This window comes from Lutra lutra, chromosome 1 (genome assembly GCF_902655055.1).
Source record: "Lutra lutra chromosome 1, mLutLut1.2, whole genome shotgun sequence".
In the NCBI taxonomy this organism is placed as follows: Eukaryota; Metazoa; Chordata; class Mammalia; order Carnivora; family Mustelidae; genus Lutra; species Lutra lutra.
This window is the reverse complement of record NC_062278.1, coordinates 210,610,900-210,740,709: the sequence shown is the minus strand read 5'-3', so window position 1 is coordinate 210,740,709 and position 129,810 is coordinate 210,610,900. Positions and strand designations below refer to the sequence as shown.

Genomic DNA, 129,810 nt, shown 5'->3' with positions numbered 1-129,810 from the left:
ACGGGGAAGTTGACGGCAGCATCATTTATAAGGGCAAACGATCGGAAGTAACCCAAGTGTTCAGTAAAAGAGTATGTAAATAAATTAGGGGTTGATTCCTGCAAATGGGAAGGTTAAGGACGGGAAGGGACCACGGGATTTTATAATTCCACCTGGGTAGTGGTCTTGTCTTATGGGTGTATGCAACATGTAGAAATTCACAAAGCTGGACATTATGCTTCAAAAGTACAAAAATAAAGGACCTAGATAGAGACAGACAGATGATAGATAATCTTAACTATTGAAATCAGTATTGAACAACATGGAATGCTCCCATATTTCATATTAAATGTTAAAATGCAGTATAGAAACTATATACATTATGATCTTAATTTTGGTTTTATACATCTACTCAATGCACCTGAAAAAATACTGGAAGGAAAGCAGCCAAAATATTTACAGCAGTTATTGCTGACAGGCAGGATAACAGGTGATTTTACTTCTAATACTCATCCCTGAAGTTCCACATTTTCTAGAATGAACGTGCGGTGCCTCCCCTCATCTCATTCAGTGCTGGGGTTATTCTGACCTCTAGTAGCCTCTGGCTGTCACCTTCGGACTCAGATACTGCTAATTTGAAGCGTGCCCATAATCTCCAAAATCCTGAGCCGGGGTTTACTATCAGGCCTGCTGAGAGCTGTCCATCTAAGTCCTAACAGCCAGTGCTGTGCCTACTGCCCCAGGTTTGTATTATTCTTAGTGACAAAAAGAGTAACATTTATTGAGTACCTACGAAGTGTCAGGCTGCGCGCTGAGGGCTTTACCTAAGGACCCAGAAGAACCCCTCTGGGCAGTCAGGTTGCTGTGTCAGCCTCTCCTCTTAACTCGGTGGGGGGAAAGGGGGGGGCTACAATTTGCTTTAGAGAATGCAGTGGAACCACGCTCTGCCTGATCCAGGCTAAAGCTTCAGGAAGGCCTAGCAGTTACCACCCAACTCACCAAATCCACTCCTATCAATCTTGCCAAGAAAACTGAAAACTACACTCAGGGACGTGTACAGGTAAGTGTCCACAGCAGGACTATTAATGGGTGCAAAGTACACACACCGGATGTCCATCAACTGGTGAACAGATGAATGAAATGTACACCCACGGGCTGGAACATCACTCGGCCATAAGAAGGAATGAGAAGAAGGCGCCTGGGTGGCTCAGTTGGTTGAGCAACTGCCTTCGGCTCAGGTCATGATCCGGAAGTCCCAGGATCGAGTCCCACATCAGGGTCCCTGCTAAGTGGGGAGTCTGCTTCTCCCTCTGACCTCTCCCCTCTAATGCTCCCCATCTATCATGCTCTCTGTCTCTCTCTCTCTCACATAAATAAATAAAATCTTTCAAAGAAAAAAAAAAAAGAAGAAGAAGGAATGAGAAGAAATGAAAAAGAGGAAGCAGCAGTTCTTTCCAGACCTGGGAGCAGGAAGCAGCCACGGCGGAACCCAGGGACTACGCTAGAGGGCCATTTAGCAAGAGGTAGTAACCACAGGCCTCTGTGAAGGAGAACACAGTAACCGATGACAGAGGACATGGAGCCCCCTATGTCTAACCCCAGGAGGCTGGGACGCCCTGGGGGAGGTGTCAGGCATGTGAGCTGAGAAGCCCTTGGGGCTCAGAGCCAGCCCCACTGTGCCCCGTCCAATTACCTGCCCATAGAACTGTGACTCAATAATACAGGTTTTAAGCCACTTAGTACCGGGGGCATTTGTTACTCAGTGCTAGCTAACGGAGACACAGTCGCTAATGTCTCAGTCTCCGACAGTGAGAAACACACACGGCCCCTTCACCCACAGTGCTACGGCTGGGATTCCAGGCTGTATCTTTCTGATTCTGGACAATGCTCTGGACAATGCTCTCCAACCCTCATGGCTCCTTAACTCCTGGGCCCCTTCTGCCAGGCATTTGTCTTTGGCCACGTGTCCCCCGTGTTTCTGTCCTCCCCTGAACCCGTGCCCTGTCCCACTCATCGCGCCTGCTGACAGTCCTCTCCTCCCATCTGCGGCACACATGTCCAGACAGCTTATTTTCTTATAAGCTTTAATGATCTCCTTTATCACGCTGACCTTCAGGTAAGTACTGGGTAACGAATTATCACACATAAAGACAACACAGCACATTTCATCTTAACACACACACATACACATGAAGAAAATAAAGGATCACTCTGTCTCTCTTTTGATTCCACCTTTCCTACTGCAGCCCATGCTTTTTTTTTTCTAGTAGCTATGGGAACACACCTATTGATCTCTTTCATTTACACTTAATTCTTCAGAACACAGATCAGGTAATATGGTTAGGAAACTATAAAAGCAATCTTGTCTGTTTTTGGTTTGTAGTCATAAAATTATTCTTCTTGCCTCTTCTTTTTTTAAAAAGACCTCTAAAAACTTGCTCAAGTCGTTTTTTGAAATGTTCCAATAATCTCATCATTCAATCAAGTGATCTAAATCACTGTTAGATTAGAGGGTATCATTTTGCTTAACGCAGCTTTATGTTCTCTCAGTAACCCTTATGAAGCAAAGAAAGAAAATCAGAAACTGTTTTTAATTCTCTAGTGAATGACTTTTTTTTTTTTAAAGATTTTATTTATTTATTTGACAGAGAGAAACCACAAGTAAGCAGAGAGGCAGGCAGAGAGAGAGGAGGAAGCAGGCTCCCCGCTGAGCAGAAAGCCCGATGCGGGGCTCGAACCCAGGACCTGGGATCATGACCTGAGCCGAAGGCAGCGGCCCAACCCACTGAGCCACCCAGGCGCCCCTCTAGTGAATGACTTTGATAAACATTTTATTTAGGAGTCTACAGCAATAAGGTAAGATAATCCTTTCTTCCTCAGTAAAGAACTGCAGGATGAAATATCAATCTCTTATAGCTTTTTCTGCTCTAGATAGCTCTTGCTAACATGGGTTTGGATCTTCTTACCCCCTGCTCTAAAAACTCAGGGGCCCCCCAACTTCATCTCACTTAAGCCCTTGGCCTTGGGAAGCCCCCATGTCACACACCGCTCGTCACACTCATACACACTGCCCATGTTCCTGGCCAGCCTTATTCATTCCCAACCCTAGCAGTTAGTTTCCTCCCCTCCTGTCACACTGCTCACCTCACTAGCCAACCAGGTGACCTCGTCCTTGTTCCTCAGAGGAGGAACAAGTCATGTGACTGGATTTTGGACAGGATGACAACCCCCGCCCAGAGCTCAGAGTTCCCAGACTGGCAGAGAAAATACGTGAACCAAGTCAGGTTACAAGCCATGCCCCCATGGAGCAGACCAGGGCCAAAGGACTGATATCAAAAAGCCACCAGGTGCCAACAGAAGCAGACAGGGGCCACAGTAAAAGGTCCCTAACTCGCCAATTGAAATGTCCCAGAAACAAAGGCTGTGTTGTGCTGCAGCGGAGAAAGCAACGTGATGAGAGGTGAGATGATCCAGAAAGTATTTCCTACAGGCTACACAGAGAGAAGTGTCAAGCCCTGGCAATACTGGGTCTGGAGCCATCGGGGTCACAGACAGAAAAACGGACACACAAATAGGAGTGATGACCTGTCCCCAACATCGCTGGCAAGTAAGGAACAAGGCGGGGACTCAGCACGCAGGCCCGCGACCCCCTCCCCACCGTTTCCAAACCCCACGGCTTGGAAAGTCCAAAGAATTTCTTTAACTTTGCATCAGACCCATTTGGTTGGCAAAGCTCATCCGAAGCCGTTCAGTCTCCACTGGCCCAGCTGTGTGAATGTCAAGCTGTATTGCTGCAGAATTATTACTCTTTGAAGGGTGAGCGAATAGCCCAGATGCCTCAGGGCGTTGTGGTATATACAGCACGTGCTGCTGGAAAGCAAGAGAAGTTCTCAATTTGGAACTGGCTCTGGTGCCCCAGCTTCTGGACGGGTCTCCCAGGTGGGCTGGACACGAGCCATGTGCTTTCCTAATCCACGCCCAAAAAGAGGTAGCAGAGCCCAAATAAAGGTGTTCAGGTGGGAGGGCGGCAGCATCAGAGAAGAGGAGGGTCAGGGACCTCCTCATGCCAGCTTAGCTGATAACCCCAGCAACTGTGGGCAAAGTCACCTCCCTGGATTGGCTTCAATTTCCTCATCGGGAAACAAGGGATAATGGCAATACTGTGGTCACCCCTTGTTGTGCCAAAGCATAAAGGTTATGCGTGTAAAGCCCTGGCATGATGACTCTGACTTCTGCTCAAGTAGTCAGATATAAAGGGCAGTTGGAGAAAGAACCCCAGGGGCACCTGGGTGGCTCAGTCGGTTAGGCATCTGCTTTTGGCTCAGGTCATGATCTCAGGGTCCCAAGATTGAGTCCCGCATCGGGCTCCCTGCTCAGGGGGAACCATGTGTCTCCCAAATGCACCCCCGCCACCCCTACCCTGGCCGGAACTCCCTCCCATGTTGTCCTGGCAACTACACAGATCATTTGTCTTAACATGAATCTCAGAACTGGATGACTGCACCAAACTGCTTGGACAAGATTTTCTTCTCTCAATAAAGTGTCACAAAGAGAGTTCAGGAGACATGAGCAAGCAAATGTCCTATTTGGGAAGGGTAATCCAAAAGGCAGCCCATTTAACTGGAGCTACTGCTTGCCCTGAGAACATCCCAAGCTTTGCCAAATTCCCAGGCTCGTGGAAGAGGAGTCCGGCAAAGCACAAATGTTCCGGAAGCTCTATTTGTGGCTTTTTTCCTTTTTAACCTCAAGACATGGTGGTGGTGGTTTTCCTCACATTTCCTACATACTCCGATGCTCCCATCTTTGTGTTTTTTGTCCTTCCTGATTACAAGAGTAATAAGATGTTTGGTGCAGACCATCAGTCAAGTATAGCAAAGTATAAAATAAGATTTAAAAACCACTGCCTGATGGGTACATGGGAAATCACAGCACAACACACAACCCTTTTTGTGTGTTTACAATTTTCCATAAGAAAGTTAAAGATGGGGCACTTGGGCTCAGTCGGTTAAGCGTCGGCCTTCGGCTCAGCTCATGATCCCAGGGTCCCAGGATCGAGCCCCGCATCGGGTTCCCTGCTCAGTAGGAAGTCTGCTTCTCCCTCTCCCTCTGCTGCTCCCCCTGCTTGTGCTCACCTGCTCTCTTTCTCGCTCTCTCACAAATAAATAATAAAATCTTAAAAAAAAAAAAAAAGATGGAAAAAGAGTCACACAGCAAGCAAGGCCTTGTCAGGTATGTGCGGTCTCTGGCTGTTTTCACTCTTCAACATCAGAATTGCATGGCTGAGTAAAAGGCTGTGTGGTCCGCAAAGCCAAAAGTGTTTACTGTCCATCCCTGTGTTGGGCCAGATAACATCAGCCCACCCCCAAAGATGTCCCGGGACCTGTAAATAAATGATGATACATGGCAAGAGAGAATTAAGGTTGCAGATGGAAGTAAGGGTGCTAGTCAGCTGACCTTTAAGACAGGGAGATGATTCTGGATGCTCCTAGCAGGTGGGCCCAATGTGATCACAAGGGTCCTTAAATGGGGAAGAAGGAAGCAGAAGCAGAAATCAGATGGCATCATGACAAAAATCTGCACAGCCACTGCTGGCCTGGAAGGTAGAGGGAGGGGCCACAAATCAAGAATGTGGACAGCTTCTAGAAACAGCAAAAAGCAAGGAAATAGATTCTCCTCTAGAGCCTCCAGAAGAAACCAGCTCTGCCAACACCTTGATTTTAGCCCAATGAGACCCATGCTGGACCTCTGACCTCCAGAACTGTAAGATCATCAATTTGTGTTATTTTAAGCCAGGAAGCTTGTGGCCATTTGCCACAGAAGCCAAGGGCAACTAACTCATGCAGGCTCTGGACAAGGAAAACTTACCACTCTCTCTCTTTTGGAGGCAGTGCTGCCCAATTCGAGGTTTCTGCCATGAAAGGCACTTGAAATGGACTTGTGACTTGGGGGCTGGAGTTTTAATTTTAGGAGGATTGGTCAGGGAAACTGACAGGGAAACTGAAATAGCCACCTGTGGCTAGTGGCTACTGAACAGACAGCGTTGTTACTCAAAGTGTGGTCCGGGGCCAGGGGCAGCATGGACATCTCCTGGGAGCTGACAGAAAAGCGTAATTGCCGGCTGTGCCCCACCCTGTCCTGTCAAATCCCCACTTTGCCAGGACTCCTGGGGGATTCAAGGGGACACCATGGTCAGAGGTGCTATGGTCAAAGCCGTCACCCCACTTCCAGGCAAATATTGCACTACGGAACATCGGGAGGCAAAATCCCTCTGTACCAGGTGTCAGGATCAGCTTTGCTAGACCACAAGGAGCTCTCTGAAGTTTTTAATGCCTCAAAGCATACTATTAGCCAAGGACATGAACTCAACACCTCTGGAATCTCTGCTACGGGGCAGATCTTTGACCATATATTATGGGCTGAATGGTGTCCCCTAGAAATTCTTATGTTAAAGCTTTAACTCCCAAAATGAACATACGTACTGATAAGGTCTGTAGAGCGGTAACTTACGTTTAACTGAGGTCATAACGGTGGGCCCCGACCCAATATGGCGGTATCCTCATGCGAAGAGAGATGCGCATGCGCACACATAAGAGCAAGCAGAAGGCCAGGTGAGCGCACAAGAAAGCAGCCCATGCGTGCGCGCATGCACAGAGGAAGGCCACGTGAGCACACAGCAAGAAGCAGCCATCGGTAAGCCACGCAGAAAGGCCTCACCAGGAACCAGCGTGCCTGGCGCCTTGATCTTGGGGTCCACTAAGCCCCCAGAACCATGAGAAAATAAACATTCTGTTGTTTAGGCAGCCCAGTCTGGGGCACTTTGTTATGGCGGCCTGAGCAGACTAAGACGCTATCTCATTTAAGGTTCACAAATCCCCATCCAGGAGGTTTTTTTTAATAGAAGTAATGACAGCAGCGAAAATACTACCACTTACTGAGTGCCCGCCGTGCGTTATGCAGGCAGTAGGTACATGTCAAGGCTCTCTTCCTCACTGTCCCCTTTTCACAGATGAGAACATGGAGGGGCAGCGATGCCAACTGCTGCTCCAGATCACTCTCCATAAGGGAGAGAGGTGTTTGTAATCTGGCTCAGACTTCCATCTTGCTAGTTTCTACCACAACCATTTTTTCCACGATTTTCTCTGATTCCCACAATAAACTCGAATTAAATGTACCAACGCTTTATTCCCTTTAAAATAACTTCTACAACTCCCCCAGCGGACCAATACCCTTGTGGCCCACATTTATCACTAACGGTCTCAACAATGTGAACTAACCACAGATGAACAGGACCCACCCATGAGCTTTCTTAAAAAAAAAAAAAAAAAATGCTGTCCAATCTAGGGGTCAGCACATACTCCTCTAGAGTCAGAGAGCAAATAATGTTTAGTTTTGCAGGCCAGATGGTCTCTGTCACAAGGACTCAATTTTGTCCTTGTAGCTCCCTTTGGAGCCACTGATGATATGTAAATAAAAGTCGTGGAAGCTTTCCAATAAAACTTTATTTATGGACAAAGAAACTGGAATTTCCTCTCATTTTCTTCTTAATCCTTTCAACCATTTAAAAATGGGAAAACCATTCTATCTTGTGGACCATGTAGACAGGTGGCAAGTCAGATGTGGGCAGCAATCTGTTGACCCCTGGTCTGATCCAAAATCATCCACCAGTCAAAAGAAAACCACAGAGCCATACTCTAAACTGGTTCTTGCTGTTTTCTTATTGAAAAACATGGACTTTGCATTTCTAACTTGCTCTAGACTCCTCCACCCAATTTCCCATGCAGGAATGCTCACTATTACCAAACTCTCATTTCCAGCAACTCTCAGAAAGGGGCTCAAAGCAGATCAAGTACTTTTCTCCCTGCCATAATGGAAATCAAGGGAATGATGAAAACAAATACCCACGTAGAATTTACATCTTCCTTTTAAAAAGACCAGGCCTTTTGCTTTATACACAAACGGCGTACGTCTTTCATCAACATGGGAAAACATCAGGAGGTTTGTCAAATATTTCATAAACACAAATGTGGTTAAGAAGGAGATAATGAAACAGTTGAAATGAAAAGAAAATGCCTCACTAATGACAGCCACGCTGGCTTTTCAAATCCAACCACTTCAGAGGAGAGCCGATCTCATTATCACACTATGCTGTCGGTGCAGAGGAACTCCCACTCAGGAGAATCACAGGGAGCGCAGAAGAGATCTCTCCCCTAACTATCAAGAGAAATAAAATTACGTTTTGGTCTATTAAGCTCACGCTTGGAAATAGCTGGCTTGATTTTCAGCAAATTCGAATGTGTTTATTAAAATCTAGACAAGGTGTGCCAATGACTTCACTTGAGTGCCTTTGAGGGGAAAGGGCCCCTTGAGATTCTCTATCACCCCCTAGCTCAGCGGTCAGCAAATGCATCACATAAATGGGCCAGAAAGACAACATTTTCAGCTTGGTGGGCCAGATGGTTTCTGTCACAACACTGCCACTGTAGCAGGAATGCAACTAAAGCAGGCTTAGACAATACGTATTTGAAGGGGCATGGCTGGATGCCAATAAAACTTTATTTACAAAAACAGGTGGCAGGCCAGGCTCTGCCTGGGAACCATAGTTTCCGACTTCTGCTCTAGAATAGCTGGAACTGAAGTGTAATGAGAAACCCACCAAAGGGGGGACATGTTCCACTTCTCAAGATGCCAAGGGGGAGGAAGCAAAAGGGGATTTCTAACATGAATCCCAAAGGGCAGGTACTGCAAACTGTGGCCTTGTGTTCATTCTCAACATGCAGCTTCTCACCTTGGCAGCGACTCCATGTAACATGCTCCAGGGCATGTGGGCATTTAGTACTTAGACGGCGGTTGAGGTCCCTAACCATCAGGACCAAGGGAAAGCCAGCTGGCATGATGTCAACTGCAGTCACTTACAGAACAAAACAGTTACCTGGGTGGAGCCTGGAATTCTCATCCTTACTAAAAGGTTAAGCAAATCGAAATAGCCTAATACCACTCCCGGTCAAAGCTGATGGGGATCTAGAGCACAGTTCTTGTACACATGAACACACATGCACATGAACAAATGAACACAGATGCAAGTCGTCCAGATGCATTTTTCTTTGGGATCCTTAGCCCAAAGCTGTCAAGATGAATCTCTTTCTAAAAGTGACCCCCAATGGACATTGGGGAGTGTATGTACTATGGTGAGTGCTGTGAAATGTATAAACCTGGCGATTCACAGACCTGTACCCCTGGGGATAAAAATACGTATTATGTTTATAAAAATATTTTTTAATTAATTAAAAAAAATAAATAAAAGTGACCCCAAGGGGAGCCTCGGTGGCTCAGCTGGTTAAGCATCTGACTTAGGCTCACATTGTAATCTTGGGCCCTGGGACCAAGCCCTGCATCGGGGCTCCATGCTCAGTGGGGAGTTTGCTTCTCACTTTCCCTCTGCCCCTTGCCACATTTGTGCGCACATGGTCTCCCTCTCAAATAAATAAATAATATCTTTAAAAAAATGTGACTACAAAAATTCATTAGGGATGACATACTGCGATGTTCATCACAGTGTTATTTATAATAGACAAACACTGGAGACAACGCAAGTCTCCATCACCTGGGGAAGAGTTAATCATGGGACATCATTATAATGTTGTTAAGAACGGTAATTGTAGGGAAAAATACAGAAATTTTTTCTCAGATAAGAAAAGCAGGCTAGAAGGCACAAAGACAATTTATGCAATGAAAACACGTGCACCATACCTAGTGCACACGCACAGAGAAAGAGCCAGAAGGATGTGTCTGTACCTTGAGTGATGCTCTCTGAGGGAAGGTGACTATTGGTGGTTCTATCCCTTAGGGCAAAGCTGTATAATTTTTCTATAATGAACATGCACGGATAGTAAGAAACTTGAAAACAAAACAAAAACCACTAAAGCTACAACGGCGGCACATACCAACGTGGCCTTCCTAGGAACTGCAGAAGCACCCATGAAGGGTGCCAACAAAGGTCAAAACAATGGGGATGCAGGGGCATTGATAACTGTGGGCAAAGTACAAGTTCAAAGCACACAGGAAAGGACCAGCAAAAGGGCCACGGTTAAAGATAGCTCTACGGACACCGCGCAGTAATTAAAACCCAGAATCACGAAGCCTGTCTGACAGGCCAGAAGATATGAAGGAAACGATGCCAAAATGAACACAGTAGAAACTAAGCTGTCTTAACCACGATCAAACTATGTCACATCCAGGCAGATCTCGAGTTTTTGACAAACCCAAGGTTTGCAGCAACCAGTCTCCTGCCACCATTTTCCCAACACCGTCTGATCGCCTCGTGTCCCTCAGTCACATTTTGGTAATTCTCACCATATTTCAGACTTCTTCATTATTACTGTATTTGCTTTAGTGATCTGTGATCAGTGATTCTGACTCACGTCTGATCAGTCAGATGACCACTAAGCATTTGTCAGCAATAAAGTATTTTTTAATCAAGGCACACACGCCAGTTTTTCAGACGTGAGGCTATGGTCCACCTCCACGAGGCAGTGTAAACATAACTTTTATATGCACCGGGAAGCCAAAACACACATTTAACTTGCCTTATTGCAATATTCACTTGATTGGGGTGGTCTGGACCCAAACCCGTAGTATCTTTAAGGTATGCCCATTTAGGGGCGCCTGGGTGGCTCAGTGGGTTAAGCCGCTGCCTTCGGCTCAGGTCATGATCTCAGGGTCCTGGGATCAAGTCCCGCATCGGGCTCTCTGCTCAGCAGGGAGCCTGCTTCCCTCTCTCTCTCTCTCTCTCTCTCTCTCTCTCTGCCTGCCTCTCCGTCTACTTGTGATCTCTCTCTGTCAAATAAATAAATAAAATCTTAAAAAAAAAAAAAAAAAAAAGGTATGCCCATTTACTGATACAGATAAGGAAAATGCTGGAAAGGAAAGAGGAAGGCGAGAAAAGGTTTTCCATGTTGGAAAACTATTTCTATAGTTTTTAAATGATGCCATCTCTCTTTCACAGCATGTGTGCAGACTCTGCTCATGAACACAGGCGGAGTACAGAAGAGGCAGGCAGGGAGGACACCCAGGTTTTGAGCGCTTCCTGGGTGCCAGGCACACTTGGTCAACCACTCAGCCCACATCTGAGCGTGCTGAACCTCACAACAACCCAGGCAGGTGGGACTTCCAGACCCACTTTGGAGATTGGAAACTGAGGCAGAGAATGGGGAAGCAGGCAGCCAAGGTCCCACTGGCAAGGAGCAGAGATGGGACTTGAACCCACAACTAACTGGCCCAGAACGTGAGCGCTTAAATGCTGGGGAACCCTTGGTACCTGAAACTCAAACGTTAAAAACCTTTGATGTTAACGAGAGTTCTCAAAAAGCTTCCTAAAGGTGCACGTCCGTGAGATGCAACTTTTAAAACGGACAGCAGCCTCCAAAGCCACACTGCTTGCAGAGGCCTTAACAATGAGATAACAGTTCTCTGGGAAAAAATACAACTATTGAAACAAATTCTCAATGACAGCATTCTCTTCTCAGAGAATGATTCATCCCTGTAGCGTACGAATGTCTCGCCTCACTGAAACCTCAGCACCAGTCTGAATAAGGCAGTGAGGTTTCCTCGAACCACTGACACGACCTGAGGAGTGACCAGCCAAGACCTCGGCACATCTGTTCTTGGTGACAAGGACACAGGCCTGCGCGAAGCTCGATTCAGCAGCTACGTTCCTGGCTACTGAGAAACCACACGCCTGGGTTTGACAAGGGAATAAATTACAGAAGCAGTGGAAGAGAATGACATCAGCTGAGCATCCATAAAAGTAGATTTGGCCCTGATCTCGCAAAACCCCACTGTTTTTCCCTCTTTCAACACTCCCCAAAGCAGCCAGGTCCAAAGCCCATTTGCCCCATTCTGGCCTGACATAAGTATTAAGGAAAATCCAAAATGGGAAATCGAACATTGCCTCTCTTCTTCTGACTTTCTGACAGCCTCCAAAATGACTCCTCGGTGTTTCCCACAGTATTATTCGAAACAATGCCAGGTGGAAGTTCTTGGTTAAAAAAATGTATAAACAAAAGATCCTTTTTGGAAATGAGCTTTATTTCCAGTGCTACTTAGTTCTGAAAAGTCTGCATATTTAGTTTCTCCTCCCACCAGGTTTACCTCCAAATCAGGAATTCAAAACCCACAACCAACAGATCAGACACCAACAGGATCTGGGTGTTGACAACCGGCATTTCATTCTGGCGAAAAAGGACCTGCCTTCCAAAGGAGATTCTATGCAAAATGCTCTATTTCCTCAAATGAGGCTCACTGCTTTTCAACCTTGAAATCACTCATTTGAAAAGAAGACCCAAAATTTCAAGATTTCAGACCTGGACCTGATTATCATCATGTAAGTCATTCATTCTTAAAAACTATACATTTAATGGCCCCAAGGGTTACTTTAACAGAGGGCTGCAAGGCAGGGCAAAATTTCTTGTAACACCCACATCTGCCCCTGCCAACTGTTCCGTACCTCTCTTCCACGGTAATCAGTAAGGCTTCACCCTTAAAGTCCTGGGCATGACCTCAGAGGCACTGAGTGGCCGAGCAGAGCCCATCGAGACAGGAAAGGAATTTGGACACAAGCCCAGCAACAATGAACTTGCTTGTTATTCCTAAACACAGTCCAGTAAAGAGGCTGCATCAATCTTAAAAGCCAACCCTTCTGTTTCAGATCCCTGGATAAAAAATTATTTTGAAAAATCTGTATAATTTGAACCAAAAAAGGAGGGTTATTAAAAAATAAACTAAGAAACATCCAGAAATGAGTTTCTAGTAAAAGCTTGCTAGATGAGAAATTCAATCTAAAAAAGCTATCTACACAACGTTCTTTTATCTGTGGGGAATGCAATGTTATCACATCCCCTTCCATAAACCCTCCTAAAACTCCTTAAGTAGACAGCATTTCAACGCAGAAACCAAAGTGAAAATATCTTTGAAAAGAAAACAAGGATGTGGCTGGGAAGCCGTGTGCAGCTTGGCGAACATTTTTTTCCACCCACCACGAACTTGGGCTTTCTGGGAAGGTCGCTGGTTTTCCGGTCAAAACCATTCTTGAAGTTGTCAGGAACGGAGGAAGGGAGACTCGGCATCTGGGAAGGTGGTTCCTGGTTCCCAGGAAGGTATGTGTCTGGGGCTCAGGAGCCAAAGAGCCTGGAAAAGTCAGAGGGCAGAGATGTCCGTGAGGATGGGAAGGATGTAAAGCTATAACTCAGAAAACATTTTCAGAAAATACTTTGTTACTGCTATTACGATTATTTTATATTACTTATGACTCTATAAATAACTCTTCTGTTACACAACACGAATATACTTAACACTACTGAACGGTATATTTTATCTTATTTATAAAGCAGGGCTTGAACTCATGACCTTGAGATCAAGACCTGAGCTGAATAGCAAGAGTCAGATGCTTAACTGACTGAGCCACACGGGTGCCCCCAAAATGGTACATTTTATTTTATTTTAAAGATTTTATTTATTTATTTGACAGAGAGAGAGAAAGAGATCACAGGTAGGCAGAGAGGCAAGCAGAGAGAGAGGGGGAAGCAGGCTCCCTGCTGAGCAGAGAGCCCGATGCAGGGCTCGATCCCAGGACCCTGGGATCATGACCTGAGTAGAAGGCAGAGGCTTAACCCACTGAGCCACCCAGGTGCCCCGAAAGAGTTTAGATTTATAGAAATGTTGCAAAGATAACAGAGTTCCCATATATATATCTTTTTAAGAGCTCTATGGTCTTCCCCTGGAGACCTCTGTCATAACTTAACAGACCCATTCTCAATTTCATGGGCATTTATATAGTTTCCAGGCCTTTCCCATTCAGATTTTCGTCAATGACCAGAGTTAACTGTAATCATCTGTTCACTCAGAAAAATAATCTTTTTTTTCAAACTGTGAAAGTCATCATCGACTTGTAGTAATAAAGAATGGGCTAAAATAAAATGTTACAGATTCTGATGAAGTACTTTCTTAAATAGCTTTTATTCTTTTTAAAATGTACCATTTTGGGGCGCCTGGGTGGCTCAGTGGGTTAAAGCCTCTGCCTTCAGCTCAGGTCATGATCCCAGGGTCCTGGGATCGAGCCCCGCATCAGGCTCTCTCCTCAGCAGGGAGCCTGCTTCCTCCTCTCTCTCTCTCTGCCTGCCTCTCTGCCTACTTGTGATCTCTGTCTGTCAAATAAATAAAATCTTAAAAAAAAAAAAAACCTCTTTCCAAGATAAAAAGGCTTTTTGAAAAAAGAACAACAGATTGTGCACGACCACCACATGCAAAAGAATGAAGTTGGTTCCCTATCTCACACCATATGCAAAAATAACTTCAAAGTTGATCACAGACCTAACTATTAAAATTATAACTACAGAACTCTTAAAAGAAAACTTAGGGCCAAATCTTCACGACCATGGGTTGGGCAATGATTTTTAGCTACCATACAAAAAAGCGCAGGTGACAAAAGGAGAAATAGACAGAATGGACTTTATCAAAATTAAGGTTTTTTGTGCTTTAAAGGACACCACCAAGAAAATGAAAAGACAACCCAGAGAATAGGAGAAAATATTTCCAAATCATGTATCTGATAAGGGATTGGTTTCTAGAATATAAAAAGAACTCTTATAACTCAGTTATAATCCAGTTAAAAAAAAAAAAGACAAAGGACCTAAACAGACATTTTTCTAAAGAAGACATACAAATGACCAATAAGTACATGAAGAGAGAGACTCAATGTCATTAACCACTGGGGACATGCTACCCAACCTGCACATCCCCTAGGATGGCTCTAATGAAAAAGAGTGACAATAACAAGTGTTGGCAAGGATGTGGGGGAAATTGGAACCATCACACAATACTGGTGGGAATGCAAATTACAGCAGCTACTTTTAAAAAATAGTCTGGCAGAACCTCAAACAGATAAATATAGTAACCATACAACCCGGCAATTTCACTCCTGGGTATGTACCAGAGAGGACCGAAAACTTAAGTCTGTCTACACAAAAACTTGAACACCAGCGTCTGTGTCAACAGTGTTCATCAACAGTCAAAAAGTGGAAACATTCCAGATATCCATCAACTGATGAGCAGATAAAAAGGCCGTGGCACAGACACACAATGGCCTATTCTTCAGGCACAGAAAGGAATGCAGTGCTGATACACGCTACAACACGCTGGAACCTTTAAGACATCACGCTGCACGAAAGAAGCCAGACACAAATGGAGCCATATATCATTACGATTCCGTTTACGGGAAATACCCAGAACTAGCAAATCCATAATGACAGAAAGTAGGTAAGTGGCTCCCAAAGGCTGGTGGGAAGAAGAGGCAGTCATTGCTTAAAGGATATAAGGTTTTCCTTTGGGGTGATGAAAATGTTCTAGAATTGCATTGTGGATGGTTTCACAACCCTGGGAATATAATACAAAATACTTAACTGTGAAGACTGACTTCTACTTTTACTTATTAATCCTGCTCCGTGATTTGACACCCTCATCTTCTCCGTGTCTTCCCACCCAGTATTTTATTACAAAGATTTTTACATATAAAAGAGTTACAAGAGCAGTTCCGTGAACCCCCGCATATACACCTCCATTCTGTAATTAACACTTTGCTTTACATGGGCGCCTGGGTGGCTCAGTCAGTTGGACCTCCGACTCTTGATTTTGGCTCAGGTCATGATATCAGGGTGGTGGGATTGAGCCCCACATCAAGTTCCAGGCTCAGCAGGGAATCTGCTTGGGATTTTCTCTCCCTTTGTCTGCTCCTCCCCGTGGGCATGCTCTCTCTCTCTCTCTCAAATTAAAAAACAACAACAACAAACTGTGCTTAGGATGCCTGGGTGGCTCAGTCTGTTAGGCGTCTGCCTTCAGCTCAGGTCATGAACCTGGGATAGAGTCCTGCATCAGACTCACTGCTCAGTTTCTGCCTCTGCTCCTCCCCCTGCACACACTCTCTCAAATAAATAAATAATAATAAATAACTTTGCCTTACAGTGTACCTATCCATTTATCCAGCTACCTTATTTTTGATATATTCCATTGTTAACTTGCAGGTATCTATACTCAGTTCCTAAACACTCAGGCATGTTTCTCTCCATGTTTCAAGTGTTTTGCGGCTTTTTAAAAATTTCCCAAGTAGCTCAGTCAAGCAACATAAAAGTGGGTGTAGGGGAACTGCAAACCATCCCCTTGGGCCCCGTGAATCTCCCTCAGTGATCCAAACAGGGTCACCTCTGTGGACAGCCTGGAGCAGATCCTTCCAACTCCCTGGCTGGAAGTCTTTTTTTTGTTTTTCAGGGTTTTTGTTGTTGTTGTTTTTGTTTTTGTTTTTTTTTAATTTATTTATTTGTCAGAGAGAGAGGGAGAGAGAGCAAGCACAAGCAGACAGAATGGCAGGCAGAGGCAGAGGGAGAAGAAGGCTCCCCGCCAAGCAAGGAGCCCGATGTGGGACTCGATCCCAGGACGCTGGGATCATGACCTGAGCCGAAGGCAGCTGCTTAACCAACTGAGCCACCCAGGTGTCCCTGTTTTTGTTTTTTTAAGATTTTATTTATTCATTTGACAGAGATCACAAGTAGGCAGAGAGCCAGGCAGAGAGAGTGGGGGAAGCAGGCTCCCTGCTGAGTGGAAAGCCCAATGTGGGGATCGACCTCAGGACCCTGGGATCATAACCTGAGCCAAAGGCAAAGGCTTAACCCACTGAGCCACCCAGGGGCCCTCTGGAAGTGTTTTCTCCACAGACTTCGGGCATTTATTCAGTGTTTACTACATGCACATCACAGCCGGGGCCGAAGGGCATATGTGAGCAACCTCCAGCCTTTTTTGCTTTCGAAACATTCCCCTGTGTAGACAGAACCTGCAGCACGTCGTCAGTGATGGATTGCGACAGCTGCTCGTGTGGGCGTCCGTTTGAGTTACCCGACTTTTCCCCTGTTCTTGGACATTTAGGTGATTTCCAGATTTTTTTTAATATCTTGGGAAAGCCAGTCACGGCCTCCCTGACAGAGCCTTTTCTGATGAGATCTTCCCTCACTCGCGGCACCTACTGAAAAGGATGGCCCAGGTCAGGTGTTGGCAAAAAAGCCGCACAGTAGGTAGTCTGAGCTTTGCACGCCCAGCAGTTTTGTCTCAGGGCTTCAACCCCTCTGCCGTAGTACAAATGCAGTCACAGAAATGGGTGTGCCAAACTTCATGCATGAAAACAGGAAACAGTTAAATATGGCCCACAGGCTGTACCTTACTGACTCGACCTCAGGGATTATGCTGGAATCGGGATAACCCCCATCTAATTGGACCTAGGTCACACCTAGCTAAGTCAAGCAGGCTCTGCTCCCAGGAAGCAAAATCAGAACACCAGGCTACAAACAAAGATAGCCTTGAGCTGAGCTAGGAGGTCACAGAGCCTAATGTGACCCTCTCAGTAATAGGCCAACAGGTGAGCCATAAAGGAAGCTAGGCGGGTGAGAGGATGAATGAAGCTGATGGACAGAAAAGAAGGATGAAAACACAGGAGTTCTTCCCTGCCCCAGGACCTCTGCACATGCTACCATGCCTCTCTTCAGCTCTGCAAATGGCAAGGCTTCCTCCTGTTCTTTAGGTTTTGATTTACATAGCACTTCTCTGTGAGCCTCTTCCTGACCATCACCTAAACTGAGATTCTCCCATTTGCCTCATCAGTGATTTTTCCCTACTTAGTTTTCTGTCCCTGTCCCACCTGCTATCCTGTACATTTGCTGATGACAACGATGATGGCTGTCTCGGTCTCAGCTATCAACTCAAGGCACAGCCCACACTGGATAGTTATAAATCAGTAAATGAAGGAAGAAAAGACAGGTCGGAACCTGGAAAGACCAACACTGTTCTACTTCCTGTGCATCCTAGCTATGCCCATATCCTCCTCTGCACTCCCTGATCACTCCACCAGCGCTCTTAGTACCTGCACAGGCCTCTTCCGAGCTCTCTTGCTCTCCGAGCAAGGGGTTCTCTTGAAACACATCACAGTCCTCATTCTGGGCTCTAAAACACTTCCCAGGGTGCCTGGGTGGCTCAGTGGGTTAAGCCGCTGCCTTCGGCTCAGGTCATGATCCCAGAGTCCTGGGATCAAGTCCCGCATCGGGCTCGCTGCTCAGCAGGAAGCCTGCTTCCCTTCCTCTCTCTCTGCCTGCCTCTCTGCCTACTTGTGATCTCTCTCTGTCAAATAAATAAATAAAATCTTTAAAAAAAAAATAAATTAAAAAAATAAATAAATAAAACACTTCCCAGTGGCACAGTGAAACTCCTAAGTCCGGGAATCATCCCCTCACACAGCCACTGGGCTTGCACAAGGACCACCCAGCAACCCCAAATTCAGCACCACGATTACTCAGGAGAGCAGACTTTTCATTCTCTTCCTCTTTAGGGGAAGAACAGGACCAGCCCAGCACAGTTAGCCCAGATGATAACACACCAGGTTCTACAGCATTTTCCCTGAGCCTGTTTACTCTTGAGTCTCACAATTCATGAGAATCATTAAGGCCCTGACACTGGAAGGAAAACCAAGCCTAATGAGGAAATGAGATTTTTTTTTAAGCCTAATGAGGAAATGAAAAATGGGTATGAAAACAGAAAAGAGTCTGAAGACACTTCTGAGGGCTATCCGCAGGGCAGGAGCAGGACCCAGCAGCACGCTGGCCATTAAGTCACTTTTCCACCTTGGCAGATACCAAGGATAGGCTAAAGACAGCACAGCTGGCAAGAGGTGAACAGGGCCATGGGCTCGAGGGAAGGCATCTCTTGGCAGCCTCTGCGGAGGCACCAGGAACAGGTGGAGAACTGTGAGAGAACTTGGAGAACACTGTGTTCCAATCAAAGCTCCAGCCTAGACCACAGTGACACAGTCTAACCTTTGTAGACCCTGCTTCCCTCTCTAGCTTGGCAGAGTTCTTATTCTGAAAGCGGGAAGCATGACATGAAAGCATAGAGTGAGAAGAGAGAAGATGAGCTTCCGGTGGGCCATTCTAGAGAACAACACCGAGAACAGGACAATGAAGGGGACAGGCAGGCCGGACTTACACGATCATGCAGAACATCATGAAGACATTCCACAGGGCGATGAAGATCCGGAAGTATCTGAGGCTCAGCAGGAACTCCCGGATGTTGTCACCTGGAAAGTCAGAACGCGTTTTTACAAGCACTGCTGACATTTCTGTTGTCACGGCCGCAGGGTGCTTCCACAGTTTCCAACCACCCCGACCCCACCGCCCCACGTTCCAGGGGCAGCATGGCTTTTCCTGTGGGTCACCTCTGCTCCCCAACCCTTGGTACTCGAGCAGTAGCTGCCACTGACCAACCCCTAAAAGCACTCAGCCTCTGACTGGCTCAGGGAGGAGCATGTGACCCAAGTCCGCCCAATGAGACTCAGTCCTGGGACTTTTGTCCCAACTACTGGGAAAGAGGCACTTGCTTTCTGTCAGCCTTGCTGGGCTAGTAAGATGTAAGCCCTGTCCTTTAAGGAAGGGGGTGGCAAACTATGGCCCATGGGCCAAAGCTAGCCCCTACCACCTGTTTCTGTATGGCCCATAAGCTAAAAATGTTTTTAAAACGCTTTAATGGTTAAAAAGAATACTCAGAATACCTTGTGAGACTCAGAAATTACATGAAATTCACATTTCAGGGTCTACAAATAAAGTTTAATCAAAATACACCCATGCTCGCTCATTTATATACAGGAATACCTTGGAGATATTGTGGGTTCAGTTCTAGAACACCACAATAAAGCAAGTCAAATGAATGTTTTGGTTTCCCTGTGCTTATGAAAGTTATGTTTACATTATACTGGAGCCTATTAAGTGTGCAATAGCATTACGTCTAAAAAACAATGTCAACACGTGAATTACAAAACTATGGCTAACAAATGCTGACCACTATCTGAGCTTTCAGCAAGTCCTGTTCACTGATCACAGATCACCACAAATACAACAATAATGAAAAACTGAAAAGCTGCGAGAATTACCAAAATGTGACAAAGAGACACCAAGTGGGCAAACACTGTTGGAAAAATGCGGCTGTCAGGCCTGCTCACACAGGGTTACCAGAAACCTTGAGTCTGTAAAAATGCAGTATCTGCAGAGCACAATAGAGAAGCACAATAAAACAAGATATGCCTGTTTTTCCCACGGCTGCTTTCAAGGAACACAGCTGACATGCTGCACCAGACAATATACGACCCAAAATGCCGAAAATGTTTACGATCTGATCCTTTACAGAACACTGGGCCCCGCCCTGCTCTAGAATCATCTTTTGCCAACACAAGTCAGCCTGAGAGTAAAACCAACCCAGAAGGAAAAAGAGAGCTGGAGAGGGTCACACACAGAGCCCTGAGGCCAGATGTGCCGGCAAACAGTCTAATCCTTTGAGGTTTCCATTTGCTCCAGCCACTTTGGGTTGGGTTTTCAGTGCTGGCACCTGAAAAAGCATACTAATTCAGGCAAGTAAAAAGGAGGTTCTGCTTTGACAGTTACTTACCCTAGTCCCCAGATGCCAAAGAACAGAACCCTTCCAAGAGGAAGCAACTTGGTATGTTGAGACTCCAGAGGCATGGGTTCCAGAACCTTCCTCCAGAGTTTTAAGTCACTCACCTCTCTAATCCTCCAGAATGAAATGAATGGGTCCACGTGGGGTAATCTACAAGGGAGCTACCCAAAGTGTCCTCTCTAGACCAGGGCTGTCCCGTAAGTACAGAATACCAGGCGGGAGCTCAGGAATTTACAGATACCGGCACCGCTGCACCAACCAAGCACGCAATGGGCACAGAGTCTTGCTGAACACAGTTTAGATGAGTTTGATATTACCCAACCCAATGGGAGAGCCATGTGCAGCCCAATCCAGAGTGCAAATGTCAAACACAGGTCCAGCCCCAGGATGTCTGAGAGGCACTGCTTCAGGAGGCCCTTCTCTGGGCCCAGCATCACAAAAATAGGCTCTCCTGCCATCAACAGATGTTAAGTGAAGGCCACTTGTCCCAGGCAACAGCCAAGTGCAGAGGATAGGAGGAGGAACAGGGCAAGTATCCCTGGTATCCCTGCCCTAAGAAGTTCAAAACAGGACAAATACTAAGCAAGTAATCACAACTGTTACTCACCATGGCCAGTGCCATGGGAGCATACAATGGGGGGATGCCAGCCTAGTCCATGTGGGGGATTGGAGGTCAGAAAGCTGTGAGCAAGTGCATAAGCTCCGACCTTAAACACAGGCAGGAGTTTACTGCCCTTCCACACAGAATGACTTTGCTCAGTCCCCAGCCTACATATGCCCCAGTTTCCTCCTGTGTAAATGGGGGTGACAAGCAACTAGGAAGACCTCACACCAGTGCCTGGCACGCAGATGGTTCTCAACAAATGCACCCACTACAGTACTGGGGTGAGCCAAGCACAGGGAGAGCAGCATTCTCTGTAGTGGCAGCAGTAAGAACAGAACACGGGCTGGAAGGAGATGTGCAGAGAGCCCCTGATCAGAGGGAAGCCACTGTTGTAACTGTCCTTGTCACTAACACCCCCACTGACACCAAGCCCTTCTTCTATTCTCCCACCCACCCCCCACACCTCCGATTTAGATCTCTAGAACACAGCCCCAAGAGTTGGTATAGTACCTTCTACAGAGTGAGTAAGTGATATAAACAGCTGCTGAATGAGCATATGGAGAAAAGAATGAATGGATGAATGGTCTAGTGACTGAGAGGGAACAGCCTCCAGGGTCAGAAAAACTCAGTTCAATCAGGATGTTGGCACTGATTTCCTACATAGCCACAAGCAAGTCAAGCCACAGCCCTGAACTTCATTTTCCATACCTGTAAAATGGGGAAAATGCCCTTTACCTTTCAGGATGGAGGCGGAGCCCCATACCTACAGGAAGCACCCAACAAAGCAGCAACCACTGGTGGGCCCCCAATAAAAGGGAGTGGTCTGATCGGCATCAAATTCACTGCTCCTTGGGGTTCCTATCATTCCCATGCAATACTCCAACATGGCACCCACCACTTTGGCTGCAATGCCACATGCTCACAGGTCCTTCCCTTCACACACGTGGCAGTTGGAGCAGCAATCCCAACCCTGTCCTCACCTCTCATCTCCTCCATCACCATTTGTTCCTTGTTTAGGAACTGCCTGTCCACCCCAGAGCAATACAACCCACAAGGCAGGAATTTCATCTGTCTTGTTCTCTGCTGTGTGTGCAGCATTCGGGACAGTGGCCACCATGTGGCAGGTGCTCAATAAATGCGTGATGAATGATGCATAGACATAGAAGTCATGTGCGGGTCCCACCAGGTTTCAGATAGTTACATGAATAAATTCCAGCACTCCCAGGACAGTGAGATGATATAAAGATGAGGAGGTAGGGGCTGGGATGAGGCAGAGGCCACAGGCCCCTGCCTAAACAGGGTCCTGTTTTTCTTCATTTCATCCAACAGGTGCCAAGAGGTTGCCTAAACCCTGAGCTATAGAATGTTCAAATTTTTCTTGATAAATCAGACACCTGAATTTTTATGTGACATCCGATTTATTTGAAAGCTAACGCTGGCATCTAATTAAAATAGGTCTGCAGCACTTTGAAAGCGACGGCTAGTTGTTCATTCATTCACTCATGCCGGAGGACGGGCCCACAAGGACACAGAAATGGGCCCAAACAAGCAAGAGCAAGTGTGCGGGGCAAGTATTAGCCAGATAATAGCATACATAAAGGAAAATCATGACTGTAGGAAGTTATATGGGTGGTGACCTACGCAAGGAGGTTTGACAGGAGAAAGCGGATGACAAAAGTGAGCAGAAGGAATAGCACACCTTCAGGCCCACTTCTCTCTCTCTCTCTCTCTCTCTCTCAACAACCCCCAACCCACCCACACACGCCCTACTGGAAAGAAAACTAAGGTAGGGCTAGGCTGAGGAAAAATTGTCCTCTCTGAACTGGACCAATTTCCAAGTCCAGAAAGGAGGCCTTACCTGTGCTGGGCTCCCTCGACTCCTCCCCAAAGCCCTGCGTGTCCTTCTTTTTCCTACAAAGAGGAACAGACAGTGTCCACTTTCCGTGGGACATAAAGACCACTCGATCCCCTGGCTCTGAACCCCAGCTCAGAGGGCCTCGGACAGTTTCAGCTCTAGCCCTCCAGCTGAGCTGCTGTGTGACCTCAGGTGGTTGAAGGCCCCTTTCTGGGCCATCATCTACCTGCCAATCACAGGCCTGAAGCCACCAAGGTGTAGAGTTGGTCCGTGGGTACAGAATAGGGCTAAAAAAGGGGGGGGGGGCCGAGGGGACGGGCCGGAGGCTCTCCGGGATGCGAGAAGAGAGATCCCTGGGAAACGAGGCAGTCTCTATTTCAAGCCACCATGCAGCAAAGGGTCAAAGGAGGATGGACCAGGCTGGAGGCGTGGCCAGAGGGAAAGCTGGGCCTTGGGGGCGTGGCCTACGGCGTAGGGCGGGCTCACGCTCGCGGGGGCGGGGCTACGGGTCCCCTGGGTGGAGCCGCGATCCAAAGCGGCCTACTCACAGCTTAAAGTTGAGCACTGCCCCTGCGTTCATCAGCAGCGTCCTGCGAAGGAGAATTAGGTTACCTGGGCTGCCCCTCGTCCCTCTCACCCCTCTCATCCCAGCTTCTGGCCCCCCCTAATTACCCAAACAGCAGGATGTCCCCGATCATCGTTACGGCCGAAGCGTCCGTCAGAACCGGAAGCGGAAGTCCTGGAGGGGGAGGAGAGAAGAGCACGAGCCGACCAATCTCGAAGCCTCGCTGGCGAGGGCTGGTCCAATCGAAGGCCAAGGCAGGCAGGCTCCCGCCCCCTACAGGCCAGGCCCCTTTAGGAAAAAACTAGCGCCCCTTCTCGCTAGGGAGGCCCAGAGGGTAGCGAAGAAAGGGCGGGGCGAGAGTGTGGCGTCACCCAAAACTGGCACCAACCCAAGCGAGATTGGGTTACGCACTGGAGGCGTGCGGCGCAGCCGTGAGACCCCTGCGCGCTGCAGAATTAGCGCCGTAGCTTCTCCTTCTGGGCTGGGGTCTCCCAGGAGGCTTCTGGAGAAACCCGGCCTCCTGACCACTGAGCTGCGCAGGGGAATGGGTGCTGATGTAGTGGACTCCAGGGCATGGTTTCCCGCGGGGAGGAGGTTCCTCCTGAGCCCAATGGAAGGCAGGGATTCCCCCCTAGGCAGGAGTTAACGAGGGTGCGGAGGTCCGACCGAGCTGTCCCTTTGGAGAACAGGGTTCCTGGTGGGGAATGGAGGTCATGACTTACAGAGCCCCACAGAGGACTAGGGTCATGAAAGCTCCATAGAGGACGGGGGTCTTGACACTCTAGGGCAAGATGGGGTTCACCACTTGTCGAGACCCACAGAGGATGCAGGTCCCGATCCAAGGCTCCAGAGGACATGGGTCCTAATTGAGTCCCACCAGGACAGGGGCCTGACCGACCCGTCCCTCTGGGTGAGTTCCGTGCGGGAAGGACCCCCCCCCCCCCCATGGAGAGCTACCCTGTCCAACTCACACCACAGGGACACCCCTACACCCTACCTCGCTGGGCTGAAGGGGGTCGTGATGGCCCGAGGGACGGAGTATGGGACACCCTACTGGGCTTTATGGGACAGGACGGTCCCACGACCCGCCCCGGGGCCAGCGGTTGTCCCTCCTCTCCCGCGGGGGCCGGGTTGGGGGCGGTGCCTGGCGGGCGGGGGCGGTTCCTGCGGCGGGGGCGCAGTCACCCGGCGGCGGGCTGCGGGACGTACTGGGCCGGGGGTTGGGGTGGGACCCGGTGGGCGCCATGGAGCTGCTCTCGGCGCTGAGCCTCGGTGAGCTAGCGCTCAGCTTCTCGCGGGTGCCGCTCTTCCCAGTCTTCGACCTCAGCTACTTCATCGTCTCCATTCTCTACCTCAAGTATGAGCCAGGTGAGCCAGAGCCAGCAGTCCGCGGGGGCTGGCATCGCGGGGCGGGGGGTGGGGGTAAACCTGCGGGTCGCGAGGAGGGGGAAGCCCTAGATCATGGCGGGTCACAGTACCAGGGACTGCTTCGGGGGAGCAGCAGGTGCTGGGATCGTGCTGTTCTTCCACCAGGAGTGGGCGGGGGGCGGCGGGGGGAAGATGAGGGAGGGCAAGGAGAGAAGCCCCCGGGATGGTGGGGCTGGGGGAGTGGGAGCGGATGAGGGCTGGATGGCAGGAGAGGAATGCAATTGTATAGAAGAGGGGGAACAGGTGCTCGGGAGGGAGCTGGAAGAGAAGGTCAGGGGTTCCGGCAGGGTCGCAAGAATTTGGGCAAGCGGCATAGGTCGTGGTGAAAGTGCAAGCTGGGGTCGGTGCTGCCCGTCTGTCCAGATGTCCTGGCCGCCCGCAGTCGTGACCTCCCTCCTTGCCCTTGGCGCGTGGAGCCGGAGCGGCTCAGTGTCTATATAAGGACCGGCAGTGCTGGGGGTAGTAATCCGGTTCAGAGAAAGTGACACCGGTGCCCCCGCTGCTCTGCGGCCCTCGGCCCTCGGGCAATCTCCCCTCCTCCTCCGACAGAGCGAAGCTGGGTCTCCCGCGCCCGGCGGGAATTCTTCCAGCGGCGGCGCGGATCCTTTCCACTTACTGAGAAGGATCTGCCCTAGGGCAGGGTGATTTGGGGTTAGCTAACCCAGCCAGCTCCAGACCGCCCCCCCCACCCCCCCCCACCCCACCCCACCCCCCCGCGGAGAATCGCAGAAGGGAAGAAAGACTCTGCTTCTTGGGGCTTTTTAAAGCTTTTTTTTTTTTTTAGATGATGGTAAATAGACTCCTTAGAGTGTGGTCTATTTTTAGATAAGGCTCACTGAATGTTTCTTGTTCATCTCCTAGCGTTTTAACTGTTATAGCACACCAGCCAACGACAGGGACAGGAATTTAGCTTTAGAAAAGGGATTGATCATCCGGAAACTTTGTGACTGTTTCTCGCACTTAGATGTAAATTCCTCTATATTCTTCTTCCAGGACTGAAATAGCTTTTTTTTTTTCCCCAGATTATAAAAATAGGTGCTTCTTTGTTTTTAAAAATCAAGCTGAGAAACAGAAAGGAAAAAAGATCATTACAGTTGAGGTATTGCCGGCCCTTCCAGACCTCTATTCCATGCATTTATAACCCTGTAGTTAGAGATGGTAAAGCACGATTTTATGCAAATAGGATCATATTCTGCTTGCCAAGTGTTTTTGTTCTGTTTTATTTTTGCCCGTCCACAAGCCAGAGCCTATTCTTTAAAAGCTATTCTGCAGATCAGTTACTTTGCAAAGCAAAATAAGCTTTGTGTTGTCTTAGCACGGGCACAGGACTGCATTTCCTGTCCAAGACAGATTTTGGTGGCTCATGCCAATCCCTGGGCAAGTACAGAACCTAGCACACCTTGGGAAATCTTAAACTGTGGAGGGCTGGCACTTCAGAGGGATGTAGGACACAAATGTCTGGAGGAAAGAGGTCTTCAGCCTGGCCGGGAGTATGCAGGGGGGTCTAGAAATTTCTGCCAGAGTGAATAAGTCATCTGAACTAGAGGTACTGGAGCCTGAAGGTTCCTGAAGATGGGGAAGTTTCAGTGGTTCATAACCTGCTTATATTAGGGGCTCGTGGGGGCTCTTAAACCCCCATCTCACCTCCACTCCAGACAAACTAAATCAGAATATTTGGGATAGGGCCATCCCTGCATGCTTATGTTTCAGGGTCCCCTCCCCAGTGATTCCTGCATGCCTTCAAGATTGAGAAACCCCTGCCCAGTTCACATGCCCTCGGTTTGCAACTGAGGAAGTAGGAAATAGTGGCTAAGCTAATTTACATACCCAACCTGTGGTCCCCTGGCTGGTAGATGCAGCCTTGGGACTTAAACCCAGGTCTCCTGGACCCCAAGACTCACTCCAGTTGCTCTGAGGTACTTCCTTCCCTTTAGAAAAGGAGGAGTTGGGCTTAGCTGTTAGCCCCCTACCCCACCCCACCCTGTTTGTTGTTCCTGCTGAGCCTCTACAAAGGTTTCTTAGAATCTGTGTGCTGACTATAGGAGCGGCCACAGAATCTGCAGGGCCCCTCACTCAGAAAGTCAGAATTTCAAGATGGTGACAGCAGCGCTAAAGTGAATGTGGGACCCTTCTGAACACAGGGTCCTGGGCAGTGGCACAGGTAGCACACCTGTGGAGCTGAGAGCCACGCTGGCTTTTAGGGAAAAATCTCTGAATTAGGAGTCAGCCTCTACCACTGAATACCAGGCTGGTGTCTGCACCTCCGTGAGGTTCAGCCCACTCATCTATGAAACAGTCTCGTCAGAACATAATCCCAAACTCTTCTCCCAGGCTATTGTAAAGATGTATTGAGAACTTTGTCCGTAGTAGGGTCTAAGGCACTTGGGAGAGGTAGTTAAAATTATTTGTAAGGCCGTGGGAGGATGTGTTTCCTGAGATGCAGGCATTTTCTGGGTCAGGCTTTCGTGAGAATCCTGAATGAGGACAGAGCTTAGAGTGTGGTCCTCAGATGAACAGCATCTGTGGCCCCTGGGAGCTGGTTAAGAAATGCAGAATGCCAGCCCACCCTCCCCCCACCCCCAGACCTGCTGAATCAGAATCTGTATAACATTTAAGGAAGGATGGACTAAAAGAGGCAGGAGCTCCTTATTAGAACCTGGAGCTCCTTAATACGGCCGGGAGAAGAAGATCTGGCTCACCTCCGGGTTCCCTGGTTCTATCCAAGAAGAGAAGAAAAAGCAGTGGATGTCGGCTGCATGGTTGAACGAATGAATGACAGTCTTGGATCCTTTTAAGCCTTGACCTATCCCAAGAACCTTCCAGACCAGTGGTTCTCCAATATACCTCCACATTAAACTCACCTGGGGAGCTTTTCAGAACACTCTTGTTCCCGCAGCACCCTTCCACTTAAATTAGAATCGCTGTGCACGTTACCAGTGTCAGTATGTCTTTTTTAAGTTCCCCAGATGAGAACCAGTTCTGTGTAAACAGTGTTGCCCAGGTCTCTGCACAAGTGACAATGAGGGCCAGATCATTCTCTGTGGTGGGGGCCATCACAGGCATTTCAAGATATATCACAGCATCCCTGTGGCTCAGCCTACTAGATGTTGGTAGCATCTAGTTGTGACAGCTAGTTGTGACAACCAGAAATGTCCCCAGATGTAGTTGTCCCCAGTTGAGAAGCAGTGATCTAGACCAAGTCTCAAACGCCCAGTGCTTTCAAGGGCCAGGCAGGTGATGCATGGGAAGCAGTCTGCCAGCCACGTGGGACTGTTCCCAGGTGAGACCCAGCCATGCACATCTTTGCCTGATTACAGCAAGAACCACCAGGAGTGATGTTTCCAGGGAAGCTGGACGTGCTTTATGCAGTTCCCTATATGTACACGTTCGGCTGTTCAGACATTTTTTTTAATTTGTTTTAAAAAATTGTTTTAAATAAAACAATTAACATTTTTTTTCTTTTTAAGACGTTAATGGGCTATTTTCTAGAGCAGTCTTAGATCCACAGCAAAATTAAGCTGCAAGTACAATTTTCGTGTACTCTCTGACTTCTACCCCATCAACATTCTGCCAGAGGGGTACCTTTGTCATAATCCAGGAGCCCGTATCATTATTATTATAATATCACTATCCCATATTATCAACCAAAGTCTAGAATTTACATTAGGGTTACTTGGTGTTGTACGTTTTGTGGATTTCGCCCATTGTATAACGTGTATCCACTGTTAGGTTATCCTACAGATAATTTCACTAACCTAAAAATCCCCCAAGCTCCCCATGAGCATCCTGCCCCCTCCCTCCCTCAAACCCTGGACAACCCCCGATCTTTTCATCATCTCCATAGTTTTGCCTTTTGCAGAATGTCATAGAATTGGAACCATACAGTGTGTTGCCTTTTCAGTCTGGCCTCTTTCGCTCAGCGGTATGCATTTAAGGTTCTTCCATGTCTTTTCGTGGCTGGAAAGCTCATTTCTTTTCATTGCTGAGCAATCTCCCAGGGTACGTATGCACCATAGTTACTTATTCACCTACCGAAAGACATCTAGGTTGCAGGTTGAACATCTAAAATACTGTGGGACTAACAAGACAGCCCCTTGAGCCCTGTTTTGAGATCTCTGGCATGAAGTCTAAGCTTTTTGAGGGTGAAGGGCTGCCTCTCCTCCAACCTTCCAAAAATCTGTCACAGGGGAAGAAACCAAGGCAGACAGCTGAGCTCCTTCAAGTCACTGAGAAGCTCTGTAAATACACCTCCCATGTTTGGACCTCAGACTAAATAGTGCAGAGCCATGGCTTTGCTAAAAGTGCCCTGGGGAACCTTCTAGTGCTTCCCTGCCTTCCATAGACAGGACTCTAACCCCCCAGAGAGGGAATGCTGGGATTCCCATCCCAGGCCAGAGCTAGGGACGTGATCAGGGCTTCCTCCTCCCTCCTCAGGCAGAGCTGATTTGTATAAATCCATCAGCTAAAATTTCCACCCACAGGTACTTTCCATTTCAGTTCAGTTCCAGGAATAACTCGTGCATAATTGCTAATCTCTAAGCAATTTCTTTTTGTTCTCACCGGCGCCCTTTGAAATGGGTAATAGCACCGGGGTGACCACCTGACACAGGTTCCATTAAGACAAGCACCAGAAGCCCCATGTCCCGGGAACCCCTTGGTCCCAGGCAAATCAGGCTGACTGGTCCCTCTACACAGCACCCCCATTATGCACAAACGCACCCATTGAAACCCGGAGAGAAGAGTGACTAGCCAAGCTCACCCAGCGAGAGGGGAGGGCTTTGGTGGCAAACCTGGGATTGCAACCCACTTTCTCGTGGTTCCTGATGCTCCCCCAGAACCCAGCAAGAGAAACCAGGAAGGAGTATGGCAAAGGGAAAGAAAGAGCCAAAGAGAAGGTTCTCGGCACTGCCTTGCTGTGGATCTTCAGGGCAGGCCCATCCCCCATCAGCCTCCATCTTCTCCAGTGTGGCAATGAGGAGACTGACGTTGGTCGTCTGGGTTGCTGAGATAAATAAGTTTGATAATGCTACGAATCATCTTGATAATTACGCACAATGCATTTTGAATCACCAATACGACTTGGGAAGAGGGTACTCTCATCCTCTTCTTTGGAAAGCAGAGGAAGCTGAGGCTGGCAGGGAGCAGTCATTTGTCCAAGGCCACACCAGAGAGAGTGAGCAGCAGGGCCAAACCGGGGTCTGTGACTTTTCCACCAGGGCTCACCCATGGTGCAAACACGGGAGCCTGCTTTACTCCCACTACCTGCCACCCTGCCCCCACCCCCTGCTCCCTGGCCTCAGTCCCTGGGATGGTCCCAGAGGGCACCAGAATGACCCTGGAAAGAATTCAACCCCTAACGGTTATTTTTAGATGCAGAGGTATCCATTTCTGCAAAACATGGGTGCCTCACCTGACCCAAGCCCTTGCAGGACCCACCAGTTGCTCCAAAGGATTAACTCTCAGCTGGCAGCATTTTAAATAGACACCCCAGGGAAGAGAAGAGAACATTCTGCCTCATACTGTAGGACCTTTGTCAATGCTGAGACTTAGGACAACCTCGAGGGCAGGGAGAAGATGTGCTGTGGGCTTGTAACTCCAGAGTGAGATCGAGGAGGGAAATTTCAATTCCAGCCCTTGTCAGGAGCTGGGCAAAGAAGGGACTGGGGTTCGCACCTGGCAGAAGGAGTGGGACACAGAGGAAAAATGGTTTGTCCAAAGTCTCATGGTTAGTTGGGGGTGGCAAAGAGAAAGGGGAGTGTGTTTACAACTTTTTTTCAGACTTTTATTAAGCATGTTTCCTGATTATAAAATGTAGTTTGTGCAAGAGAATGGATAGATAATTTGGGTTCTATTCCTATGTTAGCATACCTTACGGCAGAGAAAACTAAATACAGCCCTTGAAAATATTGTGCTCCGTGAAAGAGCGAGAGGTAAAAGACTATGTTATATGATTCCACCAAATGAAGTATGTAAGTTCAGTACATTTTCCTTCCTCCAAAAGGAAACCCCAGCCCGATGAGCAGTCAGTCCCCATCCTCCCCTCCCCAGCCCCCCGAAGTCACCAGTCTACTTTCCGTTTTTGTGGATTTGCCTGTTCTGGACATTTCATACAGATGACCTCACACACTGTGGGACCCTTTGTGTCTGACTTCTTTCACTTAGCATGTTTGTGCAAGATTTGTTCTCATGTTGTAGGACTTCATTCCCCTTTAAGGCGGAATGATATTCCATTGTGTGGATCTACCACATCTTGTTTAACCATTCATCTATTGGTGGACACTTGGGTTGTTTCCACCTTTTGGCAAATTGTAAATAGTGCTGCCATGAACACGATTTTTTTTTAAAGATTTTATATATTTATTTGACAGAGAGAAAGATCACAAGTAGGCAGAGAGGCGGGCAGGGGCGGGGGTGGGGGAAGAAGGCTCCCTACTGAGCAGAGAGCCCCACGTGGGGCTTGATCCCAGGACCCCAAGATCATTACCTGAGCTGAAGGCAGAGGCTTTACCCCACTGAGCCACCCAGGAGCCCCATGAACATGATTTTTTAAGAGCCTTCTAGAACCTTTTGCTAGGTTCTCTGGTAGGATATAGCACGGTTCCCCCACTGCCCACCTCCTGCTCCTGGACCTCTGATCATGGCCATCAGAGAGGGAGCAGGTGGTCAGGATCTGATAGGAGGCTGTGGAACCCCGTGTGATGAACATCCCATGTCCCTCTTGCCTATTGGTTTTCCGGGGGGAATCTTGTTTTTACTAGTTTTGATGATTAAGTATTTCAGACACACAGAATAAATATCACGGACACCTCTCTCCCCTCCAAACAGATTTAACAGATGTGAACATAGATTTGCTTCAGATGGTTTTCTTAAAGACTTTATTTATTTATTTATTTATTTGAAAAAGAGAGAGAATGAGTACAAGTTGGGGAAGGGGCAGAGGGAGAGGAAGAGAATCTCAAGCAGACTCTGAGTGGCGCACGGAGCCAACTTCATGGTTCTTAGAGTGAAAGATCCTACAATGACCCTGTTCCAAGTAAGGTTGCATGCTGAGGTTCCGGTGAGCATGAATGCTGGGCAGGAGGACCCTGGTCCCCCATATAACTCGCTGCAAGTGGGGATAATGATCTGTATATCATGTGCGGCTAACAGCTCTCAAGGATGGAGCGAAGGGGTATAGTTTCCTGGGACAAAATAGTAACTCCCTGAATCAATGAAGCAGGGAGGTTTTCTTATAGTGCGACCCAGAGTGCCCAACACAGCCTCAATGCCTGGGGGTGTTCCCTCCACATTTACTAGAAGGGGAGCTCCATGAGGGCGGGAGTTCATTCACTCCCAGCTGTTTATTGGGTGGCTGCTATTTGGCAGGCCTAGCGCCGTGCACTGGGGGTACAGCAGCAGGTAAGACTGAGGAGGTCCCCGTACTCACCAAAGGATTAAGACCAAACCAGTCAGTTGAGTGTATCAACAGTATGGATCCGTATTCATGTCAGTGTCTTTGTCCGTGGTGCAGGTCATGGAGAGACCAAGCATTCAGACTCAGTTTGGAGACTAAAGGCATTCAATTTCTAGAAACAACGTGACTTTTCGTTTAGGATTTTTTTTTTTTTTTTTTTGAGAGAGAGGGCACACGAGCAGGGGGAGGGGCAGTGGGAGAAGCAGAATCCTGCTGAGCAGGGAGCCCAATGTGGCACTAGATCGCAGGACCCCAGGGTCAAGATCTGAGCCAAAGGCAGACACCCAATCAACTGAGCCACCAAGGTGCCCCCAAAGTGACAAAAAACAGGGTGCCTGGGTGGCTCAGTCAGTTCAGCACCCAACTTTTGATTTTGGCTCAGGTTGAGCCCTGCATTGGGCTCCATGCTCAGCAGGGAATCTGCTTGAGATTCTCTCTCTCCCTCTGCCCCTTCCTCCACTTGTGCTCTCTCGCGTGCATGCTCTTTCTCTCTCAAATACATAAACACAGCTTAAAAAAAAAAAAAAAGAGGGGCACCTTGTGTATAGATTCTAATATTCACCACCACAGTTGGGGTACAGAATGGTTCTGGCACCCCAAAGGAACTCCCTCGCAATGTTCCTTTATAGTTATATCCTCCTCCATGCCCTAACGCCTGGTGACCACTGATCTACTCTTTGTCACATATCGCTATGTTTTTTTTACTTGGAGAAAGTCATAGAAATGATATCATATAGTATGTAACCTTCTCTTTTCTTTTTAAAGATTTATTTGAGAGAGAGAGCAGGAGTGAGGGAGGGACAGAGGGAGAGGGACAGAGAGTCTTTTTTTTTTTAATTTTATTTATTTATTTGACAGACAGAGATCACAAGTAGACAGAGAGGCAGGCAGAGGGAGAGGAAGGGAAACAGGCTCCCTGCTGAGCAGAGAGCCTGATGTGGGGCTCAATCTCAGGACTCTGGGATCATCACCCGAGCCGAAGGCAGAGGCTTTAACCCACTGAGCCACCCAGGCGCCCCGAGACAGAGAGTCTTAAGCAGACTCCAGACTGGCTGACTGAGATACTTAGGGGTGGGGTTCAGGTATCTGGTTTGTAAAGTCCCCCAGCAATGCTGATATACAAACAAATGGAAGGTCAGTGCACTGAGCCCTTTTCTTGACAAATGGGATTCCTGTTTCTTTTTTTTTTTTAAAGATTTTATTTATTTACTTATTTGACAGAGAGAGAGAGATCACAAGTAGGCAGGGCAGCAGGCGGGGGTGGGGGTGGGGAGCAGGCTCCCCGCTGAGCAGAGAGCCTGATGCAGGGCTCCATCTCAGGACCCTGAGATCATGACCTGAGCTGAAGGCAGAGACTCAACCCACTGAGCCACCCAGGTGCCCTGGGATTCCTGTTTCTGTTTGCTAAGCAAGATCATTCTTTTTTTGTATTTTGTTGCCTTGGGTTTATAGTAAGACTCAGTTGACTATCATTTATGAGTGTGTATCCTCAGTTACAGAAACTGAAATAAGTTATATTTTTTTCTGTCGTCCATTTTATTTTATAACAGCTTCATTAAGCCATAATTCACATACCACCCATTTACAGCATCCCATTCATTGGTTTTCAGTATATTCGCAGACAACCAGCACGCCCAAAAGAAATCTGTAGCCTTTAGCTGTCACCCTCCCATATCCCCCATTCCCTCCAGCCCTAAGCAACCTCTAATCTACTTTCTCTTAGTGTTAAAAATTTAATAAAATACCAAGACCCATAATAGGATAAAGTCCACAGGGTCATGGGAGCCCAGAGGCAGGAGTGACTGACCCAGCAGAGCAAGGAAGCCTTCCTAGAGGAGGTGGCATTTGTGCTTGGCCATTTTTGCTTTTGTGTCTTTGCTCCTTCTATGCCACTAACTTGTAACAGAAGACAACAAGTGTTGGGGAGGAGGTGGAAAAGTTGGAACCCTTGTGAACAGCTGATAGGAATATAAACTGGTGCAGCCGCCATGGAAAACAATATGGCAGTTCCTCAAACAAGTTAAACATAGAATTACCATTTGACCCTTCAGTTCCATTCTGGGTGTATCCCCAGAAGAGTTGAAAGCAGGAACTCAAATTGATATTGGTTCACTTATGTTCTTAGCAGCATTATTCGTCATTGCCAGAAGGTGGAAATAACTCCAATGTCCATCGATGGGTGAGTGGGTAAACAAAATATGGTATATCCATACAATGGAAGATTATTTAGTCTCAGAGAAGAAGGAATTCTGACGCATGCTACAACATCAGGTTATTATGCTGAGTGAAAGAAGCCAGACACAAGGGGACAAATATGTGTGATTCCACTTACATGAGGTCCTTAGAGGAGTGGAATTCACAGAGACAGGAAGTAGATGGTGGGAGCCAGGGGCTGAAGGAGGCAACAGAGAGTTAGTGTTTAATGGGGACAGAGTTTCAGCTGGAGACAATGAAAAAGTCCTGGAGATGGATGGTGGTGATGGTTACATGACAGTGTGAATGTGCTTCATGCCACCGAGCTGTTCACTTAGAAATGGTTAAAGTAGCACATTTTATGTATATTTTACCACAATTTAAAAAAAAAAAGGTAAAAAGAAGGAGAGACCAAGAGGACAGGCGTGAGCTTGTAGGGATCTTGGCGTCAGCCCAAGGCAGGAGCAGCCGCATGGAAGCGTTCCCATCTGTACATCGCTCCCTCTCCACGCCGCCCTCTCTTGTAGGGATGAGAGTGACCGCTTGGCTGTGGTTATCAATGAGGATTTAGCAAGTCCTTCATATAAATGTAAACCCAGTGTCTGAGACCTGGAGGGGCTTGCTAAGTGGGACCTGGCGTTACCGTCATTGCCATGTCTCTGAGCACGGAAGGAGGAGCCCTGGCCCAGCTCTGCCTTTTCTCCGTGTGACCTCAGGCACCTGTCCAGCCTGTCTGAGCCTGGGTTCTTCCTCTGAAATGGGCAAGCTGCAAGGCAGCTGAATTAGGATGGGCTGACCGGAGGGTATGGGGACAAAGCATGCCCTTGGCACTCTGGTGACGGTGGGGAACACCCCTGTGCCCCTCAGGAGCAGTCGAGCTGTCCCGGCGCCATCCCATGGCATCCTGGCTGTGTGCCATGCTGCATTGCTTCGGGAGTTACATCCTGGCTGATCTGCTCCTCGGGGAGCCCCTAATCGACTACTTCAGCAACAATTCCAGCATCCTGCTGGCCACAGCTGTCTGGTAAGCACTGTCCAGCTGGTGGGGTGTGGGAGAGCAGAGTCGGGGGCAGGGGTGACCCAGCCACCTGGAAGGTGGGAGGTGGGGTTGGAGTAAATGGGGTTGGAGGAAATGGGACCCATCTGCACAACATTCACAGCAGACCTGAGTGCATTGCTGTCCACAGCTCTATCCCAAGCCCAGCAAGCCAGGGAGGGGGATCTGGACACAACCTCATCCCCCCAGGGACCCCCAATGGTCTGTCTCCCCCTGACGCTCTGCATTCTCTCCCCAAAGGTACTTGATTTTCTTCTGCCCCCTGGACCTCTTTTACAAGTGTGTCTGCTTCCTGCCTGTGAAACTTATATTCGTGGCCATGAAGGAGGTAGTGAGAGTCCGCAAGATTGCTGTGGGGATCCATCATGCCCACCATCACTACCACCACGGGTGGTTCGTCATGATTGCCACTGGCTGGGTCAAAGGTAAACAGGACCATGATGACATTGGGAAATCACCTCCGCTGAGAACCCCTGCTCAGTGGTACATGTCTGGCACCCAGGTTGGCACAGACATTGCTCCAGGCTACAAGGACTGTTGTGGGAGTCCAGCCTCATTAGCTGACAACTTTCGAGTAAATGGGAAGACTCTTCCAGAATTTAACTGTCAAAGATAAACAGGCCCACAAGACAATGATGGCTGTCTCTCAAGCAGGGGTCCTCAGCTGTGACACTACTGATGTTTGGTGCCTGGTCATCCTTTGTGGTGGGTGCTGTCCTGTGCGGGGTAACATGTTGAACAGCATCCCTGGCCTTCTCCCACCAGATTTCAGTAGTGCCCACCTGTGTGACAACCAGAAATGTCTTATCTCATTTGATTCTTAAGACTCTGCTTTAGGAAAAATCTAACATCATCCCCTATTTACTGAGAAGGGAAATGAAATGACTTGCTCATGGTCACACGGCTAAGGGGGTGTAGCTATGTTTGACTCCAGATCCTCAGAATTCAACATCCACATTCTTAATGACTTTGAAGTCCTCCTTTTCCCTTCTCCTTTGGCTATGCTAAGAGGCAGGCCAAGATAGACTTTAAAGCAGAAAATGTGGGATGCCTGGGTGGCTCAGTTGGTTAAGCCGCTGCCTTCGGCTCAGGTCATGATCCCAGCGTCCTGGGATCGAGTCCCACATCGGGCTCCTTGCTCGGCAGGGAGCCTGTTTCTCCCTCTGCCTCTGCTGCCACTCTGCCTGCCTGTTCTCTCTCTCTCTCTCTGGCAAATAAATAAATAAAATCTTTTTTAAAATAAATAAATAAATAAATAAATAAAGCAGAAAATGTTACTAAAAATTAAAGAGGGACCCTTTATAATGATAGTTCAATCCACTAGGAAGATACAACAATAATAAACATATATGCACCTAAAAATAGCACCAAAATATATAAAGCAAAAACTGAGAGAAGCTATAGGAGAAATAGATAGTCCAGCAATAATAGTTGTAGAGGTGGACCCAGGAGTAACAAGAAGACAAGGAAAGAAGGCTCAGCTTTCTTTTTGCTAACACCATGGGCCTCCTTATCCCTGCTCCCTGATACCAAAGTGGGTACTGCCAACATGCCGGGGCCTACAAGCACACTCCACTGAGCCATAGTGTACTCAGCTCCATTGACACATGGGGCTGGATCATGCTCTGTGGTGGAGACTGTCTTGTGCACTGTAGGATGTTGAGCAGCATTCCCGACCTTAACCCACCAGTAGCAGCCCTGCCCCAGTTTCAACAACCAAAAATGTTTCCAGATATTTCCAAATGCCTCCTTGGGGGCAAAATCACTCCAGATATGAACCCCTGGTCCAGTGGTACTTACCAGGTACCTCAGCACAGCCATTTCTGGAGTGGGTGTTCAGCTCTCTTTAGCCAATACATTTGGGGTAAATGGGAAGATTTTTCTAGAATTTCAACCATTATGTCCCATGTGGGTCTCGTTATTTGCTCTCCAGGAAGCCTGTGCTATAGAATAAATGCCCCAGGGGTATAGCTTGCCTCCCAGAGGGCACATGGCTTAAGAAAGACTGAAAATTTAGAACCCTGAGGAAGAGGAAGACTGAGATGGGGAGCCTTCTAGAAGCGTTATGCACAGTTCAGCATCCTGGGCTAGGGATGTCAAGGCAGACAACCCAGATTTGTCCAAGATATGCCTTGCAGATGAGATATGAGCTCAATTCCTTCATGCTGCTTTTGCTTCAAATATGCCATGTGACCCTCCTGAGCCTCAGTTTCCCCACTGCAGCTGGTTATTGTACACCCAGGCTCAGTATCTCTCTGGAGAAGACTCTAGGAGCAGTGAAGCTGCTTCCTTGGGAACTCAGCCGAGAAGAGTGGGGAGCTGGAGGTGGCTGGCTCATTCAGGAGCACCCTGTCTCCTAGGCTCTGGCGTTGCCCTCATGTCTAACGTTGAGCAGCTGCTCCGAGGGGTCTGGAAGCCAGAGACCAATGAGATCCTGCACATGTCCTTGTGAGTATCCCATTCCACCCCCCTACCATCCCTCCTGTATGTACAGGTGCCTCCTGGGCCTGACCCTGGGTTGGATGTTCCCAGTAACTTAGAAGCCCCAGCCACTAATTCTGTCTTCCAGAAGCTTCCAGAGGTCGTGGAGCATCCTTGGAGCTGAAAGGGAACTGTAACTCTGCCTTGGGGGGAGGAGCATGCAGAGCTGCAGGGTGATGAGATACTTGATTTGGGTTTTGAAGAGTGAGTAGGGGATTCCTGTCAAAGGGCAAGCCTCCGGACAGAGGCCAGCACCTCTGCCAACTGTCAAGTGAGAAAAGTACAATGATTCTGCCCAGTTCTGCAGGGTCACAGTACAGAGTGTGGGTGGGGAGGAGTACGGAGCATTGGTGGAAAATGCAGGGCACAGAGTGTGGGTTAGGAGTGTAGCTGGAACTAGGTGGGCAGGACCACAGGGCAGCATCCAGGACCCAACCTAGGGTCCCGTGCTCATTTAGCCTGTACATTTTTAAAAGACCTCATTGGTTTGGGCTCATTAAATTTTCTCCCAATCTATAATAAAGAAAGTGATAGCCATTAAAATATGACACTTTTTTAAAAGGCTCACCCATATGCCAAAGAAAATTCCCATTTCACACTTATCTCATCCCTACTGGAGGCCTATTCCCACCCTCAGTTCACCGACAAGGGAATGGGGACCCAGAATGTTATGTTGCCTGCTACTGAGTGGGCAAGTGCTTTCCCATCCTGCATTCTGTTTCGGCCTCATGAGCGGAGGGTGAGGGCTCCATGGATTCACGCTCATGAGCTCCCTGGCCCTGGTATCTGGTGAGCGCTTTGGAAATACCCGGCAGAATTATCATCATTAAGGACAGCAGTGAACCACGGACATCGGGAGCAGAAGTCACAGGTCTCTCTTCTGCAACAAGTTCAAATATTGCAAACCTATCCCATAGGAAAGGAAAGGAAAGTTAAGAAAAACCATGTGTTGTAATCCTACCTTCTGGGGGACATTTTATTGGGGTTTGGTTACACAGACATAGCTGACCGCCTGCATGCCTGACCTGTCTTCAGCCCCTCCAGAGGTCGATCTGATACCACGTGGCCCAAGACCCCACCTTAAATCACATCGTTCCTAACTGGTATGACCCAAAGTCCCCAAGTGAACAGAAACACTCCTTTCAGGCGGGACATTTCCAGGGCTGAAAGGAGACCTCCCAGGAGCCAGAGGGGAAAGCCACACCTCTCTTTGGGCCAAGTTAACCCTTTACTGTGCAGGGAGACTCCCCCCGCCTTATCTATGCCATGCAGGCAGCTTCCCACCTCCCACTCAGGAGAAGCTGGGATGAAAACTGGGGCCGGTAGCAGGCAGGTGGAGAAGGGGGGCTGGGCCAGAGGGAAAAAGGCCTGGGCTGCGTGGTGCCTCATAGTAACAGAGGCTGCCCCCTCCAGCCCCACGAAAGCCAGCCTCTATGGAGCCATACTCTTCACCCTCCAGCAGACCCGCTGGCTCCCGGTGTCCAAAGCCAGCCTCATCTTCATCTTCACCATGTTCATGGTATCCTGTAAGGTAAGCCGTCCTGCCCTACCCCACGCCAGCCCACACCTTGCAGGCTGGGAGCTCAGACTTGTGCTCTTGTGTCCCAGAATGGACAGCCCTAAGGCAGGGAGCTGGGGAAGGGGGTCCCTATAGGTCTGTGCATCGGAAGAAGGTCTGATAAGAGGAGGGTCCAGCACGTGGGGAAGGGTAAGGACAATTAAGGCCTTCTGGGCACAGGGCCCAGCCTGGGCAAAGGCCAAAAAGAGGGGCAGAAGCGCATGGAGTCTGTTTGGAGAATCGGGGCCTTGTGCTTGGTGATGGAGAACTGAGGGTCAAGACCCAGGAAGGCACACTCAGGACCCCAGGGACTCAGGCTGGATGAGGAATGGTGCTGGTTTCATCTTGAGGCCTTGAGCTGGGGTTAGCTCACCCAGGAGGGGTCTTCGGGAACCACACTGTCGTATCCCATAGATCTGGGAAGCTCTGCTTCTGGCTGCCTGGGAGGGGACCCATTGGTCACTGAAAGGGAGAAGGGAATGAGTCCCCCCTACCCCAAGCACTGTTTCTCTCTAGGCCCAGGTGTTGGGGGGCCCCTGACATTGAGGGGAGAGATCAACTGTCCCCATTGCTGTCTGGGGTTTCAGCACCAGAAGTCCTATATCCAGGAATCCTACAATAGTTAGTCATCCTCCTGGGGATGCGTAAAACCAGAGGGATGGATCTTGACTACCTCTGACCTTGACCTGGCTGACCTTTTCTCCCCTCTTTCCTCCTCTTACCCCCCACATCTTGCTTTCTGCCTCGGTCTCTATCTCTTTTGCTGTCTCCCTGTCCCTCTGTTACCCTACCTCAGGTGTTCCTGACGGCCACTCACTCCCACAGCTCCCCTTTTGATGTTCTGGAGGGCTACATCTGCCCTGTGCTGTTTGGGACCGCCTGGGGGGGCAACCATCACCACGACAACCATGGTGGGTCCCATGGTGGGTCCCATGGCGGGTCCCATGGTGGAGGCGGACCCGGCTCGCCACACTCAGCCCTACCTGCTAGGTCCAAGGAGGAGCTGAGTGAGGGCTCCAGGAAGAAGAAGACCAAGAAGGCAGATTAGTGGATGGCCCAGAGGCCTTGAGGGGTGCCAGGAAGAAGACTCGGACCCAGGACCCTCAGAGCTGGTGCGGGAGCATTGTGGGCTCTGCTCTCCCCTCTCCAGGCCTCAACTTCCCAGTCTGCAAACTGGGGCCATGTGGGGGGGGGTGTTAAATGAGATATGGGGGTGAGGAGAGGGTAGAGGGGTCCCTCTCTCTTTCTGCCAGGTCACCATAGCGACACATCTTTATTTGGCGGGAGACCCACAGCATCCTGGCAGTGGCCCCAGCCAGAAACCCTAACAGTTATATTCTTGGTTCTACTATTCCCTCTTTAAAACTATATCTGGACTCCGGAAGAACTTCAAGTCAGGTTGAGACTCGTGAAATTGATGGACAATTCCTAAGGGTCTGCTATGAGGCAGCTGCTGCGACTTCCGTCTCCTCGTGCCCGCTCCTCCCTCCGAGCCTCGCATTCCCCATCTGTGTAGTGGAGACCCTCCCCCCCAGCCCCTCCGTGTGGAAGTGCTGGTGTGCACCTGGACATGAACCAGCCTTACCAACTCTCTAAAGCACTGTGCAGGCGGGAGGGGAGGCCTTAAGGGGTGTTCCTCATGCTTGAGAACGGCTTTGCATTTTAGATTATTTGTGTTCGTGGATCGGAGAACCCCCGCAAGTTACCTGGCACGGAGGGGGGCCTTCAGTAGACACATTTGGGCCAGTCTTAAGAGCTTGGGGCGTGGAGAAGGCATGTTGTGATCTTTGGCTTCAGGCAGTCCCGAAACCAAAGAAATGCAGCAAGCTGGGCCGGGGTGCCAAGATCCAGCTCCATCAAGTGCCCCTGGACACTTGCTGTCAGGCCCTAGAAGCTCTGGGCCTCCCCATGCTGGCGTCCTCCACTGCTCAGTCCTTCAGAGGACTCGGCTTGCTCTGTGCCGAGCCTTGTGCTGCTGCTGGGCAGGCCCAGAACGTGCTCCAGGTTGAGTGAGGGGAACGGTAGCTGAAGCCCCTTGCCCCGACCCCACGGGCCACCTTCATCTCAGCCTGCATCACCAGGACAGCCAGGAGGGCTGAGTAGATTAGGTGTGGCTAGTCTCAGGTGGGGTTTGGGCACGGATGGGGCCAATTTAGAGCTGTCCTCTGCACCAGGGGGGGATCAGAGCAGCAGCCTACAACGGCAGCAAGATCAGCGCGTGGGGTCCCGGGTATTGCCGAGCTGTTGGGAAAGTGCCTTGATCTGGTGACACCTGGGAGCCGGTTGGGTCCTGAGGCTCCCAATGCATCCTCTTGCATGTTTATCAAGGCTCGGCATGAAGATACAGCAAATAAATCTGTTGTGGACGAAGCACATTGGCCTGGCTCATTTATTCCTGCTCTTTCGGCCTCAGGACACGGCAGGGTTCTGTGTCCTTAGAGACGCTCAGAGTTTCCAGGGAGACGAGGCTCATGGCAGCCCCCAATGGCCAAGAGGAGATGGAGCCTGTGGGTAGAGTTTGGAGTCCGGAGTTCACATATTTACTGTGCCACCGACAGATCATGGGGCCTCCTCTTCTCCAAGCCTGTTTGCTTCTTGGGGAATGGGGGTAATGATTATCACTGTCCTTTATGGACAGATGGGAGAATTAACGAGGTGATTGGGGTTTGCAGCTAAGAGTCTGTACAGGACCCTGTTAAGAGAACCACTTGGCAATCACACATCTGATAAAGGGATTGTATCCAGAATATATAAAGAAGTCCCAAAACTCAATAATAAAACAGCCCAATTAAAAATGAATAAAGGATTTGAAAGGACACTTGGCCATGGAGAATATATATAGATGACATTTTAAAAAGCACATGAAAAGATGCCCAGCATCCTTAGCCATCAGGGAAATGGGTGGGAAGGTACCCATTACACTGTCTAGGATGGTTAAATTAAAAAGACTGACCATACTGAGTGCTGGTAAGGATGTGGAGCAACGGGAACTCTCTTCATTCCGTGGGCAGGAATATAAAATGATGCAGCTTCTCCGGAAGACAGTGGCACTTTCTTAAAAATTTAATTTTCCGGGGTGCCTAGGTGGCTCAGTCGGTTAAACATCTGCCTTTGACTTGGGTCATAACCCCAGGATCCTGGGATCAAGCCCCATATCAGTGATCTCTATCAAATAAATAAACAAAATCTTAAAAAAAAAAAAAAGAAAGAAAGAAACTGAGTGGTGGAAATCTTAACTATCCTGACTGTAGTGGTGATTTCATGGATCTATATGCACATCACAACCTACCAAATCCTGTGGTTTAAAGCGTTTTTTTTTTTTTTTAATTTGACAGAAGGAGAGAGGTCACAAGTAGGCAGAGAAGCAGGCAGAGAGAGAGGGGGAAGGAGGCTCCCTGCTGACCAGAGAGCCCAATGCAGGGCTCGATCCCAGGACCCTGAAATTATGATCTGAGCCGAAGGCAGAGGCTTAACCCACTGAGCCATCCAGGTGCCCCGAATCCTATGATTTAAATGTGCGCTGTTTAGGAGCACCTGCCCGGCTCAATCGGTAGAACACACAACTGGTAATCTCAGGGTTGTAAGTTCAAGCCCCACGTTGGGTTTGGAGCCTACTTTTAAAAAAATGTGAAGTTTATTGTATGTCAATTATATCTCAATAAAGATGTAAAAAAATGTTCACTTAATAAAGAAAAGAATTCCATAAAAAATTGGGCAGAATATTTGAACAGTCAGGGGTGCCTGGGTGGCTCCGTCGGTTAAGCATCTGCCTTCTGCTCAGTTCTGAACTGATCCTAGGGTCCTGAGATCGAGTCCTTAGTGGGAGCTCTCTGCTCAGTGGGGAGCCTGCTTTTTTTCCCTCTCCCTTTGCCCCTCCCCCTGCTCATGCTCTCTTTCTCCCTACTCAAATTAAAAAAAAAAAAAAAAACTTAAGAAAAAAGATTTGAACAGTTCACCATGGAGAATATATGGACAGCAAGTAATCCCATGCAATAAACACATGAAAACTATAACAAAATGCCCCTGCATATCTGTTAGGGGCTGAATTGTGTCCGCCACCCACCAAATCCATAGGTTGAAGACCCAATCACCAATACCTCAGAAGGTAACCGTATATGGAGATAGGGTCTTTAAAAAGGCGATTAAGTCAAAATGAGCTCTTTGGGTGGGCCCCACTGCAGTGTGACTGGGGTCCTTATAAGAGATTAGAGGGGCACATGGGTGGCTCAGCCAGTTGGGTGTGTGCCTACCACTCATGTCATGATCTCCGCATCCTGGGATGGAGCCCCGGGGTAGGGCTCCCTATAGAGTGGGAAACCAGCTTCTCCCTCTCCTCCCAGCTTGTGCTCTCTGTCACTATCTCTGTCAATCCCCCCCCTCTCTCAAATAGATAAAATCTAAAAAAGAGAGAGAGAGAGACAGAGAGATTAGGACACAGACATGAGCAGCGCAAAGGCCCTATGAAGACCCAGGAAGAAGATGGCCATCTAAGAGCAATGAAGTCTCAGAAGAAAACACTCCTGCCCCCAACGCCTTTGTCTTGGACTCCTAGCTGCCAGAACTGTAAGACAATGAATTTCTGCCAAAAAGTCACTCAGTCTGTTGCTTTGGCCACCATAGCAAGTTAAAAGGATACTGCCTTGAATGTTTAAAGTAATAGTTCAGGATGCCGGGTGCTGGTAAGGACTCAGAGCAACCGCAGGGTTCACAGAGGGCTGCAAGAAAACAGCTGGGCCGTCTCTCACCAAACCAAACACCATTTCCCGTGTAACGCAGCAATCCCATCCCTAAGTGAAACACAGACTCCTGTTCATGCAAAATATGTTCAAAGCAGCTGTTTTGGGGAATCACCAAAAAATGGAGGTATCCCAGATGTCCAGCGGCTGGTGTGCGGATGAAACTCACGCAACGGTCCCACCACACTACAGAATAGTACTCAGCGATGAAAAAGCATGAGCTGCGGATACGCACCGCATCGCGCATGCGTCTCCGCAGCAAATGCAGCCAGACTTAGGCTGCATCCCATGTGCTCTCATTAGAGGATTTTTTAGGAATAGCAAAATTATAGGGACAGAAAACAGATCCGCGGTTGTCAGGGCTGGAGAGTGGGAGTAGGCTCCAAAGGAGCCAGGGGAAGGGGGTGGGGGACGAAACCGTTCTGTGTCTTGATTGTGGTGGGGAAATCCACAACTGCGTGTCTTTGTCAAAACTTCCAGAAATGGATGCTGAGAATTCCAGCTTCATCTAACAAGAAGAGGAAACGCAGACTATGCTGCGAAGCTTCTCGGACCTGTTCACATCCTGGCGTTTTGCCTGCGAGGGTCGTGGCTTTGGGGGAGTAACTCCCCTTCTCTGAATCTCAGTTTCTTCTCGGCATGACCAGCGGGAGGGTCTGGAGGCCGATTCCAAAGGCCAGCACTGTAGTTCTCCGGAGCACCTCTGCTCGGACTCATCTAGCACCTGGTGGGTGTGGGTGAGAAGCCGGGTCTCCGCCCGGGAGCACCAAAGGATGTTCCGGGATCTCATTTTATGAGAGAACAGATTGTACCGAAATAGCCTCCCAGCCTATTCTGGGAAGGGGGTGGGTAGGCCACCGTCTGACTGGGGGGATGATTGGCGGGGCAGGCTGACCCTGTCTCCCCTGTAGGTGTAAGAACTCTGAAGAGAAGGCTCTCCATTCCAGCCTAATTATAGCTGCAGTAGCTTTCTCTGTCTTGGATTGAAAGAAATGTTCTTTTAACATCATCACCATCATCATCATCATTATTGCTATAATTATGGTAAAAGACACAACACAAAATCTTCCGTCTTCACCATTTTTTATGCATTAAGTTGCACTGTTGTACAACAGTGTTCGACCACCACCAACCATCTCCAGAACTTTGTATTCTTCCCACACTGAAACTCTTGACCCCATTGAACGCTGACTCCCCACACCCTCCCCCAGCCCCTGCCATTCCATTTTCTGTCTCTATGGATTTGACTACTCTTGGTGCCTCATGTAATTGGGATCATTTAGCATTGTCATTTTGTGACTGGCTTATCTCCACTCAACATAATGTCTTCCAGGTTCATCCATGGTGGAGCCTGGGTCAGGATTTCCTTCCTTCGTAAGGGTAAATATTATTCCATTGTATAGCTATGGTACATTTTTGCTTATCCATTCATCAATAGACACTTGGGTTGTTTCCACTTTTTTGTTATTATGAAAAATGCTGCGTGACCATGGGTGTGCAACTATTTCTTGAAGACCCTGCTTTCCATTGGGAGGAAGGTTGCTGAAGCAGGAAAGATGGGGAGGAAGCAGAGCCTCTGGGTCCCAGAGGTCAGAGCTTTGAAATATATGTACAAATATGATACACACGTATCTGTATTCAGTTACATATATCATCAACCACGAATGTGCCCAGAACCTCCAATTCCACCTCAACAATGCGGGGTATATTGTAGTCTTCCCCCATAGGGAGAAATCTGCAGGGTCTTCTTTTAACCATTAAGTGATGCCCCTCCGCATTCCCCACCAAAGAAAGGGAAAGGGAAATCAAAATACAATTTATCACGCAAACAACTGTACTTTGGCTGTTCACGCCTCTTACAGACATAGCCACAAGAAGTCACAAAGCTGAGGGTATGAGCAGGAACTTAGGCTTGGGTAAACCCATTAAAAGCATGACCTGGAGCAGATGACTTGAGCAGGTGACTCTTGAAATTCAAGCATCATCTCTACACTGGGCCGTCCGTAAGGATCAACTAAGAGGGGCAGAGTCTTCTCCCGGGAAAGATCTGTTTCCTGTGTTCACATGATTGTTGGCAGAGTTTTGTTTCTTGTGGCGTGTTGCACTGCGAGCCTCAGTTTTCCACCGGCTGTTGGCAGGAAGCTGCCCTCAGTTCCCTGCCATGGGGACCTCTCCAACCTGGCAACTTCCTTATACAAAGCCAGTGAGAAGTGTCGTTCCTTTTTGCAAAACAGAAATCATAGAGGTTTTGTTTTGTTTTTTTTTTGTTTTGTTTTGTTTGATTAGGGTGAAATTTCCGTAACACAGAACAAACTGTTTTGAAGTGAACAATTCAATGGCATTTAGTGTGTCCACAGTGTTGAATAACTATCACTTCTACTTGGTTCCAAGACATTCCCATCACCCCAAAAGCAATGCCGTGCCCATAGCAGTCACCCCTCATCCCCCACCACCAGCCCCTGGCAACCACAAATCTGCTTTCTGTGTCTCTGGATTTTACATGTTGTGCACAGTTCACATACCTGAAATCACACACCATATGAGCTTCGGTGTCTGGCTTCTTTCACTCGGCATAGTGATTTTGAGCTCCCTCCACATTTCTCGTGGGCCGGAGCTCCATTCCTTCCCATGGCTGAGTAATATTCCATGATATGCATATCCGACATGTTGTTTATCCTTTTGTTCATTGTTGGGATATTTGGGTTATTTCTACTTTTAGGTCATTGCAGATGGCATTGTTATAAACATTTGTTTGAACGCCTCTTTTCAGTTCTTCGGGTGATACATCTCGGAGTAAAATTTCTGGGTCATAGATTTCTATAACCTAATCTTGGAAGTAACATTCCATCACTCTCCCCTCGTGACCCCACACCCTGAGCCATTTATCCAGTCTTGACAAGTGTAGACACCCATGTAACCACCACCATCATCAAGAGAGGGAACATTGCTATCATCTAAAGAGGTTTCCATGTGATTCTTTTGTATATATACTGAGGTATATACCAAGAAGTAGGAATTTCTGGATCGTATGGGATGATTGTATATTTAATAGTCTGAGGAGCCATTTTTTATCCCTTTTCCATATTCTGTCCATTAAAAGCAAACCTCAAGTCTTCTACACTCAAGGGCAGAGCTTATATATCGTGCTTATACAAAAGCACAAGTACCAGCAGCAGGGGATCCACGGGAACCACCCAAGAAACCGCCCACTCCTCCGTAAGCAAATCCAGGCCACAACTGCATCCAGGAATTCCTGTTAAGTGCTCACAACATGCCAAGCACAAAAGTAGGTATTTTATGAGCCGATCTGTCTTTGAGGTGGGTTGTTCCTCCCATTTTCTAGGAAAACTTTTAGGCTCTGTGTCAAGGGGACCTACCAGCCCTCACACAGGGCTCATGGTGGGGCAGAATCAGGACCCAGGTCTATCTCATTCCCAATCCTACCTTTTTCCCTTTACACTTCACCTCTCTGAGTCTCCTCAGGGAAGCCTGCATGGGAGGAGTGTGGCAGAGTCTCTGACTCTCAGAAGGAAAGGCAATCATCCAGTTACCACAGACACAGGTGCTCATAAGCACTTTCCCACTGCCGTTTCTGGTTGGTACCTGCCCAGAGGCATCTGGGAAAAATTCCCAGCTCAATTAGTGGAGGAAATGAGAGTTGAACTGAGCCCACAGCAGCCAGGCAAGAGGTCAAAGCGAAGGCATAAAGATAGGAGGTTGGCAGGCCCAACAGTGAGTTCTGGTTTTGCTCCTAACTTCCCACGTGATCCTGGGCAAACCCTTCCTAGTTCAATGAAAATGTTGGGTTAGGTCAAAGGTAGGTAAGCTATGGCCTACCGGCCAAACCCGGCCCACCACCGGTGCTTATAAATATAGTTTTACTGGCACAGAGACACACTCAGTTGTTTACGTACTGTCGATGGCCTCTCTTGAGCTACGACAGGATAGTTGAGTCATTACAACAGAGACTGCCCGCTCAAAATATTGACTATCCTGACTATCTGATTCATTACAGGAAAAGTTTGCCAACCCCTGGACTAGATGATTTTTTTTTTAAGAGAGAAAAAGAAAGTGAGAGAGATTACAGAGGGAGAAGAAGAGGGAGAAGCAGACTCGCCACTGAGCAGGGAGCCCGATGCAGAGCTCAATCCCAGGACCCCAGGATCATGACCTGAGCTGAAGTCAGACCCTTAACCGACTGAGCCACCCAAGGACCCCCTGGACTAGATGATTTTTTAGATGCTTTCTAACTCTAAAAATCTGATAATTCATAGATGAAGTGGACAATACAATTAACTAGGTACAGCCAAGAGAGATGTTTCAAATTCTGTACCACACCACCGACGGAGATCTGACCGTCCCCTGAAAGTCCACGTTTTCTCAGTAAAAGCAGACCACAATTGGGTGTCTTAGTTCAGGCTGCTACAACATATTACCATAGACCAGGGGGCTTCAACAGCAGATGTCCCTCAGAGCTCTGGAGGCTGGGACGTTCAGGATCAAAGTGCCAACAGATCTGGTGGCTGGTGAGGCTGTCTTCCTCGCTTGTGAACACCCACCTTCTCGTTATATTTTCACATGGTAGGGAGCAGAGAGAGAGTGATCCTGTGTCGTCTTCTCTTTGATTAAGGGCATTAATCCATCATGAGGGCTCTCTTCTCCCAACCTAATCTAACCTTAATCACCTCCCAAAGCCCTGCCTCCAAATACCATCACATTGAGAATTAGGATTTCAATATAGGAAATTTAGGGGTAGGGGGCTGTACAAATATTGAGTCTATAACATCAGAATAAACATGAATTCATTCAACAAACGTTTGTGGATGCTCAGTGTGCCTGTGCCTGGGCTGTGCCCCAGGGTCACAGACATGCAAAGGCGCAAGCCTTGCTCTCAAGGAGTTCCCTGACAGACAGACGGAGATGCCATGGCAGATTCAGAGGCGTTGTGGGGGGTCAAAGAGGACTTCCTGGAAGAGAGAGATTTGTCTGGGGCCTTAAAATACACAGGGAGGATTAAAAGATGTTGGGAAAGTGTTCCAGGCAGAGACCACAGCATGGACATAGGCTGGGATGGGGGAATGTTTGGAAAACACTTATCCACAGACTCTCTGACTAGACCGGTTGAGGAGGCACACCTCTGCAGACCCCCTGCTCTGCCAGGTGTGGTAGATTCCCTCCTGGCTGGCCAGTGCCTCACTGTGATTGTGGTCTAGACCTTCACCTTTGTCATCCCTTCTGTGGGTTGCATTAGAGCTTCCTAGCTCTCAGCCTCTGTGCCAAAAAATGGTAGGAAATGGTTATTAAAGACTCTTTGTGGGAAAAAGGCAGACAGATTCAGACTGGGAGAAGCAGGGCATCCTATAAGGGCCTAGACAAGGAACTAGAAGGTTTAAGCTCTATATCAGTTAGCTGGATAACAAAACACACCAAACCGTAGTTGCTTAAAACCACAAACATTTCTTATCTCACGTGGTTTCCGAACATCAGGAATCCCAGAGTGGTTCAGCTGGGCAGTTCCAGCTCAGTCTCTCTCAAAGAAGCAATCCCTGCAAAGCCTAACTATAGATGGAGAATGGACCCCCAAGAGCCCTCCCGGAGCTCTTCTAGGCCTTGGCTCTTTGTTGGCTGATGGACACAGATTTCAGTCCTCACCACAGCACCGCCCACAAAGTGACAGCTGTTCCTCCCAGGGTGAGCCATCTAAGCGAGAACAGAGGCATTCGAGAGAGTGCCCAAGATGGAGACCACAGTCTTTTATAACCTAATCTTCAACGTGATGTCCCACTACTCCTGCCATAGTCTATTGGCCAACTAACCCCAGGGTAGTGTGGGAGAAGGCTAACATAAAAGTGTGCCTCAGGGAGGGACACCTGGGAGGTTCAGTCGGTTAACCGTCTGCCTTCAGCTCAGGTCATGGTCTCAGGGTCCTGGGATCGAGCCCCGTGTGGGGCTTTCTGCTCAGTGGGAAGTCTGCTCCTCCCTCTCCCTTTACATCCCCTTGCTCTTTTTTTCTCTCTCTCAGATAAATAAATAAAATCTTAAAAAAAAAAAAAAAAACAACAGTTGTGTCTCAGGGAGGTGGAGTCATCAGGGACCATCTTAGAGGCTGCCCGCCATGCCCATGGGTGTCATTAACCCCCTCAGCCTATCTCTCCATCTGTACATCTGTCTGAGCCACAGTCCATTGTTATTATAACTGAGGCCTGCCTGACAAATACCTGGGAGGTGGGGGGCCATTCCTTTTCTAACCCATCAGTCTGACCACCTCCAATTTTGTCTCAAACCCTTCCAGAATGTTCCAGAAAATTCTAATGAAAAAAACATTAGACACAAGTTAATATGTCCATTGACAACAGGAGGATGAACAAATTGCATTTCATATGACAGAACACCATACAGCAGTAAAAATGAGCAAACCAGAGCATGGGACAAATCTCAAAAACATGTTGAGTATAAAAAGCAAGTTGTATCAGAACACCTGCAGCATTGTTCCTTACATGAAAGCCAAAAACATACAAACCTAACGATGTATTGTTTCAGGATACATATTTATATGGTAAAACCATCACATAAGCTAAGAGATGGTGAACACAAGACAAAAGATCAAGGCTGTCCTTTGCCAGGAGAGGGAGACAGATGACCAAGAGGTGTGCAGGGAGCTTTCAAATATTGGAAATATTTGATTTCTTAAGCTAGAGCAAGGATGCCTGATTTTGTATGATCCTTGAGCTAAGAATGGATTCACAGTTTTTCTAATAATGGGGGGGGAAGGGAAGACTGTTTCATGATATGTGAAAATTATATGAAATTCATATTTCAGCGTCCGGAAATAAAGTCTTACTGGCACACACTTGTGCCCATTTGTTTAGTTATCGTCTATGACTCTTTTCGAGCTACAGTGGCTGAGCTGACTAGTGGAGCCAGAGCCTGTCTGAACTGCAAAGCTGAAAATATTTACTATCTTGCCCTTTAGAGAAAAAGTTTGCTAGGTGGGGGGGGGGGGGGTTCGTGGATATCCATCTTATTATTTCTTGTAGTTTAAAATTTTTTAAAATTTAAATTCAATTTAGCAAACATATGTGGTATTATTAGTTTCATATTTCTTATAGTTTATATCTAAATTCATTATATCTAATATTCAACCTCACCAAACTATTTGCAATTCCTAGAATACAGCACGTTCTCTCATCCCCAGACATTTTCATGGGCCATCCTCCCTATGGGAAGATCCTTCTTCACTTCCTCCAGCTTCTGGTGGTTCCATCATTTCAATCTTTGCCTTCACTGTCCTACAGCCTTCTGCTCCTCTCTGTTTGTGCCTTCTTCTCATCCCACTCTTACACAGACGCTCATCCTTGGGTTTAGGGCCCATCTGGAAATCCTGAAGGATCTCATCTTGAGAGCCTTAACTTAATCCCATCTGCAAAGACTTTTTCAGATAAGATCACTCTTGCAGTTTCCAGGGTTTAGGAACTAAGTATATCTTGACGCAATCCCCGACACTTGATTACATTAAAAGCTATCCATCTGTCTTGCACTCTGATTGTAGCATCATGCATTGATCATTTGAAAAATATTGGTTTTGGCAATGCAGAGGTTGTCACATTTCATTATTCAATATCAGAACATCCCCTTCATTAAAATCACTGCCCATATTATCAGGAAAGCCTTCCTTTGGCTGTCAGAAACCAGTCAAGCTCATAGCAGCAGATGCAGATTTTCCAAATATCTTATTTTCCCTTGAAAGCTTGAATTTTATCACTAGCAACAAAACTGAGTTGTTTTCCTTGGAACGACAAGCTCTTTTTGTTCATTTTTGAGAAAATGTCTGACAAACAGCCAAGTCTGAATCATGGTTGGTCAGACGTTTCGAATGAAATTGATGTTCTCTGAAAAAAGATCATAAACTTCATTCAAATGCTTCTCCTGGACATGGCCCCTGAAATTAAGTCTCAATAGAAGGGCTTTGTATGTACTTCCCACTTTGTCCCACGAAATATCTGAAAGACATGCACTTGCCCATTATGGGGCCAACTGTGTCTCCCTAAAAGGGATGTTGAAGTCCCAATCTCCAGCACTTGTGGATGTGACTTTATTTAGTGATAGGGTCTTGGCAGCTGTCATCAAGTTAACATGAGACCACCAGGCTGGACCCTCATCCAATATGACCTGGGTATTTGTGGGAAGAGGAAACATTAAACTCATCAAACTCAACTCAAGAGATGGTGAACACAAGACACAATACATAAACTCATATATAAAAAGAAGACCATGTGACAACAGGGTCAAGGAATACCAAGGATTGAGAGCCAGCACCAGAACCTACCTGGAAGAGGCCAGGAAGGATCTTCCCCAGAGTGGGAGGGAGTGCGGCCCTGCTGAAAACTTGATTTCAACTTCTAGCCTCCGGAACTGGGAGAGAAGCCATCTCTGTTGTTTTGAGCCACCCCCTGCTTGGAACTGTGTCATGACCGTCCTAGGAGTCCAATCCCCCAGGCCATGTCTGAGCTCCACCGTGACCTGGTATGTGGCAAGCTCCTTGTCTCAGGCTGCTCAGGATGCTATAACAAAATACCAAAGCCTGGGCGGCTTAAACAACAGACATGTATTTCCCACAGCACAGAGGCTAGAAGTCCAAGATCAAGGTGCTAGCTGATTTGGCCTCTTGTCAGGGCCCGATTTTTGACTTGTAGACAGTTGCCTTCTTGCTGTGTCCTCACATGGCTTCTCCTCTCAGTCCTCCTCTTCTGATAAAGACTGCTCTTAACAGGACACCACCCTCTTGATCCAATAATTTAAACCTAATTACCTCCCCAAAGCCCCATTTCCAAATGCCACCACTGTGATGGTTACTTGTAGATATCAACTTGACTGCGCTAAGGGATGTCCAGATAGCTTCTCAGATATGATTTCTGGGTGTGTCTGGGATGGTGTCTACTGCTAAGAGATCAGCATCTGAATTGATTAACTGGGTGAAGCAGATGGCCATCCCCAGTGCCAGTGGGCATCACCCAATCCTTCAAGGTCCCTGAAAGAACAAAAAAGAGGATGGACAAGTTCCTACTCTTCTCCACTTGAGCTAAGACAGACATCGTCTCCTGCCCTTGGGCATCAACACTCCTGGTTCTGGAGCTTTTGGACTCAGATCTGGGCTCAGGCCTTCAGCCCCCTGATTCTCAGGCCTCAGGACTCAAGACAGAATAGATCGGATAAATAAGTTACAGCCCATCCACTCAATAGAATTCCAGCAGCCATTAAAATGAATGACATAGATCTTCAGGAGACTGACATGAAAAGGAATCCATGTTGTATTATGATGTGACAGAAGCACAGTACCAAAAGGAATGTGTGGTATGATTCCAGTTTGGTCAAAACAGACAAAACCTTTTCCCCACGTGTGTTTATGTGTGCATAATACAAGGACCGTTCATAGTGATTATCTCTTGGAAGGATCTCTGGTTTTTCCATGGAGTTGGCATATCTCCCTCACTGGGAACCCTAGATCCAGTAGTGAAGGCTTTGTTTACTGATATGGTGTCCATAAAGAAATCCCACTGTGGAGCTATTGGGGGCCCATAGCCAACATCATACTTTAACAACCATGTGTGAGTAAAACACTCACTGTTGTGGGTTGAATTGGGTCCACCCCCAAAGTTCACAAGAGGAAGTCCTACTGCTGGTACTTGAGAATATGACCTTAGTTGGAGAGAGGCCCTTTAAAGAGGTGATCAAGTTCAAATGAAGTCAGTAGGGTTGCCTCTAACCCAATAGGATGGTTGCCTCTGGAAGAAGAGGGAATCAGGGCATCCAGACATGCACAGAGGGCTGACGACATAGAGACACAGGGAGAGCACAGCCGGCTACAAGCCCAGGAGAGAGGCCTGGGACAGATCCTCCCACAGAGCCCTCAGAGAGAACCAGCCCTCCTGCCACCTTACTCTCAGATTTCTGGTCTCCTGACTTGTGAGCCGATCCACTCCTGCTATCCAAGCCTCCAGTTTGTGGCACTCTGCTATGGCAGCTTTCGCAAAGGGTTACACCCATTAGACAAAAGACCAAGAGGAACCTCTCCCTGAACGATGGACCTGGAACAAAATTGCAACTAGGTAAGTGAGTGAGGAGGGCAGTTCTCTCTGGACACAGAGACAGGCACATGCTATTGGACTGTGGCATGAATGTCCAAACATCCTAGACCGTCTCCTGAAGGGAGATCCTGTTCTCCATGCCCTATAAAAGCAGAGACTTCTGTTTGTGCATCTTTCGGAGTTTTTTCTTTTCTTTTCTTTTCTTTTTTTTTTTTTTTAAGATTTATTTATTTATTTATTTGACAGACAGAGATCACAAGTAGGCAGAGATGCAGGCAGAGAGAGCGAGGAGGAAGCAGGCCCCCCGCCGAGCAGAGAGCCCAATGTGGGACTCGATCCCAGGACCCTGAGATCATGACCTGAGCCGAAGGCAGAGGCTTTAACCCACTGAGCCACCCAGGTGCCCCTCGGAGTTTTTTTTCCTTAAAAGATTTTATTTATTTATTTGACAGAGAGCGCACACAGGTAAGGGGAGGGGCGGGCAGAGGGAGAGGGAGAAGCAGGCTCACTGCAGAGTAAGGAGCTCAATGCGGGGCTCGATCCCAGGACTCTGGGATCATGACCTGAGCTGAAGGCAGACACTCAACCAACTGAGCCCTCCAGGTGCCCCTCACATTTTTTAAATTATAAAAACAATACAGTCTCGTTGTTAAAAATGCCAATGACAGAGAAATGCATGAAGAGGAAAAGCGAGACTTACACGCTCTCACCTACAACCCACCATCCCAGAGGCAAATGCTATGAACAGTTCTCCTACACATGTAAACACTCAGGAAGTGACAGCTGTGCTTGGCATATGTCTCTTCTGCCTGAAGGTAAGTGTCCCTTTAGTAATAAATTATGCCTTCGGTTCTTCATAAATGGTTGAATCTCAGAGTATTTCTGTGACTTGAGCTTCTTAACCAAGATCTCATTGACCAGGTTCCAATCAAGGACCGGGAGGAATTAGATGTTCCACAGATTTCCTGGGACCTTAAGCAAAATTGTGCGTACACGTCATCTTCTAGGAGAGGGTCCAGAGCTTTTATTGAGGATGTTCAAGTGTGATCTGTAACCTCAAAAAACTTACAGAACCAGTGGGCAAAAATGAGGCCAATGGCCGATTTCCGCCAGTACCATTCTGGACCTTCCTCTAATTCGGAATACAGGAGATGCGGGACCTGGTTTCAAATACCATTCCAGTTACTACGTTGTCACTAGCTGTGTGACCAGGGGCCTGGCTCCCCCATCTGTAATGTAGGGATGATAACAGCGGCCACACCTAGGAGCTGTGAGCTGGGCCAAGACTGGAGAGAGGCGCTCACCTGGGGCAAAATACTTGCAGGGGGTTCCCAACACATCAGCGATGAGCAGATAAAGATTTGTTTCCTATTTGAATCCATTTTAAAAAAAAAAAAATACAAAACACAAAATAAATCCATTTTTAAAATTGAGGTAAAATTCATATAACGTAAAATTAATTGTCAGGACACCTGGCTGGGTCAGCGGGTGGAGCATGTGACATGTGACTCCTGATCTCGGGGTTGTTCGAGCCCCACATTGGGTGCAGACATTACTTAAAAATAAAATCTTAAAATAAATAAACAAGTTTAAAGTGCACAACTGGGTGGCAGTTCGTACATTCACAGCCATCACTCTGTCTAGTTCCAGAACATTTCTGTGGCCCCCAAAGATACCCCATCCCCATAAGCAGTCACTCCCCAACCCCCACCCCCAGCCCCTGACAACCACCAATCTGCTTTCTGTGTCTGCGGATTTGCCCGTTCTGGACGTTTCATGTCAATGGAGTCGTACGCTCTGTGGCCCTTTGCAACTGGCTTCTCTCACTCAGTGCAATGTCTTCCAGATTCTTTCCACATGTAGCGTATATCAGCACTTCCCTTCCTTTCTACGGCTGAATAACATTTCATCGTAATGGTTGATCTCATTTTGTTTATCCATTTACCAGTAATGGACATTTGGGTTGTTTCCTCGTCTGGCTATTTTGGTTAGTGCTTCTCTGAACATCCTTGTACAGGATTTGCTCAAACACCTGTTTTCAGTTCTCTTGGGTGTATACCTAGGAATGGAGTTGCAAGATCGTGTGGAAATTCTTTTTTTTTTTATTTATTTGTTTAAAGATTTTATTTATTTATTTGACAGAGAGAGAGATCACAAGTAGGCAGAGAGGCAGGCGGGGTGGGGGTGGGGGAATCAGGCTCCCTGCCAAGGCGAAAGCCCAATGCAGGGCTTGATCCCAGGACTCTGGGATCATGACCTGAGCCGAAGGCAGAGGCTTTAACCCGCTGAGCTACCCAGGTACCCCGAAAATTCTATGTTTAACTTTCCAAGGCAACTCCAAGCTGTTTTCCATAGGGGGTCTGTCACTTTACCCTCCCACCAGCGGTGCACTAGGGCTCCAATTCCTCCACATACTTGCCAATACTTGTTTTCTACTCTTTTGATTACAGGTGTCCTGGTAGGTGTGAGATGCTATCTTATTGTGGTTTTGATTTACAGATAAATAATATTTTAAAGTAATATTTCCTAAAAATCGAAATCCACACCAAAAAAACTGTGCCTGAGCAGAACATCAAAATCTTAATGAGAACGGGACCCAATCCTGCATGTGTATACTCAACTCGCTTGGCTCACTGTATTAAAAATTGTGATAGTTCATTCATTGTGGATTTCTTGGCATTGACTTAAATTTTTCTAAATATTATCTGAAAATATTACACATTTATCACCATTAAAATTTAAAGGTATTATTTATTTTTGTTGCTGGGTTTTCGTGTGTGTCTTCCCCCCAAAATGTGGCACCCCAGACCCTCTCGGCTTCCCCCTCTCCCTCTGCGCTGTGCTCAAGCGGTTTCTGCTCATTCACGTGGCAGCTCCTGCGCTGACCTGAAGAGGGCGCTGCTTCCCCGCTCATTCTCAACCCAGGCGTGTCCTTCCGGGCTAGGAGTTTGATTTGGGTTATTAACATCTCCCTGCCGGGATGCCTCTTGTATAAGATGGGAATGGTAGGCAGAGGTGTGGAAATCTCCTCTCCTAGGGCACAGCCCCTACCCTACACATAATGATCATTGTAACTATTCCCTAAGAACAGGGTTGGAAGAATATATTACACTCTTAAGGCAGAGAATTTGAAACACAAAATAGGCAGAATGGTACAATGAACCACCAGCTCCAGGTCCTGCTGCTACCCCTCCCTGGCCAACCTCACCCCATCCATCTTGCCGTCTGGGATTATTACTCCAAAGCAAATCCCAGTCATTCTAGAAATCTTATTCTGTAAATATCTTATTATGCATCTCTGAAAGATAAAGACACTTTTAAAAAAACAAACCTTACAATGATATCATCGCACTTTAAAAACTTTGCCAAGAATTCTCTAATCCCTACAGATTCCTATATAGTTCACAAATGTTGGGTTTTGAAGGTCAGCGCCATCGTTCCCTTGCCAAGGGAACTTGGGCAAATTGCTAAACTTCTCTGAGGCATATTCTCTTTCTTCCTTTTTTTAAATTTTTAAGTCATCTCTACACCCAATGTGGGACTTGAGCTCACAACCCAGAGATCAAGCATCACCTGCCCTACTGACTGAGCCCACTGGGTACCCCTCTGAAGCTTTTTTTTTTTTTTAAATTTTATTTATTTATTCATGAGAGACAGAGAGCACAAGTAGGCAGAGGGAGAGGGAGAAGCAGGCTCCCCGCTGAGCAAGGAGCCCAATGCTGGCTCGATCCCAGGACCCTGGGATCTTGACCAGAGCCTAAGGCAGACGCTTAACCGACTGAGTCACCCAGGTGCCCCCCCTTCTGAAGCTTATTTTCATCATGGGTAAACCAGGGTGGCCCAAGGAAGCTCCCAGGTCACAGGAAGAATCAGAGACTATATGTTACATTAGCACCTGAAGCTAAGAGCTCCTCATCGTAGAATGACATGATGATGGTCACAGGAATAGAGTAACATTAAAGAGCCATGGTTCTCAACCAAAGAGTAGAGGTGGGGATTCTGTTCTCCAGGGGACACGTGACAATGTCAGGAGACATTTTTGGTTGCCACTGGCATCTAATTGGCGGAGACCGGGGTGGGGGGGTGATTCTCAGCAGCCTACAGCAAGTGCACTGTGGAAGCTTTGCCACCACCTCGCCTACCTTTGCCTACCACCTCCCCCCCTTTTAATCTGGAACCAGCCCCCATACTGGGAGGAGAGGGCAAGACCAAAGAAAGTCAGGTCATTTCAGAAGGGTAGGTGGTAGGTTTGATAAGCAAGGGAACTTACCTACCAGGCTTGTCTAGTAGACAAGCAGATCTCCACAACTACCAGCCAGAATCTTAACATTTACATAGAGACCTCCACTGGCTTCAGGCTCATATACCATCCAGATGGTCTTAACACCACATCACTATCTCAAGGCTGTGTCCTTGGGAAGCATCTAGCACGGGGAAGGCCAGTGGAGCCAACACTCCAAGGACAGGGGAGGGGGAGGAAGAGCCTCTCGCTGCCCCGGTCCAGGGGTGGGTCAAATCTGCAGTCACGTGTTCTCGAGGACCTCCTCCACCGTGCACAGTCCACCACAAAGAGTGCTCTGGCCTCAAATATTAGCCATGCTGAGCCTGAGAAACCCTGCTCTAGAAACTTAGATTTCATTTAACGCTTGCGGGGACATCGACATTGGACACTCTGATTGCTGAGTGTTGGGGGAGCCTGGAAGTAGTAGTAATTGATCATGACCCACATTTCATGGGTCCTTGACATGCCCCAGGCACAGCATTAGGCTCAACTGCATGAGTGAATTTCGTTGTCTCGCCAACTCAGGAGATCGTGAAGAAAACTTAAGCCCAGAGAGGTCAAGTGGCCAGGGCGAGGGGCCTCGTCTCTTTGGACCTCATTTTTTTTCATCCGTGGGACAGGATGATAATGTCTGCCTCTCAGGCCCACTGCCCACACAGGATGCCAACCAGCTGGCACCTGATGGACACTTAACACACGGCCTCCACTGTGACGAGTGTCTTAGCCCGACACCCAACGGTTAACCATCGAGTCTGGCTAAGTGCCCAGCTAAGCCAGGGCCCGAGAGCCACACAATTTCTCTCATTATCCCAGTTGCTGGGTGAATTGGCATGGAGAGACCTGGGAAGTACCTAAGACAAAAGTTTCTAGGATTGCTGGGGGCCTGGCTTCCGGGCATTGGTGTGACCAGAAAACTTTCTTCTCCAGCCTACTTCTCCAGGAGATTTGAAGTTGGCCCTTCCACCACAGGCGAGAGTGAGAGGGAGGCTGGAGCCCCCAAGAAACACCAGAAGGCGAGCCCTGCAAGGGGCCTCCATCCTTCCTGGGGACATGCAGTCTTGCTCAGTTGCCTGCAGTGACAAGTAGGAGCCAGGAAAGATGGACAGTTGTGGATGAGCCCATTGGTGGGAATATCATTGAGTGAGCACCGACTATGTGCCGAGCATGCCGACTTTGGCGGACAAAGTCCTTGTACTCATGGGACTCATGTTCTTGTGGAGAGACAAGCAATAAAGAAGCAAGAAGAAACATATCCGCTGGTGGTGAGTACCATGCAGAGGATTAAAACAGGGTGATGGCATCGGGAGTGACTTGGGGCGGGGTTGGTCATCGAGCAATGGGAGGGTCAGAGACAGCGTCCTAGGAAATGGCATTTAAGCTGGATGGCAGGAAAGGGCTCAGGATGGGGAGTTCAGGTCAGCCTAAGGCCTGAGGTTGCAAGAATCCGGTTGTCTCGGGCTGGGGGTTCGCAACCAGGCATGGCTGTGCCTCTTAGCAGACACTGGCAATGTTGGAAGATATGTCTGATTGTTCCAGCTTTGGCGAGAGGTGGGGAACCCTGCTACTGATGTCCGGCGAGTCAAGGCCAGAATGTTCCTCAGTAGTCATACACTGCACAGAATGGCCCCCACTGCGAAGAATGATCTGGCCCTAGACACCAGTAGTGCTGAGATTGGAAAAGTCCGGGCTACATGGTTAGAAAGAAAGCCTAGTGTGAGCGTCAAGGTCAAAACCTTCTGATCCTCCTGTGAGCAAGGGAACATGGCCATGTACTGGAGTGGGGTAGAGTTCAAGGGGCCTACTGGAAACTCTAACAAATGGAGGAAGAAGCCGAGATTTGGCAGGAGGCAAATTCAAGGTCAGGAGATTGGTGAGGTGATGGGAAAAGGCCTAGACTTTCCAAGGAGTCAAGAATTGGGGCTTGACTTGGTGACCTCAAGAATTGGTGAGGTCAGCGGGGTGTAGCTTAATCAGAGGGTCTGGGTGGATCAGGGAAAGGTGTCTGGATGGTCAGTCTGGCTTGCGGGGAGGAGGTGCCCCTGGAGGAGAAGGGGCCAGAGCAGCACTCACTCCCAGAACCTGCCCTTCCAAGCCAGTGAAAAAGTTCTCACCACGATCCTCAGTTTTCCTCATCTGTAAAATGGTGACAGTCAGTGATATTACAATATTTTTCTGGTCTGTGCAGGCAAGGTTCACTCAGTAGCCCGGATGGTCCACACTCTACTTCAAAAAGGTTTGGCCCTTGACTGGCTCCTAGCAGGTGCCCTCTTGGAATGTCTTGCCTGATCGGAGTGTGTTTGTTTACCTGGGGGCCTCAGAATATACCCGAGAGTCTATGCTAACGATGTGATTTATGGTGGGGATCTTGGGCCTCGTGGAATCATCTCCGGAGGGGCTCCGGGGGCCTAGACTCTGAAGTCAGCCATGTCTGTGTGACTAATGCCCAGGAAAAACCTGGACCCACCAAGACCCTGGGGAGCTTCCCTGGTTAGCCATCCTCTGAGCCTGTTGTCACACACTCAAAATCCAGTGCTGCCCACACAACTCTGCTGGGAGGGGACAACTAGAGCCCCAAGCCTGCTGTCTCCAGGACTCAGCCCTGCACGCCTCTCTCCTTGGCCACCCTTCACCTGTGTCCTTGCACTGTAATGAAACATCTCCATGAGAACAGCTTTCCCGAATTCTGTGAGTCCTTCTAATGAATCTTTGAATCAGAGCATGGGGTGGGGGAAGTCTTGGAGACCCCTGAAAGGCAGACTCTTTTCCTGGGTGGACGAGGCAGGGAAGGGAAGTTGAGGCAGAGAAGGAAAAGGTATTTAAAAAGTTCAAGCCATTTGGTTGAACTGATACGACCATTTCTCAAGGGCCTGTATGTAAAGTGAGGACTTGGCATCCCAACTCCCAAAGGCCTCGCTCACACGGGGGTCATCGCGGGCATGTTTGGAATTCATTCTGGCTTTCAGGCCCGACGTGCTTCCTATGTGTGGATCCCGAGGGGAGTGCCTTTCTCTCCTGGTCCTAGCCCATCTTTGAGCAGTTCTCACTCCCAACTCACAGACGATACGGCTGATGTCCCCGGAGAGAGGCCACTTGCTTAAGTCCCCCAGGACAGTGATGGACAGTGATGGCATCCCGACCAGGCCCGTGGACACCCAGGTACACTTTCTTTCTCCTGCAGTTTGTTACTACGGAGAGGTGAGTGGGCAGAACTCAGATCACCCGGGCATTTTCAATAAGGTCAAATAATGAGACCTTAAAAATTTCCTGGTCATGGAGGCCCTGGTTTTTTTTGGTTCATTTCTCTCCCCCGGCTTTATTGACAGATGATCGGGTATGTGAGAGTTTAAGGTACCCAGCATACTGATCTGACGCACTTCTATCTCGCTCCGTGATTACCGCAGTGCATTAATGAACACCTCCAAAATACGCCTCATTACTATTTCTTTCTCATGGCAAGAAGCTTGGAGATCTATGCTGTTAGCGACTCGCAAGCGTATAATACGGTATTATTAACTGTGACCCCCACGCTGTGCGTTAGATCCCTAGGTCGGTCCTATTTAACTAGAAGTTGGTAACCTTCGACTGACATCTCCCCATCTCCCCACACCCTTGCCCCTGCAACCATCACTCTACTTTCTGTTTCGATGACCTTGGCTTTTTTTTTTTTTTTTTTTTTTTTTTTGATTCCGCATACCAGTGAGATCTGTCAGTAATTTGTCTTTCTCCGTCCCGCCTATTTCACCTAGCAGAATGCCCTCCAGGTCTCTTCGTGTTGTCACAAGCAGTGTTTGGGGATTATTTCAAAGAGCCAGTCTCAGTTTGATGTGGGTAGGTCCCCAACTGCCCCCGGAGATCTGCTAATCTCCCTTCTCATCCGAGAGAGTTGGCCTCAGGCTCCACGCCTCACGCCGGGCAAGGAGATCTGGCTAGAGTTGATGGAAAGCTGGTTTCTCCATTTCTCCGCACTGCTGACATTTGGGGACAGATAATCCTCTCTGATGGGGCCATCCTGTGCATGGTAGGGGGCTGAGCAGCGTGCATGGGCTCTACCCACTGGATGCCAGCAGCTCTCCTTCCCTGACGTCGTGACAACCAAAATGTCCCCAGACGTTGCAAGGGTCCCCTGGGAAGAAGAATATTCCTCTATTGAGAATAGGACGCCCAGTGCCTGGACCATGTTTGGAGGGGACAGTGAGCACAGCCAGAGGTGGGGTTTCTGCTAAGTGTTTGCCTTTCTGGCCTGCCCGCCCCGCCAGGACTGGCACGACTCCCAGCATCTGATAGCTTCCCTCCGCACACCTGGGCCCGGGCTCAACTTTCAGGGATCCCCAGGGGACCTAGGTGTTCCAGAGGCTGGCTGGTCCCCAGGCCCCAACGCAGGGCTCCAGGAAACGGTAGTTGCCGTAGCGACTGCTGAGCTCTTGGGGTGAGGAGCTGGCTGGTTGAGGGGCAAAAGTCTCCAGTGCCTGGAGGAACCAACATCCAGGGGCCTCGGCTGGGAGGCAGCTGTCCAACGTCCCCCTGTTAGTGCTCGCAGACCGAGCAGAACAGCGGGGAGCAGCTGCTTCAGCTCCCCGGGGGCGCTGGAGGTGGCGGGGACTCCCAGGCACCGAGGGGATAAGATGGACGCCCCACTCCAGATCGCCCCATCTCGCTGCCTTCCCAGGAAGGTCCCCTGGCCTCTGGCCTGAGGTCTCTGAGTCTCAGGCCCTATCCTGGGGAAGTATCATCCAGCTGGACAGGCAGCATGAGCGTGGGCCCCCTCAGCCCGGGCACCCGCCGGCGGCTTCTCCAGGGTCAGGCAGGCCCCCTCCCAGCGCCTCTGCCCAGCAGCGTGGCCATCTTCATCAGCTCTGCAGTCTCGGGTAAGGGGCAGGGCAGGGCTGGGGGGTGACAAGTCAGCAGGTACTCTTGGGGGAGGGGCCAGGTGGCCAGCACATAGCTCAGAGGGTCCTCTAGGAGACCTGGATAAGAATGCAGCCTGGACAGTGACCCACATGGGAAATGGTGAAGGGGAGCCCCTAGACCCTCTGTGCCCTCTTCGATAAGCCAGGCTGAGAGCCTGATTTGATAGAATTGCTATGAGGGGGCAGATCATATTGCAAATAACATTTAGGATGAAGGGACCACACGCAAGGTTTAAAGAGTGTGAGAGCCAATCCCCCACCCCCACCCCCAGACACCAGGCTTTGCATGACCCCAGCCTCCTCATCTCCCATCCTGCTCTCATCGGGTCCTCCCCTCAGCCCCCTGCTGTAGTCACCCTGGGCTGCAGCAGATTATGGGACCCTTGAAGTCCCGGGCCCCATAACCGGTAGTCATGGATGTGTGTGTCTAATGTCTGGCTCCTCCGAGCAGGTGGCCAGCCCTGTGGGGGCAAGGACTAAGCATGGCAGTGTGCTAGCAGACATCTACTAGCCCATTCCCCTCAAATCTAAACAAAACAAAACGAAAAACACCAAAATACCTGGTTTGTACCATCTGCCAATTTCCCTGGTGTAAATCCTTCCTCCAGGGTCCATTTCGAGCTGCCGATAAGACTTTTCCAAACAAGGAGGCAGGCAGAGACGTGTGGCAGTCCCACCTTGACTAATACTGCCCTGATACAACATCAGCAGCCCGGACCAAACTCCAGAACAGAGCGCACAGCCAAATGCCATGAAATAATCAGGAAGTGATGCACTTTGCTTATTTGCCATCTCTGCCTTTTCCGTTGTTCAGTTCCGATGATTCAGTTGTTCGTAGTGGCTATGTGAATTCACAAAATTCCTGCCCCTGATGGTTAAGCAAGGTCCTGAGCATAAAGCAACTTCCTAACAGACACTTTATGAACGGATGTGAATAACCTGCGGAATGCGTTAGACAGGCATGCGAGGGGCGGGGAGAGGAGGCACAGCCAAGACTGGAAGCCAGGTCAGCTCCTATCCCAGAGCCTGGATGGCTTCTTTGTGCCAACAGCTTTGGGAGTCCTTCCCTGAACCCTCCGACGCCCTCCCCTTGAGCAGGGGGAGAAGACGACCATTTCTTCCATGTCTATCTACGTGCTTTTACTTGTCCTCAACTAATACTTATAAGCAACTGTGTTGAGTGCTAAGAATTTAGCCATGACCAAGACAAGCAGAGGTGTTGACTGTGGGGAGCTCGCAGCCCTGCAAAGTAGAAGCATCACCCCCATTTACAGAGCGGGGAAACTGAGCCTAGCCTGACACTTGGCACTGGGCCACACAGTGAAGTCAGTGGTGCAAAAGGTCTTAGAATCCAGGTTTACCCCGGGGTAGGGCTGCCAGATTTAACAAAAGGAAAAAAAAAAAAAAAACCAGCAAAACCAAGACACAGTTAAATTTGGAAATCAGATCAACAGTGAATAATCCTTTAGTATAAGTATTTCCCAAATAGTGCACGACATGGGATATACTTATGCTAACAGATGAGTTGTTGTTTATCTGAAATGCAGATTCAGCTGAGCTTATCAGATCTGCACATGTGTCCAAAATAGTGCATGGAACAGGATACACTTATGCTATCAAGTCTTTCATTGAGTATCTGAAGCAAGAATTCAGCTGGGCATCCCCTACTTTATCTGGCAACCCTAAGCTAGGCTGACCAACCATCTGGGCTAGCTGGGACTGAGGGTTTTCCTGGGATGTGGGATTTTTAGTACTAATACCAGGAAAGTCCCTCTCTGGTTTACCTCGTGTTTTTTGTATCTTTTCAATTGCCCCGCAGGGCCCCACCCTTAGTGGGGACAGATGAGGCCAAAAACAGACCTGTGAGGGTAAGAAAGGGTTCTGGGATCTCTCAGCTAACTCGCTCTATGCTGTTCCTTGTAGATATGGATGCGGAGAGAGAAGCTCTGCAGAGCACAGCCTTCCCCGAAGTGCAAACCTTCTGCCAAAAGCACGGGCTGATGTTCGAGGTAATATCTTCCTCCCTGCCTCAGAGTCCCCTGCCCTGAAATTAGGGAACAAGGGCGTGCCACCCATGTTGTCACACGGGACCCTTTGCTCGGAGAGGTTCTGCACTGGCAATGCAGCATGGAGATGAAAGTCCTCTAAAAAGGAGGGGGAGGGAAAACAGGCACTGGCACTGCGGGGAGCCCAGGAGGTGTGGAAGCACTAGGAGTGGCCACTGTCGGACCCCACTCCTTGGGCATGCCACTGAACTGACTTCCATTGTTGGTTTGTCCTGCTCTCCTGGCTCTCCCCGCACTGGGGCAGCTTCCGGGGGAGTCTAAGAGGACTCTGGGGTGTTTGGGGCGTACATGGAAGTGCGATGTGCCTTTTTCAGGAGCGCTAATGGTGTACCTACCAGGCACAGTCACCTCGATCCCCAGACGGAGGGCCCCATTGCTCTCCCACCAATCTGGAGGTGGGGCGTTGCCCCCTGCCCGTTTTTTTTTTTTTTTTTAAAGATTTTATTTATTTATTTGACAGAGAGATCACAAGCAGGCAGAGAGGCAGGCAGAGAGAGAGGAGGAAGCAGGCTCCCTGCTGAGCAGAGAGCCCGATTCGGGGCTCGATCCCAGGACTCTGAGATCACGACCTGAGCCGAAGGCAGCGGCTTAACCCACTGAGCCACCCAGGCGCCCCCCCCCTGCCCGTTTTGATGCGGAAACCAATAAAGCATCTTTGGAGCATTGGCTTCAGTTGACCCTGACTCCTTGATCTGTAGCACAGCGAGCCACGCCATCAAAGGCCCCCTTGATTATAAGACCTACCGTAGTTTCTATATTACTGAGAAAGAAGCAGTGCTGGGAAGTCGACTCTGCCTGCCATCAATCATGAGACGTAGGTCAGTGGCAGAGGCACTAAAAAGGAAAATTTGCATGCTGAGAACCGAGGCAGGCTCGTGCCTTTGACGTCCACACAGGTGCTATGCGACAAACAGCGTAAACATCCTCAATGCACAGATGGGAGGCGGTGGCCCGCAGAGCCCAAGGCTCTGGCCCAAGCCCAGTGCTGACCCTCTCTCCCTCTCCATTCAGCCACATTCAGTAATAGGGTGCTGCTATCTCCATGTTCCAGTTCCTTAGGAATTTCTGGGTCTTTCTCTCTAGGTAAAAGAATTTAGGGAGGAAGGGACATTCTGAGTCCCCTTTCCCTGCCTCCTTATCCCAGCTTTCTGCCAGGTCAGCTTTGCTACCTGAACTGAGCCATTCTGCCAGGGGTGGGGGTGGGGGGCGCTCAGGCGAGCAGGCGAAAGTGACCACAAGTGTGCGGTTGCCAAGGAGACGCTGCCAAGTCAGATTTGGGCCAAACTAAATGCCCTCCTTTGCAAAGAAAGCTCTGAGAACAAGTGTGGACATGTCCTCCCTTAGAAAGGAACAGTTTGAATATGGCCAAGTTCTTGAAACATTTTTTTTTGATACATTGTTTTTAAAGTTAACTTTTCATTTCTGATTTAGACTTACCTGAAGGTAGCCTGCGGTCCAGAGTTCCCATATGCTCTGTACCCGGTTTTCCCCCTATTGTGAACATCTTACATCATCGGCCACATTTGTCATAACTAAGAAATGGGGGTGCCTGGGTGGCTCAGTCCATTGGGCATCTGCCTTCAGCTCAGATTGTGATCCCAGGGTCTTGGGATTGAGTCCCACATCGGGCTCCCTGCTTAGTGGGGAGTCTGCGTCTCCCTCTGCCTGCTCTTCCCGCTGCTCCCCCTGCTTGTTCTCTCTCTCTCTCTCTCTCTCTCTCTGACAAATAAATAAATAAAATAAATCTAAAAAAAGAAAAAGAAATGGACATCGGTATGATGCTGTGAACCAGCCTCATTCGGATGTCACCATTCTTCCCTTTGTGTCCTTTCTGTGATCCAGGACCCAGCGGGGCTCAGGGAATGCTGCGGGGCTCCCTGTGGGCTGAGACAGTCTTTTCTTGTTGCTCATGACCTTGGCAGTCTCCGAGAGGGCTGACTGGCCATCCTGCAGGATTGCCCCCCATCTGGGTCTGTCTGATGTTTTTCGTGGTTTTTCTTGTGATGACCCCAGGGTTATGGGCTTCATTCTAGTTCTTTCAATTTGGACAGCACCCCTTTGGGGAGAGACTGTCAAAAATTACTGAAAGAGGGGCAGGCACCTGGGTGGCTCAGTGGGTTAAAGCCTCTGCCTTCAGCTCAGGTCATGATCCCAGAGTCCTGGAATCGAGCCCTGCAGTGGGCTCTCTGCTCACCAGGGAGCCTGCTTCCCACCCCCCTCTCTCTCTGCCTGCCTCTCTGCCTACTTGTGATCTCTGTCTGTCAAATAAATAAATAAAATCTTTTTTAAAAAATTACTGAAAGAAACTTTATGCCTTTGTCAAAGGGAACTGAAAAAAATCACCCATTCTGCCACCTCCCTGACATACCCATGCTTATAATCTCCAGGTTGTTGATCTGAGGTGGGGTATTCGGAGCACGGAGGCCACTGACCACATGACCACAGAACTCTGCTTGGAGGAGCTCGACCGGTGTCGGAAAACATCCATAGGGCCTGCCTTTGTTGTGAGTCTCTTGGGAGCAATGGATTGGTGCTTACTTCTCATTCCAGCCCTGATACATGGCTCCTACCCACTAGCCAAACCCATCAGTGGAGGGATGTGAGTGGCATTTCTGCTATAGTACCTAATCTCCCTTGCCTGCCCATGGCAGACATTGCTAATCGATCCAGTACTCATTTTCCACCCAGCTACCTGGGATCCAGACATTAACAGCCAAGTGGAAGCAACCAGTAAGTGGGAGGGCAGGGGGTAGAAGCCCAAGGGAATCTTAGAATTTGCTTTGGACCTACCCCACCCTCCTAGCTTTCCCACCTCATCCACTTCATGTGTGTGGAGTTTGGGGATCCTGGAAAAGCATAGGGATGTTGGGAATTCTTTTCTTCCATTTGCTACAAACTGTCGAGAGCAACCTCTCTGGCATGGTCTAGAGCCTGAGTCAGGGCAAACTTCCTCCGACACTAGGTGGGACAAGTTTTTCCATGTTCCAGGGCATTCTCTCCTCCCACCCCAACAGCACCCTCTCTGTCCCCAAAACACCTCCCAGCCCACAATTAGTGGTTTGAGCTACGATCCATAAGTGCTATTCCACTGTCCTGATTTACTCCACCACCAAGTTCCAGATACATCCAAGAACTATGACATTTGAGCTCATAAACCCTTGAGCAGGGGTCAGCAAACTACAGTCTTTGGGGCAAATCTGGCCCATTGCCTGTTTTTGTAAATAAAGCTTAATTGGCACTCAACCACACTCCTTCATTCACATATCATCCATGGCTGCTTTCCAGCTAGACACAGAGACCCGAATAGTTGTGGCAGAAGCTACCTGGTCTGCAAAGCTGGAAAGATTGGTTATCTGACCTTTCCCAGAAAAGTTTGCTGACCTCTGTCCTAAAATGTATAGAGGGAAAAAGTTAGGAAAGTATCTTTGCCCAAAACACCTTAGACACAAAGAAGCTTTGAGAAGTTCTGAATAAAAAGAAAATTCCGCCCCCCCTCAGAACCTCTCCAGGAGACAAAGGAGAGCGTAGGAGTGATCCCCATTATAAAAGCCGCTTTCTAGGGAAATAAAGAGAAGTATGTGAGGGCTGCTTGGCTTCCGAATCGCCCTGGCTAACCCAGTCCCTACAAAGCACACGAGGCAAATTTAGAGGTAGATAAATGAGATGAGACCCCCTGAAGAAACTAAGCACCAACACGTGTGAGAAGCTTTCTTTATTATGTGTGAAGTTCGATCGATAGACTCAAGCTTCCTTTTTCAGTCTTTTGCTCTATGCTTTTCTTTGTCTGTTGGCACCGCTTTTTTTTTTCCTTCTCCCAGTTTTATGGAGATGTTTTTGCCATCCAGCAACGTGTAAGTTTCCGACGGACAGTGTTAATGATTCGACTGATTGTATTATGAAAGGACGGCCACAGTAAGTTTAGTTAATATCCATCATCTCCTATAGATACAATAAAAAGAGAGAGAGAGAGAAAGGAAAAGATGGGTTTTTTCCTTGTAATGAGAACTCTCAAGAGATTTCAAATACATGTGCAGTGGCGTCCACTGTGGTCCTTGTGTTGTACATTACATCCCTAGTCCTTGTCTATCTTGTAACTGGAAGTTGGTGCCCTTTGAACCCCTCTGCCTCAATTATTACTGCTTTCAAAGGCATCCTAGGGTTTGGAGGGCTCTCCCCTCCTCCTCATGTATCTCCTTCATGCATTCCCCCCCACACCCAACCTTCCAATTTAGTTTTCCAAATGAGCTCGACGATCAATCATTTTGTAGAGTTTCAAAAAAAAAAAAAAAAAAGGAAGAAAAGAAATTTTCTAAAGAGAAATGGGCGATGGGGAAAAAAAGAACTCCAGGAGGAATTCGATTTTGCAACCCATATTGCAGGCAGTGAAAAGCACAACGCAGCTTCCAAGTGGCATGGGGGACGGGATGATGATCTCTGAGCTTCTCCCAGGCCCGACTGGCCCAGGGACCTTGCTCTTCCTTCCAAAAGGGCTCCTTGGGCTGCCGGCTGACCTCTACCAGCTTCCTGCTTTGCTCTTGAACCAGGCATCTCCCCTCTGTCCCCCAATGGTCACGGCATCCTTCTCCTTCAGTGGCTCCGAGTGGGGGGTCTTCCCGTGGAGATCAGAGCTGTGCTGCGGCCCTTGGAGAGGCGTCTCTCTGGTAAATAAGTCATTAGGCAGCATGAGTAGCAGAGGACAGCTCCCCAGGTACTTCCTTTAGAGGTTCTGGCTCTCCTGGGTCCCCTGCATCTCCAGCGTCTCCAGAGAGTTGCTCCTGATGGCTTCTGACCTTTTTCTTTCAAGCTCTTCTCTTCTTGCTCCAGTCCCTCAGGCGGGAGCACTTTCCACCTTGTCTCCCTCCTAAGATCTGTGGTTTGTTGTCGGCAGGCTTCTCCAACTTCCCTCACTGCTCCAAGACTGACGCTCTGGGAAAGGCCTCCAGAGAGTGGCCTCGTGTTCAACCTCCCATCATCACAGGCTCCGTGCATCCAGGTTTCCCAGTGCACACCCCTAGAATATTCTGCTACAAGCCAGTGAAGAGGGGAAGGGTGATTACTTCCATTTTATGATGAAACTCAAGATGTCAGGCTCGGGGTCCTAGACCTCCTCTAGCCTAATTCTCTAGCATTCCGGTTTGTATCTTCTTTTGGGGCAGAGAGACGGCCTCCTAGGTTCTTAGCATTAAGACTAGAGTCTAAAAAAAAAAAAAAGGACCAAAGTCTTAGGACCTTATCACCCCCAGCCCCTGCAAAATCTTGCCCACGGGGATGACCTTCTGTTTTGTTCCAGTTTTAGTATATGTGCTGCCAAAGTGAACACAGGGATGGCTTTATGTTTCACCACTGCCCCTTCTTCAAGCCCCTCCCTCACCCCAGCTTTCCTGCTCTAGCTCTTTGGAACCACTTCCTGCCACAGGACCTTTGCATGTGCTGTCCCCTCTGTCTAAAAAGCACTCTGACCAGTGCATCTTTTCTCATGTCTTATTCTTCAGCTCAGTCCTTAACTCTAAATAAAAGCAGGGTCCACCCTGTATCTTTGAGACCCACCTGCCCCCGGGGACCACATCATAGCATGAGATTTGAGCTGGGCCAATGGAGGCCTTAGCTCTTGCCATGGCTTTATTTCTGGGACAAGCCAGTGCCTACATATGAGAATCTGTAGCTTTTCTCTCCCTCTGCCTGTCTCTTATTACGGACCCTTGGGGTTGCATTTAGGGTTCCAATAATACAAGATAATCTCTCCAGCTCAAAATCCTTCACTTAATCACATCTGCAAAGACCTTGGTGCTAGTCATGGTTCTTCAGAGAAAACTGAGAGGATATATATAGAGAGAGACATAGGAGGAGATTTGTGACAGGAATTGGCTCACACCGTTAATGGAGACCAAGAAGTTCCACCATCTTCAGTCTATAAGCGGGAGAACCCAAAAAGCAGGTGGTGTCATTTAGTTGTAGGGCCTGATAATCGGGGGGGCTGGTGATGCAAGTCCTGATCTGAGTCCCAAAGCCTGAGAACCGGAGTGCTGATGGCCAAGCGCGGGTGACCACGTATGTCTCAGCTCAAGCAGAGAGAGGGAATTCAGCGTTCCTCACTTTCATTTTGGTTTGGTTTGGTTTGGGTTTGGTTTTTTGGGTCCTCTTGGGGCCCCTGGTGGATTGGATAGTGTCCCCTGCCTCAGGGAGGGCCGTCTGCCTCACTCCAGAGACACTGCCGTAGGCACATTCAGAAAGCATACTTGACCAGTGACCTGGGCCTCCCTCATCCCGGGGAAACTGACACCTAAAAATAACCATCAAAACCCTTTTCCATATAAGGTGTTCACAGGGGCCAGGGATTAGGGTTGGTTATCTTTGGGGCCCATCATTCGGCTTCCATGGAGGGTTTTCCCAGCAAAAGATTCCTTGATGCTTAGGCATGATCAGATTCAAAATGCACCTGTCCGATGTCCCTTGCTCTCAGGGACTTTCACATGCAGGTGCTCTGAGGCTCTAGTCTGGACTTCTTAATGTACCCATCAGCGTGGCATGTCGGGGGCTCAGGGCCTCTCGCTGAGGGTCATAGAGCTAAGCACCCAAGCCAAGATTTGAACCTGTGCCCTCTCTCTGCCAGGCCCTCTTAGGTGACCAGTATGGCCCCTGTCCAGTCCCCACACTGATCGAGGAGAAGGAGTGGGAAGCTCTGAGAGCCCAGCTGACCTCCAGGCCACGGGACTTGGAGCTGGTGGCTCGACGCTTCCGAAGGGATGAGAACTCAGTGCCACCCACCTACCTACTGCAGGCGCTAGGCACCACGGAGGCCCACGGGCCCGAAGAGGCCACACTGACCTCTGTGCTGCGCTCCGGAGCCCAGGAGGCTCGGAGGCTGGGCCTCATCACCCAGGAGCAGTGGGTCCACTACCACTGGTCAGGTGAGGCTGCCGGGACCCCCCTCAGGGTCCACAGGAAGCGCCAAGCATTCAAATACCCACATCGCATACTGTCCAAATGCCATAGCCTGCCCTTCTGTAAATGCTAGCCCAGCCCAGCTCCTGTGTCCCTGGTTCTGCATGAGGGTATTGTCTTGATCCCAGAGTTCACCCATGTCCCGGTTAATTGTCTGTCTCTTAGGACCCTCCTTTTCTCTCCCCCTCCAGCTCCCTCTCCTCTTCTCCCTGGGAGACTCCTGGCCCTGGGGGAAGGCTTCTAAGATGACCACTATCCTGGTTTGTCCGGGACTTTTAGGACTAAACCCAGATAGTCCAGGAAAAACTGGAACAGGGGTCACCTTATGTTCAGCCTGGGAACCAGCCTCTGCTGGGGACATTGAGTCCTCCAGCCTCCCTGCCCCTGCCTCAGAGGTGGAAACTGAGGCACAAGAAGGGGTCTCCTTCACCTGAGGTGGGGAATGGGGATTTGACCAGAGTCCATCACCCAGCTCCCATCTGGCCTCTTACCTCCCACCTCTAGCCTCAACCTCTGGTTCTTCCATCCCCCACACTGGCTACCAGAAAGATTTTTCTAAAAATGCAGTGTTTCCAGGGTGCCTGGATGGCTCAGCCGGTTAAGTGTCCGACTCTTGGTTTCAGCTGGGGTCATGATCACGAGGTATTGAGATGAAGCCCTGTGTCGGGCTATGTGCTGAGCGTGGAGCCTGCTATTCTCCCTCTGTCCCTCCTCCAGCTCATGCTCTCTCTCTCTAAAATCAATCTTTAAAAAAAAAAAATGGCAATGTTGTCAAGCCATTTCCCCACTGCTTCCTGCCAGCAAGAAACAGATCATGATCATTCACAAGTTTGGTAGTATCAGATATGCCCATTTATAGCACCAAAACTATAGCATATGAATTTCTCTTACCAAAAATATTAAAAACATGAACTCATTTGGTCCACATATTAAATATATGGATTTATATTATGAACATACTAAACACATTGATGTGTTTCAAGATATGGAATGTAGTAATTTATGCCAATAGGATTTTAATTGTACTAAAATATGTTAATTATCTATTATATATATTAATTCTAGTAATGACATATCAATTTTTAAAAATCAGCTTTTTATTTGGGGCTAATTTTAGATTTGCACAAAGTACAGAGTCTCTGTATGTTCTTCACACAGAGAAATTAACATCCTATGTGACCACAGTGCATTTGCCGGAAGTAAGAAATTAACATCAGCCATGACGAGTAACTAGACTCCAGCCTTTACTAAGAGTCCATGGGTTTTCCCGTTAATGTTTTTCTGCCCCAGGATCCCGTCCAGGTTCTCACATGAGCTTAGTTGTCATATCTTGGGCTCCACTGGACTGTGACAGTGTCTCAGCCTTTCCCTGTTTTTCGTGACTTTGATCATTTTGAGGAGTGCTGGCCACATCCTTTGCAGAATGTCCCTCAGTCTGGGCTTGTCTGGTGTTTTCTCCCCTCATGCTTGGAGGGGGCTGTAAGTTTCCTGGAGGAAGACCATGGAGGTGAAGTTCCTTCTGTATCCCATCACATCAGGGTTACCTGCTGCCCACCTGACATCCCAGGAGAGGCTAACCCAGTACTTGGTTTAAGACGACGAGTGACATATCAATTTTGAATACAGGGTTTATCTGACTAAAATGTTAATGGCTCCCATTTATTTTTTTTTTTAAGATTTTTATTTATTTATTTGACAGAGATCACAAGCAGGCAGAGAGGCAGGCAGAGAGAGAGGAGGAAGCAGGCTCCCTGCTGAGCAGAGAGCCCGATGCGGGGCTCGATCCCAGGACCCCGAGATCATGACCCGAGCCGAAGGCAGCGGCCTAACCCACTGAGCCACCCAGGCGCCCCTTGGCTCCCATTTATTAAGTGCTTGCCACGTTGCTATGCCTTGCTCTGTGACTTGTGCTAATTGCTTTCATGGCGATACCTGCCATTGGGACTGTAGCCAGCGTCTGGGGTCTGTGCTTTGGGATGGACCTGGACTTGCCGGTCAGCCTTGCCCTTTCCTGGCTGTACTGACTTCTGGCAGGTTCAGAGCCTCAGTTTCCTCATGTGTAAAATGGAACCAGTCCGAGGTAGTACATCACGGAGTTGCTGTGGGGATCTTGTCCTGTGACCTAGTCCCAGCCATGATCTCATACGATCAGACTTAGCCCATTAAGAATTCCTACCTGAGCAGCGCCTGGGTGGCACAGTCAGTTAAGCGTCCAACTCGTGATTACAGCTCAGGTCATGATCTCAAAGTCTTGAAATCGAGCCCTGTGCAGGCTCTGCACTCAACACAGAGACTGCTTGAGATTCTCTCTCTCTCCCTCTCTCCCTCTCTCTCCCTCTGCCCCTCTCCTGTGCTCTCTCCCTCTCTTTCTCTCAAAATAAACAGATTTAAACAAAAAGAATTCCCACTTGAAGGAACAAACAGAAACTCGTAAAAGTAGCAGAAAGCACAAAGCCATGCTAGCAACAGTGTCTTCAGAGCATATCTCCAGGCCCGTTTTTCAATTTTCTTCTTTTCAGCCTTTTTATTTGGAAATAGAGAGTCACAGGAAGTTGCGAGGGAAAAAAAAAAAAAAAGAAAAGGTAGAAAGTAATTCCATGTATCGTTCACCCGGTTTCTCCCAAAGGTAGCATCTTGCAAAACTAAAGTACAATAGTATAACCAAAAAGTGGATATTGTGACAACCAAAGCATCACTTTTTTTTAAAAGATCTTATTAATTTATTCATAAGAGGGAGAGAAAGAGAGGCAGAGGGAGAAGCAGGTTCTCCAAGGAGCAGGGAGCCGGATGCGGGACTCGACCCCAGGACCCTGGGATTATGACCTGAGCCAAAGGCAGACACTTAACGGACTGAGCCACCAAGGCGCCCCAGACAAAGCATCACTTTTACAAACATGCATTTGCATGTGTGCATGCGCACATGTGTATGTCATACTAAGAAATTTTCACACCTGTGTAGCTTCGGATAACTGCCACAGTTCATACGTGGGACTATTTCCTCACTGCAAAGACACCCCCCCCCACTACCCTTTTAGGGTCACACCCAGCCCTCCCCTCAGTCTCCAGCTCCTGGCAACCAGTCATCTGTCTCCATCCCTATAATTTATTATTTCATGATGTTATAGAATGGGATCACACAGTCTGCAACTTTTGGGGATTGGCTTTGTTCCTTCCGCATATCGAGCTCAGCTTTCCACAAGCACTGCTTCATAGAAGATCCTGTCAGCTGTCTCATCAAGGTTAAACTAGGACAGGGACCCTGGGTGTCTCAGTCAGCTGGGCATCTGCCTTCGGGTCAGGTCATGATCCCGGGGTTATGGGATCAAGTCCCAGGACCAGGCTCTTTGCTCAGCAGAGACCTTGCTTCTCCCTCTACCTGCTGCTCCCTTTGCTTATGCTCTCTCTCTCTCTCTGACAAATAAATAAAATCTTAAAAACAAAACAAAACAAAAAAAGGTTAAACTAGGATACCCAAGTTACGGGAGAGGAAACTGGCTCAGAGAGATGCAGTGATTTGACCAAGGTCACATAGATCTGTGACCTTGGTCACAGGGGCGGAGTAGATGGTCTTGCATTGATTAATGCCGAGCTGTGTTCCAGAAGGATCCCAAGTCAGGACAGTTAGTTGCCTTTATCCCTGACTTCCATCCAAGGGCCTGAGAGGGGTGTGGTGTCACTCCAAGGAAGGCTTTTCAGGGGCCCTTATCTCTGGCTCTGAGACCAAATCCTATCTCCAAGGGAGCCTGACTCACTCAGCTCCAGAGACCTGGGAGCCTCTGCTGAGCCCAGGGCCGCTTAAAAAATAACTCCTCAGGTCTGGCTGCTATTTCAAAACAGTGGTCTCCAAGGAGAAATCAGTGTCTGCTCTTGGCTCTGGAAAATACGGGTCCTCAGGGCAGCCGCTTCATGCTCTGGGACAGGGGTCAGCCCCACCAGGGCCCAAAGGCAAAATTCGGCCCACTGCTTGTTTTCATAAATAAAGTTTTATTGGAAACACTCCACATATTAGTTTGCATGTTGTCTATGGCTGTTTCCACGCTACAGCAGCAGAGTTAAAAAGCTGTAACGGAGACCATTCGACCTGGGACACCTAAAATATTCACTATCTGACCTTTTGCAGAAAAGTGTGCTGATCTTTGCTCTCAGCCTCTAGGCTCATTAAAAACTTTCTCCCTGGGAGTGCCTGGGTGGCTCAATGGGTTAAAGCCTTTGCCTTCAGCTCAGGTCATGATCCCAGAGTCCTGGGATGGAGCCCCGTGTCAGGCTCTCTGCTCAGTGGCGAGTCTGCTTCCTCCCCTCCCCTGCCCTCTGCCTGCCTCTCTCCCGACTTGTGATCTCTGTCAAATAAATAAATAAAATCTTAAAAAAAAAAAAACTTTCTCCCTGGCCCCCATGCCTTCGAAGCAACTTTCTGTGACCTCAAATGCCCTGCTTGCCCTACTTTGCCCAGGACAGGCAGATACTCTCTTCTGCTGTCTGTCCATTTATTCACTAAGACCAGAACAACCACTCCACAAAGGCAACAAGGACCTTTGGGCATTTTTCTCACTGCTAGATGCCCCAGTATGGAGAGCAGAGACTGGTATAAGTGGGAGCTCAGTAAATGTTTGTTGAAGGAATGTGTGATGACAGAGGCACCCAAAACCGACAACACTGGATTTTTTTTTAATTGAAGTGAAATTCACATGACATGAAATTAACCATTTTAAAATAAATGCTTCGGTGGCATTTCATGCATTCACGATGTTGTACAATCACCACCTCTATCTAGTTCCAGAACATTTCCATCACCCCCAGAGAATTTCTGTATTCATTAACGGCCACTCTCCCTCCCTTTCCCCCAGCCGCCCGCAACTACCAGTCTGCATTCTGTCTCTATGGCTTTGCCTGTTCTAAATGTTTCGTGTACATGAAACCAGACCGTGTGGGGCCTCCTATGTCTGGCATCTTTCATTCAGCATGATGTGTGCTGTAGCATGAATCAAGGCTACTTTCCTTTTTATGGCTGAGTACTAGTCACTCGTAGGGATAGATCACATTGTGTTTATCCGCTCATCATTTGAGGGACCGTTGGGTTGTTTCCACCTCTGGGCTACCGTGGATTGTACTGCTGTGAATTTGGGTCCACACATAACTGTTTGCCTATGTTTTCAGCTCTTTGGGGTCCATACCTAGAGCGGAATTCCTATGGAAACTCCGTATTTAACTTTTTGAATTTGACGGTATGTTTTATGATGGGGCTTCTTCTCACATACAACCTCTGTGCTGCCTATACCAAGGTTTCTTTGATTACTAATAGCTAAATCAGGGCTATTCTTGGCCCAGCCTCTGGACCAGAAGCCTCAGCATCACCCGGGAGCTTTTTGGAAATGCAAACTCATGGCCCCCACCCACACCTGCTGAATCAGAACTCCTAGAGGCAGAGCCCAGCCGTATGGGTTTTTTGAGCACCCCCCCACCCCAGGAGACTCTGGCAAACTATAATCCTCTGGCAAAATCCGGCCCACTGCATGTTTTTGTTAATAAAGTTTTATTGGAACACACTTGAGTGCATTCGTTTGCATATCATCTGTGATTATGCCAAGGTGACACCAGAACACATTAAGTGGGAGAACCAAGGTCCCTACCTCCCAAATATGTCTTTCAAGTGTCTCCATTCTGGCCGCTGAGCACACAGTGATGACAACGCTCTCTTCCCATCCCCCCCCCCTTTTACAGTCATCGAATGGGAGATAGACCAGGGCCTGCTGAGCTTGACAGACGGAGACCAGGGGGCGACTGTCTTCCTGAGAGAGATCCAAGACCTCAACAAGCACATCCTGGACGACTGCGCCCTCAAGATGGTGGACCGGCTCGCAGATGGCTGCCTGGACACGGATGCCCAGAACCTTCTCGGTGGCCTCAAGGGACGCATTTCTGACACCCAACCTGGAGTCCTCAAGACCCACCACCTGCCATGGAGCCGAGACCTGGTGAACCCCAAAAACAAGGCTCATGCTCGGTACCTGAAGGAGCTGGGGGAGCAGTTTGTGGCCAGGGCGAATCACCAGGTCCTCGAGCACCTCCGGGAGCTGGAGGCCGGCCGGCAGGAGCTGGTGTGGCTCTACCAGGAGATCCGCCACCACATGGCGCTGAGCGCCGAGGCCACCCGGACCTTTTGCGGACGCCAGGAGCTCCTGTCCCAGCTAGGGCAGCGGCTCCGGCAGAGCGACGGCCATCCCCACTCACCCCTGGTGCTTTTTGGACCCCCAGGCATCGGAAAGACAGCTCTGATGTGCAAGCTGGCAGAGCAAACTTCAGGACTGCTTGGCCGCAAGACGGTGACCGTCCTGCGGCTTCTGGGGATGTCACAGATGAGCTCCGATGCCCGGGGCCTGCTCCCGAGCCTCTGTTTCCAGCTCTGCCTGGCCTACGGGCTGCCCCTGCCCCCGGCCCAGGTCCTGGAGGCCCATGCCAGGGTGGTCCAGCTTTTCCACACCCTCCTCCACACTGTCTCCTGCCGAAACTTTGAGTCCCTTGTGATCCTGCTGGACTCCGTGGATGACGTGGATTCCATCTGCCGGGCCCGGAGGGTCCCCTGGCTGCCCCCCACATGCCCGCCAAGGGTTCACCTCATCCTCTCAGCCTGCTCGGGGCAGCAGGGGGTTCTAGACACCCTGCGACGGACGCTGACAGACCCAGAGGCCTTCTGGGAGGTGAAACCCCTCTCTGGAAACCAAGGGCAAGAGATGATCCAGACCCTGCTGGCAGCCTCGAGAAGGACGCTGAGCCTGGAGCAGAGGGAGCTGGTCTGGGCCAGCCTCCCAGAGTGTGGCCACCCAGGGCGGCTGAGGCTGGCCTTCGAGGAGGCCCGAAAATGGGCCTCCTTCACCATCCCTGCCCCCCTGGGCTCCACGGCGGAGGAAGCTATGCACCAGCTGTGCACCCGCCTGGAGCAGACACACGGGCAGCTCCTGGTGGCCCACGTGCTGGGCTACCTCGCTTCTTCCCGGTAAGTCTCTGTGGTCTACACCCTCTTTATAACTGGGACAGAATGTGTGCATTTGCCCCTCAGGGCCCCGGATAGAAACGTCCTCTCTCATAGTCCTGGAGGCCAGAGTCTGAAGTCACGGTGTCGGCGGGGCCACGCTCCCTCTGAAGGCACCAGAGGGGACGCTGGTCTAGGCTTTTCTCTTCGTTTCTGGCGTTGCCACCAACCCTTGCTCAGGAGACATACCCCTCCGGCCACTGCCTCTGCCCGTCTTGTGGCCTCCTCCCTGCGGGCCTTCCTGTCCCCATTTTCCTCTTGTAAGGACACTACTCCCCGGCTCAGGGCCCGCGGTGCTCCAGTAGGAACTCCACATGCGCTGACTGCCCCTCTCAAGAAGGTTCTCAGATAAGATCACCTTCACCCGGACTGGGGGCAGTTTGTAGCCTCTCCGTCGGGGTTGGTCTGATGTTTCCTCGTGATCACATTTGGGTTGAACCTGAGTGACGCTCAGCCCTTCTCAGGCACGGATTTTTTTTTCCCCCTGTCGTAAATCTGCAAGCTCCGCTCTGTATTTAATACGCCATACTATGAGGAGAGCTCAGAAAAACCTTTTAAAGCCAAATCCTCTGAAGGATTGTCCACCAGCGCACATCTACACTTCATCCCAACCTCGTCGCGTGGGAATCAGCAAAAAAGCAAATAGGAAAATCCAACTTCAGTGTGTTTCCAGAGCTTGAAGGACTGAATACTTAGACCTGCTGCTCAGCCCAGAGAAAGTCTCAGGGTGGCGCACTGTGACGTCATGATGGTCGGGAGCTGCTGCTCAGAGATGGTGGGGAGGGACGGAGATGAGTGAGAAATAAGGAGCAGGAGAGAGGAGTGGGTCCATCACACACCCAGCAGCCAGACTCTGGACCCCCAGGAGGGTGGGATGGAGGCCAATTAACAGACACACCGCTGCAGAACCAGCACTCAAGCCCATCATCAGAAATGCTGGGCTAGCTGGTTTTGCCTCGTTCCGGTTTCATGGGTAGGTTTTTCTTCCAGACCTTTGTCCTTTGCCCTGTATCAGTCAAGATGGTGATGATCTGACCAAGGAGAGTGGCTTTTTGTTTGTTTTTGTTTGTCAGGCACAGACATGCTAAGTGTGTAAGAAGTAAGGGCTTTGTGTCAAGGCCATGGGAAGAGCTCAGGGAATCCAGGACCACCCACCCAATGGCTAACTCCAGGGGGACGTACCCCAGATCTCACGCCATACCCTAGATTTTGTGACTGGTGCCCCCAGAGGGGAGGCTGGGCCTGAGTTCTGTAAGATTACAAAGACGGACTGTGGACTGTTCCAGGGGGAAGGGGTGGACCTTCAGGCCAACCCTGATGCAATCCACATGGAGGAGGTGGGTTGTCATGGGAACCAGAAAGCCATGAGAATCAGGACAGTTTCTCATCCTCTGGCCCTCTGGGTCCTCTCTGCCCATTGGCTTCGGTTCTGGACTCTTCCTTTGTTCTACTTGCCTCAAGCTTCAACTGGCATCATTAACTCCCATTTCAGAGACCTGGCACCATCCTACTGGCTCCTTCTTGAGTCCTGATTCCAAAATCAGAGAGACACAAATAATCGACCTCCTCGGTCCCACGTCTGGTCCAATGAGTAAAGCCGAGGGCCTTGCAGGGTGTCGGACCAGCCATCCCAGGGACTGGCGTGGCAGGTGGTTTAGGGAGGGACCATGCAGGGGTGGTGAGGTACCTCAGGTTCCAGGAAAGACATCATGCTTCCCCACGCAGTCTGTGCACTGGGATGGTGCTCCAGCTCTCGGGGCAGGTCTGAGTCCTTCTAGGCCAGTGGTTCTTGCCTGGGGAGGGTCTGCGCCCAGGGGTTGCTTGGCCAGGTCCGGGGACATTTTCAGTTGTTGCAGCTTGGGGGTGATGCTGCTGGCATCTAGTGAGCGGAGACCAGGGATGCTACTAAAAGCCCTACAATGCACAGAACGATCCCCACTGCCAAGGGTGATCCGACCCCAAATGTCAGCGGTACAGGAGGCTGAGGGGAGGAGTGCACCTTGCGCTGTCCCCTGCTTCTCTATCCAGCACCTGGCAACCATTAACCTACTTTGTGGCTTTTTGGATCCTGCTCTAAACGTTTCAAGTTTATCATACACTGTGCGGTATCTAATGACGGATCTCTTTCACTTAGCTACTGTTTGCCAGGCTGATCTGTGTTGCACTGTGTCCCAACTTTGTTTCTTTCTGCGGCCAAAGAACATTCCATTGTATGGATACACCCCTGCCTTAGTCCATTTGAGCTGCTGTAACAAAAGCACCATAGAGTGGGGCGGGGGGGGAGGCTTATACACAATTTATCTCTCTGGAAGGCTAGGGAGTCCAAGGTCAAGGTGCCGGCAAATAGAGTGTCTGGTGAGAGCTCGCTCCCTTGTTCATAAATGGGCATCTTTGCTGTGTCCTCACATGACAGAAGGGATAAGGATGCTCCCCGGGGTACTAAGCCCACCCATGAAGTTCCACTTTGATGACCTAACCACCTCCCAGAGGCCCCACCTCCTGACACCATCACCTTAGGGATCAGGACTTCAGCCTGTGGATTTGGGGGAGACACATACTCAGTCCATAGCAGAGCGTTTGGTTTATCCGCGCATCTGTTCATGGACGTTTGGACTGTTGCCACCTTTTGGCTATTGTGAATTATGTTGCTCTGAACATATGTGTACAAGCTGTGGTTTGAACACCTGTCTGGAGTGAGATTTTAAAACCATAAATCTGACTCGGTTCCTGACCTGATTAAGCCTTCCAGTGACTTCCATCGCTCTGAGAAAAGTATCCAGCCTCCTTACCAAGCCCGACTGGACCTAGCTGCCTTCAACCCCGTGCTTGGAACTCCCTGGCCCCAGATCTCATGCTGGTCCCTTCGCTCCCACCCAGTCCCAGCGGCGGTGACACCTTCTTGGAGGGACTCACATCTTCCAAGAACCGTCTCTCTCCAGCTCCCTCCCCCCAACCTTGTAGCTCTTTTCCGTGGGACGCGGTTTATCTTCTTCCTCATCATTGGTGTCACCTGGCTTCTTCGTGCTCTTCTTCTGTTATTTCCTACTTGGCTCTGTGGATGAGAAAATAAGCTTCACGGGGGGTCTAGCTCTCTGTCCCTCAGGAGTCAGCACGGTGACTTGCACGGAGACGCCACTCCATGAATAATGTCTAAACAAACCTGCCAAAGGTCTGATGAAACATTGACCTCCCGAGACCCGGCATCTGCTTCTCTGAGAATGAATGGACTGGCCTGGCTCCTCCCCAGAGGGCCCTGTACAGAGCCCCGATGCCGGGGAATTATGGGACTTCAGCTTCCTGGGCTTCCTTCCGCAAGCCTGCCAGAGTGTTCCATCTGCAGCCGGTGGGACGGACAAGTCACTGAACCTGAGCGGAAAAGAAGGGGACCCAAACTTGATTTGTGCTGAGGGTGTGTCGAAGAGCAGGAAAGAATTCTATCCTGAAGGAGGGGTTTCTGAGGAGGCACAGGACCACACAGGGGTGCTGGCAGGTGGCTCCCAGGATTTCCAGTTTGGAGAAAACCTTGATATTATAGCTGGGATCGTCCAAGATGACTGATGTCACAGAAGAGCCCCCGGGGGGCACCCACCGCGTTATACACTAGAAAGCAGTGAGAGCAGATGTTCTAAATGTAGGTGGCGGGTCTTCCGGTCAAAATGATTCCCGTCCACGTCAGAGTTGAACACCATACGCAGGTTGCCCACACAAGCCAGCCTCCCTCCCTCCCCTGCTCCGAAGGGCGCTCTGATTGCGGTCCATCTGGATGAAAGGTGCAGGCAAATCCAACGTTTCCAGTCTGATGCTCTTAGGTTTTAGGAAGTCCCTTGCGATCCAGCACAGAAACGTCATCGCCCCTCCCCTTTAGGGCTGCTTCCCTTCTCTCGCTCTGTCCTTTCTGGGGCCTGGAAACACGGGTGAGGCTGGGGTGGGCACAGTTGGCATCTGCATTATTTTTCTAAGTTACTTCCTGTCTCCCTCCCTGAGCTGACTGACTCAGGTGAGGCTGGGGAGAAGCTGATTCACCCCTCTGCAGGTGTGTGCATGGAAGGAAAGAGCAGGAAGGGCGTACTCGATGGGCATGGCTGTAACTGGGTCTGAATGCCGACCCTCAGGGCGGACCCTTTGGTGACAGGCAGGATGCTGTGCAGCTGGCCACATCTCCCCGTCCCTGGGTGTCTGCGCCCTCCGACCTCAGGAGACGCAGTGTGTCCCAGTGCCCATCCCTCCTCCCCACAGGCATGGGCTCTCAGAGGCAGAGCTGAAGGATGTCCTGTCCCTGGATGACGAGGTCCTGCAGGCGGTGTACCAGGACTGGACCCCGCCCAGCAAGGAGCTGTTGCGTTTCCCACCCTTGATGTGGGTGAGGCTCCGCCGGGACTTGGGTCACTGCTTGGCCCGACGGCCCGTGGATGGCTTCACGCTCCTGGCCATTGCCCACAGGTGGGTCCGACATGGTGGAAGGGCCCTCTAGGCTTCTGGGAGTGAGGGCTCACTCGTCGGGACTCCTCCTTTTTCCAGATCCTTCTTTTATCCCTGTTCATCATCAGTAGTCACTCCCCGTCCCCCCATCTCTCTGCCCACAGCCCCTGTCTGGCATCCATGAATCCGCTCTCTATCTTCGTGGATTTGCTTGTTTTAGACGTTTCATATAGATGGAACCACACAGCATGTGGTCATTAGCATCTGGCTGCTTTCCTTAGCATAAAGCTTCCAGGGTTCATCCCTGTTCTAGCGTGAACCAGGGCTTCGTTCCTTTCCACGGCTGAGTAATATCCCAGTGCACAGATGGGCCTCATTACGTTTGTTTATCTGTTGACGGACACTTGGGTCGTTCCTTGGGCTTGTGATCAGTGCTGCATGAACACGTGAGCACAAATTTTCATTTGAACACCTGTTTTGTTTTTTGTTTTTTAATTTTGGGGGGTCTACACCCAGGAGTAAAGTTGTTGGGTCTTATACTACCTTATTTTAAGTTTGACTTATTGAAGAACCTAAATGTTCCTTTTTAACCCAAATGTATTTAAAGGGAAGAAAGAAAGGCCAATTTATAGATGAATATTAGATAACAAGTAGGAAAGGTGGTCACCAGTGCCAGAGAACACCCGTCAGGGGGCTTAGGAGGGACCTCCATTTGGGAACAGCTTCCTGGAAGGCTGGTGCCCCACTCTGAGCTCACCCCGTCCCCCAGACCCATGAGCCCATGTCCCCTCTCTGCAGGCAGCTGGCTGAGGTGGTCCAAGAGCGCTACCTGTCCAGGCTGGAGAGAGCCAAGAGGCACGGAGTCTTGGCTGACTTCTTCTCAGGAGCCTGGAGCCTGGGCACCAAGAAACTCATCACTCTGCCACTGGTGGGGAAGCCCTTGAACCTGGACCGTAAGGTGAGGTGTCTGTCTGGGACCTCTGCTCTTTACCTGCAGGCCCCACCTTGCTGTGCCGGCAAGACCAAGGCTGCCTGGCAAGGATTACCTGGCTCTTTCCTTCTTTTCCACCCAGAATGCTCCTGACCTTCTTCCCTTTCCTTCCCCCAGAAAGCAGGATGTCCCCTCAGCATCTGCGCATAATGGGGTGGATGGGGAGCAGCTGATGAGGACTGTGCCCCCCACCCCCAGTATTCCAGAGTAGGGAAGAATCACAACATTCAGGAGCATACAGAACTTCCCTGAACTCCTGGCATCTCCCACCCCTGGACCTTTGCACATGCCATTCCCTTGCCCAGGAATACCATTGTTTTCCAACTTCGTTCCCCAGACAGACTCCCATTTAAACTCCGAGACCCAGCTCCGATGCCCCTCGGATTCCCTGAGTCCCAAGATCTTCCTTCTTCCCTGGCCCTGCCAGGGGTGGGCGTGAGTCATTTCTGTCTGGAATTGTGTCCCCATCCCCTCCAGTGTCCCCTGTGTGTGCCAGCTTGGCCTATGTCTCGGGAGTGCATGAGTGAGCTTGCACCACTGCGGCCTGGCTGCCAGCCCCCTCCTCCCCTGCAGGTAGCCCCTCAGCCCCTGTGGTTCTCAGACACGGTGGCAAATCTGCGGAAGCTGAAGGAGTTGCCCCATCACCTGGTCCACTCAGGCCGCATTGAAGAGCTGAAACAGGAGGTTCTGGGTAAGGCTCCTACCCATTGCAGACAATAGCAAGCGGGTCCCAGCCCTCCGCTGTGCTCCCCTTTCCAGAAGCCTGGGAAAGGGTAAAGGGAAAAAGTCAGAATCCTTGGTTCCTCCTAAGATAGTGGTTCTCTCCAGGGGTCATTCTGTGCCCCACTCCCAACAGCAGGGGACACTTGGCGATGTCTGGGGACATTTTGGTTGTCACAGCTGGAGAAGCAGGGGTGCTTTTTGGCATCTAGTGCTAGTTGATAGTACAGAGGTGAGAAATGTGGTCTTAGAATGAGACCCTGTCTGTCTATCATATCTATCATCATATCATATCTATATTTATATCTATCCATCTATCATTACCTATGTACCCATCCATCTGTCCCTCCATCTTTCCATTTCTCTGTCTAGCTATCCATCTGCCTCTCCCTGAGATTCTCAACTCAGGGTGATTCCGCACCCTGGGGACTCTTGGCAATGCTCCTGTTGTTGCTTATCATGCCTGAGTAGGCGCTACAGGCATTGGATGGGTGGAGGGCAGGGGTGCTGATAACGTCGGCAGTGCAGACCTGAGAATCCCCAGAGAAATGGACAGGTGAGAACCCGCCTCCCAGTGTGAACCAGAGGGAGGCATGTGTCCCCACAATGCCCCCTTTCCCCAAAACAGGCAACATGAACTGGATTTCCTGCCGGGGCATCTCTGGGGGCATTGAGGGCCTGTTGGAGGACTTCGACCTGTATGGCCCTCACCTGGACTGTCCTGAGGTCAGCCTGGTCCGGGACGCTCTCCAGCTGTGCCGCCCGGCTGTGGAGCTCCGAGGCATGGGTGAGTTGGCTTGGCCAGAGGGGGTGGGCTGCACTGACTTCTAGAAGTCCATTCTTCTCACTGAGCCCCCAGCTGGATTTTCATTAACCTGCACATTTTTGATCTATACATGCGGGGTGTCTAGATTTTTGAAATGAACCTGGGAGAGCTTTGGAATGAGCACTACCAAAGTGTGTCCATCCCCCTCCCTGGCATGGCACCTTTTTCTAGAAAGGCCCAGATAGGGAAAATCTCAGGCAAAAATTGAGGAAATTATGTCAATACTTAATAGAACAAGAGAGAAAACACGTTCCCGTGACTTTTTTAAGTTGATAATACTCAAAATACAATCATAATAATTGAACAGGATTTTTTGTAACATGAGTCCACTCAAGAGAAGGAAGGGGCAGATTTGCTCCAGAAGAGAACATTTTGCTTCACGGGGGTTCAAAGTCGGTGTTTCCTGCCATTCCGTCCATTGCAAATATTGATCTATAAAAACCATCCTTAGCTCCAGGCGCCAGCCATTGGGCTGGGCTTGGCCCACCTTCTGCCCTAGAACTTGAAGAATCTCTGATGCTTTGCCCAGGACCGTGTTTTGTTGGTCTGTCTTTATCTTCATCTTTTAATTGTGGTAAAATACACAGAATGTCACATTTAGTAATGTAACCATTTTTAAGTGTAGAGCTTAGTGGTATTAAGCACATGCCCCATGTTGTGCAAACATCACCACCATCTCCCCCCACCCACCCCTCACCCAGAGCTCTTCCATCTTCCCAAACCGTGGAGACTCTGTCCCCATGAAACACCAACTCCCCATCCCCAGTCCCTGGCGCCCACCATTCCAATTTTCTGTCTCTATGAATCCGACCTCCATAGGGACCTCCTATCAGGGGACCCACAATGTCTGTCCTTCTGGGACTGGCTTCTTTCACTCACCATGATGTCCTCAAGGTACATCCTTGTTGTATTTCCTTTATTTGTGAAGCTGAATAGCATTGCGTTATATGGATGGACCACATTTTTTGTGTATCTGTTCATCCCTTGATGGACACTTGGGCTGTTTCTACCTTCTGCCCATTGGGAATATCGCCGCTGTGAACATGGGTATACAAATATCTTTTCAAGATTTTGCTTTCAATTCTTTGGCATATACGCCCAGAAATGCAATTGCTGGATCAAATGCTAATTCTATGTTTATTTATTTATTCTTTTTTTCCGAGGAATCACCCTACCATTTTCTACGGTGGCTGCCCCATTTCATATTCCCACCAGCAGAGCCCAAGGGTTCCAATTTCTCTACATCCTCACCAATACTTTTAATTTTCTCTTTTTTTTTTTCTTAGACTTTTAAAAATTTATCTGAGAGAGAGAGAGCAGGGGGAGGAGCAGAGGGGGAGAAAGAATTTCATAGACCCCCATGCTGACTATGGAGCCCTATGCAGAGCTTGGTCTCACGACCCTGAGATCACAAACCTGAGAAACCTTGAAACCAAGAGTCAAATGCTGAGCCATCCAGGTGTCCTGATTTTCTAATTAAAATAATAATAATAATAATAGTCATCCTAATGAGTATGAGGTGGCTAGGATACCTTTTTTTATGATTTTATTTATTAATTTGAGAGCAAGAGTGGGAGAGAGCACAAGCCGGGGGTGGGAGGGTACAGGGAGAGGGAGAAGCAGACTTCCCACTTAGCAGGGAGGCCAACGCAGGGCTCTATCTCAGGACCCAGAGATCTATCCCAGGACCTGAGCAAAGGTAGCCACGTAATCGACTGAGCCACCCAGGTCCCCCCAGAGTGGTTTTTATTGTACAATTCCCACCTGGTTTTCATTTGAGGGTTTTATAAGGAGTTTTACGAAGGTGTTTAAATCCCTATATCCCTTCTGGGTCTCCCTTGAAGCTTAACCAAACGCTCCTCCTAGGAGAAGCCTGTCTAGCCACCAATGAACCAAGAACCCCCTCTGGTTTCCCCAGTCCCTGTGTTCTCCAGCAATGCACCATTTTCCCATCTGTCTTAGCTCTCAATTGTTACTTCTGCCCGTTGTCTTTTGTATCACCTGAGGGCCCCACCGGACTCTGAGCTCTGTGAGGATGGGGACATTATCATCCACTTGCTCCCTGCCAAATTGCCAGCCCTACCACACAGACCGGTCCTGGCCAAGAACTCAGATTTGAGCCCCACTGGGTTGATTCAAATCTGGGCTTTGCTACTTGCTGGTGGTGCCACCTTGCAAGTCCCTTGCTCTCCGACCCCATTCCCGACCTCGCTGCCCTTAGTCTTTCCATCTGCAAAATGGGGATGCTGGTCAACCTTCCTACCTAGAGCCGCAAGGAAAGATATACAAGTCAGTTCTTGCAGAGCCTGTCCCCACACTGCCATCCAAGCCTCCTATCACTGTCTGTCACATGATAACATCACTATGGTTGATCTCAACAGTCGTGGACGAGCCATTTCTTTTATTGCTGTTGTTTGGTTTTTTTTTGTTGTTGTTGTTGTTGTTGTTGTTGCTGTTGGATGAGTCACTTCTGCATGGAGTCTCAGCTTCCATCATCTGCGAAATATGGGATTGAACTAAAGGACATCCCAGGGAAATGCTGGTGCCCGTCAATGTGGCCTTTCTTGTGTATTCATGCTCACTGGTTGTAAACCTCACAGGGAGTCATTTACCAGGAAAATAGCCTTGGGAACAACTGCCCAGTTTGAGGGAAGATTTAAAAGCCCCACAGCACAGCATGTTCTTTTCAACCATCCTTGATTGACAACCTGTGGCTTACCCATAATGAGGTGTAGGAATGAATGTCACCACCAGAGGGCGCAGTTGGCCAACCTTGAGTTCTAGTACATTCCAGGACCTTGAGCCTGCTCCTCAAAGCCCACCAGATTTCTCCTATTGCCTCAGGCTCCAGGATGATTCAGTGTGGTGCTATTTTTGACCCTATTTTTGTTTTAAAGGCTGGTATTTTTGTTCATCATGGGTTGGGGAGCATTAATTTTGATTTGTTAAAATATTGCCATTAAAATAGTGTTTATCTGGATGGATGGTTGAGTTTGGTGGTGCCCCCTTAAATTTTGCAGCTATGGTGATTGGGGCACTCACCCCTGGTTCTGACCTTGCCTCACATCATCCACCAGCAAACCAAGGCACAGGGCATCATCACCATTGCCCCAAACCCCACAGTTAGAACAGGGGCAAATGAACTGCCTGCTTTCCACGTCCCTGGTCCATTTGAGGTTGGAATAAAACTTTATCGGTTAGGTTCCTGCCTCTTGCTGGCTGTGTGACCTTGTACAACTTGCTTAACCTCTCTGAGCCTCAATTTCCCCCTTTATGAACTTGGCATAATGATGATACCCCTGTTGTGGGAGGCAGAAAACACTGCCTCCCTCCGAAGATATATTCACTTCCTAATCCCTGGAATCTCCTCTTATAAGGCAAATGATGGGATTAAGTAAAGAAACTTGAGATGGAGAGTGGGGCGATAATGATCCCCTGGAAGCTGGCGGCTCAGGGTCCAGCAGTGAAATAATTCAGAAAAGGCAGGACAAAGGAGATAGAAGTTTCCAGAACAAAGGAGATGGATGTTTATTGAATACACCCCAAGGGAGCTGTGGGCAGCACCCCACAGGGGAGGCTGTCTGCCCCCAAGGCAGTGGGAGGGGCTGATTTACAGGGGGAAGGTCAGGAGGTACGGGGAAAGTATGGAGATTTTCCTTTTTTTGTACCTCTGCCTCCTTGTCAGCCGCTGGCCTGTCAGCTAGGGCTTCTGGATATTTTGAGGAGGCTCCCCTGATGGGCCTGTCTTCAGCTCCACAGTCGCTGTGGGCCCTTTTGCCTTGCTCTGCATTCCATTGTTTAAGCCCATTGCTGAAAAGTGGCCTCTACAATTTACTGGGTGTCTGTGATGTTCTAGGCACTAAGAACACAATGAACAAGACAGATATCATCCCTGTTCTCGGGGGAAACTCAAGATCTAGGATAGGGAGGGAATAAACAAAGAAATGTCAGTTGTAGCTCTAATGAGCTCGGGGGAGCGGGGCGGGTGGATTAGAGCGCTAGGATGAAGAATGCTCTTTAAAGAAGTAACCCTTGAGCTAAAAAATGAGATATTTAGCTTGAGAAAGGGAAGGGGAGGGGGAGGAAGTTTCCTAGCGGAGAGAACTGGCCGGCCCAAGGCCCAGAGGCTAGGAACCACCTGGTGCTTTTGAAGTAGGGATGAGAGTCCTTGGAAAGGAGAGGAGGAGTCAGGAGAAGACTTGACCTTGACCGGTCAGCAGCGCCCTTCCCTTTAACCTGAGTCCCCTTTGTTGCAGAGAGGAGCGTCCTATATACAGAACTCCTGGCCAGACTCCATTTCTTCGCTGCCTCACATCCAGCACTGGTGGGACATCTGTGCCAACAGGCCCAGAGCTGGTTCCGAGTGTGCCCCCACCCTGTGCTCATACCCCTCGGGGGATTCTTCCAGCCCCCGGGGGGACCCCTCCGGGCAACCCTCACAGGCTGCCACAAGGGTGAGTCTCCCCAGCACAGCAAAAGTCCTTCCCGGGCCGTGGTGCCTGAGGGCGGCAGAGGGCAGGTGTTTCTGGCCGTTCCCTGGGGCTCCCCTCTGTCAGTAGGGAGGCCCCCAGGGTTCCATCAGGGCGTGCCCTTGCTGTCTCATGCTGACTCGACTGTCTCTGCCCCCTAGGGACTGTAGATTAGTATTGTATATACTGCAAATGAACCCAGAGCAAGGGGGATGCTGACTGCCTCTAAGAATAGAGTGTCCATCTTACAGTTTCTGTGGTTTATTGGCTCAGGCTAGTAAGTCCAAAAGGTAGGGACAGATGCCTGACTGGCCCCTGAGAGGCTGGTAGAACTCGTAGATCCCACCCCCGGGACACCAGAACACCAGAGACAAGAGGACTTAGTTCTCTCCATTTGTTTATTTTGCTTCCTTCCCTCCTTCCTTCACCCTTCTTTCCTTCCTTCTTTCCTTCCTTCCTTCTTCTGTCTGTCCTCCATCCATACATCATCCATCCATCCATCCATCATTCTTCTTTCCTTCCTTCCTTCCTTCTCCTGTCTGTCCTTCTATCCATCCATCCATCATCCATCCATCCATCCATCATCCATTCACTCATCTTCCCTTCCTACCTTCCCTCCCTTCCATCTCCTGCCTGTCCTTCTGTCCTTCCATCATCCATCCACCCTTCCTTCCTTCCATCCACCCATCAGTCATCCATATTTTCATCAGTCATCTTCTTCCCATCCCTCTCACCACACCACTTATCTTTCCCTTTCCCTCTTCTGGACATCTTCCAAGCACTCACCCCTCCACCCATCTATCCACCCAGCCATTTATCAACTCGCCCACCCATCTGTCAATTGATTCATCCATCTTACTCATCACACACGCATCCGTCCACTCACCCAACTATCCAGCCAGCCATCTAGCTATCCATTCATGCACCAGTCCACCTCCTCTTGTCCATCCCTTCATCTGCCCACCCATAATCTCTTGCATTAATTATAAGGCCACCAAATACACAATTAACTTCTGGTTCAAATGTCAGTCATTGCAACTCAGACCATTTCTGTGCCACATAGCCTTGTAGGGAAAGCTACATTCCCAAGACATAGTGCTTCCAAAATAGAAGTTCTAAGAGACTAAGTATGATGCGTGGAAGAATTGATATAGGGACAGCTGCTTGAATGCTGTGTTCAGAAGGGTTCTGGGACCGAATTTAGTTTAATGGGTAAGACTGTATACTTATTGGGTTACAGGTTCAAATGCTATAACAAAGGACAGGATAACAGTGAGGTATAATAAAACAGCAGTTCATTTCCCTCTCACGTAACAGTCCAGACATAAGCAGAGATAAAACTCCTAGTCTCCAGTGTGTCAGGGACCCAGACTCTTTCAATCTTGTTTGCTGTCATATTCAATGTGAAACTTCCATTTGTTGGTTCAGAATGGCTGTTCCCACTCTGACCCACACCATGGCGTTCCAGCCAGTGGGCAGTGGGAAGGGGAGGTGGATGGCAGATCCCTTCCCTTTGAGGGCACAGTCTAGAAGCAGAATTTATCATCTCTGGAATGAGTGTCTCATTGGCAAGGACTCGGCCTTCTCCGGCTGCAAGGGAGCCTGGGAATTACAGGGTCCCGGGGAGTGTGGATTCTGCTAATACCTCTGGGCTGTGGGCTTGGTTTCAAAAGGAAACATGACAGAGTGGCTCCGGGGGACAAATCTGAGAGGGTGCAGTGACATCCGTGGTCTCTACCACGGCATAGGCATAGGAAGTCACAGTCAGGTTTTGTTTTTGCCATCCCTTGGGTGGGGAGATGTTCTGTGTTTCGGACCCACCGTGACTCTCGTACCAGCCCCAGTCGTGGTGAAGCTGAGGAATTTCTACCCACTCTGGGCTTCAGTTTGGCCCTTTTGTAAATGAGAAGTTTGAGTTCATGTTTCCAAGGTCACACTGTAAGTGACCAGGAAAAAAAGGAAGGAAGGAAGGAGGGAATGGAGGGAGGGAAGGAGGAGGAAGGGGAGGGAGGGAGGACGGAGGGTAGGGAGGGAGGGAGAGAGAGATAGAAAGAGAAAGAAAGAAAGAAAGATCCCATGTCCTCACTCCCTGCCCCAATAAGGCAGGAACAAAATCTGGGCTTCCCAGACTTGGATGGCTCTGATTTCCACACTTCCCCCTCACTATTTTACATCTGGGGAAACTGAGGCACAGAGCAGAGGAAGGAATTACCTGAGGGCATTCAGCAAGTCTGGTCTCCAACGGTCTGGGCCAGTGTTTTCTCCCATGTAAATGGGCACCTCTCTCTCCTCAGCAATGTTTCAGTCAGAACCCAGCAGAGCGCCCCAGGCTGTTGTTTGCCCAAATTATTGGCGAAGATTTTTTTTCCTTTGGAGTACCAGCCTTCATTTTTCCATACATGTGGACCTCAAAGAGAAGTCAGAAGCAGGAGTCCATGTTCTCAGCCAATATAATTCCATTTCTGAGTCTTGTCCAACTAGGGCAGGGTTTCTCAACCAGACACTACTGACATTTGGGACTAGGTCATCCTCAGCAGGGGGGAGGGGGGGCGTCCTATGCGCTGCAGAGGTGATCAGCAGCACCCCTGGCTTCCACCCACAGGATGGCAGTAGCACCTGGTTCCCAGTTGTGACAACCAAGAATGTCTCCAGACATTGCCCAGTGACCCCAGGCTCCAGACATTTCCCAGGAGCAGAATCACCCCTACGTGAGAACCACCGAACTTGCAAGGCACTTCCGACCTCAGTGTTGTTTGGTCCCTAAGAACAATGTAAATTTTACAACTGAGTCCTGAATCTGGCCCCCGACAGTGCTGACTTCAAAATCCTGGCTCTGCCACTTTCTAGGTGTGTGGCTCTGGACAAGGGACTGAACCTGTGCCTCAGTTTCCCCATCTGTGCAGCAGAGGCAACATTAGAGGACCCCGTGTCCAAGCCCGGGAGCTGATGTGGTCACTGTTGTCTCTGTGTGGCTGCAGGCATCACGGCCATGGCGTGGAGCCTGGAGGAGAGGCTGCTGGTCATTGGCACCCAGGATGGCATCGTCGCCGTGTGGGACATGGAGGAACAGCAGGTCATCCACATTCTAACCGGACACACAGGTGAGGCTTGGGAAGTGGGCTTTGTCAACTTGGTCATCGAGATAAATAAGATTTTGGGGCACCTGGGTGGCTCAGTCAGTTGAGCATCTCACTTCTGCTCTGGTGGTGATCTTGGGTCCTGGGATTGAGCCCCACCTTCAGCTCCATGCTCAGCGGGGAGTCTGCCTCTCACTCTCCCTCTGTCCCTCTCCACCCACTCCTACTCTTTCCCTCTCAGATAAATAAATAAAATATTCTTTCAAAAAAAATAATATTTCAATGCAGTGTTTTAAAAAATCAAAATTAATGCAAAAAATCCACCGCAATTAAATATCAAGCTGTCTTAAAGACAAGATCAGCCATGGTGCTGTGCCAAGCCATATGGGAGCCAGAGGCAAAAGGGAAACTCAGGAATTTGGCACCTCCTTAACTTTGGCACCCGAGATGAGTGCCTCACTTGCCTTACCTTAATTCTGGCCCAAGTCAGACTCAAGTATTTGGGAAGGCAAAATATAGTTACAGATTGTAGTGAGGACGACAGGGTGTCATCAGTAACAGTAACCAAAGTGACCCACTTAGGACAGTTAGGTATAAGGCATTTCTTCAGCGGGGACATTTCAACCAAGATTCCAAGGGTGCGAAGAAAGAGGTAGGCAGAGGGCAGAGGGGTAGGAAAAGGAAGAGCATCCAGGAATGGGAAACAGCCCGTGCAAAGGTCCTGACAGGGGGGAGGTGGTTGGCATGTTTCCAGAACAACAAGAAAGCCATGAGGCCGAAGCTTGAGACATTGTATCAAATGAAAGAAGCCAGTCACAAAAGCCCACATCATGTATATGATTCATTTATACAAAATGTCCAGAACAGGCAGATCTAGAGAGACGCAAAACAGATTAGCAGTTGCTAGTTGGGGAGGGAGGAATGGGAAGTGATTGCTCATGGGGACGGGGTTTCCTTTTGGGGTGATGGAAATGTTCTAGAATCAGATAGAAGTGATGGTTGCACACTGTCGTGAATTATTATGTTATTGAGTTACATACCTTCAAATAGTTTACATGATATGGAGAGAAAGGGGAGGGAAGGCCAGGTTTTGAAAATATTCTAAATTTAGACTGGCACAGTGGTTGCCTAGGTGTAACCATTCAAAGACCAATGAATTGTACCATGGTCCATGGAATGGGTGAATTTTATGTTAGTGCATTGTATCTCAATGAAGTATTTTTTAAGATTTTATTTATTTATTTGAGAAAGAGAGAGAGAGCGCACAACAGGCAGGCAGAGGGAGAAGCAGACTCCCCACTGAGCAGGGAGCCCGATCTGGGGCTCCATCCCAGGACCCTGGGATCATGAGGTGAGCCAAAGGCAGATGCTTAACTTACTGACCCACATGGCACCCCTCAGTAAAGGTGTTAAAAAACATTACATTATTATGAACCAAAAATGTACACTCTTTCATAATTTTTTCCCAACATTTGCCATAAACATTCTTTTCTTTCCATTGAATCTTTTTAAAACAACTTTATTGAGTTGTAATTGACATACCATCCCCCCCGTTTTAAGCATAGGATGCAACCATTTTTGGTAGATTTACCAAGTTGTACAACCATCACCATAATCATAGAACTTTCCACCACCCCAAGGAGTTCTCTTTGCACCGCCTGCCCACTCTGAAATACATCTCCACCACCCCCAGCCCCGTGGCAACCGCTGATGTGCATCCTGGGTCTATCATTTCATCTTTTCTGGACTGTTCGTGCAAATGGAATTGTACACTCTGTGATCTTTGGTCCACCGCCTGATGTGTGTGATGCTTGGCTCTCACTGTTGCATGTGGCAGTAGTCTGTCCTCTGCATTGCCGAGTCCATCCATTGTATGGAAGGGACAGCAATGTGTTTATCAAGGTGATTGCATCAGTTGAAGGACCTTCACATGGTTTCCAATTTGAGGCTGGGGTGAGTCACGCTGCTATGATCCATCAAATGGTATATTTATCATGTCGAAATGCAGCAAAAATAGTTCATGCTCAACAGATCATGTCCCAGAATGTATTACATGATTTTTTGGTAATTTATTTTATGCCATTTATTTATTTTTTAATTTTTGCTATTTTAGGCTATTTCTAGTTATCTGCTGTTGGGGATAACACCGTGACGAATCTCTTTTTATTCTTGTCGACTCTTTTTTCCTTCTGTTGGCTATTTCCAGTCACTAGGAGTCTTGGATTGGAGGATGTGAGCATTTCTAGGGGTTTTGAGAACTAGCATCTTACTGCTTTCCAAACAGGCTGTATGTGTGTAATAGACTATCCCCCCTCCCCAACCCCAAAGCTGCCAGCATCAGATGTTCTCAATTTACTCTTTTTTTTTCTTTTTTCTTTCAAGGGCTGGGAGTGAGGTGGGTCCTGATAGAGTATCCAATAAGATTCCATTCATTTTATTATCATTGGGATGGCTATTTTCATCTAGGTCTATTCAATATTTGTATCTGTGTGTGCGTGAACCGTCTGTTCAAGACAAGGATCCGTTTATGTACCCATGAACCTTGATTCATTTTTTAAAAAGTCATCAAACTTTGTAATTAGGAAAACTCAGTCATCAGTTTATTGGCAAAACAGAGAGCATTAAAGGCATATGTACTAAGGAAAGTGAAAGTTTCCCATCACATGCTAGTGACCTGGAGGTCTTTCGTCCTGGCTTGCAAGAGTTGATGGGGAAATTTTCAGGAATGCGGTGAGACAGTTGTCAAACACAACCATTATTTTGTAAATGTTTTTAAAAGATTTTATTTACTTATCTGGGGGAGAGAGAGAGGAGAGGAGCAAGCCGACTCTGTGCTGAGAGCAGAGCCCAACATGGGGCTCGATCCCACGACCCTGAGATCATGACCTGAGCCAAAACCAAGAGCCGGCCTGAACAAGTAACTGAGCCACCGCTGCGCCCCAAACACAGCCATTATAAAACAGTCAATTATAGAAGCTTGCAGCTAAATCAATTCTATTTCAACAAGGTAATAAACCCTCAAAACTCAGCACCTTCTTTCTTTTCTTTTTTAAAGCATTACTATTGTAACACCAGGTCCTTACGTTCTTCCCCTCTGTGATAACTTTGAGACAAATCCTCTGGCTCTCGTCCTCCATGAACTTGCTCTCTCCTGGATATTTCTCTCTTTTTTTTTTTTTTTTAAGATTTTATTTATTTATTTGACAGAGAGAGATCACAAGTAGACAGAGAGGCAGTCAGAGAGAGAGAGAGGGAAGCAGGCTCCCCGCTGAGCAGAGAGCCCGACGCAGGACTCGATCCCAGGACCCTGAGATCACGACCTGAGCTGAAGGCAGCAGCTTAACCCACTGAGCCACCCAGGCGCCCCGGATATTTCTCTTTTAAAGCCTACCCACTTTATTTTTTTTTTTTAAGATTTTATTTATTTATTTGACAGAGAGAAATCACAAGTAGGCAGAGAGGCAGATAGAGAGAGAGGAGGAAGCAGGCTCCCTGCTGAGCAGAAAGCCCGATGTGGGGCTCGAACCCAGGACCTGGGATCATGACCTGAGCTGAAGGCAGAGGCTTAACCCACTGAGCCACCCAGGCGCCCCTACCCACTTTATTTTTTTAAGATTTTATTTATTTATTTTTGTAGAGAATGACAGTGAGAAAGCATGAGAGGGGGGAGTGGGAGAGGGAGAAGCAGACTCCCCGTCAGGCAGGGAGCCTGATGCGAGACTGGATTCTGGGACTCCAGGATCATGACCTGAGCCGAAGGCAGTTGCTTAACCAACTGAGCCACCCAGGCGCCCAAAACTCAGCACTTTCTAAGTATTGTATCACACACTCTTGTACCATACGCTCTTGGCTACTGTACTCTTACAGTGGAAATGGGGTGCTTGCTACTGGTTTCTCTTTACAACCCTACATTCAATGACATCATGTTAGTGGCTTGAAATCAATCAAGGGTGGGAATATTTACACCAAGGAAATTGGCAAATGTCACAAATCAGGGCTTTCCCCAGCCTCCTTGGAGAGCCCGTTGTGAGGCATTTACCAGCATATTGTTGTTCTAGTCCCTTCCCCCGGGGGTATTTGGATATATATAAATATATGTGGTTTTCTATAAAGTCATATAAGCTTTTGCTAGTATAACCTTTTTTTGTTTTAGTTAACATCACATATTTTGCCTCTTTCCACATTATGTATATATCTCTAATTCATTTTAACTGTGGCATAGTGTTCCATGTATGGGAATTTTTAAAAAATTTTTATTTATTTTTATTTTTATTTTTATTTATTTTATTTAAAAAAATTTTTTTTTAATTTTATTTATTTATTTGAGAGAGAGAGAGCACAAGCGGAGGGAAGAGCTGGCAAAGGGGACAAGCACAAGCAGAGGGGAGAGCTGCTGAGCATGGAGCCAGAAGCAGGACTCGATCCCAGGACCCTGGGATCATGACCTGAGCCAAAGGCAGGCGCTTAACCAATGGAGCCACTCAGGCATCCCTGTATGGGGATATTTTGTAATGCATAACTATTTATACACATTTTGGATTGAAAAATATCCAAATCACAACAAATAAAAATTACCGGCTCTCCTCCTGTCATTTGAATCATAAAGAAATAAAATTCCCTTTGGTCTCTCCCATCCATCAGACTCCATGGAAGTTATCAGTCCTCACAGTTTATGATATGCCATAAGCAATTTTTTTTCTAGGCTTATGCAGACATATCTCTGTATATGCTCATGTTTTTGTCAAAAGTAGATGGTGCGTTTTTCCTCTTCCGGGGACAGCTTCCGTAGGCATTCAGAATGGTCCAGCATTTGACCTACCGTCGTAGGCTGTCCTACAATACAGCCTCTAATAAAACTCGGCTGTCCCGAACCCCAGGTAATAGAATCGTTTACCTTTATACCAAGAAGGTTGGGAAAGCACCAAAATCTGCATGTGGCGTGTGCCCAGGCCGACTTCGAGGAGTTCGTGCTGTGAGACCTAAAGTGCTTATGAGGTTGTCTAAAACGAAAAAACATGTCAGCAGGGGCTACGGTGGTTCCATGTGTGCCAAGTGTGTTCGTGACAGGATCAAGCGTGCTTTCCTTATCGAGGAGCAGAAAATCGTTGTGAAAGTGTTGAAGGCACAAGCACAGAGCCAGAAAGCTAAATAAAAAAAAAAAAAATGAAGCTCTTTTGAGTAATAAAAAAATCAAAAGGCAAAAAAAAAAAAAAGTAGATGGTGCTATTTTATACACTGGGCTGTAACTCACTTTTGTCACAATATATTGTAATGTTACCTTGTAGCGGCTGAGAGCTTGGTTCTGGGCAGGAATCCTGGCTTCACTACTTATTAATCATGTAGTTCTGGGTAAGCTGCTGTACTCAGCTGCTGTGCCTCTGTTTCCATGTCTATACAATGGGATAATAATAGTACCTCACAACATCTTTATGATATTAAAGGAGTTTAACACATGTAAAGTACTAACAGCTACACTCGGCACATAGAAAGCTCCCCAGTAAGTATTGGCTGTTGTAATAATTTATTACGGTTAGGGGTATATATAGATCTATCTTATTATTTTTAATGGCTGCATAACATTCTTTATAAGGATACACCATATTATTTAAGCTTTTATTTATTTATTTGACAGGCAGAGATCACAAGTAGGCAGAGAGGCAGGCAGAGAGAGAGAGAGAGGTGGAAGCAGTCTTCCTGCTGAGCAGAGCACCCAATGTGGGGCTCGATTCCAGGACCCTGGGATCATGACCTGAGCCGAAGGGAGAGGCTTTAACCACTGAGCCACCCAGGCGCCCCCTACACCATATTATTTAACAACTCCCTTTTCATAAATAGGTTGTTTGCAATTTTATTTTTATAAGACAACCCTGCAACCAATATCCTGTATCTTTACACACCTGTTCCATTATTTCAGCAAGACGCATGTCTAGAAGTGGAATTTCTGAGTCAAATTGTATGCACATTTTTCCTTGTCCCCTCTTTTTCTGAGCATTTTATTTTGAAATAATTCTAGACTCACAAGAAGTTGCTAACATAGTGCAGAGAAGTCCTTCTTCTCTACACTATACTTCTCTAGAGGTAGAAGTTCCTACCATGTATCCACTTTCCCAGAATGGCAACATCTTACATAACTATAGTGTATTAACAAAACCAAGGGACTACACATTTTAACTTTTAGTGTTACCAAATTACCCTTTACAAACTTACATCAATTTATACATCCATCAGGACAATATGAATATCTTTGTCAGTAGTCTAGTAATCAATCTGTAAAATTTTTGCCAGGAGCGTCTGGGTGGCTCAGTACATTAAATGTCCGACTCCTGATTTCACCTCAGGTACCATGATCTCAGGGTCATGGGATTGAGATCTGCACAGGGCTCCACACTGAGTGTGGAGCCTCCCTGAGACTCTCTCCCTCTCTCTCTGCCCCTCCCCCCCTGCCCCGCCCCGCCCCGGCTCAAGCACTTGCACGGCATTATATTCTTTGTCCAATTTCTGAGTGGGTTGTTTGTATTTTCCCTGCTTATCTGTAAGAACTTTTTGTTTATTAAGGAGAGTCTCCATCATCTGTTATACATTATAAATATTTTCTCTTGATCTGTCATATGACTTTCAACTATATTTCATCCTCCTAAAATTCTGCATTTTTATGTAATTCAATTGATCAATCTTTCCTCTTTATGTCTTCCGAATTTTGTGTTTTGCTTGGAAAATATCTCTCCATGATTGTAAAATCTTCTCCATAACATTACCTTGTTTTTACATGTTTGTTGATTTTAAACACTCCCAGGATGACGCTGAGCTTTTTTAAATTGCCATGAGCTCTGTTTATTACATAGTCACATCAGGGCAATTGATTTAATCTCAACCAGTTGCACTCTTAATTGAGTTTTGCCACATTCCCTTATTTGTAATTTGGTTATGTTCGAATCCATCATCTTTTCCAAACCAACAGGCATTTTGGGAGTTGGAAAGTCAAAATGTTTTCAGCTAACATATTCTCCCAACCCCCTGGTCTACCACAGGAGAGGTGAGGTATGTGAAAGTGTTTGCCAAAGGGACGCTTGCCCTCTCTGCCTCAAAGGACCACACGCTGCGTCTGTGGGACTTACTCTCTGGGCAGGAGAAATTCATCATTTGGGACAGAGGCTCAAGAGATCCCACTGAACCTGAGATCTGGAGTCTTCACGTGGAGGAAGCAAAGAAGGTTGTATATTTGGCATCTGGCTCAAAGGTAACAAACACCTGTCCTGTTTTTAAAGGAAAGCTGTTACTAGAGCATTCCAAGACAGCATACGCTGTTTCTAGGAGGTGGGGTCCCTGAGAGGGGGGGTGGGCATAAACAGGGGTGCACAACCACTGGATGGGATGCGATAAGGGGTTTCAAACTACGCAGTTGGATTAGGTGATTCTGATAGTTCTTTCTGACCCTAAGAGTTGAGACATTTCATCTTTTTTTTTTTTTTTTAAGATATATTTATTGGGGCACCTGAGTGGCTCAGTTGGTTAAGCTTCTGCCTCTTGATTTCTGCTCAGGTCATGATGTCAAATTCATGAGATCAAGCCCCACATTGGGTTCCAGACTTAGCGGAGCCTCTGTTCCCTCTCCGCATGCTCTTTAACTCTTTCTCCCTAAAAATAATAAATAACTAAAGACTTATTTATTTATTGGTAGGGAAGGGCAGAGGAGAGAATCTTCAACCAGACCCCCCCACTCACCAGGGAGCCTGATGCAGGGCTCACTCTCTTGACCCATGAGATTGTGACCTGAGCAGAAACCAAGAGTAGAAGGCTTAACTGACTGAGCCACCCAGGCATCCCTAATCTTTTTAAATTTGGTCGTTTTAGTGCTATAAATTGTCCTCTGAGTACAGCCTTACTTGCATCCCACAAAACTTGCTATGTCATATTATCATTTACTGTCAGTTTAAAATACTTTCAGATTTCCCTTTTGATTTTCTCTTTGGTTGACAGGCTAGTTAGAAGGATGTTGTTCGTTCCCAGATATTTGAAAGGTTCCCAGGTAGCTTACCTTTTTCTTTCCTAACTTAATTTCATTTGTATGATGAATCTTTTCAGATGTATTGAGACTCATTTTAGGGTCTCTCTTGGTAAATATTCCACATACACCTGAAAACAATCTGTATTCTGCCATGTTATTCCCTTACGTCAATTATAACCCTACGATCTGATTGTATGATGAATAGAGACACAGTAGAACAGTGGGTGAAAGCTTAGGAACTAAAGGCATGGGGAAAAATCTGTACCTAACTCCCAGATGACTTCTTTGCAAGCTGAGTGATCTTAATCATATCACTGTACCTCTCTGCCTCCATTCTTCATCTACCTGATGAGATAATGACTAAAACACCTGGCAGAGTGTTTGGTGCAGAGTAAGCACCAAATATTTAATAGCTATTAATTATTATATTTTATTAGTAATGGGCAGTTGTTAACATAAGTAATATTGGTAGCTTATAAACTGTGCTGTCCAATATGGGGGGTCACCACCAAACTTCAATTATGAAGACTGAAACTGAGCACTTGAAATGTGCCATAAGTAGAAAACACACACTGGCTTTCAAAGCCTTAGTACTGTGGAAATAATGTAAAAGATTTCAATAGTAATTTGATATTAATTATATGTTGCAGTGGTAGCATTTGGACATAGGGTTAAACCAAATACATTATTTAAATTGATTTTACTTGTTTCCTCTTAATTTTTTTAAGGGACTAATACAAAATTTGAAGTTACACAACATGCATTCATTATACTATTATTGACATAGCAGACTTAAATATTAGGGAAGTGTTGACTGATTTCCAAACTGCGTAAGTTTGGAAAACACAGTAAAAAAAAAAAAAAAAAAAAGGAAATAATAGGGGGGCCTGTGTGGCTCAGTTGGTTGAGTGTCCGACTCTTAGTTTTGGTTCAGGTCATGATCACAGGGTCGTGAGATCAAGGCCGGCAGTGTTGGGCTCCACATTCAGCAAGGAGTCTGCTTGGATTTTCTTCTTCTGCCTCTCCCTGCACTCAGACATTCTCTCTTGCTCCCCCTCTCCCTAAAATAAATCTTAAAAAAAGAAAGAAAGGAAGGAAGGAAGAAATAAGGAAAGAAGGAAAAGAAGTAAGGAGGGAAGGAAGAAAGGAAGGAAGGAAGAGAAAGGAAGGAAGGAAGAAAGGAAGAAAGAAATAGGGGTGCCTTAGTGGCTCAGTCAGTTAAGCTTCTGCCTTCAGCTCAGGTCATGATCCCAGGGTCCTGGGATCGAGCCCCACATGGGGCTCCTTGCTCAGCGGGGAGCCCCGTTCTCCCTCTGCCTGCCACTCCTCCTGCTTGTGCTTGCTCTTTCTATCAAATAAATAAATGAAATCTTTTTTTTTAAAGCTTTAAAAAAAGAAATAAAAAATAATAATAATTAATCCCAAAGACAACCACTGTTATAACATTTACATGAGTTTGTGTTCTGTGGTGTGTGGGTGTGTATGTACAAATACTCGTGTGTATAAGTATAACACAAAATGGGGATCAAACCATATAGAAAGCTAGCTATGCAGCTTCATAAATCTGTTTTTATTTGCCCACAACCTCAAACATTCTTCAGAAACAGAAGGCTTAGAGATTTGTGAGATGTCCTTGCCTTGACTCCTCTATAGTTTATTAAACTGATCCCTTCCTACTGGACAAATAGGTTGTTTCCAATTCTTTGTACTTTTAAATAACTGAAACAACTTTCCTTATACATAGATCTTTTTTTTTTTAAGTACATTCTTTATTTTATATTTTATTTATTTATTTGACACAGAGAGAGAGAGATCACAAGTAGGCAGAGAGGCAGGCAGAGAGGGGGTAGAGGGAGGCAGGCTCCCCACTGAGCAGAGAGCCCGATGTGGGGCTCGATCCCAGAACCCTGGGATCATGACCTGAGCCGAAGGTAGAGGCTTAACCCACTGAGCCACCCAGGTGCCCCTATACATAGATCTTTGAATCTCCCCTTCTTTCTTTCTTTTTAAGATTTTATTTATTATTTGAGAAGGAGCAAGAGAGAGCAAGTGCTCGCACTCACATTTGTGTTGGGTGAAGGGATGGAGAGAGAAGCAGACTCCCTGCTGAGCCGGGAGCCCAATGCCGTGCTCCATCCCAGGACCCTAAGATCATGACCTGAGTCAAGGCAGTCGCTTAACCGATTGAGCCACCCAGGCACCCTGGTTACTATTGATTTGAAAAGGTACTTTTTTGGGTGAGGTTAAATATGAAACCTCCCATAATCAAGAATTACTTGTAGTGAACAGATATGTGAATGCATATGGTATGGCTGACATTTTCCACCCTTTTAAAAAGATTTTACTTATTTATTTGACAGTGAGAGAGAGACAGTGAGAGAGGGAACACAAGCAGGGGGAGTGGGAGAGGGAGAAGCAGGCTTCCCACTGAGCAGGAAGCATGATGTGGGGCTCAAACCCAGGACTCTGGGATCATGACCTGAGCCGAAGGCAGACGCTTAATGATTGAGCCACCCAGGGGCCCCTTTTTTCCCATTTTTAAGACTGTTATTTTGGAGAAATTTTAGGTTCACGAAAATGTTATAAAGCTATTATGGAGAGTTCCCATATGCCCTTCTATCCAGTCTTCTGTCATGTCAACGTCTTACATAACTAGGGAACATCCGTTACAGCTAAGACATTAATATTGCTAAAGTTCTCTCAACCTCACTCAGACTTTACTCGGATTTCCTCAGTTTTTCTGCAAATGCCCTTTTGCTACTCTAGGATCTAATCCAGGACACCTCCTCTCCACCTCTGCCTTTTTTTTTTTTTTTTAAACTAAGAGTGTTGAAAATAAAATGCATGCACTATGAAAAAGCACACGTTTTGCATCTGACCTCGGAAAACTTGCAACCCAGGTCTCTTGCTGAGATTTCTCTTCTTTCCCTCGATTCCATCAGATCAGTGCTTGGAATCTGGAAACGGCAGAGCTGGTTTTCCATATCCTGGGAGATGTCTCTGACCGCTGGATATGCACCAGGGCACTTGCTTCCCGGGCCATGCTGCTGACCGTGTCTGAGGCTGGCATGGTCAGTCTGTGGAGCTCAGCCACAGGAACACTGCAGGGGAGGCAACATTTATCCAGCGTCAAAGAAGAAACACCAACCTGTGGGGTCTCGGTCCATAAGCAAGGCAAGATGGTGACCGGGTTTAGCAAGGGCTCCATCTCTTTGGTAAGTCCCTCTCCTGAACGTGGCGCCCGCATCGCTCAGCTCCAAAGTGCTCAGATGTCCTAGAAATTGGGAGAAACCACTTCACCTTTGATCTTTCCCTAAATGACATTTGGTTTCTTAATTGAGGGATTTGCAACTCAGCGCGGTTCAGGAAACATGCCTTGGTGTTTCCTGGGGGCAGGCCACTGTGGGTCGTTGTTGGCACTCGGTCCTGCCAAAAATGTCTCTAGACATTGCCAGCTGTCCTTAGCTGGCGGGGATGGCACAAAATGGCCCTCCCCACCCCTTGAGAACTACTACCCCAGACACATAAAGTAGAAAAAAAGCAAACTTGCAGAACAGTGTCTCTGATGGATGGTGCAAAAAAGGATGGTGGGGAGAGAGAGCACACAAGTAGGGGGAGTGGGAGAAGGAGAAGCACACTCCCCACTGAGCAGAGGGAACTTGATGCGAGGCTCAGTCCTAGGACCCTGAGATCATGACCTGAGCCAAAGGCAGACGCTTAACCTACTGAGCCACCCAGGTGCCCCAAAAAACATGTTTTTGTTTTCGTTTTTTAAAAAGTCAGCAGTAACAGCCATGAGGAAATTCACTTTCTCCTGCCCCTGCTAAATAAAAGTGAATATATATATATATATATATATATATATATATATATTTTTTATATATTATATCTGGTGTTTCGATCTTACCTGAGATCTCCAGAGCTTCCCCAGGGGCAGAAAACAGGTGCTGGGATGTTCTCCAGGTCCCTGAGTTGATTACAAAAGCAGCATCAACAAAAATAATACTAGCAGCCATGGCTTGAGGGCTGACTGTGAGCAGGGTAGGGGGAACCCCCCCCCCCATGATGGCCCCATATTGTGGTCCTGCACCATGGCCCATTTAACAGATAAGGAAACTAAGGCACCCAAGGGCTGAAACATTTGCTTCGAAGCTGGTGAGCAGCAGAGCCTTGCATCCAAGTCCCTGACCCTGGACCCTTCACTCTGTGGAAATGCTTGATGGACATCCTTGACTTTGCGCAGGTTTCCCCTGAAGGAGACAGCCTGCTGGAGAAGCTTCCGGAAGCTGTGAGGTTCCTGGTACTCTCTGAAGATGAGTCCCTTCTAGCAGCAGGTAGCTACAGATTTTGTTGGGGGAGCAGAGGGGACAAGGGGGCTGGGGGCCGTCCTAGACCTTTTCTGCAGCGGGCTATACAGTGCACACCTTAGCTTTGCAGACCCGGTGGTCTCTGTCATCACAAATCAATCCTACGTGAAAGCTGCCACAGATTCTATCTTATGCGGGCGAGGCTATGTGCCCCTCAGACCCCGTTTACAGAGGCTGAAATGTGGATTTCATATCATGTTCACCTGCCACAAAACAGGAATCATATTTTTATTTTTGTGAAACTAAGTCTTCTGAGCTTCTGGGTCATACAAAAAGAAATGGCAGGCCAGTTGTGGCCCACGGGCTGTAGCTTGCCAACCCTTGTTCATTGTCTTTGAGATGACGGTGGTTATCCCTGCCAGATAGGGACGGGGATGGAGGGGTGCCGCGTGAGGTGATGGGGTGTGCTCAAGGATGAGCCAGCCCACAGGACCCCTGCTTGGAGGGGCTCCCAGGCTGGCAGACGGTAAGGCAGCCACAAGGCAGAGTGGTTGGTGTGACGGCCAGCCAAGAATGAGGGGCTAGGGGAGGGTGTGACAGGGTTCCATTCTTGAGTCTAAGGCAGTCAGGGAAGGCTTCATAGGAGGTAGCCATCAGATGACCAACTCCTCAGCCTGATTATTTTTTTAAGACTATTTTTTAAAGATCAGTTTGGGGAGGGGGTGCTCCTGGCTGGTTCCTTTAGAGGAGTGTGTGACTCTTGATCTCAGGGTTATAAGTTTGAGCCCCATCTTAGGTGTAGAGATTACTTAAATAAATAAATATTTTTTTAAAAAAAGATCAAATTGGAGTTTGCAGCCAAATTGAGCAGAAAGTACAGAGATTTCCCGTATACCCCCTACCCCACCTTACTCAGCCTCCTCTAATATCAACGTCCCCCATCACGGTGGTGCATTTGCTATAAATGATGAACTCCCTTGACAAACCATCATCACCCAAGGTCCATGGCTTACCTTACCATTCACTCTGGGTGTTGTACCTTCTGTGGGTTTGGACAGATGTGTAATGACATATATCCACCATCATAATCTCAGGGCATTTGCATTGCCCTAAAATCAGCCTGATTTTTTAAAAAGATTTTATTTATTTGTTTGAGAGAGAGACAGAGATAACAACAGAGACAGCGAGAGAGAGCACAAGCAGGGAGCAGAGGGAGAAGCAGGCTCCCCACTGAGCAGGGAACCTGACATAGGGCTCGATCCCAGGACCCTGGGATCATGACCTGAGCCAAAGGCAGACGCTTAACTGACTGAGCCCCCCAGATGCCCCAGCCTGACTTCTATAATGCCTTTGCCAGGGGTCAAAGACAGTGGGAGACCAGCGCTGTCCAGCAAGGCAAACCACAAACATGAGCCACATTTATAACCGAATGTTCTCATACCTCTATTTAAAAAGGCAAAAAGACATAGATGTCATTCATGTTAATAACAGATCTTGTTTAAACCAACACACCCAAAAAATCAACATGAAATCAATATAAAAATCTTTTTTTAAAGATTTTATTTATTTATTTGACAGAGAGAGAGAGAACACAAGCAGGGGGAGAGGGAGGGAGAGGGAGAAGCAGGCTCCCCACAAAGCATGGGAAGCCTGATATGGGACTCGATCCCAGGACCCCGGGATCATGACCTGAGCCGAAAGCAGTGGCTTAACCCACTGAGCCACCCAGGCGCCCCATCGATATAAAAATTATTAACAGTCTATTTCACGTTTAAAAAATTCTCGTACCAGGGATATGAAACCTGGCATGTATTGTTCACAGACAGCTCATCTCGACTGGGATTGGCCACAGTAAGAGCCACACGTGGCTCATGGTGACCACACCTGCACGGAGAGCACAGGTCGAATGGATAAACACTTAGACTCCAAGGCTGACTGATGGGTGACTGACTGGTAATGCATCTTCCGTCCTGTTTCCAAAAGAATTTTAGGTGGGGGGGGTGGGGAGCACCTGAGTGGCTCAGTCACTGGGCATCTGCCTTCAGCTCAGGTCATGACCGAGCCCTGCATCAGGCTCCCTGCTCAGCAGGAAGCCTGCTTCTCCTTCTCACACACCCCCTGCTTGTGTTCCCGCTTTCCCTGTCTCGCTCTCTGTGTCAAATAAATAAATGAAATCTTAAAAAAAAAAAAAAAAAGAATTTTAGGTGTCATAAGTGTGTGTGAAATGCAGCATGGGGAATAGGAATGACAGAAGAAAGAAAAACGCTGGATAGAAGCCCAAGATAGAATCGGGACCAAGGACCAAAGCTGCTGAGGACCTCAGTGACCTAGAACCTTGTCACAGTGGGTCTCAAGTGTGGCTCTATCCAACAGCCAGTGAGGGGGAGCCCGAGCAGTTTCCCCCATCCACAGTGTCGGGAACCCACCTGTTGCTCAGGAGAGGTACCCCAATCCCAGCTCAGCTAAGATCAGGCAGAGATTTCTTAGTGCCATAAATGGAATTGCATCTCAGGGGTCCCCATTTCACTGTCAGGTTTGGTGACTTGCTAAGGCTCAAAGAATTCAGAAAGGGTCATGCTCACAATTTATTGGAGGCAAAGGACACAGATGAAGATCAACAAAGGGTAGAGACGCGTGGAGCCCAGAGAAGGCAGACATGAGCTTCCTGGTGTCCCCTCCCCGTGGAGGCACATGGACAGCGCCTACTTCTCTCAGCAACAGGGTGTGACGACAGGGTCCTGCCAACCAGGGAAGCCCACCCTGCCTTGGTGTCCAGGATTCTTCTTGGGGGCGGGTATGTAGACAGGCTGACCACCTACACAGCCGACCAAAATCTCTGACACCCCACACAAGAATGGAACACAGATATCCTTGGATAGCAGCAATCCTGATGCCTTTGATCCGTTTCCCGTAACACCCTTCTGTGTGAGCCTCAGGTTCAAGTGGACTTCAGTGAAACAATTCCATGGAGGGCCTGGAGAGGCAGGAGAATGGATGCTCGGCCCCCAGCTTCTCTTGCACTGACCTGATTCCAGGGTTTCCAGGAAACAGAACCGATTGGCGCAGGCCAGGTGCATAGCTCAGCGTCCCACACCATCACCCCCAGGGCTGCGGGCCCTGGATGAGCTGCATAACCTAGCCTTTGCCCACTTCCCACACTGCCAGGGGTCCTCTTAACAAAGCATTCACCCAGCCGGTGTCTGGAGCACACCTGAGCCAGTCTCCTTGGCTGGGGCGCCCGAGAAAATGCAGAATGCCCATTCTGAATACAGAATACAGTTAAATTTCAGATACATGACAAATCAAGTTTTCAGTATAAAAATAAGCCATGTAATATTTGGGGTACACTTATACTAACCAGAATTTCACTGTTTATCTGAAATTCAAATTAATTGAACTGTCCGGTTGGGTCTTTTGTTTTGTGTTAAATCTAGCAACCCCCCCACTCCCTCATTTCCTGCTCCTTCGTACCACTCCTGCCACAGGGGCCTCTGTGCTGCTCCTGAGACATACCCAGGCCTTTCCTACCTCCCAGTCATCTCCCGCTGTTCCCACTCTTCCGGTGCTAGCCCCGCTCTCAAATGTCCGCTCCAATGTCCTGTGGCTGCTGCAACCAATGACCACGCAAACGTGGTGTCTTTGACACAACAGAAATCTCTTTTCTCATAGTTCTAGAGGCCAGAAATCCAAAATCAAGATGTGGACAGGGTCATGCTCCCTCCAAAGTTTCCAGAGAAGAATTTTCTCTTTTGCGCCTTCTCGCTTCTGCCTGGTGATTCTTTGACTTGTGACCTCATCTCTCCAGTCCCTGCCGCCGTCTTCACATTGCCTCCGCCTCCACGTGTGTCTCTGTGTCATTGTTCCACACGGCACCCAGCCCCCTGACTGCATTGTCCTCATCGCACATTGTAACTGCTTTCTTACCCTTCCTGTCTTCCTCCCTCCCTCCTTTCCATCTGCAAAACATTTTCTACCTTATGTCCAGCTTTGTGCTGGGTCCTGGGACACCTTGAGCAGCCCAGATTAGGCAGTCCCAGCAATCTGGGAACGAACAGTTTTGTGATGACAAATAACGTGGCTGTTTTCTGTGAGCGTGTGGATCGCTGTGGTCAGCTGCCCCCCTCCCCGTGACCACAGGCTGGGTGACGATGTCTCTCTTGTTCTGCGCCATATTCCTTCCGTCTCCCTCATGGCAGGTGCTCGGAAAAATCTTTGTTGACTGAATGGAATGACTCTCGAGCTCCTCCAGGAATGAAAAGGACAATCCCATGCCTTCCGTTTCAGGGTTTGGAAGATCTGTGAGGATATTCTTGGCCGACTCACAGGGGGTTCATCGATTTATGGCCACTGACCTTGAACACGAGGACACGGTGGAGACAGCCGGTTTTGGTCCTGAGAACAACCTGATTATTACTGGGTCCCGGGATGCGCTCATTCAGGTGAGGGGTCGTCCTCACTCCACCTTTGGAACAGAAAGTATGATTCCTTAGGTGTCTCTTGGCTTCGAAATATAGAGACAAAAACTAGTGCAGGCAGAACAAGGTAGGTCATTGAGAGGATGTGGGGGAGGGATCCCACCAAAATGTTCACAAAGGATATAGCCTTCCCACCGAACTTGGAGGAAAATTCCCATTGAGCTCAAAGTTCTCAGGCTGTTGAGAGACACACGTAATAAAATGGCAGTTCTCAGAGCATCTAGGTGGCTCTGTCAGTTAAGCCTCTGACTCTTGATTTCGGCTCAGGTCATGGTCTCAGGGTCTTGAGATCGAGCCCCATGTGGGGCCCTATACTCAACAGAGTGTCTCTCCAAGGCTTCTCTCTCTCTTTCTCTGCCCCTCCCCACTGCCTCGTGCTCACATGTGCACACACTCACTCTCTCTCTCTCTCTAAAAAAAGAAGTAGCAGTTCTCCAACATTCTGGCCCTAGAATCTCTTCACATTCTTAAAGATTATTAAGGACCCCAAAGAGCTTTTTGTTCATGTGGGTTATAGCATTTGATTGATAAATTTTTAACACGTGATTTATTTTGGAATAGTTTTAGGATTTTCGGAAGCGTTGCCAAAAAAACAAAGAGAGGCCCCATATATGTGTACCTACTCTTTACCCAGCTTGCTTAATATTAGTACCTCATGCCACTCGAGCTCTATCAAAACTGAAAGATTTACATTAGGACAATGCTATTAACTGATTTCTAATTTCACCAGCTTTCCCTCCAATGTCCTTTTTTAATTTATTCCAGGATCCGATCTAGGATCCCCCGTTGCATTTGGTATTTATGGATAATTAACTATGTAAAAATTAGAAATGGGGAAATCCAAAAACACATACCTATCGATTCATGAACATTACATGTCAGTGTTTATGACAGACTTCTATGAATATAACTATAGTTTCTGAAACAAACAAAACAGCTCATGACAAGAGTGTCACTGTTGCACATTTGGACAAATCTCTTTCATGCCTGGCTTAGTGGAAGATAAATTGACTTCTCATATTTGATTCTGCATTCTCCTATTTGTTGTGATATCACATGTCCAGTAACTTCTGGAAAACTCCAGGACTCACTCATGAGGGGAAGAGAGTAGAAATGGCAGATAACATCTTAAATTAGTATGAAAACAGTTTCGCCTTTGCATGCCTTCCTGAAGATGCATAGAGGTAACTTCCAGGGGTTCCCTGGATCCTACTTTGAGAATTGCTGTGGTAGCAGATTGGTGAGGTGTGGGGAAGTTTGAGGGGCTGGTGAAGGCCCTCGAACTACTGCCCAAGACTCCACCTTAGCACAGATAGGCTTATGCCTATTTCTGAGCTAGGACAAGCAGAAGGAAGAAGTCAGCCCTGGCCATCTGCTGTCCATCCACAGGTGTGGAGTCTGTCGGAACAGGGAACCCTGCTGGACATTCTGGAAGGTGTCGGAGCCCCTGTGAGCCTGCTGGCCTGGGGTGGGGCCTTGGTGGCATCTGCTTCCCAGCAGTCCTCGTCTTTTAAAGTCTGGGATCTCACCTACCTTCAGAAGCCGAGGGCCTGCACCCCGTTCCTGGATCGTACCGGCCTCACAGCAGTGTCACACAATGGGGGCTACATTTACTTCCCCAAGATTGGGGACAAGAACAAAGTCACCATTTGGGACTCAGCGGAAGGTGGGTGAGATATAAGCCCGGTCGTTCATGCGGGGAAGAGGTAGAGCCCCTGCCTTGGTCTGCTTGGGCTACCAGAACCGAACACCATTGCTGGGGTGGTTTAAAAAATTGACATTTATTTCTCACAGTTCTGGAGGCTGGGAAGGCCAAGGCCAAGGCACTGGCAGCTTGATGTCTGGTGACAGCTGTCTTCCTGGTTTCAGATGGCCCCTTTTCTTCTTATGTCCTCACAGGAGCTCAGAGAAGGAAGCTAGCTCCCCAGTGCCTTGTATAAAGGTACTGATCCCGTCATGGGGACTCTGCCTCATGACCTCATCACCTCCCAACACCATCATATTAAAGCTTAGGATTTTGACATGTGAATATGGGGGGACATACTCAGTCCATAAGACCCCCCTAACTCCAGTCAGGTTGAACGTGATTAACAGAGATGAGGACTTGACTTTAAAAATTTTCCAGCACGTGGGTAACTGACCACCTGGTTGTCAATCTCTGCGTTAGTTCCAGTTTCCCGGAAACAGGGCACAGGATGGGGACATTTGCCCAAGGGGTATGGTGAGGGGAGCTCCTGGAGAAACCCAAGAGGGAGTGAGGGAAGCAGGCAGGGTCAGGGGAGGACTGAACAAGGAAATGTGCTCAGCCTGATCCCCGGGGGACCATTCTGGTTTGGGGACAGCTCCCCAAACATTTTGAGATGAGGGGCTCCCTTGCCCTGAGAGCAGTGGGCAGCCTTGGGGCTGGGTGCCCTGACTGGTATAGGGGATCAGGGCATATCACTGATGTGTCTGCTGTAATCTCCACGGGGTGACTGGAGGTACGGAAATTTCTTGTTAATGATAAAATACTGGGAGAAAAGAGATTCACTCTCACGTTCCTGTGTTCATGGGTTTGGCAGATCTTTGGTTAGTGCTGGCCGTGGAGCTGAGCTCTGGGGTTGGCTGTGAGCAAGATGGATGAGGTTACAACGTTGGAGGTGCCTACAACGCTAGGCACGGGGCAAAGCCGGGCACAGAGGTAGGGGTACAGTGGGGCGTGAGAGAGAAGGGTGCAGACTAAAGCCCATTTGTCTAATAGGGTTACAAGCTTGCACTCAAGAGTTCATACAGCCCACAAGGCCAAATGTTTAGTCTATGACCCTTTCCGGACGTTTATAAAGGGCTGGGATGAGAGGTCATGCATGTCCCTTTGTCCATCTGTCCCGATGGGGACCGGAAAGTCTCAGAAGGTGTTAGGCAGGGCGGTGAGGAGATGGGAGGACAGGAGTGGAGGCAGGGGAATTGCAGCGGAGAAGCTGGGGAGTACGGATCACGAAAGCAGTTTTAAAAATGCTTAAAGATAGGAAAACCGTGGCATGAGCCTCCCTCTGAGCTGTTCTTGATGTGGTCTTCTCTCCGTGGCAGGGGAGGAACAAGACGCCCTGGACACGTCCAATGAGGTCAGGTGTCTGGAGGTTGCCCAGCAGGCCAATCTCCTCTTCACCGGCCTCGTTTCGGGGGTGGTGCTGGTGTTCCCCCTGAACTCCAGACAGGATGTGATGTGCATCCCCCCTCCCGAGGCCCGGAAAGCCATCAACTGCATGGCCCTTAGTCAAGGCGAGGAGCGCCTGGCCATCGCCTATGACAGCATCGTCCTGGTGCTGGACATCAGCCCCGGGGATCCCTGTCCGGTCATCGACGGGCCAACCTACACCTTCTACACCCAGCTGCCTGAGACCATATCCAGCGTGGCCGTGCTGGCCGACTACCGCGTCATCTACGGCATGACCAACGGTGACCTCTTCCTTTACGAGTGTGCAAATTCCAAAGTGTTCCCTCTGGAGGCCCACGGGAGCCAGGTCACCTGCATGCAGGTCAGCCACAGGGAGCAGCTGGCAGTCAGCGGGTCCGAGGAAGCCCTGCTGTGTCTCTGGGACCTGCAGGCTTGCAAGTGGACATTCCAGATGAACTACACGGTGCGTGGCCCCCACACAGCATGATGCGAGGTCCCGGCATTAGGGAGCTGAGGACAGGCATCCTGGGTTAAGTGCACACCAAGGACCATCGCCTGGGGTCTGGGGCAGGGTGAGGCCAAGGAGAGACACTCCCCTTGGGGGCAGAGTTTAAGGGACACCAAAAGACTTAGCCATTAAGAGAGATGTGATTTTAATGCAATGTTTACCAAAATCTGAAGAAATGCAAAAAATTCCCAAAGAACAAAATACCATTTTTAAAAGATTTTATTTGTTTAGAGGGAGAAAGGGCAGGGAGGACGGGCAGAGAGAGAGGGAGAAGCAGGGAGCCCATCGACAATGATGCTAGGTTCTTTCCCAGGACCTTGAGATCAAGACCTGAGCTGAAGGCAGATTCTCAACCGACTGAATCACACAGGCGCACCCAAAATATAATTTTAAATAAAGACAGGATCAAGTCGTGCCTGGCACACCCCTGCTTCACCCTCCTTACCCTAATCCTGACTGCCATTCTTGAGTCCAGTGGTTTTGATTGCCTTGTCTGTGACAGGCCCCCTTCTAGCCATAGGCAGGGTCCATGCTGTCCCGCCTCTTAAAGCCACATTCTCAGAGGGGTCACAGTGTGAGCTCTGGGACGACGGGATCTTCTTGTGTTCTGCTTACTGAGGTGGCCCCCATCCCTAGGAGAGCTCCTGACATGTCCTCAGGGCTCCACAAATGTTTGTGAAATAAAAACAAAGCAGGACACCTGGGGGAGGGGCTCAGTCAGTTAAGAGGCTGCCTTCAGCTCAGGTCATGATCCCAAGATGATCCTAGGGTCCTGGGATCGGGCCCCACAGCCGGCTCCCTGCCCCTCTCCTCCACTTACGCTCTCCTTCTCTCTCTCTCTCAAATAAATAAATAAAATCTTTTGAAAAAATAAAAACAATAGAGCAAATACATGATGGGCTGTGGAGCAACAAGAACTTTGAGAAAAGGGCGAGGTAAACAGGGTAGAGGGGCAAGGGCTGCTACTTCGGAAGGTCAAATGAGTCTCGTAGCACCTGGCGGCTCATTCGGAAGAGCATGCGACTCTCGATCTCGGGGTCGGGAGTTCGAGCCCCATGTTGGGTGTAGAGATGATAAATAAATAAGCTTTAAAAGAAAAAAAGGAAGAAGAAGGTAAACTAAGTCTGGTGTAAGGGCTTTCTAGGCAGAAGGAACAGCCGCTATGAAGGAAGGCAGAAATAGGCAACTGACTCCTTAACCTAAGAAGTGTGCCAGAGTCCACACTGCCCATCTCACAAGGAGCTGGGATAGCTGTTTGTATCAGGAGAATCAGGGGCTGTCATAAATATATCCATATATTATATAAAAACACATATTAAAATATCATCCAAGAGTTTAATCTTCACAAAGACCTCATAAGGCTGGTGTTATTATTCCAGTTTTTCAACGTTTGGCACAAAGGCCGCACTTTTGGTTGCAAGATGTAAACATTATTCATAAACCTAAGGAGATGATCTTGTAACTGAGAGCAGAGAGTATATAGAGTTTCATCTTAAAAGGCCTTCATCCCATCTGACCTTTTTTTTAAAGAAGCCACTATAATACAGGGCTGTCAGTAAACTTCTATTTCATTGAGATGGGACATGTCACCATAGCAGTCAAACACACCTAGCTTTTTGTTTTTAGTCGTCATGTATTTGTTTATTTTTAAGCAGGCTCTGTGCCCAGCCTGGAGCCCAACGTGGGGCTCAAACTCACAGTCATGACTTTGACTGAGATCAAGACCTGAGCTGAGATCAAGAGTTGGAGGCTTAACTGACTGAGCCACCCGAGCACAGCCTCCCCCCATTTTTTTTTAAATGAACTTAATTGTGGAATGATTTTTAGATCTACAAAGAAGTCATAAAGATAGTACAGAGGTTCCCCTCACTTCCTCCTCACCCAGCTTCCCCGATGTTATCATCTTAGGTAACTCGAGCACATTTGTCAAAACCAAGAAATTACCTGGGGACTGGATTGTTAACTAAACTACCAACTTCACTGGGATCATACTTTTTTTTCAGTGCATTTCCTTTTCCTGGTCTAGGATCCAATCTAGGATGCATTTAGCATATAGCCTTTAACTAAAGACCATGATAGCTGATGCTTGTAGAATTGAGGTCACTTAGGAAATTAAATCCAATAATTCCTGCTCTCCAGGGCAAACTGTCTGCAAACCTCTTAGTCCAATCCCTATGCAAATGCGTTTTGGTCCTAGAGTCTTGGTGATGGAATATACCCATGTCTCCAGGGTTCCGTTGGCTCCATCCCCATGGGAGGCTTGCATGCCTGGCTTCTGACACAAATGCCTTTCAGTGGGTCCCCCTGGGTATCTCAGTTGCACTCCAGATCACATTGTCTTTTTCTACAGAATTCTTACTGTCGGGGAGTCCAGTGTCTCTGCTTCTCCATGGATGACAAGTATGTGTATGCGGGCTTGAAGGATCGTTCCATCATCGTCTGGAGTGTGCGAGACGGTGAGTCATTTTGCTTCAGGGGCAAGACTGAGCTTCGATCTGGAGAAGGAGGCCTTGTGGTGGGCTCTGGGTGTTGCAGAGCCCTACCCAGGCCTTTCCAAGCTGGGAGGGAGCTACCCAGAGAGAGGTGTCTGCAGGTCAAAGGGACAGGCCCCCCTGGAGCTACATCTCCTCTTCTAGACCCATGCTCTGCGTACCTGGAACCCTGAAACATTCTCCCCACCTGGGATGGTGTCCTCTTCAGGGCCCGGAGAGTCCTCTTCCCCAGGCTCATCCTCCCAAGGGTGGACTGTCCTCCCTAGTATGAGCATCCCTAGACTTGGGGGTTGGCCATGGGGTGATAAGCATGGAGTCTGGGTGCATGAGCTGGGTAGGTGGTCTGGATGCATATGTGTCAGGCCCTTAGGAGTGAAGGACACAGCTGGGTATGGGAAGAGAAGGAGGCCAAGCTGCTCAGAGCTGGGACTGGCTCTCCCACACCATTACATTCTATAATGGAACTGAAAAGCCTTACAATTCTCCAGCCAAGCATGACCTTCCAGGTGGTTCTGAAGGTACATCCATCAGTGAAGGATGATAGAGAAAATTTCACTTAATAGTTTATTAGCTAGATTTGCAACATTTACATATTGTGCCTTATAGGAAATGGGCCCCGATTCCTTCTCTTGCCCTAGGCTCTGTAAATGATAGGGACAGCTTGCTTAAGACCAACTGCTTTGAAAACCCCACATTTCTGGGTCTGCTCAATACTACCTTCAAGGCATATTAATAAGGGTGAACATTTTTGTGTATTGGGTACTGTCACTGAGCTATTTATTCTCTCGACAGTCAGCTCATTTTGCAGAGCAAAAATTGAGGCTCTGTGAGATGGGGTGACTTGCCCAAGGTCACACAATGAGTAACTGGTACCCAGTGGTTTGCAGCTGGTCTGCCTGGTCCCCATGGTCACCCTCGTCACTCTCCTACCTAGTCTCCTATAGAGAAAGGACCCCTTATGACACTGGAAGGGGGATAGGTGCCCAAGTGAAGATGCTGACATTCAGGGACATTAAGAGATTTGTCCAAGGTCACAAAGCAAGTGAGTGAATGAGTATCAGGTAGATTTGAATACATTGTAATAAAATACAGTGCAATCAAATAGATTGTAATCTACTATTTGATGGCAAAGATGTCTGGCAAAAAGTCACAGATGGTTCAGAAGCTGAGATCTGTGGACTGTGGCCTTAAACGCTCCTCCTCGGCTGCTTCACAATCTCTCCTGCTCCACTAATGATATTTACCGAGCTCACTCTGGGCTAAAACCAATACTAAAGCACGTGACATCTGTGACCTTTTCAAATCTTAGAATTCCCCTCTGCAGGTGGGTTTAGTTATCATCCCCATATTGCAGAGGAAGCAAGAGGGACTCCAAGAGTTTAGAATTTGTGTGTAAGGTAGTAAGGAGCATAGGAAGGATTTGACCCCATGCAGCCAACTCACCAGTGGGTGGATCGGATCTCTGTAGCCCCTACTTTCTCATTAGTGCCCTGCCCTCCACCCCCAAAAGGCACCCTGCTGGCTGTCCAGTTTGTCCATGCTGTGGTGAACAGGATCATCCCAACTTCCAATGGCTTCATCGCCCCCACTAGACACGGCTATCTCATCCGTGAGCGTTTCCAGTGCCCTTCGTCAAGAACATCACAGCAGGACCCTCTCAAGAACTTCAAGAAGGCAGTGTGGAAGGTCAAATCCAGACAGAGAGAAGAGCTGGCAGCTGCCGGAGCACTCCAGGACTCGAGATCAGCAAGTGCCCAGGGAAATGAATGCAAATCGAACAAACGCTCCCAAGTCTGCCTGCTAGTGTAGAACCCCCGAAAGTCATGGGACTCCAGTGAGTTAGCCCCATTCAATCTGGTTGATGCAAAGAGTATGTATGTGCTGATGTATATCTGGACCCAAAGCCCCAGATTATATAACTCAGACCCTGTTTCTCACCACCCTTCCATTCTTCTCTCCTTGTTGGCTGTAGTCAAAGACCAGCTACCCACAGGTTAACAACATGACAGCCAAGGTCAGTAGAAAAGAGACCTTCCCCCTTGCCAGCCCTCTGAACCAAAGTGCTGGCCCTGATTCTATGGGCCCCAGTGAGCTTCTGCACCTGTCTCTGGGAGAATGCAGTGCTGTGATAAGCCCGCCTGACCCAGTGCTCACCAGAGCTAAGGATGGAGTCAGTAGCACCCACCCAGATTGCCTGAGCATGGGAGAGGCTAAGACTGGGAGGGGACCTAGGGTGCTGGTACAAGGCAGTGGGAGGATGGAGCGATGTGAGACTGATCAAACCACAGATGTGGACCACAGAGCTTTATAATTTATAAAGCATCAGGTGCTATTTTCTGATCTCTATCATAGCCCATACTTCAGGGAGAGTGGGAGTGTCCATATCCGTTTTAGATGAGGAAACTGAGCCTTGGTAGGTAGCTGTGATTTGGTCAAGCCTCAGGTGCAAGAGCTCTGGGAAATGAGAACCAGGAGACATCCTGTCCCTATCCTGTTGGTCCACTTCCCTCTGATTTTAGTCTCAGAAGCATGACCATTCCATAGGTGACAAGTCCAATGTCCATGGGGCCAGCAAGTAATCTAGGTTCTCTGCACCTGGGGGAACAGCGGAGAATAATGGAGACCCTGGGCCATGTGGAGGATGTGTGCTCTGCCCTGGGTGGATATGGGCACCCCGACTCCACCTCAGAATGGCCATGGGGAGAAGCGGCAAGAGCCACCTATTGTTGTAAGCAAAGCCGGAAACCCAGACTGTTATGCAAAATGTTCCCACTTTTAGAAGTTGGCGATTGTCTCAAATTTACATCCACAGGCACATTTAGCCTGTGTGTCTCTAGTTCAGGAGGCAACTTCATGACCCAAGCCAGCGTGAAAACAAGAAATCTATTTTAGTTCTTCTATCCCTACTCCCTGGCTCCCAAACTTTGAGGATAAAGATGGTCTTTTATCTAAAAAACTGGAGGCTCTCGGAAGTGGACAGAAAAAGTCACCAACATCTCTTTGCTGAGCTTTTCGACCATCTCTACTCTCCCCAAGTTCAACAGAGAAACTGAGTCTGTTTCACTGAAATGGATCTTTCTTCTTTGCCCGTAGCCTTCCAAAAGCCCCCCCTTGCTTCTGGGGCTTTCACCATAAAGATAGGAAAGTCCAAACTTCAAGGTGCTATTCCCTCTCCCCTCTGTTGGCTTCCAGACAGTTTTAGAAAAACAACCTTAGAAACAGAGACTTCGAAGCGAGGTGTGACCCTATTGACTTCTTCAGTCATTCCCCAAACTAGGGTTCCCAGGGAGGATTTGGCAGTTCTGCAGATGTTAGCATCAAATTCCATTTTGAAAAAATATTTTAAACTGTAATTTTAAAATGCATGGCCAGCTGGATAAGGCAGCGGGTTTTAGGATGCTGGACTAACTTAGGATTCTCCTGCCATCTTCGTTTAACTGAGATTTTGATGGGAGCCCTTGAGGAAAGCTACTCTTTGGGACCACTTCTCAGTGAAATGGGGGCTTTGCCCAATGCAGAAATAAAGTGGACATTGTGACAGAGTAAGATTTCAGCCAAAACTTCGGGTTTAAAATGTGTGTGTCCATCTCAACAGCCTCAGTGAGAATCCATGGCTTGTAGTAAATACTACTTTGAACGGAGAAGTTTTACTAATAAAATGCAACTCTGAATTGTTCTGTTGGAGTTTTTTGCAGCGAGCTCTCATTTGAGAAAGAAGTTGGGTTGCTAAGAATGTTTGACAAGCTCTGTACTTTAAGGAGTGACTTAGCTGGAAGTCCTCCAGCCATGGCGGGGCCAGGATGAAAGCAAGATTATCAAAATCCCCACCTCACTCTCCTACACAAAGCAGGACCTTGTCATGGAGCATCCAAACTGGGATGCTTTTGAGAGGAAAAGGTGGGACTTTAAAAGATTACTCCTGGGGCACCTGGGTGGCTCGATGGGTTAAAGCCTCTGCCTTCCGCTCAGGTCATGATCCCAGGGTCCTGGGATCGAGCCCCACATCGGGCTCTCTGCTCATCGGGGAGCCTGCTTCCCCCTTTCTCTCTGCCTGCCTCTCTGCCTACTTGTAATCTCTGTCTGTCAAATAAATAAATAGAATCTTAAAAAAAAAAAGATTACTCCTGACAGCTGAAAAAAAAAATTGGACAGTCCTGAGATGAGTGGAATATACACCCTTCTAGTTGCAGTTTTTTATGAGATCCCAGAGACTTTTTAAAATTGAGATATAATTAACATATAACACTGTATCAGTTTCTGGTATATGACAGAAAGATTTAATATTTGCATATATTGCAAAACAATCACCACAATAAATTTAGTTAACATCCAGCACCACACATAGTTACACTTTTTTTTTCCTGTGATGACAAATTTTTTTTTAAGATTTTAAGTTTTATTTATTTTTTTTAAAGATTTATTGATTTAGGTAATCACTACACCCAACATGGGTCTCAAACTCATGACCCGGAGATCAAGAGTCACATGCTTCACCCACTGAGCCAGCCGGCTGCCCCTCGTGATGAGAACTTTTAAGATCTATTCTTAGTGACTTTCAAATATAACTTACAGTATTACTAACCACACTCACCATGCTGGACATGACATCTCCAGGACTTACTTGTCTTGTAACTGGATTTTTCTTATAACTTTTGACCACCTTCACCCATTTTTCCCACCAACGCTATTCCCCTGCCTCTGGTAACCACCACCCCCCCATCTGTTTTCTGCATCTTTAAGTTTGGGGCTTATTTCTAAAATTTTAAGTTTAAATTTATTTTTTAAATTTTACTTTATTTTAAAAGTCTACAGACTTTTTATTTACTCATTTATCCCAACGTGAAAATGTTCAAACCTACCACCAAGTTGCAATGAGGACAATGAACGCACATTTATTTACTCACCATCAAGACTGAACAATTGCCTGATCACTGTCAATCTTCCGCTAAAACATTTCAAAGAGCCAGGACTGGGTGAGAATACTGAGGCACTCATCTCAGGCACAAAGCTTTTTTTTTTCTTTTTGTGTGAAAGAAAGAGAGTGCACGCGAGGGCTGGGGGGAGGGACAGAGGGAGAAAAGGAAAATACCAAGCAGGTTTCACACTCCGAGAGGAGCCCAACACGTCTCGATCCCATGAGCCTGAGATCATGACCTGAGCTGAAATCAAGAGTCAGACGCCTAACCAACTGAGCCACCCAGGTGCCCCTCAGGCACGGGCTTTAAGGGTATAGCAATCAAAGTAAGTAATATTTTATTACTATTCTAAGAAAAACTCAAAATGGATAAAAAAATGCATACTGAACAAAATATCAACATTTTAAATTAAAGATGGGATCTGACCCTGCACTTGAGTGAACTGGCCTCACTTGCCTCATCCTCATTTTGACTCTGGTGATGTCAAGACTCCTCACCGCCAAAATACATCGGGAGACGGCTTTTCAGGAATAAAGTTATTCTTGAACGTAACCGCACACCTATGAAAACAATACATGAATGAATACAATGAAAACAGTTGTTACTTCATATTTAATATCTTTCAGTAGGCATCCCTAATTTTCCTGCTCAGCCCTAAAACATCTTTCGTAGCTATTTTTTTTTTCAAACTAGGATCCAATCAAGATTTGTTCACGGGTGGCACATAGTTGTTTTGTTCTTTTAGTCTCTTGCATTCTAGAGCAGGCTTGCCACCTGCTTTTGTAAATAAAGTTTTATTGGAACATGGCCACACCCATTCATTTACATACAGCCTAGGGCAGCTTTCATTAGCGACAGGGAATGTACGGTTCCAAAAGCCAATACAGCCCTTTACAGGAAAGTGTGATGATTGTGATCTTAAGGCTTGATTAGATTCAAGGTAAACCTTTTTATTCTTTTTAAGATTTTACTTATTTATTTGACAGATCACAGCAGGTGGCAGGGGTGCGGGGGGGCGGGGGGGGGGGGGAACAGACTCCCTGCTGAGCAGAGAGCCAGATTTGGGCTCAAGCCCAGGACCCTGAGATCATGACCTGAGCCAAAGGCAGAGGCTTAACCCACTGAGCCACCCAGGTGCCCCAAGGTAAAATGTTTTTTAACAGAATTTTTTTTTATTTTTTTAAATTTTTTAAAAAATTTATTTGACAGAGACCACAAGTAGGCAGAGAGGCAGGCAGAGAGAGAGGAAGGAAAGCAGGCTCCCCGCTGAGCAGAGAGCCAGATGTGGGGCTCGATCCCAGGACCCTGGGATCATGACCCGAGCCGAAAGCAGAGGCTTTAACCTCCTGAGCCATGCAGGCGCCTCTAACAGATTTTTTTTTTCAAGAAAGATAAGGCAGGAGGAAATCTTTTTTTTTTTTTTTTTTTTTAAGATTTTTTGTTATTTATTTGTCAGAGAGAGAGAAAGCGGAGCACAAGCAGGGAGAGCAGCACAGAGAGGAGCAGGCTCCCTGCTGAGCAAGGAGCCCCATGTGATGTGGGGCTCAATCCAGGACCCTGAGATCACGACCTGAGCTGAAAGCAGAGGCTTAGCCAAGTCATCCAGGAGTCCCAACAGATTTTTTTTTTTAAGACTTTATTTATCTACAGGGGGTGGGGGGAAGAGAGCGTGCATGCATACATGCACACACAAATGGGGGGACGGACAAGCAGACTCCCGGCTGAGCAAGGAGCCCTATGGTGGGGGGGTTCCATCCCAGGACCCCAAGATCATGACCTGAGCTAAAGGCAGACAATGGACTGAGACACCCAGGTGTCCCTAACAGAATTTTTAAAGCAGTTTTAGCTTCACAACAAAATTGAGTGAAAGGCACAGAGATTTCCCATACACCCCATGCTCCAAATTATGCACAGTTCCCCTTTACTATCAGGTTGTACCTTAGTTACACTTGATAAATCTACATTGATACATCTGTTAAAAAAGAAACAGCTGGGGCGCCTGGGTGGCTCAGTGGGTTAAGCCTCTGCCTTCGGCTCAGGTCATGATCTCAGGGTCCTGGGATCGAGCCCCGCGTTGGACTCTCTGCTCAGCAGGGAGCCTGCTTCCCCCCCCCCCCCCGTCTCTGCCTGCTGCTCTGCCTACTTGTGATTTCTCTCTCTGTGTCAAATAAATAAATAAAATCTTTTAAAAAAAGAAAAGAAACAGCTGGCCTAGAATAGTCACTTGTGCTAAGCTCCACATCAGCAAACCAACACTTAATACCTAATTTAATAGCTCTTCCGAGGACTGGAATCTTAACCAGTTGGTCTGGAATTTGCTGGTCAGCCCTAATGAGGTAATCCACCTGATGGAGCCCCTCCAGCCCCCAAAGAAAGATAAGATCATCTGTTTTTTCTTGCCCTGTTCTGTCTGTAAAATCTTTCCATTTTTTACTGCTCCTTGGCGCTCGTCTCTGTTTGCTAGACGGGATACTGCCCAATTTGTGAATCACTGAATGAAGTCAACTCGATCTTTAAATTTACTCGGTTGAATTTTGTTTTTTAACACATCATAATCACAAGGTAAACATTTTTGGCAAGACGACTTCAAAAAGGATTAGGTAGACATTTTTACAAAACGAAGTACCGCTCATTTAGCAGCTGCGAATGATAACTCACAGTTTCTGTGGGTTGCAAGTCCAAGCTCACTGTGGCTGGGATTTTTGCTCAAGATCTCACCAGCCGGGCTGGGATCTCACTGAGTGGCTCATAGCCCTCCTCCATGCTTGTTCAGGTTGTTGGCAGCCCTGAGCTCCTCATTGCTACAAGACTGTGGACCTCAGCTCCTAAAGGCTGCTCCTGTCCACAGGCATGCACGACATAGCTAGTTCCTCATTTAAGGCCAGCAGGATCGCACCTCTCTGCTGTTTCCAGGCTCTGACCTCCAGATTGTCTTTCAAATGATGTTCCTGATTAGGTCAGGCCCACCCAAAAGAATCTCCTCTCTGGTGAACTCAAAATCAACCCAAGGGGACCTTAAGCCCACTTGCAAAATTCCTTCACCTTTGCCGCATGATGTGACTTAGTTGCAAAAGTGAAATCCATTATACTCACAGGTCCTGCCCCTACTCTAGGAGGGCAGGGTAGGAAGGGTACACATACCAGAGGTGAGAATCTCGGGCCCTGCTTTATAATTCTGCCACAACACGTGATTCTGGATTTTAGAGATTTTGGTCATGAAGTTTGCCATCTGTAAAGACTCAGATTAGTTCAAAGTAGGATCCTTTGATCTTGTCTTTCTAACCTTGCTAGAACACTATCCAAAGAAAGACCTACCTATGAATCTTACCACAGTGTTATCAAGCTTGTGAAATGATGGGAAATGTGTGTTGGTCCATCTAAACTGCCAGCTTTAGGGGTGCCTGGGTGGCTCAGTCGTTAAGGGTCTGCCTTTGGCTCAGGTCATGATCTCAGGGTCCTGGGATCGAGCCCCTCATCGGGCTCCTGCTCAGTGGGGAGCCTGCTTCTCCCTCTCCCACTCCCCTTGCTTGTGTTCCCTCTCTTGCTGTGTCCCTCTCTGTCAAATAAACAAACAAAAAAATCTTTAAACCGTCAACTTTAAGGTTGTTAATTTTGTCCGTGTAGATGAAAACAGTAAAGGTAAGAAACTCAACATTTTTTATGCTTTATAAAAATAAGGGTGAAAGATTTTTTATACTACTCTCCACACGTTGAATACACACACACACACACACACATGTGCACACACACACACACAGGCACGCACATGTGCACACACACCCAAGGTAGAAGAGCCTTGAGGTTTCCTGTTCTCCAAATGAGTGAGAGCTTCCTCAGACCGCATGAGATCCGTAAAAAGAATGGAAACCTACAAGTGATCCTTGAAATGCAAACAGACCCATACTCCTTGCAGGCGCGGAGGCACGGAGTGAGGACCCCACAGTGTGTCAAAAGCCCACACGTGCAGTTGGCTCTCCGGGACAGTGACTAACAGATTGTCTGGAGGCGCTGGTGTGAGAGTGACAGTCCAGACATCTGGTGGCCTCAAGGGGTTCAGGCCACCCTAGCTGATGTTCATACAGGAATGCGCTGAAACTGAGCTGAATCCCTTTCTGGGCTGGGAGCCACGAATCCTGGAGGCTTTCTTCCTCCTCACCCCCCCCCCATCTACCCACCACCACATTCTCTCTGCTTTACCTTCTGATTATTGCTCCCTTCCTCCCCCCTTCTCGCCACCTCCACTGCCCCCCTCCTGGTCTCAGCCATCATCGTCCTTCTAAATGATGAAACAGCCTCCCTGCACCCTCCCTGGCCCCCCTCCAATCGCTTCCCAGCAGAGTAGCCGGAGCATTTGCTTCCAAATTCAAAGCTGCTCAAACAGCAACTCGGAGAAAACCCACGCGCGGTTTCTACCGGTGCTAAATGCCAAGACCAAAATTTTTAACTCAGCCCATAAGGATGAGTGGTCTGCCTCTTCTGGCCTTGGCACCCTTACTCTGCACCTCCCTGTCCCCACTGCCAACCCTGGACTCTTCTGCCGTCCCACAACTCTGGTAGTCTCTGTCTTGCTCTTTCTAAGTTCAAGTGCACTTGTGATTTCTGTCTGTCAAATAAACAAAATCTTTTTTTTTTAATTTATTTATTTGAGAGAGAGAGAGAGAGAGAGAGAGCACAAGCAGGAGGTACAAGGAGAGGGAGAGAGGATCTCACTTAAACTGCGAGCTGAGTGTGGAGCCCAATGTGAGGTGCGATCTCACGACCCTGAGTTCACGACCTGAGTAAAAACCAAGAATAGACTTTTTTTTTTAAGATTTTATTTATTTATTTGACAGAGAGAGAAATCACAAGTAGGCAGAGAGGCAGGCAGAGAGAGAGAGAAGAAAGCAGGCTCCCCGCTGAGCAGAGAGCCCAACGCAGGGCTCGAACCCAGGACCCTGAGATCATGACCTGAGCCAAAGGTAGAGGCTTAACCCACTGAGCCACCCAGGTGCCCCAAAACCAAGAATAGTCTTAACCAACCGAGCTACCCAGATGCCTGAATTTGGGAGGGACTTTGTAACAGCCACTATGGAAAGACTACCATGGAAATTCGACTTCTGAGGCTGGATCAGGACAATGACCCAGGTTCTCTCAGGACAGTCGTTCTTAGAACTCAGCTGCCACAATGCTCAGGCTGAAAAGGGAAAGGAAGGGACTTCAGGTAGGGAAAGACTAAGGGTCCCAATTAGGTTCTGAGGGTGTTTCAGGTATCCAGACACTGGGACAGAACAAAAATAGAGATAAGGAAGAAAAACCAGAACCCTTATCTCAACTGCTAGGGGTAACATGTTTTTCTAGTAATTACACTGTAACCACAGAAAATAGAAATTAACCAGGAAAAATGATCAGGCCTCAAAGGAGACGTTAACAATGAAGATTAACCAGACCTAGGAAAATAGATCTATAGATCCCAGATGTCATAAGAAACAAAGACTCTCATACAATGTATAAGTGTCATGTCTGGTTCCAGACCCACTGACATAACTAACCAGTGGCAAGTTTCCTGGTCGAGTCCTAATAAAAGGCCAGAGATGAAAAGCCCTCACTGGCAACACTACCGGGACCCCTCTCGCTCTTGAGAGCTTTTTCTGTATCTTTGCTTCATAAAACTCGATTGCTTTGCTCACCCTCCTTTGTCAGCGAGACTCATTCTTCAACTCCGTGAGACAAGAACCTCACTCTCCTGCTACAAGGCTGCATGTGGTGCCTGCAGGGAGGTATTCCTGGGAACAGCCGTGGTGTGGGTTTCAATCTACAACCAGCAGCAACTGACAAGATGTGTGAAGGAGCAAACCCTCAGAAGATTCCAGCCCCAGCCTTCCAACTACCCAGCGACCAGAGCCATGAGCTTTCCCTGCCCAAGTGCTCAAATTGCAGATTGCAGGGCAAACAAATGTCGTTTCAATCCTCTAAATCTTGGGGTGGTTTGGTACTCAGCCACAGTAACTGGAACAAAGTACGTGTTAATACTTATATTTTTTCTTTGAAGGATCTATTACAGTTCAAACTGCATTTTGTGTGTGTGACTATTTGATCCCTATCTTTCTGAAAACACTGAGACCTCTATGAGGGCAAAAGTCTTGCCTGTTTTGTTCACCATTCCAATCCTGACACGGAGCTTGGCAAGCGTTGCACTCCCTGCCAAGGTATTCTTAGCTTTCCCGCGCTTCCTCACATATAAAAAAGAAATGCCATTTGGTCATTGTGTGAAAGTTCATTCATTTGATAAATGTTCACGGTTGTGACTCTATATCAGGAATCTGTGTTAGAGTTGAAGCACAAAAAGGAGGTGATGGGGGTGGGATGCCTGGGTGGCTCAGTCGTTGGGCATCTGCCTTTGGCTCTGGTCCTGATACCAGGGTGCTGGGATCGAGTCCCACATCGGGGCTCCCTGCTCACTGGGAGGCCTGCTTCTTCCTCTCACACTCCCCCTGCTTGTGTTCCCTCTCTCACTGTGTCTCTCTGTCAAATAAATAAATAAAACCTTAAAAAAAAAAAAAGAAGAAGAAAGTGATGTACTGGGGATGGTGGCAAGGGTGGGGGGAGTAAATTAAGTTGTGCTTTGAAGAGTGCATAGGACAGGGCTTCTGACAAGGGAAATGGTGTGTGCTGACCCATGGGGCCAGGGAGCAGTTAGGCTGGGCAGGCAGAGAGGGTAGGTGGAAAATTCCGTAAGAAAAGGTTTGTAAGGGCCAGGTTCTTGCTGATGTGGGAAAGATGTTAGGGTTCAAGAAAGAATTCTTTTTTTTTTTTTAAGATTTTATATATTTATTTATTTGACACAGAGAGAGAGAGAGATAGCGAGAGAGGGAACACAAGGGAGCCTGCTTCTCCCTCTCCCAAGAAATAATTCTTGAGACAGCTTTGGTGCAAAACAGATGAGTTTATTAAAGCATGGGGCGGGACCCATAGGCAGAAAGAGCTGCCCTCCGGGCCAGGAGGAGTGGCTGATTACATACTTCCAGGTTGGGAGGGGGTTAGGGCTAGCGTAAGTCTCTAAGGAATTTTTGGAAGCAAGTTTTCCAGGACCTTGAGGGGGCTGGCTATTGCTGGGAAAGTCATTTATTACATCTAATAGAATCTGAGTCATGAGAGCCTTCAGATGTATATTGGTGGGTCATATGCTTGGGATGATTGCCTACATGTATCTTGGGGGTTAAAGATAAAGGAAGTTTCCAAAGGAATTTTTATATGTTAAAGTAGACTTAGAGGATCCTGGGGATCAGGCTAAGATTGCTTTTTGCCCTTAACAAAGTAGTAACATTGAGGCAGGTGAGTCCCTAGAGGAAGTTCACTCTGCCTGTTTCAAGAACTTGTCAATGGGCTGTAAGTATTTGAGAAATTTAGTAATTTTTCTTCTTAAGAGGCTCCTGAATTGGTCCACTGGGGAAATGATGTGATCAGGGCTAAGGAAGTGAAGATAGGAGAACGGAACTAAGTCTAGAGCCAGTTAGCAAAAAGTGCACTTGGCAAGGCCCTCTGTAGTGCTGTGTGCCCCTGGCCCGTTGTCAGATCAACCCTATAAACCAGGGATCCACAAATATTTTTCAGTAAATATATAAGGGTCTGCACATCTTAGGATCTGTCACAGCTACTCACCTTGCTCTCATAGTGCAAAAGTAGCCACAGATGATAGGTACACAAGTGGGTGCGGCTGTGTTCCAG

At 48.2% G+C, this 129,810-nt stretch overlaps 4 protein-coding genes across 5 annotated transcripts; 3 read left to right on the top strand and 1 right to left on the bottom strand.

The window, feature by feature from the left end:
• Positions 1 to 12,042: 12,042 nt before the first annotated feature.
• Positions 12,043 to 24,219, bottom strand: SMIM7 (small integral membrane protein 7). Its single transcript, XM_047698723.1, has 5 exons — positions 23,640 to 24,219; positions 23,516 to 23,557; positions 22,971 to 23,023; positions 19,048 to 19,138; positions 12,043 to 13,161 (listed from the first exon to the last, which is right to left on the bottom strand). Exons 1-5 carry the CDS (start codon positions 23,663 to 23,665, stop codon positions 13,146 to 13,148), a joined length of 228 nt encoding a protein of 75 aa, XP_047554679.1. The 5' UTR covers positions 23,666 to 24,219; the 3' UTR covers positions 12,043 to 13,145.
• Positions 24,220 to 24,701: 482 nt separating this feature from the next.
• TMEM38A (transmembrane protein 38A) lies at positions 24,702 to 42,072 on the top strand. Its single transcript, XM_047698710.1, has 6 exons — positions 24,702 to 24,900; positions 35,474 to 35,630; positions 35,904 to 36,088; positions 38,024 to 38,111; positions 39,558 to 39,675; positions 40,499 to 42,072. Exons 1-6 carry the CDS (start codon positions 24,777 to 24,779, stop codon positions 40,748 to 40,750), a joined length of 924 nt encoding a protein of 307 aa, XP_047554666.1. The 5' UTR covers positions 24,702 to 24,776; the 3' UTR covers positions 40,751 to 42,072.
• Positions 42,073 to 59,180: 17,108 nt separating this feature from the next.
• NWD1 (NACHT and WD repeat domain containing 1) lies at positions 59,181 to 120,861 on the top strand. Of its 2 annotated transcripts, XM_047698677.1 has the most exons (21): positions 59,181 to 60,067; positions 61,253 to 61,490; positions 61,863 to 61,961; positions 65,636 to 65,721; positions 68,166 to 68,282; positions 72,389 to 72,686; positions 78,439 to 79,711; positions 83,984 to 84,187; positions 84,965 to 85,124; positions 85,731 to 85,848; positions 86,506 to 86,664; positions 90,960 to 91,157; positions 94,151 to 94,273; positions 101,278 to 101,486; positions 105,197 to 105,469; positions 106,498 to 106,588; positions 110,846 to 111,000; positions 112,426 to 112,702; positions 114,103 to 114,653; positions 117,049 to 117,154; positions 118,701 to 120,861. In XM_047698677.1, exons 4-21 carry the CDS (start codon positions 65,638 to 65,640, stop codon positions 118,997 to 118,999), a joined length of 4,695 nt encoding a protein of 1,564 aa, XP_047554633.1. In that variant the 5' UTR covers positions 59,181 to 60,067; positions 61,253 to 61,490; positions 61,863 to 61,961; positions 65,636 to 65,637; the 3' UTR covers positions 119,000 to 120,861. The 2 variants fall into 2 exon arrangements, with proteins under 2 accessions (XP_047554633.1, XP_047554641.1); XM_047698685.1 differs by lacking the exon at positions 61,253 to 61,490.
• Positions 99,013 to 99,462, top strand: LOC125082861 (60S ribosomal protein L34-like). Its single transcript, XM_047698700.1, has one exon. The coding sequence runs from the start codon at positions 99,048 to 99,050 to the stop codon at positions 99,399 to 99,401; it is 354 nt and encodes a 117-aa protein (XP_047554656.1). The 5' UTR covers positions 99,013 to 99,047; the 3' UTR covers positions 99,402 to 99,462.
• Positions 120,862 to 129,810: the final 8,949 nt, after the last annotated feature.

Coding starts and splice junctions, on each gene's coding strand:
- TMEM38A (XM_047698710.1), top strand. CDS start 24,777: ATGGAGCTGCTCTCGGCGCTGAGCCTCGGTGAGCTAGCGCTCAGCTTC. Junction 24,901..35,473: donor CTACCTCAAGTATGAGCCAG/GTGAGCCAGAGC, acceptor TGTGCCCCTCAG/GAGCAGTCGAGCTGTCCCGG. Junction 36,089..38,023: donor TGCCACTGGCTGGGTCAAAG/GTAAACAGGACC, acceptor CCTGTCTCCTAG/GCTCTGGCGTTGCCCTCATG.
- LOC125082861 (XM_047698700.1), top strand. CDS start 99,048: ATGGTCCAGCATTTGACCTACCGTCGTAGGCTGTCCTACAATACAGCC.
- NWD1 (XM_047698685.1), top strand. CDS start 65,638: ATGGATGCGGAGAGAGAAGCTCTGCAGAGCACAGCCTTCCCCGAAGTG. Junction 85,125..85,730: donor CCTTGAACCTGGACCGTAAG/GTGAGGTGTCTG, acceptor CCTCCCCTGCAG/GTAGCCCCTCAGCCCCTGTG. Junction 112,703..114,102: donor CATTTGGGACTCAGCGGAAG/GTGGGTGAGATA, acceptor TCTCCGTGGCAG/GGGAGGAACAAGACGCCCTG.
- SMIM7 (XM_047698723.1), bottom strand. CDS start 23,665: ATGATCGGGGACATCCTGCTGTTTGG. Junction 23,558..23,639: donor GGGGACATCCTGCTGTTTGG/GTAATTAGGGGG, acceptor TCTCCTTCGCAG/GACGCTGCTGATGAACGCAG. Junction 23,024..23,515: donor GCAGTGCTCAACTTTAAGCT/GTGAGTAGGCCG, acceptor TCCTCTTTGTAG/GAAAAAGAAGGACACGCAGG.